General features: G+C 41.2%; 3 protein-coding genes across 8 annotated transcripts in view; 2 read left to right on the top strand and 1 right to left on the bottom strand.

The window, feature by feature from the left end:
* LOC100560897 (maestro heat-like repeat-containing protein family member 7) overlaps positions 1-5,595 on the top strand; it is a 19,975-nt gene extending 14,380 nt beyond the window's left edge. For all 3 annotated transcript variants that reach the window (XM_008103490.2, XM_062971851.1, XM_062971852.1), the window contains exons 10-14: positions 877-1,012; positions 1,862-1,953; positions 2,255-2,407; positions 4,507-4,603; positions 5,170-5,595. In XM_008103490.2, coding sequence (XP_008101697.2) covers positions 877-1,012; positions 1,862-1,953; positions 2,255-2,407; positions 4,507-4,603; positions 5,170-5,201 — 510 coding nt within the window. In that variant the 3' untranslated portion in view covers positions 5,202-5,595. The remainder of the gene's footprint in view (positions 1-876; positions 1,013-1,861; positions 1,954-2,254; positions 2,408-4,506; positions 4,604-5,169) is intronic.
* Positions 5,596-11,769: 6,174 nt separating this feature from the next.
* On the top strand, positions 11,770-28,143 carry inip (INTS3 and NABP interacting protein). 2 transcript variants are annotated; one of them, XM_003216592.4, is made up of 6 exons: positions 11,770-11,936; positions 14,775-14,859; positions 21,884-21,986; positions 23,939-23,998; positions 24,528-24,618; positions 27,895-28,143. In XM_003216592.4, the coding sequence occupies exons 2-6, from the start codon at positions 14,835-14,837 to the stop codon at positions 27,988-27,990; spliced, it is 375 nt and encodes a 124-aa protein (XP_003216640.1). In that variant the 5' UTR covers positions 11,770-11,936; positions 14,775-14,834; the 3' UTR covers positions 27,991-28,143. The 2 variants fall into 2 exon arrangements, with proteins under 2 accessions (XP_003216640.1, XP_008101642.1); XM_008103435.3 differs by lacking the exon at positions 23,939-23,998 and having other exon boundaries at positions 11,773-11,936.
* Positions 28,144-43,662: 15,519 nt separating this feature from the next.
* Positions 43,663-126,043, bottom strand: kiaa1958 (KIAA1958 ortholog). Of its 3 annotated transcripts, XM_008103434.3 has the most exons (6): positions 125,541-126,043; positions 103,077-103,176; positions 97,027-98,215; positions 70,242-70,324; positions 60,076-60,249; positions 43,663-45,642 (listed from the first exon to the last, which is right to left on the bottom strand). In XM_008103434.3, the coding sequence occupies exons 3-6, from the start codon at positions 98,189-98,191 to the stop codon at positions 44,836-44,838; spliced, it is 2,229 nt and encodes a 742-aa protein (XP_008101641.2). In that variant the 5' UTR covers positions 98,192-98,215; positions 103,077-103,176; positions 125,541-126,043; the 3' UTR covers positions 43,663-44,835. The 3 variants fall into 3 exon arrangements, with proteins under 3 accessions (XP_008101641.2, XP_003216658.2, XP_016846559.1); XM_003216610.4 differs by lacking the exon at positions 70,242-70,324 and having other exon boundaries at positions 60,076-60,248; positions 125,541-126,037; XM_016991070.2 differs by lacking the exons at positions 43,663-45,642; positions 60,076-60,249 and having other exon boundaries at positions 65,848-70,324; positions 125,541-126,007.
* Between the last annotated feature and the right edge of the window lie 18,136 nt (positions 126,044-144,179).

The following is a 144,179-nucleotide window of genomic DNA, read 5'->3' as shown; positions in this document are numbered from 1 at the left end:
GCGGCGTGAAGGAGAAGGAGGGAAAGGTACACACCTTTCCCTCCTTGTCCTTCATGCCACAAGCACCTTCCTCGGTGGAGGAGGAGGGAGCCGCCGCCACTGAGAAAGGTGCGTGTGGCGCGAAGGAGGAGGGAAAGGCGCATGCCTTTCCCTTCTCCTTCATGCCACATGCACTTTCCTCAGCAGAGGAGGCGGGAGCTGCTGCCACTGAGGAAGGTGCATGTGGCATGAAGGAGAAGGAGGGAAAGGCACATGCCTTTCCCTCCTCCTTCGCGCTGCATACATCTTCCTTGGCGGAGGAGGAGAGGGAGGTGCCGCTGCTGCCGCCGAGGAAGGTGCGTGTGGCGTGAAGCAGAAGGAGGGAAAGGCACACGCCTTTCCCTCCTCCTTTGCAGCGCATGCGCCTTCCTCGGCAGAGGAGGAGGGAGCTGCCGCAGCCGAGGAAAGCACGTGCAGTGCAAAGGAGAAGGAGGGAATGGCGTGTGCCTTTCCCTCCTTCTCCTTCGCGCCACACGCACCTTCCTTGGTTGCAGTGGCGGCGGCAGCAGCGGCTCCCTCCTCCTCTGCCAAGGAAGATGTATGCAGCGCATGCCTTTCCCTCCTTCTCCTTCGTGCCACACGTGTCTTCGACGGCAGCTTCTCCCTCCTAGATCTTGCTTTTGGAGGATGTCTTATATTTGGCAATACAGCAAAACCTCTACTATGTCTTATTTTCATGGAAACACGGTAGTCCATTCATCCCAGAAATACAGAGTGCAGAGCTCTGCCAATGGTCCTAGCCATGGCTTTGTAGGAACAGAGATAAATCGAAAGAGGGGCAGAGCTGACAACTTCAGGGTAAAGAGTTCTCTCTCACTTTGTTATCTTTTGCATCAGAAATCTGGTGAACTCCCTGCTTTGGGACACCAAGTTGCCCAGTTTGGAGTCTGTATTTCAGATTCAATGGAAGAGGTGAGCTATTCTGCCAGAGAGGCTATTAGGTACCTATATCTGCTGCTACTTCATCAAATGGGTGAGTAAACTTTAGGGACACCCAATCCCTACTTGAAAGCAACCATAAATCCCCCTAATCAATTTAAATGCTCCTTTCTTAACATCAGTCTCATCCTTCTAGATTATTGTTCAGTCTTTACAGTGTATCTATAGATGTTTTTAAAATGGCTTAGGATACACCTGAAACACTTATGACCATATATCCTGGCTTTCTCCCACACTTATGATCACCTAAAACTCTTATGACTGTATATCCTGGCCTTTTCCCACACTTGCCTGCATTTAAGACAGAGCAATATCCTCATCCAATCACATAACATACAACCAGAATGTAGAAATCCCTGACAACATTAGAGATATCTTCTCATGAAGTATGGCCCCTTCTACATTGCCACATAATTCAGATCATCAAAGCAGATCTACATTGTCTGCTTTGAACTTGATTATATGAGCCTACATTGCCATATAACCCAGTTCAAAGCGGATAATCTGGATTTTTAACTAAAACATCTTCCAGATAGCTAAGACCCCTTCTATACTGCCATATAAAGTCCAGATTATCTTCTTAGAACTGGGTTATATGACGGGATAGACTCATATAATCCAGTTTAAAGCAGATCATGTGGTCTTTATATGGCAGTGTAGAAGGGGCCTGAATTGAGGTCTTCATTCCTCCCATCTTACCTTACACTACAGCCAGAAGTCGACATTAGAGGTATTTTTACATTGATTCCTTCAGAAGGAAACCACAGGAGTACTTATTAGACCCAACATAAAGCCCAGCTCTACATAATCTTCTTATCCCATCCCTTTTTGTCAGAAAGACATTGAGAGAAAACACTGAATTTGCTTCTGGTGTCTGGCATAGGGCTGAGCACGGGGGAAACTGGAAAACTGTGGTGCCAGACGCCAGAAAATAAGAAGATGCTGGATTATCTAGACATCCGCAGAGTGGGTGAGGTGAGTGCCAGTAAATCCAAATGCATGACGAGATTGCAGCCGATGGGGATGGCCATTCCTGTTGTAAGAGTAGGTTATCATAGAAGGGGTTAGTAACAGAAGAGGACTTCTCTGTCCCAATATTTTCCTTTCTCTACAAATGAGGCCAGCACCAACAAGATATGATTTCTGAAACATCCAAGGTATAATAAACTCTGCAAAAGTACAAATTAAAGGAAACAGAAAGAAGGAAATGAATGGAAGGGCTTGAATGATGCTCCTTGCACACAGTGCAAGTAACAGAACCATTTCTTGACCTTAGTTATTTGGGAAGATCTTCACAGAGGATCAGAAGAAGACCTTTCTGCGGACGTCTTTGCTGGCCACATATGATCCCTTGAGGAGGAAAAGTGAAGCTGGGATTCTCCTGGTATATTCCCTTCTGGGGAAGGCAGAGGAGTTAATGGGGGATACGGTAAGCGACTAGTATGGATACACAGAGGTAGGGCATGGGAGAGAAACATAGGGCCTGTTTCATTGTTGTAGTGTTAGCAGGCTTTGACTAGAACAACTACCAATGGGCTGGGGAAAGGTGAAGAAGGGTCTTTGAGCAAACAGACCTAGATCAAATTTGGACACCCTACCCCCCCATCTGTCCTAACTTAGCAGGGACCATCCTGACAGCATAGAACACACTTCCTCAACCACCAAATGTTTTTGAGGCTCCTGACTTAAGGTTTTAAAAATTGTTGCCATAAATTTTAGTTTTAAAAACTCTATTCCCTCACCTGGGAGGCAGCTTCCAAATAACTCTGGCACCTTCTACTCTGCCATATAAAGTCCAGATGATTATCTTTGAACTAGATTATATGACAGGGTAGACTCATATAACCCAGTTCAAAGCAGATAATGTGAATTATCTGCTTTGATAATCTGGGCTATATGGCAGTGTAGAAGGGGCAAAAAGGTATGTTTGCATTATGTATTTTTGCAAGGCCACAAGTACTACTGGAATAAATACAATGTTACCCCTGTAACTTTGGGACTGGTACCCATGATTTCACCTACTAACCTCTGACAAAATATGCCCTCTGTAGGAATTTTCTAGGTCCTCCAGGCAATTCTATGGTCACTGAAAATTATAAAAGAAAATACTTCTGTAAGAATTTATTAGATATCCCCCAGGAAAAACTATATTGTTACATCCAGCAGAAGTTATTTGTTTCAGTAGGGTTCTCTATTATCTGTGGTTTCTTGTTTCCATTGTAAACTTATCCCCCAGAGATACAAGGACCATACTGTAACCAAAAAGATTGATTGAACAGTTGGTTGAACAGCTAAATCTTCTGGGAAGGTCCTGCTCTTGGCCTCACCGGCCTCACAGTTGCATCTGGTGGGGACAAAGGACAGGGCCTTCTCGGTGGTAGCCCCATAGTTGTGGAACTCACTTCTGAGTGAGATCAGGTCGGCCTCTTCCCTCCTGACCTTTAGGATACAGGCACTGTGGAACCAGGCACTTGGCCCATCATAGAAATATTTAAAGTTAAAATGAAAGTTGAAAGTGCAATGACCCAGGACTGTTTAATGACAATGGCTATGTCTTTGTGTGATATATTATGTTGTTTTATGTGATGTGTTTAATAATGTTTAATGTTTTATTAGGGGAGGGTCAACTTTGATGGTTTTTTTTACTGTTTTTTATCAGATAAAAAACAGTATTAAACATCAAAGGGGATGACCTGATCTCACTCGGAAGGGAGTTCCACAGCCATGGGCTACCATTGAAGGCCCTGTCCCTCGTCCCCACCAGACGCACCTGTGAGGCCAGTGGGGCCAAGAGCAGGACCTTCCGGAGGATTTAGCTATTCAACCAACTGTTCAAACAATTGAATTGTTGCCAACACTATGAACCGCCCTGAGTCCCCTTTGGGGTTGAGAAGGGTGGTATATAAATACCACAAATGAAAATAATAATAATAATAATAATAATAATAATAATAATAATAATAATAATAATGATGATGATGAATGTGCAAGATGGGAGGATAAACATCAAAGAAGCAATGGGATAGGCAATTTGTCCTGAGGGCTTTTCACATTACAATTACAGTGCTATAATTCCATTTTCAGTTTCATGCTTGCTCAGAACTGAACAAATCTACATGTGTTAAGAGCTTGGTCAGTTCTTTGAGGGATTGTTGTCATGCGCCTTTAGATCATGTCTGACTTATGGCAACCCTAAGACAAACCAATCCTTGAAAGGTTTTTCAGGTAGTTCCTGCCTTTAAATTCCTCTAAGATTGTGATTTGCCCAAAGCTACTCAGTGAATATCTATGGCTGAGAGGGATTCAAACCATGGTGTCCAGAGTTGTTGTCCAATGCCCTCCACATTAGTCCCAGTGCACATGTAGGTTTAAGGAAGGACTGCACAACCTGTGGTCTTCCAGGTGTTTGGGTCTCCCAGCTTTTGAAAAGCAATGAAAGATCATTTGGCCAAGCAATGCAACTGTTTGTGTGCATGAATCTGGTTTAAAAGTTTGCTTTGTATTCATCTCATCCTGACCCCTTTGCAGTCAAGGGTAATAGAAAAGAAGATCTACAAGCAGCTGTTCAAACTTCGGACGCTCCGGGAAATGCCAGTAGCCTTGCAAAGCCTCATTCCAAATAAAGGTCAGTACAGACTCAAGGAAGAAGCCATAGCTCAATGAAACAACACAGATTTCTATTTACGTTGAGGATGAGAAATATGTAGCTCTCTAGATCAGGGTTCTTCATTTTTTTCTACTTGTGACCCCTTTTGGCCTAAGTGACCTTAGCTGTATAGGCATTTTAAAATATGTATAGAAATCAAACACTTACTGATAACAAATCAGCAAACAAACTGATTTCCCTTTTTATGAAGCATCGCTGAAGCATCTTCTGCAGAGTCCACTGTAAACATTGCACAACAGATTCATGTAAATGTCTAAAAAAGCCACTTTTACATTAAAACCTTTTACAGTAAGAACCTTATACTGTTGCCCAATTTTTCAGGACCCCATTTGGGGTTGGGTCCCATAGTTTCAGAAACAGTGCTCTAATGGAAGCCTTCAGATTTAGCATCTATTGCAATTTCCCCCAAGTACAGGTGAGTTACTGAAAAGGGGGATAAGTTTGAATGAGATGCAAGGCTTGCTAAACAATCTTACTCAGCAACTAATTCAGCCTTTTTTTAACAACCTTTCTCTTCTGTCCAGGTGATGGGATACTAGAGGATAAAAAGAACTAAAACACCCATGGCAGTATCACTTCAGGCAGGAAAACAAAGGCAACAGGAAGCAATGGTTAGCTGTGTGTTTCTCTCTCACCTCTGGCCTCTTTCCTGGAAATGTCTCTTCCTCCCATCCACTGTAACCGAATGGCAGAACGCATCACAAACAAGAAAATGTGATATGGTCTACCTGCAACCCATTTTGTGTGGCATTTCAGAGCATCACTCTTTATAAAAAGACAATTTACAGCATCACACAGTGGAGTAACCGGGTACGATACCAACAGAGGGAAGCTACCAAGGGGCACATTCACTTGACACAGCTATACAGTGATATTAGGGGCCAGAATCGATACAAAATCCTTTTTACTTACATGTAATTAAATGGTCACAGTGATTTCTTCCTCCTCTAGTTAAATTGCAACTTTCTTCTGTTAACTGTTTTTTAATGGCAGCTTTTATCTTGGTATTTTTTTTATAAGCCACATTGTATTACTTTGCAAAACTAGCTGATTGAAAAACAGGTCATAATATAACAAAAGGAAAAATGCATATGTAAAAAAAATGGAAAATTGAAAAAAAGAAAAAGATATCTAGAACTAAGTTGCTGTTTCTTCACAATTCTTTCATGACTCCTAGAAAGGTCGAATTTAAACTATGGACCGCGGTTAAAGGAGGGTCCTGTCTGGCAAGCATTTACAGTAACAAAGTTTCAGATTAAAGAACAGACTCACTAGATGTAGACAGCCAGAGAGGTTTAATTACAATCTGGCCAAAAATACAAACATGAAATACAGAGAAATAGGGTTTTATACAGTATTCAACTCTTCCCCCTCTGCCCACTCTCTTTCCTGATTGGCCAGCAGAGGAGTTGGCCTGAAGCAGCATCTAGATTAGCTGTGGTGACATTGCCGCCTCCAGGAAGTTCACATCCATATTTGGAGAGCTTAGTGGGCTTTCTGGCTAGCGTAATAGTCCAGCTTTGGGTGATTAAGCATCTGGATCCCTGAAACAAAGGGATCTGAAACAAAGAGTTGGATGTATATTGTGAGATTCTGGTGATGAGAGAATTTCATGAGAAAACCAAGGATGCAGGCTTTCAAGACAAAAGGTAATCAAGCTTTCTGTAATCAAGCTTTGAATGTCAAATGAAGGAATCCAATGTATGCACATACTTTGGTTTTCCCTGTCTCTGGCCAGCCCACTCTCAGCTCAGTTGAGATCATCGGGGGTAAGTACTAGCCCAGCAATATCAGATCGAGATCGGAAACCTCCTGCTGAGCTTTGCACACACATACAATGAGGCTTTGACTGTCACCTTTTCCCAAGAGATTAACCCAACCCAAGTATCCAGGAAATTCCTCAGTGGGATCAACAGGGAGCTGATGACCCTATGGCAGTCTCTAGCAGCCTTTGAGGGAGGTTTGCTGATGCTGGTCTATCGCAAGGGTCACATAGACCTCGCAGAAAACGGAAAAGAAATTATTTTATTTAGGTGTCCAATAAATCTCTAGGGTGGGGGGGGGGGGTGTTGTTCAACAACACTAATAGGCAGCAAAGTTTACCATTGATGCATCATAATTCAAAACACAGGAAACTTGTTGAGCAAGATTTGTTGAAGTCAGCATTTTCAATAGATGCTGAAAACACCAGTCACATGGATGCTGGAGTTAAGAATTGCCTTTCAGAAAATGGTTTTGATTGGGGGAGGGGGGGACTGTTTCCTACTGTTTGGGTTTCCATGTAAATAATATTTCTCTGCATAAGTTGCATAAGTGTACTATAAGCTGAATGCTACAATCCCCATTTTTGTGCTCAAAAACATTTTCTTTTTTGTTCTTGGAACATCTAGATAGGAATAATAGTGAGGAAGAAAGAAACAAATTCTCCCTCACGCTTTCTCTTAGCATAATCCTATCCACATTTTCTCCAAAGTTTAATGGAGTTTGGTTCCAGGAAGTATCTTGGATATGGCTGTTCAATCCCACTGATATTGACCACAGACTGCCCAAAGTTTAATGGAGTTGCGGTTCCAGGAAGGATCTTGGTTATGTCTGTTCAAATCCCATTGATATTGAGCACAGACCACCCTGAGGCCAAAATTATATTAAATTTCCTCACTGGAGTCATGGCGGGGACAAGCCGCGGAAGGTAAGAACCCTTTTAACCAATAAAGACCAATTGTGCAAATGATCAAGAACACAGAGGAGCAGCTACTGGCGCCCAGGATACTTTTAGCTACAATCTTTCTCCATTTGACTAGTTTATTACAATATAACCCTTCAATAAATGGGCACCATGGTGTGTTACCCTCTATATCTGCTTCTTTGTATCTTCCTTGCCTCCTGAGTTTTTCTCCACTTTTATCTCTTGCTGCTGGCCCCAATGGCAACATGGCCCCCACGGCCCTCGGATTGGGACTCCCATCTTCCCCTCCTCCCTCATACCACATCTCCACACCTGTTAACCCCTTACCAACTCCCATCCCCGTGGCCACCCCGGTTCCCTCCACCGGTATCCACAGATCCCAATTATGCTCAGGTATAATATGGTATACTTTATATGTTTGTTTAAAACGTCTTTTGGAGAACTCAGCCACCGATCAAGATATTGGTGACCTTTCGCCAGCACCTCTTGATCCTGGAACTCCCTCCAGCTGTTTTCCTGGGCATCATCTAAACACAAAGGATTCAAGCACCCATTATTTGCGGGACCAATCCATCTCTATTGGCTCCCATAACCCCGACTGTGCAGAGGACGCCAGGATCCATTCACAGGGCTGGCGGCCCTTTGTACAGTCACTTGGACATAATGGAAACATTGATCACCTTGCACAACTGCCTTGACACTGGGAGGTCGTTCCCTGTCTTTCCACAATGACACTTCCCTTTCCCCAGCAATGGATATCATGATTCAATCACCTGAAACCATATTCTGATTTGGGACTCAATGGACAATAGTGCCAAGGTCATTATACTTATTCACTGAGGACACTTAGAATCATTTATCGTCACAATAGAATGCATGGGACCTGATGGCCTTTGTTTGTCCCTAGACTGGGACGTGGTAATCTTTTCAGAACTCTTTACATCTCCTTTGTCCAACTGGTCACCCTGCCCCCGGTCAGCCATTGGAGAGCGGAAATCTGCATTGAAAGTGGGGACTGATTTTTGATTGGCTGGCAGGCGCCGCAGTTCCGCCTCCTAGGGAGATTCCTCCCAGCTGGCTGTGATGGCAGCTTGGCTCCACCAATCACAGCAAAGGCGGCTCCAGCTGTGGCGTGAGTGGGAAATATAAAGGATTTGAGTGTATAAAATGTCTATTATTGCCTGTACAAAGCATCTCAGCTTCCTTTACAGACTTACTGCAAGCTGTCATCCCTTCCAGGTGGATTGAAATAAAATTACCTCGGTGGCTTCTTCTTCAACCTGGTGAGATTTTTTTTATTGGAGAACATTGAGTTAGCTTCTTCATCTCACCAGGCACACAGATTCACCGGCGGCTCACAGCTAGTACTGGTATCCGATTAATGGAACTCTGTATCCGTGCTCTGGGTTTCGCTACCTGTGGCCTGGATCTTACTATCCGCAGCTCGTTCAAATTGCTCAATTTCATCAATATATACAATGGAGTAGTATAATGGTATCCCTTACATAAAACTGCTTTTTGATTTTTAAAAATATTTTCAAGCTGTGGATGGTAGGTTCCATGGATATGAAATCTGGGGATACAGAAGGCCAACTGTAAGGTTCATCAAATTCAATGAGATATATTCCCTGGGAGATGTGTACAGGGTTGCAGTTTCCCAAGGATCCTTCAGATGATGTTCTTTAAAAACAAAAAAAACAAACATAGAAATGTACATTGGGAATGAATTGTAACATATACTTGTGCAGAATAAATTGTGGAGAGAAACTGTCTTACAATTTATTCATATAGATCAGAGCTTTCCAAATTGAGTGTCATGTGACACGTTACGTGTCCGCTTCAGTGCACTGGGGTGTCGCACAAACATAACAAGTAACCACCGATTCTGTATGAAACAGGCAAATAAATCATATATTCTTAAAGATATAAATGGAAGATTTTCATGAGAGATGTTGTCTCATGAATTTTGTTAGTACAATTCATCTATGTGTCAGTGTCTCATATAAGGGGGTAGGTTTAACGTCCAGTTTGCTAGTAAGACTGAAAAATGTGAAATGGTTGGAAAGCTCTTGGGGAGGGGGGCAATAAAGCATCAAAATTTATGAATTTTTAAAGCATACATATCTCTTTGCATCTACTTTGGGGGCAGTGGTGATACTGGAATTAAGACAACCTTAATTACAAACCCCAGGGCTCCACAGGGCAAAGCCATGAGAGTTGAAGGTTTCTGACCTTTGTTGCTAAAGATTGCTGGTGCCTCACTAAACTACAAATCCCAGGATCTTATAGCATTGAGCCATTTTAATTTAAAAGCGGTGCCAAACTGCATTAATTCTGCAGTGTGACTATTGCCTTGGGAATCCGTTATAGTTGACTTGGACCATCCAGCATGTGATCCCACTTGTGTGGTTCCATCCAACCTTCGGAGCTCTAGCTCTTTTGGACTTCAACTCCCAGAAACCCCTGCCAGTTGGACCAATTGCCAGGAGTCCTGGGAGTTAAAGTCCAAAATCCTCGGAGAACTAAAAGGTTGGGATTTTGGGTTTCTGTGAGTTTTCCGGGTTGTGTGGTCATGCTCCAGAAGCATTCTCTCCTGGTGTTTTGCCCACATCTATGGCAGGCATCCTCAGAGGTTGTGAGGTCTGTTGGAAACTAAGCAAGAGAGGTTTGTATATCTGCGGAAGGTCCAGGGTATGGGAAAGAATTCTTGTCGGTTGGAGGCAAATGTAAATATAGCAATTAATCACCCTGATTAGCATTGAATAGCCTTCTAGCTTCAAAGCCTGACTGCTTCCTGCCTGGGGGCATCCTTTGTTGGGAGATGTTATCTGGCCCTGACTTTTTCTTGTCTGGAAGACCCCTGTTTTTGAGTGTTGTTCTTTATTTATTGTCCTGATTTTAGAGTTTTTTAAAATACTGGTAGCCAGATTTTTGTTTTTGCATTCCTCCTTTCTGTTGAAATTGTCCACATGCTTGTGGATTTCAATGACTTCTCTGTGAAGTCTGACACTGTAGTTGTTAGAGTGGTCCAGCATTTCCGTGTTCTCAAATATTATTTATTTATTTATTTACTACATTTATATACTGCCCTTCTCACCCCGAAGGGGACTCAGAGCGGCTTACAAATTATATGTACATACAGTAGAGTCTCACTTATCCAACATAAACGGGCCGGCAGAACGTTGGATAACCGAATATGTTGGATAATAAGGAGAGATTAAGAAAAAACCTATTAAACATCAAAATAGGTTATGATTTTACAAATTAAGCACCAAAACTTCATTTTATACAACAAATTTGACAGAAAAAGTAGTTCAATATGCAGTAATGTTATGTTGTAATTACTATATTTACAAATTTAGCACCAAAATATTATGATATATTGAAAACATTGACTACAAAAATGCGTTGGATAATCCAGAACGTTGGATAAGCGAGTGTTGGATAAGTGAGACTCTACTGTACAATATATTATATTATTAGCATAGCACAATATTAGCATTATATATTACTATACTGTACTATACCACTATACTATACTGTACTATACCCCTGGTGGCACAGTGTGTTAAAGCGCTGAGCTGCTGAACTTGTGGACCAAAAGGTCCCAGGTTCAAATCCTGGGAGCGGAATGTGCGCCCGCTGTTAGCCCCAGCTCCTGCCAATCTAGCAGTTCGAAAACATGCAAATGTGAGTAGATCAATAGGTACTGCTCCAGCGGGAAGGTAACGGCGCTCCATGCAGTTATGCCGGCCACATGACCTTGGAGGTGTCTATGGACAACACTAGCTCTTCGGCTTAGAAATGGAGATGAGCACCAACCCCCAAAGTCGGTTACGACTGGGCCTAAAGTCAGGGGAAAACCTTTACCTTTTTACTATACCACTATACTGTCATATTATTAGTCATATTACATGTGTACTATATAATATATAATAAATATTATCTTGATTATTGTTATATTGTATTACATCATAATATTATTATCAATATTATATGTATATACAACATACTATATTTTTATATATTATTGTATATTATATTGTATATTACTGGGGGGAGGGGCCAGGTTGGTTCATCAAGTGCTTTGCTATGGCTGACTTTTCTAGTTGACTTAAGTCTGCAGTGCCTTTCATGTTCCCAACAAAGGATTCCCCTCCCCAGGCAGAAAGCAGCCAGGCTTTGAAGCTGCAGGGCCATTCAATGCTAACCAAGGTGGCCAACTGCAACATTCAAGGAAACAAAGAGTTCTTTCTCCCACCTTTGGACCAACTGCCAGGAATCCTGGGAACTGACGTCCAAAATCCCTGGAGGACCAAAAGGATTGGGGGGTTTTGTAAAGTAAACCCGGAAACTGCATGCGCGTGTGTACGGTCGGTCTACACCTTTTGCATATCTATGGGTTTTTGAGACAATGCTAGCTGAACTTCCGCATGCGGCGCGCGGCACTGACGCAACAGCGGGGCGACTGACGCGCTCTCATTGGGAGGGAAGGTTCCAAACAAACGCCGCGGCCGGCAGAGCCTTGTGGGAGAATCCATTCGGACAGAGGCGAAGGGGGGGAGAAACAAGAGACGGGGATGAGCTGGGATGCACCATTGTCAGGTACCTATTGGGGGTGGGAGAGAGATGCATTATCTTATTCTTGCCAATGGCGAGAGAAGCTGCAGCTGATGGAAAGAGCTTTATGAATGCCTAAGGAGAGAAGCTTTGCACTGGGGTGCTGTGTTTACCTTTTTGAACTGAACTCTGAACTGATTTGATTGCTTGCTCCAAGTGTTGGTTTTAGTGTCCTTACTATTGTATTATTCAGGTGTTTTTGACTCTGGGAGAAAGAAAGGTGGCCTCCAAATAAAATAGGAAGCAAGCATGGGCAAACTTGGGCCCTCCAGGTGTTTTGGACTTCAACTGCCAGCATTCCTAACAGCCTCAGGCCCTTTCCTTTTTCCCCTCAGCCGCTTAAGCGGCTGAGGGGAAAAAGGAAGGGGCCTGAGGCTGTTAGGAATGGTGGGAGTTGAAGTCCAAAATACCTGGAGGGCCCAAGTTTGCCCATACCTGATTTGAAGTTATTTATTTATTTTGTGTCAAAAGCATTGGTACAGCAAATACATTTCAAATAATGGAAATAAAATAAAAAAGAAAGGAAATCACAAGCAACTAAATAGTTTTGGACCAAAAGCGGGCAACAGCAACTGCATTGTCTGTAGCTTTAAACAACTCCTCCTCCGTACATGAGGCAGGGCATTGTGGGCAAGCATACATATGCTGAGTTGTTTGTTCAGCTCCACAGTCACACAAGGTGGAGGATTCCTCCAGGTAGTGCCACCTTGCCAAGTTGTCTTTAGATCTGCCCACTCCACTTCTGAGTCTGTTCAGGGACTTCCAAGTTGCCCATTCCTGGTTTGCCCCTGGAGGAAGACCCTCATGGGGGGCCATCCAGTTAGAATTGCCAGGTTTAGCTGCCCAGAGGGACACCCTTGCTGCTGCTGGAGGAACATCAAGAGGAGTGGTGGTTCTCATGAAGCCCTTCCTTGATTTGAGTCTGGTGGGAGGAGGCTGATAGTCATGCAGTGGGTGGCTTTCACAGTGTTCGACCTTATTTCTCTCACCGTTAGCAGCAACTTCCCGTCGCACGTCAGGAGGGGCAATGCCAGCTAACTTGTAGAGTTTATCAACAGGTGTAGGTTTAAGGCATCCCGTGATGATTCTGCATGTTTCATTCAGTGCTATGTCCACCTGCTTTGCATGGGCAGACTTGTGCCAAACAGGACAGGCATACTCTGCAGTTGAGAAAGACAAGGCCAGGGCTGATGTTCTTATTACTTGTGGGTCTGCTCCCCATGCGCTGCCAGTCAGTTTCCGCAGGATGTTATTGCGTGCAGCTACTTTGTGCTTGGTGTTCATGCAGTGTTTCTTATATGTTAGTGTTCGGTCTAAGGTGACACCAAGGTATTTAGGATGGAAACAGTGTTCGAGCTCTTGGCCTTCCCAAGTAACTTTCAGTTTCCTGTTGGCTTCGCAGTTACGTAGGTGGAAAGCACACACTTGTGTCTTGGCAGGGTTAGGCTTCAGGTGGTTCTCTTTGTAGTAGCTGGAGAGATCTTTCAAGGCATTGGTGAGTTGCTTTTCAACTGTTTCAAAATCTTTTGCTTGTGTTGTAAGGCCAAGGTCATCAGCATATATAAAGCTCTTTGTGAGTGGTGGTAGTGGCTGATCGTTCGTGAAGATGTTAAATAAGGATGGATTGGATGAATGGATTTGAAGTTACAAAAGGGCTTCAATATTTAATTTTTTGATTTGTGTTTAATTTACAGTACCATAGCACCAAATATAACTAATCTAAAAGATGTATGTTGGTTCGTTGACTTCTACATTGGGTTGCTGTGAGTTTTCCGGGCTGTATAGCCATGTTCCAGAAGCATTTTCTCCTCACGTTTCGCCCACAACTATGACAGGCATCCTCAGAGGTTGTGAAGTCTGTTGGAAAACTAGGCGAGCGAGGTTTATATAAACGTGGAAGATCTTGTCTGCTTGAAGCAAGGGAGGATGTTGCTGTTGGCCACCTTGATTAGCATTGAATGGCCTTGCAGTTTCAAAGCCTGGCTTCTTCCTGCCTGGGAGAATGGCGATGCCAGACAGGGAGCTCTGCCATGGGATGATCCATGAGGTCACGAAGAGTCGGAAGTGAGTGAACGAATAGACAACAATAAAATAATAATAAAAATAAAACTTTATTTCTATTCCGCCCTATCTCCCCGAAGGGACTCAGGGCGGATTCCAACAAACAACAGCATACATTCAATGCCTTCCAAAAACAGATAAATATTGGCATAAAATCTCAACAAGACCTCACATAAGAATACAGCATTAAAAACCTAACATCAAATTAAACCTAGTATCAGTGAATTGAGTATAACATCAATAACCTAAACCAATAACTTCAATAACCTAAATCGATAACCTAAAGGGAATCCTTTGTTAGGAGGTGTTAGCTGGCCCCAATTGTTTCATACCTGGTATTACCGTGTTTTCCGAGTATTGTTCTTTATTTACTGTCCTGATTCTAGAGTTTTTTAAATACTGATAGTCAGATTTTGTTCATTTTCATGGTTTCCTCATTTCTATTGAAATTGTCCACATGGTTTGGATTTCAATGGCATCTCTGTGTAGTCTGACATGGTGGTGGTTAAGAGCGGTCCAGCATTTCTGTGTTCTCAAATAATATGCTGTGTCCAGGTTGGCTCATCAAGTGCTCTGCTATGGCTGATTTCTCTGGTTGAATTAGTCTTAGGAGAAGGGAGAAAGTAGGTGGGCAGTTGTCCCAACAACACCTGGGCAATTGTGGGTATAATATATACTAGTATAATATATATAAGAAATACATATAAGTTATGTGTGGAAAAAAATCAACTCTTGTATTTTCTTTCTTTCTTCACATGACAGCTCTTCATTTGACAACAAGTCATAGCTCCTTTTCATGAAATTGAAGTGGAAACTGGGAAAATGGCTTCAAACCCTCCTGGACAAGGTAATGATTACCATTTGGCAATTGCTGTATATTGTCGTAATTCATTCATTGCATAATAGTCGCCGCTACATAACTGTCACACCCCCTTTATTTGACTTCAGAAATTGACTTTCAGCCTGTTGTGGATTGCTCCTCTGATTCTGAGGGAGAAGAAGGATAGGTAGTTGAAGAAGCAGCACTTGGGGATTTGGGGTTAAGTGGAGAGGAAGAAGAAGGAGGGGTGGCAGATATAGCAGAAATCCCTACTTTTCTGGAATGTCGAAGGGAGAAAGAAGTCAGAAGGAGATTAGCTAGGCTAGCAGAGAAAATGCTGAGCAATCAGACCACTCCTTAGGGTCAACTGTACTGGGAAGATCAGGGCTATAAATTAGCAGCAAACTCAGGGGCCAGTGCTGGCTGCAACTGATCTATTTTCAGGGGAGTTCCTGCTAACAGAACCGTGTCTTAATTCCAGCCAGATCTCTTGTCATTTGTAAGCATATTTATCAAAGACTTTAATTGCTGTCTGATGTGAAGACTTCTGTTTTATGTTTGCTTGAAGACCATGCATTATCGTCAAGATTGTACTTTCTGTTTCACTAATCGCATCATCTTTATTTTTGGCTGAAGTAAAGCCTTTTTTATTTGCTTTCGCTTGTGTCTAAGGCTGTTTCTGGTGTGAAAACTGGACATAGCCTTTCTTAGTAGAGTTGTGTGCGGAACCCATTTTCCTTTGTTTCATCCGTTCTTTCGTACTTTCATTACCTTTGTTACCCCCTATGAAAATCAGCTCGACACAAAAGCAAGCAGGAGCCAATCATCAGCTCTCCCTCTGCTTTCATAAGCATGTGGTGCTCCATGCCTGTGTGAGTGTGTGTGTGTGTGTGGCATGGAGGCCCAGTGCGAGCACCTGCCTGCAGCCGAGCACCTCTATAGTAAGAAAGTCAGAATTTGCCCCCCTGCCTTGAGGGAATGCGTGTGTGGCATGCAGACCCTGCACCCGTGCCTGCCTGGAGCCGAGCGCCTCCTCTAGAGTAGAAACAGGTAAGAAGCATCCTTAAAGTGCGCCTGCCTGCAGCCGTGAATTAGAGTAAAACATCTTAAATGCCTAAAATAATGGGAAGAGGAGCCTGGAAAGCCCCCCCCCCCCACCATAATGGGCTGATAAGGTAAAGGTAAAGGTTTCCCCTGACGTTAAGTCCAGTCGTGTCCAACTCTGGGGGTTAGTGCTCATCTCCATTTTTAAGCCGAAGAGCCGGCGTTGTCCGTAGACACCTCCAAGGTCATGTGGCTGGCATGACTGCATGAAGCGCCGTTACCTTCCCTCTGGAGCAGTACCTATTGATCTACTCACATTTGCATGTTTTTGAACTGCTAGGTTGGCAGAAGCTGGAGCTTAACAGCGGGCGTTCACTCCGCTCCCCGGATTTGAACCTGAGACCTTTCAGTCTGCAAGTTCAGCAGCTCACGCTTTAACACACTGAGCCACTGGAGGCTGATAGATATTTCAGCACCCCAGAGCAAAAACAGATGTCTGACTTCCCGATTTCTGGAGGCTCCCAAAAAACAGATTGGGGCCCCTACCGAAAGCCAGGACACGAAACAAGTCAAGGTTTACCCTGAGAGCACAACCCTGTTTCTTAGATTAATCATCGCACAGCCATTTGGAGCTCATATTCTCCCATCTTCCCTTCCTTCTTTCTCATGAAATAGAGCTCGTTGGAGCTTGGATCTTCCATTCTCCTTTCTCTAAGATAGAGCAGTTTAAAACAAAAGCAGAAGTTAATTGTTTGTTTAGGGCTGGATCATCTCTCCTCTTGCTCTTGTCTTGGAGCTAAGGTGGTTTTAAAACAGAAACTAGAGAATCAAAGGCAGATTATTTTCATCACATAATAGTTGCACCCCCTTTTTTGGACCAAAGGGGGTGTGTGACTATTATGTGATTTAAAAATGACCTTTCATCCTCTGGTTTCTGTTGTATCGTATTTCATCATATGTCACACTTTTTATCCCTTTTTTGGACCAAAGGAATAAAGTGTGACATATGTGATGAAATATGATATCTCATAATTTCTTGTGGTTCCATCTTAGAACAGTAGAAAAAATACTTTGCTTTTTGCTAATAATTTCCCTCCTTTATATTCAATGGATTTAGCATCATATATGAAGTCTATCCTAACATGGGAACATTTTCATTGGAAAATACCACACTTCCTTTCTGAGCCCAAACCCATTGGAGTCTCCAAAGATGGCCTTGGAGACAACAGGGCATTTGGCCAAATACTGCTCCTCAAACAATTGCAGGACCTTGACTTGGAAGTATCCCTGTACCTCCCAGGAGCCACAAAAGATTTTATCAGGGCTGTCCTTCCCTAAATAATTTCCTGGTCCGTAGATTCTCTATTGTTGGTAGACATCTGCTTGGTAGACACCGTTATGGATCACATATATCCATGCACAGATTGACCCACTTTGAGAAATAGAACAGAGAATTTCTCGGCAGTGTGACCATAAACAATTACCACCCTATGTATAATAACCTAATTGGGCCAGCTGCAATCACAACCAACAAACCAATGAATTTTCTGTCACTTTCTAATAGCGCTTTACATTCTGATGCAATTTCCAGAGTGTTCAGTAACAATTAAGGGAAATTCATGCTGCTGGTTAAATATCTCTTGAATTATTCAAGAATGAATATTTTACTTGCCTCTAATAACTATGATTACATATTTGGAGGAACCCAATACATTTGGATATAAAGTCCAATATAAATGCATATATAAATGAATGAAATTTTGCAGCCTTGCATTAGGATCAGAGATTTAAATGCTCAATTAAATTGTGTCTGAAGGCCTTTCCAGACAGACCTACTCTCCACAAAGAGCAACAACAGTCTACAAAGCCTTGTTATTTTAAATTAGCATAAGATAAATGAAGGCGACAGCATGCCAGAAGAAACAAAAGGGTATACTAGAAATGTTTTGTCTTCTGAATATTTTCATGTGACATAATTGACTATGTCTGTTCAATTAGCTAAGATAGAATAATTAAACCACATGCCCTTCTAGAATTATAAGGTTTTCTTATCCAATCAATCACATGATGTAACATACTGTAATTTGAAAAAAAACTGTTATTTCCTATTTAATTTTGCAGTACATACTTTGGAAATAGTTGTTATTCTCCAGAAACTTTGTTTTTAAGGCTGCCACAAACTATGTTGAATTGGTTGCAACTCTAGGAGATATTCATTGAAAAACTATAGCAAAATGCACTGAAGGGTGTTTCACAAAAACAAAATTTTTGCAGTTTAATAAACTTTTCCAATGCTTTTATGATATAACATTTATATTCCAGGAACAAAAATTGTGTAACATAGTGTTACCAGTTTCCATCCAAGTAACGTAGCCAAGAAAGCTCACTACTTTAAGATATAATGGTAACGGTGAAAATACAGAATTCAGATGTTCAAGAGGGCACTCTCCATGAGCCCCAGTCAGCATGATCAATGATCATTAGCCATGCAATTGGTGAATTCTGCAAGTTACCCTCCTGAAAAGTAACTTTCCAAGGTCTTTATGGAGTAAGGGAGGAAGAACTACAATGGTAGTGTTGTTTCTCTTCCCTATGAATATATCTGCTCATTAAACTGTGTTCTAGTTTTATGAACATTTATCTTATAGTTAGAGAAGTAACTTGACTTTGCTACCTCATTTGGTCTGATAATTTTTTAAAATTTACCGATAACAAACAATTATCTGCAAGGCTTGCTAAACAGGGTGATTTTCCTTTTTTATGAAGCCCAGCTGAAGCATCTTCTGCAGAGTCCACTATAAACACTGCGCAACAGATTTGTATAAATGTCTAAAACAACCATGTGGTGATGTTCACAAAACTTTTGTTCTTGGCAATTTTTGTGACCTCAACATTGAGCTAAGGCAGTAGTTCTCAGCCTGGGGTTCTCAGATGTTTTTGGCCTACAACTCCCAGAAATCCCAGTTTACCAGCCAGTTTACCAGCTGTTGGGATTTCTGGGAGTTGAAGGCCAAAAACATCTGAGGACCCCAGGTTGAGAGCCACTGAGCTAAGGGGACCTAATTTGGGGCCATGATTCTCCATTTAAGAATAAATGGTTTAAAGCACACTCCAAGCTGTCTCACCTGTCCTGTTTGTTTTGTGCAGCTTCCTAATGGTGTTTTTGTGAGAACAGTGTTGCTGTCAATCAGCACAATTTCTTAGTTGAATGTTGACCTGAGCTTGTAAGATTTATCATACAGGAAATAACATTATAGTACTGTAATTTCTTTTACAAAAATACTCCAAAGGATCCCTAATTCTATGATAGTGAGTTTTGAAAAGCACCCATTTACTTTTCTGTTTCTCAATGTAACAAGAGTAGTTTGAAAGTAACAACACTATGGAATTCAAGTGTCATTACTTTTAAACTATTCTGAGTACTACCTGTGGTACAAAGCACACTGTCTACCCACCCACTTCATCATCAACATTCATAAAAGAGCATGAGCCCAGCTGAAGCAAGTGTTACCATATGTCAACCATTTAGGAAGCCACAGCTCCATAACTACTGAAACGTTAGAGCTACATCACAAAAGGAGTGACCTGGAGTCCATTAAGTGGCAGGTTTAACACAGAGATATTTCCATTATTTGGGGGGAAAGTAAGTTTTTTAAAAATTGTGTCAGAAGCGAATTGAGAATATACTGCAAGTTGCTACTGGTGGGAGAGAATCAGCTGTCTACAGAGACGTTGCCCAGGGGACGCCCAAACATATTACCATCCTGTGGGAGGCTTTTCTCATGTCCCCACATGTGTCAAGACCCAGGCTTCAGAACACCAATAACCATGCGCAGAGGCCGGATTCTATCTAATATCTTTATTATAGGAATATATAAAGTCAATAAAAACAAGTGAAGAATATAGTTCAGAAGTAGACCTTTCAGGAAAGGTCAAATATAGTCCAGGAAAATAATGTCCAATATGTGATATTAGAGTCCAAAGTTATAATCCATTAACCGAAACACACACTTTGCCAAGCAATAGTGTGGGGAGATGACAAGGTCTTTTAGTCCATTGAAGCTTGACAACAAGGCTGGAAAACAAACTTGATACTTGGCTAGACAAGACTTGATACGAGGCAAACAAGAAGCAAGAACAAGGTCCGTAGCGAAACGTGAAACAAGGCAGGCTTGGAACTTGGTCCGGGAAACTAGGAACTGGGGATTACGAAGTCCACACACGATCTCACTCCTCAAGCTGACGAGTTGACTCCGCAAGGTTTCCCTTGCGGCAAAACACCTAAATAGGGTCTCGTTTCCCGCCAGAACACTTTCCCTGGAGAACTAGAAGTGAAACCCAACTCCGTCCAGATGCATGACTCCTTAGAATTTCCCAAAGGAAGCAGACCTAATCAGCTAATTGTTTGGCTGCGATTCTGAGGCTCAGGCGATTCGCCTCCCTAGCTCCTCTATCTCTATTATAATTGTCCTTTCGAGAAAACGGGGGAGAATTCTGCCCAAGGCTTGCTTGGCTGACTTCTTGAGGGCAAACATCATCCAGGTGCAGGGGCTCCGATTCTGGCTGAACCGGTGAAAATCCCATGTTTTCCTCCTCGTCTGCCACAATAGTACTAGGAACAGGACTACAAGGCCCATGAGACATCACAACATGGGAAAATGGGGCTGACAGATGGGAGCTCAACCTGTCTTGCGGATTTTTTTGTATATATTTTTTATTATGCAGATTCGAACTGCGAACCTTCAGATCAGTAGTTTAGCTGGCATAAGGGTTTAACCCATTGTGCCACCGCGGCTCCCCAGAAAAGTAGGTAATTACAACTAACTGGTTGTAACTAGTTACTTCCAAAAGCTGGTATGAAGACTCTAGATATGATTGTCTGATAGAGGGATGTCAGAGCACCATGGTTTTAGAAAATATATTGAGACCTAAAACACATTACTTTGACAACCAACACAGTATAGTGGTTTGAGTATTGGTTTAAATCCCCGCTCAGCCATGGAAATGCACTGGAAAATCTTGGGCAAGTTATAGTCTTTCAACCTGAGCAGAAGTCAAAGGCAAACCCCCTCAAAACAAATCCCCCCCCCCAAAAAAAAACTACCTTGGAGCTGCAATAAGGTGGAACTGACTTGAAGCCATATAAGATGCATTATTTTTATGCCTTTCCATTTTTATAAGAGGTCATTGTCAGTGCGTCAGCATTGATGTGAAGTTTCTCTATTTTTCTATTGAAAGGTAACTCTGTCAACTCAGTTTTTGTTTTTAAGCCCTACTTGGTCATTTCTAATATTACAATCTTCCAAATTTCAGTTTTGATCACAAATTTGACAGAATTCATAGGTTCCCTTATATGATGACTGAAAATCCATCTTTCGAATATAATAACAAGCAGCCTATCCTAATTTAGCATCATTCCCCCCCCCCCCCCCCAATATATTGGACAACAACTCAATTCCTTTCCATTTAACCATGCTATCTAGGGTGATGGGTGATATAGTTCAGCAAATTTGAAGGATATCCAAATGGACAAAGCAGATATGTAACAAAACTGACCTAGGCAGCTTTTCATTTTGGGTTAGCCCTGAAAACAGCTCTCAGAGATGATGGTATGAGATCTGTGACCGAATTTGGAAGAGTTGCTTTTTTGGACGACAACTTTCAGGATTTGCTCCCAATATCTGAGGGTCGGGGGTCTCAAAAATTATTAGACTAAGCTCTGATTTAACTCAAGATTACAAAGGGTTTTTTTTAACCAATGCTGTGTTAAAGATTGTTTTAAAGCTGCAATTCACATAATCAGCGAATAAAGAAGAAAGGAAAGTTATAAATAGGCTTCAAGGATGGTTCTTGTTGGCTTTGAAGATTAATATATTCATCATTGATATGCATCATCATAATTCACTTAAGGAGCGGCTTTAAACCAAGGAGGTTACTGGATGGTTCAAAAAAAATTGGCACACACAATATTGACATTTTACTGTCTCCGTCTTCTTTTTCTTGGTAGGCTTTCAGAACAAAAACAGAGTTGCGATCTTGGCTGAACTTGACAAGGAGAAGAGAAAGCTGCTCATGCAAAACCAGTCCTCCACAAATCATCCTGGAGCCAGGTACCATCTCTTTGGAGGGCCTGTCTTTTTCCTTCAGTCATGCTCTCGGTTCTCAAATGAAGGCCACATTTTGCTGTCTCGTATCAGCAGTATGTGCTTCCGATGACCCCACTTTGTTCTCATGGAAATTATATCCAAGCAGTCATCTTAAAAGGGGTAAACACCAATGCACCCAGGATTTGTGCCTTCCATCTTTCATGGCTACCACTTTTCTTTGAAGAACTTACTGTTCAGCAAAGGTGGCTCAGACTTTAAAATCCTTCATAAAGCAAGCACATTTTGGCCTAGAGAACTAGAGATAGACATCTTTGATTGAGGATATTTAACTAAGTAAACAATTAAAATCTAAAGCAGATTGGAATTGATGTATTCGCTGCCCCTTCCCCTCCCACAGCCTTCTGTGAACTGGATGATGTCTGTGACCGTAATAAAAGTCAATTTGATGTCAAAGGTTCTCCCCTTCTCCTGGCCTCCATCTAAAAATGATAAAAGTTAAATTGTATATCATCAGGTTCCAGTGAAAGAAGGGGAATGCTAGTGTGCTAATGTGCCAGTTGTTGTGCACATCAGAGCTATACGTTCTCCCTCAAGTGCGGTTAAATCTTGAGATTTTTTGCAGGGGCAGAACCCAGAAGATAAGCCATTTTTGTCTTCTGCAGCAAAGAGTAGGATGCATGAGGATCAGAAAGAACATTTTTTGAAAAATAAGTACACTCTCCACTTTTCCAGGAGTTCTTGTAAGAAAGAAAGAAATCAATGAATTAATTCACTTTTATGTATAAACACAATTGACAGAATGCATTCAAGTTTGTTTTCTGACTTCGGTGTTCTATTGTTGCACCACATCCACATTTAATTTAATAATTTAGCAAGCATCCTCTGCCCTACACCATTTCCACTCTCTGTTGTATTATTAAAATTATCAAATGCCACAAAGGTTCAGAAGTTCTCAGGAGCATTTGAATGTCTAAATCCATGTTAGATATCCAGGTCTCTGAGTAATCTAAAAGGAGTGAAGGAGTGAGGTGCAATTCCATTCATTTTTGATTAAATTGCCGTATATACTGGAATATAAGCTGACCCAAATAAGCCAAGGCACCTAATTTTACCACAAAAAACTGGGAAAACTTATTGACTCGAGTATAAGATGAGGGTGGGAAATGCAGCAGCTACTGGTGAATTTCAAAAATAAAAATAGATACCATTAAAATTACATTAATTGAGGCATCACTATGTTAAATGTTTTTGAATATTTACATAAAACTGGAATTTAAGATAATAATAAGACTTTAATAAGATAAGACTGTCCACCTTGAGTATAAGCTGACCTGAATATAAGCCGGCCAGGACCCTCACTTGAGTATAAGCCGAGGGGGGCTTTTTCAGTCCTAAAAAGGCCTGAAAAACTTGGCTTATACTTCAGTATATATGGTACTACTTGCAGAGGAATTGCATTTAGGTTGTTCCAGACTCCCAGAACAAACATACAACCAGTGATTTTCAAGGCCCCTTTCCACAAGAAAGAGATGGAACCTTGCTTAGTTTTCTCCATACCTCACAACCTCTGAGGATGCCTGCCATAGATGTGGGCGAAACGTCAGGAGAGAATGCTTCTGGAACATGGCCACACAGCCCGAAAGACATACAACAACCCTGCAGTTTTATTGTTTTGTTTTTGGCTCTGTGACCCTCCTTCTTTTCTGGATGTTGAGCTTAATCGTGCTTTGTAGTAAAGTCTCTGAATTTAAAACAGAAAACCATAGCGGCTTGTACATAACTGCTGTTTCTCCTCCAGGTGCTAATCTCGACCTTGTTTTGTTGCTCATGGTGGAGTAGTTGTTGAGGTTTGGTGGGCTTGGGGTGGGATTGGTACTGTAACTTGTCAACGTGTTGACTAAAAAGAGACCTTGTCTCGGCTGGATCTCAATGGGAAACTCTTTTCCTGCATACAGAATTCTGCAGCCACTCTACCAAACATATGAGCTCCCCATCATGAAGACTATGGACCCCTGGTTAGTGCTGTTGTTTTATTCAGGTATCACTTAGACAAGTCATTGGGCGGTACTGATGATGAAAGAAAGCAAGTGAAAAAATGTGCTGGGGGGCTCAAGCTTCATTCTACTGCATGTCTTCCAGTCAACTTCCTTTTGGTTTCCATTGATGCATGGGTTTCTTCCCCATATTGACTAAATCTGCCATGGCTGGAGGGAGTGGGTTAGATCTAGGTGTAGTCATACTTAGAGTAGACCCACTGGCCTCAGTACTCGTGACTAACATAGGTCCCGTGGGTTCAAGTGCGTCTTTTCTAAGTATGATCCAAGTCTGGATCCAACTGTTGTTCCTAAGCAGAACTGTTAAATCAGTCTTGTACACACCATCTTGCATGTCAGATTTCCCTCAATTTTCAAGTCTTCTATTACAAAGTAGAAGTAACAGGGGAACTTTCTGACTCTGAACCATGTACCCCTGCCACAGCATACCTTTTCCTTCACTCTGTGCTAGTTGTGTTTTTATGACTTTCCTTTTTCCTATTGTTTGCAGCATTTCTCTCTCTCGATCCTCCCTTAATAAGGATTTCCGCGATCATGCAGAGCAGCAGCACATAGCTGCACAACAGAAGGCCGCTTTACAGGTGAGTTGTCCCAATCCAAGGAAGCTGGGTTGTGAATACATTGTGGTCTTTTGTTCTTCAGTGGTTCCTAAAGACTAGGGATGGGGAGAATGTTAGGAAATACTCAAAACTGGTTGAAAAGTCAAAAACATAATCATGTTAGTCTGGAACATCAGTATACAAAGGCATCTTGGAGCACTTTAGAGGCTAACTGAAAGAAAGAACTTGTAACACAAGCTTTGGTAGACAAAGGCCCCTTTTACCCTTCTGTATAATCCGATTATCAAAGCAGATAATCCACATTATACGCTTTGAACTGGATTATATGAGTTTGCATGGCTTATAATCCACTTCAAAGCAAATAATCTGGATTTTATATGGCAGTGTAGAAGGAGCACTTGTCTACTTCCTTAGCGGCATTTGAGGAGGCAGACTAAGTCTATGAAGGCTTGTAAGCTGCCTAGTATTTTGATCTGGGTTCTCCGTGTTCAAATCTACTCCTCAGCCCATTGGAACTCTGTTTCTCGTATACCACCCACCCCTTTTGTCTGTCCATTATTTAACAGAGGAAAGCTGAAATAGACTACTGCAATGCACTCTAGGTGGGGCTGCCTTTGAAGACTGTTCGGAAGCTTCAATTAGTCCAATGGGAGGTTGGCAGGTTAATAACTGGAGCGGCGTACAGGGAGCATACGACTCCTCTGTTACGCCAGCTCCACTGGCTGCCAATTAGCTACCGAGCACAATTCAAGGTGCTGGCTTTAGCCTATAAAGCTCTAAACGGTTCCGGCCCAGTTTATCTGTCCGAACGTGTTCCCCGCTACGACCCACCTCGAAGCTTAAGTCATCAAGTGAGGCTCTGCTCGCAGTCCCGTCAGCCTCACAGGTGCGGCTGGCGGGGATGAGAGACAGGGCCTTTTCAGTAGTGGCTCCGCGCCTATGGAACGCCCTCCCCAGTGAAGTCAGGCAGGCTCCCTCCCTCCTATCTTTCCGTGGGAAAGCTAAAACTTGGTTGTGGGGCCAGGCTTTCGAATAACAATTAGCAGCACTAATTATTATTATGTATGCTGGAACTCAATTGACAGACCCAGTCTTTTAGACTCAAACATGCCCATCTGTATTTTATAAGTGTTTTTATGAATGTCTGATGTAATTTAATAACTTTTTAATTGATTCACAATGTATTGTACAATTTTATATATATGTTTTATTGTAAGCCGCCCTGAGTCCCCTATTGGGTGAGAAGGGCGAGATATAAATATTGCAATAAATAAATAAATAAAATAGGATTCTAAGCTCCTACATGCATCTGTGCAGAAATGTTGGTTGATTTTTATTGATCGTATGCCAGGAAGCTTCACTACACTGTGATGTGCTCTGTTATATTGTTGCCTCTAGCAACAATTGTTGCCTCTAGCAAAGGGCAAGTTGATGCCCTCTTCCCTTTTGAAAACCAGTTGTAATGACACCTGAATCTGACTTCAGCATTGGTGGTGGAACATCATTCTCCACTTTACCTGAGGTCAAAAGCCTTGGTAGGAGCATCCAGAAAGTTGCCTGTAACATAGAGGATGGAATACCCTTGCAATTATAGGGTGAACTTGGGTGGCCTTATGTCTAACTTGGAGATATCCCAGAATCCCATCCCTAAGCTAGCACTTGCCATGATACCTGGGAGATTGAATGAGTTATAGTCCACAAAAAAAGAGTGTTACTTCTCCCAGCTATGGTCAAGAGTAATTATGAGTGATCACTCATGCCTGAGTATGATTGTCTTATAAGGGTAGAGTCTTAGCAGTGGATCTGTAAATAACTGAAGACCTATTCTGGATCCACATGAGGATCCATGAGGAGATAGGTTTCCAGATGGAAGGTAATCACAACAAGGGTTTGCTCGATGTGCCTTCCTCTTGGCACGTTTCTCCCTTTCACCCCTCTTCAAAATGTCATGCCTCTCATTCCTCTTCAAAATCCACAGCACTTCTTTGAGGGATACCCACTTGTTGCTGCACCAGAGGACGGCCCATTACTCATAGATAATTCTATAAGTAGATTGCGGAAAACTGACCCCTGTCTGTCTTGTACCGGGATCACAGATCTTGGCTATGAGCAACTGGAGTGAGTTGGGCATCTCCCACTGGACAGATGTGTTTAAAAGTTCTTGTTAGCATTGTGGCCAAATGTTAAGAGCAGCCTAGGGTCATGAAAAGATTCCCTTGTATAATGACGTGCTAGATATTTTTTTACATTCACTTTGCACATTGAGCTGAGCAAAGATACAAAGGCTGAGAACAGACGGGGCAAATGAACCCTTCTTGTGCACTTTGATTCTCTTTTGTTTGCATCTGGACTATATAGCCCTTTGGGAATCCATCTTCCATTTTCCTCAGCCTGGGAGGGAGTGCATCCTGACCCCTGTGCCCTGTATATTCAGGAAAAGGGATTTGATGACTAACTAATCTAGGTAGAATTTGTGTAAACACCCAGTTCTACCATTGACAGTGAGGAGTGTTGAGCCCTATCTCTGAAAGGACTAGAATATTTCTCTTCTGTGTAACATTTGCTGCAACACTTACCATAAATAAAGCTTATGTTATAGCAGCAATATGTAGCAATGTTCAGCAATGGAGGAACTATTGCGATGTGGATCTGCAACCCGGTTCATATCAAGACTTCCATTGCAATTCCACAGCCAAATCCAGACCTTAGAAAAGGGCTGGATGACCTTGGGTGAATTACACCCTCTCAGCCTTGGGGGAACACAGGGCAAATCCCAACTGAACAAATTTAGCCAAAAAAAATTCATTGAAAGGTTGGTCTTATAGTCATCCTAAGTCAGAAATTACAGTACTTGAAGGTACCCAACAACTGTAGTCATAAAACTTGTTGCACCTTTGAGACTAACTGAAAGGAGAAAGTTGGTAGCATGAGCTTTCATAGACTAATGTGACCTCCTCAGATGCATTGAGTTAGTCTTCAAATGCATATGTTACCAAATTTGTTCTCTCAGTTTTTAAGGTGCTTCAAAATCTCTGCATACTGATATTTTCAGACTACAATAGCTATGTCTTTGAACAGTATTCATGGAAGGAACTTTTTAAAGCTTAAATTCTATGCAGATTGCGAGTATTAAAGCAGCAGTACTGAATGCAGGGCTGAAACTTTTGACAGTGAGCAAACATTAAATCTAAATCTCGTTATTTTTAATGTGCCTCTTTAGTAGGGGATGTGGTAAGGAGATTCTTCTCCATTGATTGCAATACATGCCATTTTCATACTGTTTTGTTCCTCTTCTAGCATGCTCACGCACATTCTTCAGGATACTTTATAACCCAGGACTCTGCCTTTGGAAACCTTATTCTTCCTGTGTTGCCACGACTTGATGGAGAATGACAGTCTATCCTTGAGTGGAAGAAAGTCGGTGTTTGTCTAATATTGCTGCTTCTACTTTCAATGGTTTGAAAATAAGAGGACTCAAAACTGAAAATTAATCTATTAATTTTAATGATTTTTGTTTTCAGGAGACATTAAATTACTGAAATCCAATTCTAAGGGAGTTTTCTTTTTTCTTTCCCTCTGGTCCCAAAGTTGGATATTCATATGATGTATTTTGACTTAGCTGTTTCAACACTGGTTTATTTATTATTTTAGTTTAACTTATCTATTACTTTCAAGCCATTTAATAGCATTCCTAGCATTTGCTAGTGCCTTACAGTGCTTTGTGTTGATGTCTCAGTAATCTTTGCAGCAGGCTTGTAAGATAGGCCAGTATTATTATCCTGATACACATGTGGGCAAAAGTTAACAAGAGACAAATCCAGATTACTTTTATTTATTTATACTCACTAGTCCTTGTTAGGAAATTTTGTTTGCCAGCCACCCTCATAAATAAAGAAGTATTTATAAGTGAAAAAGAGAAGTGGAGAAGTACAATACAGTAGAGTCTCACTTATCCAACATAAAACGGGCAGGCAGAACGTTGGATAAGTGAAAATGTTGGGTGATAAGGGAGGATTAAGGAAAAGCCTATTAAACATCAAATTACGTAATGATTTTACAAATTAAGCACCAAAACATCTTGTTTTACAACAAATCAACAGAAAAAGCAGTTCAATACATGGGAACGTTATGTAATAATTACTGTATTTACGAATTTAGCACCAAAATATCACAATGTATTGAAAACATGGACTACAAAAACATTGACTACTAAAAGGCAGACTGCGTTGGATAATACAGAATGTTGGATAAGTGAAGGTTGGATAAGCGAGACTCTACTGTATACAAATAGAAGTTTGTGTAATTGCCTGGACCTGAGCTGCACATTCACAAAGATGTAAACATGAAGCAGAAAAGGAGAAAGAAAACAACTCCCCCTTACAAACATTGTGCCTTGTTGAATAAGGTTAGACAACTGTAGCCCTTCAAAGGGATTTTAGTATGTTTCTCTTACAATAGGTAAAGGTTAGGTTTCCCCCTGACATTGAAGTCTAGTCATGTCTGACTCTGGGGGTTGGTGCTCATCTCCATTTCTAAGCTGAAGAGCCGGCGTTGCCTGTAGACGCCTCCAAAGTCATGTGACTGGCATGACTGCATGGAGTGCCGTTCTCTTTCCACTGAAACAGTACCTATTGATCTACTCACATTTGCATGTTTTCAAACTGCTAGGTTGGCAAAAGCTGGGGCTAACAACAGGAGCTCACCCCACTCCCCGAATTCAAACCGCCGACCTTTCAGTCAGCAAGTTCAGCAGCTCAGCAGCTTAACCCACTGCGCCACCAGGGGCTCCCTTACAATAGGGTTAATGGAATTACAGTAGAGTCTCACTTATTCAACATAAATGGGCCGGCAGAATGTTGGATAAGTGAAAATGTTGGATAATGAGGGATTAAGGAAAAGCCTATTAAACATCAAATTACATTATGATTTTACAAATTAAGCACCGAAACATCATATTTTACAACAAATTGACAGAAAATGCAGTACAATACACAGTAACATTATGTAGTCATAACTGTATTTATGAATTTAGCAATAAAACATTGCAATGTATTGAAAGCACTGACTACAAAACACTGGCTGCTAACAAATGGACTACAAATAAAGATAGAATTGCATGAAATGAACTTACAGTAACAACATTGTTGAAAATTAAATCTGTAAAAGGTTCAGTCCTTGCTGCCTAGAAAATCAGTTGTGGATCCGGGCGGGAGGCAGATTGTGTTGGATAATCCAGAATGTTGGATAAGTGAGACTATACTGTATGAGCAAAAAAATCTGGAGGGTTACAGTTAATCCGTGTTTAACCAAGTCAGACTAGGTGTGGAAAACATGTGGCCCTCCAGATGTTGGGATTCAGCTACCTATAGCCTTATTCAATATAGACAGTAGGGTGGGATTATGGCAGGTACAGCTGTAGGGCTATAAGTTGCCCCCTTCTCATCTGTTTCAGTGTTGCTTTCTCTTGATGAGTTACAACTCCCAAAATATTGAGAAGAGTTTACATATAGGGCACTGGACATGACTGTGGGCTGCTCTTATTGCAGCTGGAAAATGGGGAAAGTTCCTTAATCACAGTCTGAACTGGATAACAGCCTGCATCTACACTTGTGTTATAATGAGGGACCTCTCCAGGCTATTAAAATGTGCAGTTCTGCTAGGCTTTAATTATAGATCTTTACCTTGATACATTCTCCTCTCCTGTGTGTTGGAGGAAGGCTGCTGACTTCTGGAAGATGTTTTGCTGGTTTCCTTCCTTGCACTAAATGATGTGAACGCCAGAGCTGGCATCCTCAGAGGAGTGATGCGATATTCACACTTGCCTCAAGCAGACTAAAGTTATTTCTCCCACCCTGGACTTGCCACAAATATATAAACCTCACTTGCCTAGTTTCCAACAAACCTAACACCTCTGAGGATGCTTGCCATAGATGAGGGCAAAACGTCAGGAGAGAATGCTTCTGGAATATGGCTATACAGCCCGGAAAACTCACAGCAACACAATTGCATTTTTGTTTACTAAAAAAAAAACCCAGGAAATGCACATCTTTGCAGCAGAGGTCCATTCTGGAAAGGAAGACATGTTACAAATAGATCACAGAACATTTTTATATAGATTATCTCTGAGTATTGCTAGTGCAACTTGATATGACAGTTGGCTACTTCCTGTGTAAGACATCAAAATAATTTCACATTCATGGGTGATTTTGTAGATCGGTGAATCTGATCTAATTATTAATTTAATATCAGTAGTCAGTGGAACTCTTAAATGATTTGCCACAAGAGGGAGTCTTGTGGGGGGAAAAAAACACATTTTCTAATATTTGACAGAAAGATAGAAAAAGGTTCATGGTATATCTAGTCAACCACACATGGGAATTTACTATGTTACTGAAACATGGGATAAAATTTCCTCTGAAAGATTAAGTTGACAAAAAAATTTCATGCAACCCAGAATGTTCAGCTCTCTACTTCTGCAGAGGACACGACAGAGATGTGGCTGAAGTGGAATAATATAATGTTAAATGCTGCACAACTGGTACCTGATGTCACATAATCTCGCATACATACATCCCATTTTCTTTGTGTGTCTGCTTCCCTTCTGGAACTGTTATACGTTTAACCTCTGTTCATTCATTTATTTCAAAATCACATGCCTGACCAAGATTGAGAATCATAGTTCCAAAATACAATATCATCTCCATATCCACAGGACTGGTCCAGAAATGTTTTCCCGTGAATACCAGGACCATATTACACTGTTGTGACTTCTATGTTGGGGGAAAAAACTATGTCAGTTGAGTGACTGCTTATCATGTAGATATAAAATAAAGTGGATGCACCATTCTGAAAAAAGAATGCCTGTTTTAATGTAACTTTTACATCTATATCCATCACATGATTGTTTAACGTGTATCTTAACAAGGATAATATTTGCTATATAAGGATATAACAATTAAGATTTAATGTGTTGTTAAAGCCTTTCATGGCCGGAATCATTGGGTTGCTGTGAGTTTTCCGGGCTGTATGGCCATGTTTCAAAAGCATTCCCTTCTGATGTTTCACCCACATCTATGGCAGGCATCTTCAGAAGTTGTGAGGTTTGCAGAGCACTTGATGAACCAACCTAGACACAGAATACTATCTGAGAACACAGAAATGCTGGACCACTCTAACAACCACCATGTCAGACGACACAGAGAAGCCATTGAAATCCACATGCATGTGGACAATTTCAACAGAAAGGAGGAAACCATGAAAATGAACAAAATATGGCTACCAGTATTTTAAAAAACTCTAAAAACAGGACAGTAAATAAAGAACAACACTCAAAAACGGGAATTCCAGAACAGAAACAATCAGGGCCAGCTAGTCACCTCCCAACAAAGGATTCCCCCAGGCAGGAACCAGCCAAGCTTTGAAGCTGCAAGGCTATTCAATGCTAATCAAGGTAATCAATTGCAACATTCTCACTTGCCTCAAACTGACAAGCGTTCTTTCTCCCACCCTGGACATTCCACAGATATATAAGCCTCTCTTGTCTAGTTTCCAACAAACCTCACAACTTCTGAGGATGCCTGCTATAGGTGTAGGTGAAATGTCAGGAGAGAATGCTTCTGGAACATGGTCATACAGCCTGGAAAACTAACTGCAACCCAATTAAGATTTAGTGAATAAGTGAATGATGTATTTTAAGAAAGAGGTAAGATTATAGATATATGCTGTGCTGGGAAAATATTTCATGTCACAAGTCAGTACATTTGACAGCTTCATAATGGATTGAAAATGTGTGGGTGACAGTTCTTGACAGGAGTTTGTGATGCAGTTAGTAAAGTGATAGCATTCTCCTTCTAGGTTTTCCTGTGACCTAGTAATTGATAGGAATGGTAGTTCCTTAACAGTCCACTAGACGTAAAGCTTATTATAGAAATCCGCCAGTAAGGTTTCTATTATTGGGTTGCTGTGAGTTTTCTGGGCTGTCTGGCCATGTTCCAGAAGCATTCTCTCCTGACATTTCGCCCACATCTATGGCAGGTATCCTCAGAGGCCTAGTTTCCAACAGACCTCACAACCTCTGAGGATGCCTGCCATTGATGTGGGCGAAACATTAAGAAAGAATGCTTCTGGAACATGGCCTGGAAAACTCACAGCAACCTAGTGATTCCAGCCATGAAAGCCTTTGACAACACGCTTCTATTTCTATGGGGACTTGTCTCTCCAATTTCGGCCTTCCTCCCCTATGGACACATACACCTAATCAGACTCATTTAATGATAACTGATTTGTGCTTTGTGAACATACAAACAATAGTTTGTCAGCATTTTTCAAATTAGTGTACATTTTAGAAAAAATATTTCTTGGTGAATTTTGTACAGAGGTAGATTTTATGAAGCTCTATCTGAATTCACAGCCATGTTCAGTTTTATACAGATAATAGATGGATGGACAGACGGACTGATAAACACTAGATGCATTTAATTTCATTACATTGTACAGTAGAGTCTCACTTATCCAAGTTAAACGGGCCGGCAGAACCTTGGATAAGCAAATATCTTGGATAATAAGGAGGGATTAAGGAAAAGCCTATTAAACATCAAATTAGGTTATGATTTTACAAATTAAGCACCAAAACATCATGTTATACAACAAATTTGACAGAAAAAGTAGTTCAATACGCAGTAATGTTATGTTGTAATTACTGTATTTACGAATTTAGCACCAAAATATCATGATATATTGAAAACATTGACTACAAAAATGCCTTGGATAATCCAGAACCTTGGATAAGCGAGTCTTGGATAAGTGAGACTCTACTGTATTATTTTGATTGAGGAGGACTCATAGCAGGATGAGATAAAAGAACTTTGAAAAAAGAATTGTGTTGAAGGCTTTCATGGCCTGAATCACTGCTGTGAATTTTCCAGGCAGCAAGCAGCCAGGCTTTGAAGCTGCAAGGCTTTTCAATGCTAATCAAGGTGTCCAATTGCAACATTCACTCTTGTTTCAAACAAAAGGGTTCTTTCTCCCACCCTGGGTATTCCACAGATATATAAACCCCACTTGCCTAGTTTCTAACAGACCTCACAACCTCTGAAGATGCCTGCCATAGATGTGGGTGAAACATCAGGAGAGAATGCTTCTGGAACATGGCCATACAGCCGGAAAACTCACAGCAACCCAGAAAAAAGAATTGTTTGCCATGTTCCCTGCTTGTTTCTTCGATCTGTACATATTCAAGCAATTATATCTCCCATGTTTCCACAGTCAGCAAAGAAGCTGATCAAATAAAGCTGCTCAGAAAAGCCTAACTGCTTAGTAAAGTCAGATGTATTGAAAAATTCTTATATGTTTTCATTTCTGAGATTGCAGTCCTATGGAGAAGTCTTCCTGAACTCTGTGGGGAGGCACATCCATGGAACTGCTTAAGATGTTTAAACTAGGACGAGACAGTGCAAGTTAAATCAAATAGCCCCCGATTCAAAATTTATGGAAGAGGGAGAGAAAGGTATTTGGTACTTTGCCAAAGAAAGCATGATCAAACATTTGGGCTTCGGCTTCCCATGCCTTTGGGGGCTACACAACATAGCATGTAAAATGCACCTTGTCGTTTATTTCATCACTAAAACATCCATGAATGTCTTGCCTAGAAAGGGAATTCTCTGACAGTCACCCCTTGCCTGATCAAATATACATCTTAAATAAAAAGTACTTTTATCCTTCACATTATAAGTACCCACAGGACCAGTATCTGTTGTTTGATTTATGCACATCCAACAAAATGAGTTCTCCAGTGTGACACTATGATATTTTTGGGTCACATGCCATCCATTTCAATGAGGTTTGCTATTATCCACCATTTCACGTATCTATGCAAAGTCCATAATAATAATAATAATAATAATAATAATTATTATTATTATTATTATTATTGTATGACACAGCAAACAAGATAGACATGCTGGATTTCATATCACAAAATCACAAGTCAAACACTTCCCAAGTGTCTAGGACTGTGTGATATATTTTCGGATGATGCGTGCAGATCCCAGTAGGGTGGCCTTTTGCAGTTGGCAGATTGTAATTTTGTCAATGTCTATTGTTTCCAAATGCCGGCTGCTATTATTATTAATTCATTTTTATCGTGCTTTTCTTCCCGAGGGTGGGATTCAAAGCAGCGTACAACATATAAAATTCATAAAAATACATCAAACAGCAATACATAATCAATTAAAACATCATATTGTTGGAGACTAGCCCAGAGGGGAAGTAAAGGAGAGAATTCCAGGAGAGCAATAAAACAAGCCTTTTTTTGTAATCACAGCTGATGATAAGGCAAAACAGCCATAGGTACCCACTTTAGTGGGTCTATACCATGCAAATGGCTGCTGCAACATGTGCGTAGCAAACAAAGAATTTATATCTCGACTTATCTAAAATTGACCAATGGCTGAGGGTCTTCCTCACCTTCCACACCTACTTGGCATAAGTGATACCTGTGACCTCACTTGTTGATTTCAAGCTAACTTTTGGTCTTGGAACTTTCTGGAGAAAGGCACCAGTCCCTAAGAAGGGAGGGGCATATGCACAGGCAAAGCTACATAGGCAATAGTTTACTACTTTCTGGCTTATGGTCCCTACAATATCTCGATATAATAACCCAATTAACATATCAAATAAAACAATTTTAAAAACTTAAAGCAAGCACCATTTAAAGATATCCATAACCTCCGACCACTGAAGTTATTTGTCAAGTATTATCAAAAAAATCTATCAGACTGGCAGTGCCTATTTTCATTCATCTGGGAAGGCCTGGCTCCACAGAAATGTTTTGATTTGTGAACGAAAGGCCAATAAGGAGGTGGCTGATCATATCTCATTAGGGAGGGAGTTCCAGAACTGCGGGGCCACCACCGAAAAGGCCCTCTCTCTCATTCCCACCATACGTGCCTGCGATGGTGGTGGGACTGAGAGAAGGGCCTCTCCTGAGGATCTCAGGACTCGAGTGGGTTGGTAGAAGGAGATATGGTCCCTCAAGTAGGCTGGGCCCGAACTGTGTAGGGCTTTGTAGGCTTAAGCCAGCACCTTGAATTGTGCCCGGAAACAAACCAGAAGCCAGAGTAGCTGATTGAGGAGCAGAGTAGTTCTTTCTCTATATCCCGCTCCCGTAAGCCGTCTAGCAGATGACCTTTGAACCAGCTGAAGTTTCCGAACGCTCTTCTGCGGCAGCCCCATGTAGAGTGTGTTACAGTACACTTGGTGCAGTGTCTAAAGACCTTGGCCTGCACTTAAAAACAATCGGTGCTGACAAAATTACCATCTGTCAGCTGCAAAATGCCACCAAACTTGGATCTGCATGCATTATTTGCCGATACATCACACAGTCCTAGACACTTGGGAAATGTCCAAAGTGTGATTGAACACAAAAGCCAGCACAGTGATCTTGTTTGCTGTGTACACATCTTGTTGTGTCTCAAATAATAATGTAATTGCAGAGTAGTGTGATAGTGATTTTTCCCCAAATGCCAGTATATTTCTGTTTTCTTAATGAGACACTAAGTTAGTGTGATAAAGTTCTCAGAAACTAAAATATGTACAGTATGGTGAAGAGAAATGAGGATTCTCATGACTTTATTGCCCAGTATACAGAATATTTTCCTTGCTGAATAGTGAAAGTAGGTGCCAAATTCACTGACGCCTGATCATAAAATCTTCAGAAAGAAGGAAACATTAATGTTCCAGTGGGTAGCATGATATTTCTTTATTTGATTTTTAAATTGTTGACAAAATTGAGCCCTTTTCTCCTTCCTTCCCTTTCTGACACTGTTTTTTCTTCCCATGATCTATTGGCTGTCAAATTGATTCCAGGCAACCAAAGTTAATATACTCCTGGGTTTGCCTAATGCACACAGCCTAGAGTAAATTGTAAAATCTCCCTATTTGTCTGCCAAGCCAGGCAAAAAAAAAAAAAAAACATAAGCCACTGTAAATAATTATTAGCAGTGAATTACAAACTGCATCCTACAGTCTCAGTGTAAATACGCCAGCTTTTCGAAACAAGAAAATGGTTTTTTATGAAGAATGATGCCAACATCCTTTGGATCACTGACAGGTTTTTTTTCCAAGCTGGGGGATAATTTATTATTAGCAGCGAACGCAGGCTTTTTGTTGTTGTTGTTGTTGAACTATGCAATACATCTTGTTTACATGCAGGTATGTAATTGCGTATATAATCCCTTTGTAGTCTAGCACAGGTTAAAGAATTGAAAAATGAAAGTGGTGGAGAAGAGGAGAGGCAATACCCTAAGGAAATCAAAGCGAGAGGGAAGCAGGTACTCCTTTGCATGTAAATCAGCCACAATATTTCACCATCATTAACTGTCAGATAAAGATGAGCTCCATATAACATGTAATTATCCTACAATGTACAGTGGGAACGGGACTGAAGCGGCTCACAGAAGATGGTTAGTCCCCAGGAGACACTGCTTCTATCAGTTGTTCAATACATATCACCCTTTTGGGTGGAATCAGATACAAAAGTCTATACTATGCATAGTAACTCTGTGGCAAAAAAGAACAGATGGTGACATAAACACCACCTGTTTTGCCAGCATATTACAAAAGATAGCATTTACTCTGCTGGATCTTATATAACTTATATATGTTCACAGGGCACAAATGTTACATATGATGGGAGCGGGGCTAAAAATAAAAACATGCTTTTAGTTGTGGTTATGCTTCTAATGGTCCCTCTTTCCAGCTTTGATATCATTATGGTCATCATTTTTATACAGGATGCTTTAGATCAGTGGTTCTCAACCTGTGGGCCCCCAAATGTTTTGGCCTTCAACTCCCAGAAATCTTAACAGATGGTAAACTGGCTGGGATTTTTGGGAGTTGTAGGCCAAAACACCTGGGGACCCACAGGTTGAGAACCACTGCTTTAGATAAAGGTAAAGGTTTTCCCCTGACATTAAGTCTAGTTGTGACCAATTCTGGGGGTTGGTGCTCATCTCCATTTCTAAGTTGAAGAGCCGGCATTGTCCGTAGACACCTCCTAGGTCATGTGGCTGGCATGACTGCATAGAGCGTTGTTACCTTCCCGCCGGAGCGGTACCTCTTGATCTACTCACATTTGCATGTTTTTGAAATGCTAGGTTGGCAGAAGCTGGGGCTAACAGCAGGAGCTCACCTTGCTCCGGATTCAAACCTTTCGGTCAGCAATTTCAGCAGCTGGGCGGTTTAACCTGCTTTGCATCTGGGGGCTCCTACGCAATGCTTTACTCTCACAATTTCTCTAAATAGTTTATTGCTAAACATCTGAATGCATAAGCTTCTATGTGATACATAGCACACTCCAGTCCCATCCACCCCATTGTTGTCTCAGTGAGGATCCTCTGAAGATGCCAGCCAGAGATGCAGGTGAAACCTCAGGAGAAAATACTGCTAGAACAAGGCCATACAGCCCGGGAAACACACAACACTCCAGTGATTCTGGCCATGAAAGCCTTCAACAATACAAATGAGTATTGTTTCAGATGACAATATTATAGAGGAGAATTAACAAAAATAGAGTGGCCGTAAAGGAGGAAAAAGAGATTAATAGACAACAGTTTTTTAAAAAAAATATGTGGTGTTGAAAATGTTAATTGGGCAAATTCAGAAGTAATGTAGCAATTCAGCCCATTCAAATGTATACAAATGTAAGAGCTGCTCTGAGTCAACTGCAGTCTCTGGAAACAGAGAATTATTATTATTATGTTTATTTATAACCCCACTATTGCTCTCCACAAGGAGACTCAAAACTGCTCAAAGAAAAGATGTCTGTACTAGAAGAAAGAAACAACCTTGTGTGCCATTCATCTCATTTTTTTAAAAAACAGGAGTCATTTATCCAGTATCAAACCGGGCCATCTTTCAATTCTTTAAACTCTACTAAAAAATGATGCAGGGATAATATTCCACTTGATCCTTGCCAAGACAGAATGAAAAAGAAACTGTTTGTTATAATTGGCCAAGATCAAGAGGACTAGAGTCCCTGTCAAATATTATTGTTGTTCATCTGTTAAGTTCACTAAATTACTTAGGTCAAGTCCATCTCTGTCAGCTATGGATTAGAGTGGTGCGTGGAAATGTTTTCCTTCGTTTCATCCGTTCTTCTGTTACTTTCATTACCTTCAGGAGCATATAACGGGAAGCTCCCCGCACCCCACAGTTCCCCCTCTGGAGCACGTGGCGCTCCATGCCTCCTTGCCTTGTAAAGAGAAAGAGTGTGTGTGGTGTGCAGGCCCAGTGCATGCCCCTGCCTGCAGCTGAGCGCCTCCTCTAGAGTAAGAAAGTCAGAACTTGTCTCCTTGCCTTTAGAAAGTGTGTGTAGCGTGCAGGTCCAAAGTGCACACCTGCCTGCAGCTGGGCAGCTCTTCTAGGGTATGAAAGTCAGAACTTGCCTCCTTGCCTTTAGAGAGTGTGTGTGGCGTGCAGGCCTAAAGCACATACCTGCTTGCAGCTGAGTGCCTCCTCGAGAGTAAGAAAGTCAGAACTTGCCTCCTTGCCTTTACAGCGTATGTGTGGCGTGCAGGCCTAAAGCACACACCTGTCTGCAGCTGAGCGTCTCCTCTAGAGTAAGAAAGTCAGAACTTGCCTCCTTACCTTTAGAGAGTGTGTGTGGTGTGCAGGCCTAAAGCACACACCTCTCTGCAGCTGAGCGCCTCCTCTAGAGTAAGAAAGTCAGAACTTGCCTCCTTGCCTTTACAGCGTATGTGTGGCGTGCAGGCCTAAAGCACACACCTGTCTGCAGCTGAGCATCTCCTCTAGAGTAAGAAAGTCAGAACTTGCCTCCTTACCTTTAGAGAGTGTGTGTGGTGTGCAGGCCTAAAGCACACACCTCTCTGCAGCTGAGCGCCTCCTCTAGAGTAAGAAAGTCAGAACTTGCCTCCTTGCCTTTACAGCGTATGTGTGGCGTGCAGGCCTAAAGCACACACCTGTCTGCAGCTGAGCATCTCCTCTAGAGTAAGAAAGTCAGAACTTGCCTCCTTACCTTTAGAGAGTGTGTGTGGTGTGCAGGCCTAAAGCACACACCTCTCTGCAGCTGAGCGCCTCCTCTAGAGTAAGAAAGTCAGAACTTGCCTCCTTGCCTTTACAGCGTATGTGTGGCGTGCAGGCCTAAAGCACACACCTGTCTGCAGCTGAGCATCTCCCCTAGAGTAAGAAAGTCAGAACTTGCCTCCTTGCCTTTACAGCGTATGTGTGGCGTGCAGGCCTAAAGCACACACCTGTCTGCAGCTGAGCGTCTCCTCTAGAGTAAGAAAGTCAGAACTTGCCTCCTTGCCTTTACAGCGTATGTGTGGCGTGCAGGCCTAAAGCACACACCTGTCTGCAGCTGAGCAACTCCTCTAGAGTAAGAAAGTCAGAACTTGCCTCCTTGCCTTTACAGCGTATGTGTGGCGTGCAGGCCTAAAGCACACACCTGTCTGCAGCTGAGCACCTCCTCTAGAGTAAGAAAGTCAGAACTTGCCTCCTTGCCTTTACAGCGTATGTGTGGCATGCAGGCCTAAAGCACACACCTGTCTGCAGCTGAGCACCTCCTCTAGAGTAAGAAAGTCAGAACTTGCCTCCTTGCCTTTACAGCGTATGTGTGGCATGCAGGCCTAAAGCACACACCTGTCTGCAGCTGAGCAACTCCTCTAGAGTAAGAAAGTCAGAACTTGCCTCCTTGCCTTTACAGCGTATGTGTGGCGTGCAGGCCTAAAGCACACACCTGTCTGCAGCTGAGCGTCTCCTCTAGAGTAAGAAAGTCAGAACTTGCCTCCTTACCTTTAGAGAGTGTGTGTGGTGTGCAGGCCTAAAGCACACACCTGCCTGCAACTGAGCGCCTCCTCTAGAGTAAGAAAGTCAAAACTTGCCTCCTTGCCTTTACAGCGTATGTGTGGCGTGCAGGCCTAAAGCACACACCTTCCTGCAGCCGAACGCCTCCTCTAGCGTAAGGAAGTTAAAACTTGTCTCCTTGCCTTTACAGCGTATGTGTGGCGTGCAGGCCTAAAGCACACACCTTCCTGCAGCCGAACACCTCCTCTAGGGTATGAAAGTCAGAACATGCCTCCTTGCCTTTAGAGAGTGTGTGTGCAGTGTGCAGGCCCAGTGCACACCCCTTCCTGCTGCCGAACGCCTCCTCTAGCGTAAGAAAGTTAGAACTTGCCTCCTTGCCTTTAGAAAGTGCATGTGCGGTGTGCAGGCCCAGCACGTGCCCCTGCCTGCAGCTGAACACTTCCTCTAGAAAGAAAGAACTTTCCTCCTTGCCTTTAGAGTGCATGTGTGTGTGGTGTGCAGGACTAGAGAACACACCTGTCTGCAGCTGAGCACCTACTCTAGAGTAAGAAAGTCAGAACTTGCCTCCTTGCCTTGAGAGAGTGCGTGTGCAGTTTGCAGGCCCAGCACGTGCCCCTGCCTGCAGCCAAGCACCTCCTCCAGAGTAGAAACAAGAAGCCTCCTTAAAGTGTGTGCCTGCCTGCAGCTGAGCACCTCTCCTCTAGAGTAAAACAGCATAAATGCCTATAATGACGGAAGAGGAGCTTGGGAGGACCTCCTCCATAATGGGCTGATAGAAAACTGATCTTGTGAAAACAGATATGTGCCCTTCCGATTTCAGGAGGCTCCCAAAAAAATGGATCAGGGTCCCCACCAAAAGCTGGGACATGAAACAGGTCAAGGTTTACCCCGAAAGCACAACCCTACTATGCATACTTGGCCTGGTAACTCTTGCCCTAAGAACGGAAAGTCTCATTTCTTCTAATGTTTTGATTCTTTAAGTGGCTGTGATTAAAAACTAGCAGACGGTACATTCTCTCCAATGATGACAGCAGAACAAAAGAGAACACCCCCTGATAAATGCTTTTGTACATCTTTTTTTAAACAGCCTTATTTAAACAGGAGAGGGAGTGCTGAGTCCAACTTTCTCAGTTCTCAAGATTTAGACTTTATCTTCTTCAGATCAGAGAGTGGGTTGGAGCCCCCAGTTACGCAATAGGTTAAACCCTTGTGCCGGCAGGACTGCTGACTGAAAGGTCAGTGGTTCGAATCTGAGGAGCGGGGTGAGCTCCTGTCTGTCAGCTCCAGCTTCCTATGTAGGGATATGAGAGAAGCCTCCCACAGGATGGTAACACATCTGGGTGTCCCCTGGGCAATGTCCTTGCAGATGGCTAATTCTCCCACACCAGTTTGCAGTTTCTCAAGTCACTCCTGACACGAAAAAAAGTGAATGGGTTCATAATGAATTTTAAGATTTGAGAAAGAAATACAATTCGGAGAGACATCCTACTAGGGATGTAGTATGTCTTTAGAAAGGAAAATATATTTGTTCTTTTAATATTGCAAGTTTTGGCTTAGAGCTTTGACATCTTTCATTTATGGAGTCATTTTTTTTAGTAAAAGTACATTGATGTCCCATGAAATATATGCTGTAGATCAGACAGAAAGGCTACAGCACACACAAACGCACAGAGGAAAACAAAGGATATTGAATTCCAAAGTATAGGTTATGTCTGAAAGGGAAATTGAGACCATATGTTTCCCTGCTTGCTTCAGTCATATTGTGCATGTGACACAATGGATATTTAGATTGAGACTGAGACTAGAAGAGAGTTTGAATAATACTGTATAATAATTTCAGCAACCGGGACTAACCGGTTTCAACAATTAAATCAGGGCTTAACTTTTCCACTCATAACCCCTTTCCACCTGAGACATTTTTGTGTGATCCCAAATATATAGGTATATATAATAGGTATAAAAACCAAACATTTACTTATAATAAACCAGCACGTGCAAGACTTGCTAAACAGGCTGATTTTCCTTTTTGTGGAGTACAGCTGCAGCATTTTCTGCAGAATCCATTATAAAGACTGCACATTGTTGCCAACAGATTTGTGTAAATGGGCATTCAGAAACCTTTGACAGTTGCTAAAGTTTTCATGACCCCAATATTGAGCTAAGGGGACTGCATTTGCTGTTGGGACCTATAGTTTAAGAAGCAATGAATGAAACAATATATAGTAGAGTCTCGCTTATCCAACCTTTGCTCATCTGGATTATCCAATGCAGTCTGCCTCCCACCCAGATCCACAGCTGTTTCTCTAGGCAGCAAACACTGAACTTTTTATGCACTTAACTTCCAACAATGTTGTTACTGTAAGTTCATTTCATGCAATTCTATCTTTATTTGTAGTCAATGTTTTTTTGTAGCCAATGTTTTCAATACATTGCGATGTTTTGGTGCTAAATTCGTAAATACAGTAATTACTACATAACATTACTGTGTATTGAACTGCTTTTTCTGTCAATTTGTTGTAAAACATGATGTTTTGGTGCTTAATTTGTAAAATCATAATGTAATTTGGCATTTAATAGGCTTTTCCTTTATCCCTCCTGATTATTCAACATTTTCGCTTATCCAACATTCTGCTGGCCCATTTATGTTCGATAAGTGAGACTTAACTGTACATCAATTTGAGAAAGTTTTCAGAGCCATTACTTTTTTTAAGCCACATTTAAGTGGTATGATTTATAAATTGAGCCTTGCATCCATTACCAAAAATCAGTTTGGACGATCAGATTTTTATCTCTGTCTCCTCCTGCACCATGCAGTCCCCAGGTTCGCCAAATCTATTCCACCACGATCCCTTTGAAACACAAGTGTGTGTGTGTGTGTCCTTTTCCAAAAGCAGGGCTTTCCCAAGACAAACCACTACTCCCCTATTCCACTTTTGCCGTTGCTTTTAAAATGTGCCATTATCTCTTTCTTCCTCTCACATTCCTCTTTGGCCTCAGGTGTATTGCCTATAAAGATGTCTTATCTTGTTCAATATAGGATTGTTTTTTTCTAATTGTGCCCTAATTCTTGAAACTGAATAGATTCAAATAGCTGTTCAGTTCCTGCTTACGTTGGTAACTGACATAATTATCTGTAGTAGTAACCAGCAGCATGTGTGTGTTTTGTGACACAATAAACCGTAGATACAAGTATGATCAGTGCTTTCAAAAATTAACCACAAAAATAAACAACAGCACTTCTGCTTTGAGAGATATTAGAATTTAATTATTAAAGCCACCTTGTTCCAAAGACATGTTTCAGAGTTGCAAATTTCATGACAGCCTAGTTCTATATTGTAGAAAGTACTGTGCTTATTTTTCTACCACACTATTCCACACTATTTTGATGGTAGTACAATGGAGGAATGTTTTAACCACGGCTGTTAACAAGACACTGTAACTGCAGTAAATTGCAATATGGATCTTCCATATGGAAAGCAATAACCCTTGATGCAAGGAAAACAACATAGACTGATCCAGATGCTCTGCACCTCTCTATTTTGTGTTGTAGACAGTTGTTGTCAATTCTAGCCAAAATGAACTTGGAAAGGATTCATACTACATTACAGGAGTTTCATTCCACTTTAACTAGGAACCACGGTGGCACAATGGGTTAAACCCTTGTACAGGCTGAACTGCTGACTTGAAGGTTGTTGGTTCAAATCCGTGATACGGGGTGAGATCCCATCTGTCAGCCCTAGCTTCCCATGTGGGGACATGAGAGAAGACTCACAGGAGGATGGTAACACATCTGGGCGTCCCCTGGGCAACGTCTCTGTAGATGGCCAATTCTATCACACCACAAGCGACTTGCAGTATGTTAACCTCTGACACGATTTTAAAAAATCTACTTTAACTGCTGAATTTGATGTAGTGGCTCAATTGGTGACAACTGGTTCAATGCAAACCAAAGAGCAAAGAAGAGGAAAACTCTACTTTCTCACTATCTATGATACTCACACGCATTAGTAAAAGTAAATGTTTTCCCCTAACATTAAATCTAGTTGTATCCAACTCGAGATTGGTGCTCATCTCCATTTCTAAGCCGAAGAGCCAGCGTTGTCCGTAGACACCTCCAAGGTCATGTGGCCAACATGACTGCATGGAGCACCGTTATCTTCCCGCCGGGTACCTATCTACTCACATTTGCATGTTTTTGAACTGCTAGGTTGGCAGAAGCTGGGGCTAACAGTGGGAGCTCACCCCACTTCCCACATTTGAACTGCCTACCTTTCGGTCAGCAAGTTCAGCAGCACAGCGGTTTAATCCGCTGCGCCACTGGGGACTCACACGCATACATTATAAAAATGTAAAAAGAAAATACATCATTGTTTAGAAAGTGTATTCATATCATTAGCATCATGTCTCCCTTGGCCCTTACTGATACGAATTCAATGAGCCAAACTTTCTGGAAGCCTGAGTGAATGAGACAAAAGTGAAGTTTTCACAGTTGTCAAGTTTGACTTTTTTGGCCAGTTTTGGAACTACGCCCCTCAATGAGCGCAGCCCCATCCTCTGCTCTTCATACCACACATTGCCCATATTCATTGTCTCCTTCCGAGCAGTCAGATAAAAGGGAGACTTAGCTTCCATTTGGGAAGGAGGCCGGTGGAGGTACATATATTTGTAGAGCAGGCAATAAGGGCAGAACCTGTGTCCTTTGGAGTGTTCGTGGTATATCTGCCCATAGTATACTCTGTTCAACCCCATCCTTTTCTCTCGCTTCACGTTGTCAGTCCTGGCAAAAAAGGGCCGGTTCTGTGCATCCTTGAGTAGTTCAATGTCACCATACATGAGGTCGGCATGCTCCTGCAAGGTCCTCATATTCAGATACTGGCTGTTATATTTCACCACCGTGGACAGTAAAGCAACAGGACTTCCATCGCCCAAGCATCCGGTCCTCCACATCTCTTCTTCGTCAGAAAAGGAGAAATAGACAATGTTACGGGAACGAGCGCCCGACATCCCGGCTTTGCTGAGGACCCTCAACTTCTCCTTGAGCTTCTTGGTAGAAGAATTGAAGCTCCCACTTGTGATGGAAAAGCCTATGCCGGCGTTCTTCAGAATCCGGTCTAACCCCCGGCGGATGGCATGAAGAGACGTAGCCAGGAAATCTGTGCCGTCTGTTTTCTTCACAGTGACATAGAAATCCTCAAGGAGTTCATTCAACTTCACCGCTGGAATCTGGGTCACAAGAAATGACAGACTGTATGTCAGTTCTCACAGAGTGATTTCTCTCTGCTTCTTAACCCCCACCCTTTACTAGAAAGAATCCCAAACTCAACAGGATCTTCCATAAATAAATAAACACACACATATATATATACCAGGATAATCTATCACAGAGAAACTGATTCATTAAATCCAAATGTGGCCTTTGCCTTCTCATCTCTTCCTCATCCGCCAGATGAACTGAAGGCATTTTGCTGTCTGGGGACCCTTCCACATAGCCCTATAACCCAGAATATCAAGGCAGAAAATCCCACAATACGTATCTGCTTTGAACTGGGTTATTTGAGTCCACACTGCCATATATTCCAGTTCAAAGCAGATAATGTGGGATTTTATTCAGCTGTGTGGAAGGGGCCTGATTCAAAAGGCAACAGGTACAAAAGCTAAGCACATATGTAAAGTGTTTCCCATTTGAAAACAATGACAGCAGGTTTTAAGAATACAGAGCAAGACACAGAGCACACAAAGCTTCTCTACCATCATTTTGCTGCCACCCTAATCTCAACAATAGTAATGTCTTGGCTATCATGTTTCTCTTTATATAAGGACTGGATCTGTTCATCCCAATATGCTGTATTTAAAAATACATGAGAGCTATGAGTAGCACATGCTTGCCCATATTGTGTCACTAGAGATTGAATGACCACTAAAGACTACTTTAATTATCGTATTTGTCCTTGAGGATGAAATAGAGAAATGACATACCTTATCTATACTTGTTATGGAAGACACTTTAAAGCCTAATAAGTGCTCACATTGATGTTATTCTGGTGCCAAATGAAAGCATAATTTGCTCTCCTGGCAATTACAAATTAGTAATGTATAGTTACTGTATATGCTTGAGTATAAGCTGAGTTTTTTTGTTCTTTTTGGGACTGGAAAAGCCCCCCTCGGCTTATACTCAAGTGAGGGTCCTAGCTGTCTTATATTCGGGTCAGCTTATGCTCGAGTAAATAGGTAATCAGAACTGGACAGTCTTATCTTATTAAAGTATTATTATCTTTAATTATTATTTATGTAAACATCAATAATAATATAATAAAACTTTATTTATATACCGTCCTATCTCCTCGAGAGACTCAGGGCAATTTCCAACATAAAGAAAACATTCAATTGCCAAAAGGAACCATACAACAGAGTTAAACATAATGCACACAATAAACATAATAAAACAAGAACATACAATTCTACTTAAACAACCATAAAAATTAAAATCCAGTTTCAGTATGCTTCATCAACGGGTTCAAAATACAATGACCAGAACTTCAGAATGGACATGGCCAACTATGAGGGCTAGGCAAAGACTAGGGCCAGGAAGTGGATAAAGTGCAGAGTAGGGTCTTAGTTGACAACCAGGGGGGCCTAGGGACTAATCCTGCTCGAAAACTTGCAGGGACCACCAGGTTTTCAGTTCCTTGTGGAAAGAGGACAGTGTAGGGGCTTGCCTGATCTCTCTGGGGAGAACGTGCCAGAGTCTGGGGGCCACCACGGAGAAGACCCTCTCCCTCGTCCTCACCTACCGCACTTGTGACGGTGGTGGGATCTCCCGGCAGATCTTAGAGCCCATGCTGGTTCGTAAAGGGAGATGCGACCATGAAGATAAGCAGGACCCGAGCCATATAGGGCTTTATAGGTCATCAAATATTCAAAAACATTTAACCTACTGATGCCTCAGTTAACATAATTTTATTGGTATCTATTTTTATTTTTAAAATTTACCATTGTTGCATTTCCCACCCTTGTCTTATACTTGAATCAATAAGTTTGCCCAGTTTTTTGTGGTAAAATTAGGTGCTTTGGCTTATATTTGGGTCGGCTTATACTCGAGTATATACGGTATACACTCATGACTGTTTTGAATTCACAATCTCTATTTATTTATTTATTTATTTATTTATTATTCAAACTTATATGCCGCCACTCCCCTAGGGCTCGGGGCATCTTACAAGAACAGCCTAAAATTTAACAATTTGAAAACATCTTAAAAACATCCTAAAAGCATCTTTTAAAAACATCAATAACAGAAATCAAAAGCCTGCTGAAACAGGGTGTCTTACATGCCCTGTGAAAGGCTGATAAGTCCCGTAAGGCACGAACTTCAGGTGGCAGAGTGTTCCAGAGATATGGCGCAACTGCTGAAAAGGCTCTTTGTAGTTATTAGTTCAGAAGCTATGTAGGAGATCCCCAGGCCCCTTCCACACAGCTGAATAAAACTCCACATTATCTGCTTTGAACTGGGATAAATGGTTATGTGGACTCAGATATCCCAGTTCAAAGCAGAGATTGTGGGATCTTCTGCCTTGATATTCTGTGTTATATGACTGTGTGGAAGAGCCCCCAGTCTCCACTTACAGGGAAGCAACTGCTGTGACTGATGGGGGTCTATTCCCCTGTTAACCAGGAAACTTCTGGGTGAGCCCTGCCTCCCCTTGAACAAGAAATCTCTGCTGCAAAGGACTTGAGACAGGCTCCTGTATCTATCTATTAAATCAGAGATTGCTCAGAGGATGAAGCAGAAACATCAGTCAACTGCTTCCAGTTCAAGAAAGGAAATGTTCCTGCCAATTGCAGCAGCTGCTTCCTAGTAAATGGGGATTGAGGGGATTAGCATAGAATTTAGGACAGAGCACTGAAATGAGCACTGAAATTCCTCAGCATGGGCAAGGTCCTTTGCAAAAGTCTCTGGACCTTAATCGATTGCACATGTGTTTAATTTAATAATGTGAAATTATTTTAATAAGTCTTCAACTGTCTTCTTCTAACTTCTAAAGCGGTTTAAAATATATCTAGCCTTTTAAAATCATTTACATTGTTTACAATGCTTTAAATTAGTCAAGTTCAGTTTGGACAGAATGTAGGATAAAACGTTTTAATAAAGAAAATATAAAACAAACAGGGTTACTGGCCTGGGCTGTGGCACAGGCTGGTGAGCAGCCAGCTGCAACAAATCACTCTGACCAAGAGGTCATGAGTTCGAGGCCAGCTCGGAGCCTGCGTTTGTCTTCTGTCTTTGTTCTATGTTAAGGCATTGAATGTTTGCCTTATATGTGTAATATGATCCGCCCTGAGTCCCCTTCGGGGTGAGAAGGGCGGAATATAAATACTGTAAATAAATAAATAAATAACAAAAATGGGATGGAGGATAATATTGGAAGAGGAATGGGTGCATTGTTGCTTTTTTACGAGTGTATTTGAAAGAATAATACAAACTTTAAATTAAAAACATCCCTACATATTAAATGCAGATACATTTAACTTTATGGTTCACTTGGCCCTGAGAATCATGCTTCAATTTTTTTCAGCTATTAGAAAAACACACACCAAAAAAAAACTCCTTAATTTTTTTCCTATTGTACCCGAGTACCAGAAACTTCTCTTCCTCTTTTTCTATGCAGATCTGCTTACAGCTTCGATAAATCTCATAATTAAAAGGAAAGCTTTAAGCTGGTTATAATGAGGTGCTGGGAAAAAAACAGAAGACGGGAATGAATAATATTGCCTTTGATGCTGAGAGATGAGAAAGCCGCAAAGAACCTTTTCCTTGCATCCTCTCATCACAAGATTAATTTCAACTATCTTATTCCTTATCTGCACATCAGACTTTATTAAGCTACATGGAGACACAAGCCTGCAGCTAGAAATAGTATGATAAAGGGAGGGAGGATGGAAGGAATGTGGGGAGAATTGGTGCCGATTCTAAATACAAGTGGCCTAATCTGCTAAAGTTGATACCAGATAATAACTGAATAGTGTAATTTCATATAATACAAAATAAGCACCTAATACTGATTCCAGAAATCAGTAGGTTTACTTCTTACTTAGCACTTGGATGGAAACTGTATACTTCTCCTCTGTAAGTGGGGATATCTTGCTGTTGCCCATTCCTTCACAAATCATGAAAGCTGAATATTCATTGAATATCCCCATAAAGGCTGTTTTGGAATGACTTCTCCTCTCAAAGTCACATATGAAGAATAGTGCTGGATGGTAAAACTAAAGTCACGCATAGGTCAGCATTCTGTGGCTAGAGTGACTAATTACCATGTTTCCCCGAAAATAAGACACTGTCTTATATTAATTTTTGCTCCCAAAGATGAGCTAGGTCTTATTTTCAGGGGATGTCTTGTTTTTCCATGAAGAAAAATTCACATTTATTGTTGAACAAAAAAAATTAACATTTATTGTATACTGTACAGTAGTTCTCATCACAAACCAGCGTAACAAGACAAACTGAATCCTATCAAAATTTCTTGTTACTACCATTATTTCCATGTATAACACTTAATGGTATGTACATTTACCAATACTGTGTGCTCTGATGTTCTGTTCATTGGGCATGCTTTCAAACAAAAACTTTGCTAGGTCTTAATTTTGGGAGAGGCCTTATATTTAGCAATCCAGCAAAACCTTTACTAGGTCTTATTTTCTGGGGATGTCTTATTTTAGGGGAAACAGGGTAGATACCTCTTAGGCCCCTTCCACACAGCTGAATAAAACCCCACATTTTCTGCTTTGAACTGGAATATATGGCAGTGTGGACTCGGGTAACCCAGTTCAAAGGTTTGAAGGTTGGATTGCTGACCTGAAAGCTGCCAGGTTCGAATCCCACCTGGGGAGAGTGTGGATGAGCTCCCTCTATCAGCTCCAGCTCCATGCGGGGACATGAGAGAAGCCTCCCACAAGGATGGTAAAAACATCAAAAACATCCGGGCGTCCCCTGGGCAACGTCCTTGCAGACGGCCAATTCTCTCACTCCAGAAGCAACTCCGGTTGCTCCTAACACGAAAAAAAAAAGTTCAAAGCCGATATTGTGAGATTTCCTGCCTTGATATTCTGGGATAGATGGCTGTGTGGAAAGGCCCTTAGTAGCCCACAAGTAGAACATGAGTGAAATTGCTCTCTCCCGCATATGCTCTACAGCAGGGGTCCCCAAACTAAGGCCTGGAGGCCGGATGCAGCCCTCCAAGGTCATTTACCTGACCCCAGCCCTCCGTTTTATAATATAATATTTTTATATCAGTTTTAATAATATAATATATTATATATACATATAATATTGATAAAATATTATAATGTTATACAATATAATACTAATAATAATACCATATGATAATATTAAATTATATGCTATATATTACATATAATATTACAGTATAGTGGTATAGTTCAATGTATAGTAATATATAATGCTAATATTGTGCTATGCTAATAATATAATATATTGTATGTACATACAGCTGCTCTGAGTCCCCTTCGGGGTAAGAAGGGTGGGATATAAATGTAGTAAATAAATGTAGTAAATAAATAAATGAATAATTTTAGACTCAGGCTCGCCCAAAGTTTGACATGACTTGAAGGCACACAACAACAACAACAACAACAACAGCAGCAGCAGCAGCAACCCTAATTAACTTGACTATCTCAATGGCCAGAAGCAGGTCCACACTTTCCATTGAAATCCTGATAGATTTATGTTGGTTAAAATTGTTTTCATTTTTAAATACTGTATTTTTCTTTCGTTGTTGTTGTTGTTGTTGTTTTGCACTACAAATAAGACATGTGCAGTGTGCATAGGAATTTGTTTGTTTGTTTGTTTGTTTTTTTTCAAATGATAATTCGGCTCCTCAACAGTATGAAGGATTGTAGACCGGCCCTCTGCTTTAAAAGTTTGAGGACCCCTGCTCTACAGTAACCAGTATTGAGAAATACACTGTCTCTGATAGTGGAGATAATAGATAGGCATCTTAATTGCTTCCTGCTGACAGCCCAATTTTTCTTAGCAATAGTAGCCCTACAAACAACTTTCCAGGATATACCTTTCTACATTGGGCTCCAAAGGCACAAAATCCAAATACAGCCACATTTTTCATAAACAATGCCTTTCAAGAAAAAGGTTTTTCACTCCATGATTATAGAGCTATGATTCCCAAACTTTGATCCTCCAGATATTTTGGCCTTTAACTCCCAGGTCCCATCCAGACAGTACCTTTATCCCAGGATGTCACACTTCCAAATGGAGAATGGCCAAACAATGTCCCCTGAAAACATGGGAGCAATTGCTACAAAGGCCAAAAAACACGAGATTTTCAGGTGCAGAAATATCCCGGTTCTGGCCAGAAAATGCAGATATTTGAATCTCTGTGTGTCCCTACACTCAGAATATACATGACTTTTTATGTTGGTTTGTTCCTGGGTTATACATGTCAGTTCCTGATTGGTTGTATCCTAAAAACATGGCAACAGTTGACTAGATGACAAAAACTTTATTCTGTCAAGAGAAACTTCATCCCCCACATGTTTAATGAAGTTTGTGACACATGTTTTGCCATGTAATCAACTTTCCCCATGTTTTTATGATAAAAACAATGAGGAACACATATATAACCCAGGAACATCACCCTGTTGTTCCATGCCACAAGTACACCACAAAGCCTGTCAGCACAGATGGCCAGGTAGCCTCTAAAAAGTGGTACAGTAGAGTCTCACTTATCCAACATAAACGGGCAGGCAGAATGTTGGATAAGTGAATATGTTGGATAATAAGGAGGGATTAAGGAAAAGCCTATTAAACATCAAATTAGGTTATGATTTTACAAATTAAGCACCAAAACATCATATTATACAACAAATTTGACAGAAAAAGTAGTTCAATATGCAGTAATGCTACGTAGTAATTACTGTATTTACGAATTTAGCACCAAAATATCATGATGTATTGAAAACATTGACTACAAAAAAGCAATGGATAATCCAGAATGTTGGATAAGTGAGAATCTACTGTAATAATGACTATGTTCTGTTCCTGAAAGTGTATGTTCCTGTTTCATTGTGTAGTACTGTACTGCCTTCAAAAGTAGCAGTCCTACTCCATAAACTTTGTGTACCAGAAACTTCATTAAACATGTGGGTGGCAAAGTTTCTCTTGTCAAGACAAAATTGTCACTTTGTAGTCAACATTGTGCATCCTTTTACAATAACAGCAATCAGGAACAGACATGTATAACCCAGAAACAGCACCCTGTAGTTCTCAGGCACAAGTACACGACCAAACTTGTCTGCACAGATGGCCACGCAGCCTCTATAACCCAGGAACGCAACTTATACAATGATTTGCATTTTCACATCTTAAGGGTTTTTTAAAAAAAAAAAAACACCAAAATTTCTGGTGGACATCTTGCAGTGGCCATCTTGAGGGCTGCAAAATCCCAGGACAAAGCAGCAAGTGTGGACAACGGAGGCAGAATCCCGGGACCAACAGGTCTGTATGTGAACCTCTTCTCAGGTCCCGTTTTTGTTTGTTTGTTTGTTTGTTTTTGCCTCTGACTAAAACTCATTATTTGGTGCTGTTTGGAAGCACCCCCAGAAGCCCTAGCCATCTTGGCCAACAGTCACAAATTCTGGGAAATGAAGTCCAAAACATCTGGAGGATCAAAATTTGGGAACCACTGCAAAGTTTGCGAACCACTTTTATGGAGTATTCATAAAAGATTAATTTGATATTCCTAGGAAAAACTGCTATCACGGTTAAAAAAAGATGCCCATGGGTAAAACAGCTTTACCTACGGGCAGCTGGTGGCTTTCATGCCAGGGAGATAATGAATCCACTCAAGGAGTTAGTCTAAAAGTTAAAACTCTCTCGGGTGATGGCATGACTGCACCATAGTCTCTTAGAGTGTTTATGCATCACAATCTCATTCTCATAGAAAACTGGAACATCCCTAGTAGCACTGTTTTAACACAGTACCATGAATCAAAGGGAAAACCTGACTACTACTCTCAATCCATGTTTTGCCTGCCCTAGCCCATATCCCCTCCTTTTTAAAACCAAAATAACTGCACAATTTCGAGATCAGGACTCTGAGGTTTTAAATCAGTGACAATGCTTGTCCATTTGAATCGAGTGCACCACATCACAATCAAAAGCTTGCATCCACGTTCAATAGGTAATCCTTGCTAATAAATCAACATGGTTAGCGTATGCGTTACTATAGCTGAACACACAAATCAATAACTTGTGTTCAGTTATATGTAGAGAAGGCTTAGTCAGCTAACAAGAAACAGGAATACAAGCAGGAAAGAACTGTGTAATTGTACAGTAAATTTTAAGAAAAGAGGGGAAATGGGGCCAGAGCCGTCCTTAGGCAATATTCCAGAGTAGGCAATCAGAATTTTGCCCCCCCCCCGGCAATTTTGGCGCCCCCCCCCAAACCGGGACGGGGCTGAGCAGCAGGGAGGTGAAGAGAGGATCAGGGCCGGCCTGGAAGGAAGGCCTTGCCAGGAAGGCGTTCCGTGCTTCTCTCCTCAGCAAAGTGCCCAGGAACGTCTTCCTGGCGACAAGGAAGACGTTCCTCAGCACTTTGCTGAGGAGAGAAGTGGGCACCGCTTCTCTCGTCAGCAAAGTTCCCAGGAACGTCTTCCTAGCTAGAAGGAAGGTGTTCCTTGGTGCTTTGCTGAGGAGAGAAGCGGGCGCTGCTTCTCTCGTCAGTAAGGCGCCCAGGAACGTCTTCCTGGCTAGAAGGAAGGCGTTCCTGGGTGTTTGCTGAGGAGAGAAGTGGGCGCTGCTTCTCTCGTCAGCAAAGCGCCCAGGAACATCTTCCTGGCTAGAAGGAAAGTGTTCCTCGGCACTTTGCTGAGGAGAGAAGCGAGCACCGCTTCTCTCGTCAGCAAAGCGCCCAGGAATGTCTTCCTGGCGAGAAGTAAGTCATTCCTTGGTGCTTTGCTGAGCAGAGAAGCACGAAACGCCTTCTTGGTGCCCCAACAAGATGGCGCCACAGGTAAATTCCTAGTTGGCCTGGTGGGTGAACCGCCCCTGAATGGGGCATAAAGAGGGTCAAATGACAATGCAGTTGGATTCCTCTCTGTCTGCTCATCGGAGGTTAAATGGACACAACTTGGGAACAGGGAACAAGGGAAAGTTACATTCACAATATGCCCATAACACCACATAGATTCACCCGATATCACAGCAGCAGGGTTAGCTATCTATTGCACCACTGTCAATACTAGAATGATGCAGTTTTAAGAGAATATTCATGGATTTCTGCCACAAATTAAAGAGGAACCCTGAATGTGCATGCGGTAGCCTTGAGCATCAACTGCTTTATGAGGATAGTGTACGATAAGCAGCACAACTGTTTATCATGAGCAAATGCACACTGCAGGCCTCATGTGAGAATGTCTCATATCTCAAAAAGGGATTTGGCAGCTTTGTTTTTTTAACTGCCATCAAGTTGACTTCAACTTATGAATGAGAGGCCGCCAAGTCAACTTGTCATCAGTCACATTGCTGATTGATGACTTAGCAAACAAAAATGCCCTGAACCAACAGATACCTCTTTATTACAGCATGCTACCAAAATCAGTTTTATAGAATCTGAAGACATATATTCTCTTACAATATGCAATTTTTTTCTGAGGGTGTAAATGTGTGTCAGTCTTTCAGGACTCAAGACTTTTAATATCATCTGGTGACCCATTTTTTCACATTATTTACATTTTAATCACTTTTCATGCTTTCTTATTCTCGCTCTATCTCTGCATCCTTGTTTATTTGCTCCTGCTCCTCTATATATTATTCTCCTTTTGACATTTATCTTCATCTCTCTCTCTCTCTTGCTTAAAAAAGCACTATTAGCATAATTCACCTGTGGGTTAGATTACAGCTGCCTAGCTGAAGCCAACCAACCATTGTTTGAGAGACGATCAGGCCAACATGAGATATTTAAAACTAGCCCTCTTCAAAGTCTTATTTGTGAAATGATAATAGAACCAAAACTGGACCCAACACAAACCTGACTAGTAATTTGGGTTCTGGAAAGAAAAAACAATTCCATATCTGGGGGAAAAAGGCTGAATGAGAAGATAGCGGTCAAATGTTTGTGTGACTGATGTGTCCATTTAATCACAGGGCACGGGTATGCTTTGAGGAACATACTATGAATTCTATTTTTTATTTCTGTGCTTCCTTCACTTGGTCTTCAGTGTGTATGGAAAGAAAAGATGGTGTGTTCAAGAATTTAGAGGTCATCTCACATTTGCGTCTAATTGGCTTTAATCTGTTTTAATCTTTCACCTTTTTTCTTGCTGTTTTTTTATTCACTTCAATTTTTTTCTACTTTCTCTCTTTTCCCCCATTGCATAGTCGGCCCTTGGTAGCAAATGGGATACCAAAATCCATGGATGCTCAAGTCCCATTATGTTCAGGTGCATAGTAAAATGGTGTCCCTGAAATAAAATGGCAAAATCAGGGTTTACTTTTTGAAAGCAGAGGGCCAACTATAATCTCTCCAGGCCTGAGCCCCAAATCTGATAGAACAACAATAATAACTTTATTTTTATACCCCACCTCCATCTCCCCGAAGGGACTCGGGGCAGCTTACATATGGCACAAGGTGCCTAAAACAGTGCATAAAATAAACACACAGTACAATACAAAATAAAACCACTAGTATATAAAACAACAATTTGAACTCAGAACAGTGCCAATAATCTATAGTGTCATCTATCGTAAAAACAGGAAGAAAGGAAAGGGATAGTGCAAGTTAGAATCATAGAATCATAGAATCATAGAATAGTAGAGTTGGAAGAGACCTCAAGGGCCATCTAGTCCAACCCCCCGCTAAGAAGCAGGAAATCGCATTCAAAGCACCCCCGACAGATGGCCATCCAGCCTCTGCTTAAAAGCCTCCAAAGAAGGAGCCTCCACCACGGCCCGGGGGAGAGAGTTCCACTGCCGAACAGCCCTCACAGTGAGGAAGTTCTTCCTGATGTTCAGGTGGAATCTCCTTTCCTGTAGTTTGAAGCCATTGTTCCGTGTCCTAGTCTGCAGGGCAGCAGAAAATAAGCTTGCTCCCTCCTCCCTATGACTTCCCCTCACATATTTGTACATGGCTATCATGTCTCCTCTCAGCCTTCTCTTCTGCAGGCTAAACATGCCCAGCTCTTTAAGCCTCTCCTCATAGGGCTTGTTCTCCAGACCCTTAATCATTTTAGTTGCCCTCCTCTGGACGCTTTCCAGCTTGTCAGCATCTCCCTTCATCTGCGGTGCCCAAAACTGGACACAGTATTCCAGGTGTGGTCTGACCAAGGCAGAATAGAGGGGGAGCATGACTTCCCTGGATCTAGACGTTATTCCCCTATTGATGCAGGCCAAAATCCCATTGGCTTTTTTAGCTGCCGCATCACATTGTAGGCTCATGTTTAACTTGTTGTCCACGAGGACTCCAAGATCTTTTTCGCACACACTGCTGTCAAGCCAGGCGTCCCCCATTCTGTATCTTTGATTTCCATTTTTTCTGCCGAAGTGAAGTATCTTGCATTTGTCCCTGTTGAACTTCATTTTGTTAGTTTCGGCCCATCTCTCTAGTCTGTCAAGATCGTTTTGAATTCTGCTCCTGTCTTCTGGAGTGTTAGCTATCCCTCCGAGTTTGGTGTCATCTGCAAACTTGATGATCGTGCCTTCTAACCCTTCGTCTAAGTCGTTAATAAAGATGTTGAACAGAACTGGGCCCAGGACGGAGCCCTGCGGCACTCCACTTGTCACTTCTTTCCATGATGAAGACGACGCATTGGTGAGCACCCTTTGGGTTCGTTCGCTTAGCCAATTACAGATCCACCTAACCGTAGTTTTGTCTAGCCCACATTTTACTAGTTTGTTTGCCAGAAGGTCGTGGGGGACTTTGTCGAAGGCCTTACTGAAATCTAGATATGCTACATCCACGGCATTCCCTGTATCGACCCAACTCGTAACTCTATCGAAAAAAGAGATCAGATTAGTCTGGCATGACTTGTTTTTGGTAAATCCGTGTTGACTATTAGCAATGACCGCATTTGTTTCTAAGTGTTTGCAGACCACTTCCTTAATGATCTTTTCCAGAATCTTGCCTGGTATTGATGTGAGGCTGACCGGACGGTAATTGTTTGGGTCGTTCTTTTTTCCCTTCTTGAAGATAGGGACCACATTCGCCCTCCTCCAATCTGCTGGGACTTCTCCTGTTCTCCAAGAACTCTCGAAGATGATTGCCAGTGGTTCTGAAATAACTTCCGCTAGTTCCTTCAATACTCTTGGATGTAGCTGATCTGGCCCTGGGGACTTGAATTCGTTTAGAGTGGCCAGGTGTTCCTGGACAACTTGTTTCCCTATTTGGGGTTGGATTTCCCCCAATCCAAGTTGTAGCTAAGGAACAAGGGAATGGAATAAAAGTGCTGTGCTGTAATTGCAGACCATTGGGCTAGACATTCTCAAAGCCTTGTCTAAACATCCAAGTCTTCAATTCCTTCTGGAAGGAGGATAGGGTGGGGACCTGCCTAATCTCCCGGGCGGGGGGGGGGGGGCGTCCAAAGCCGGGGGTCCACCACCGAGAAACCCAATTCCCTCATCCCCACCAACCGTGCTTGTGACAGTGGCGGGACCGCGGGAAAGGCCTCCCCAGCAGATCTTAAAGCTCACGCAGGTACATGGGGGGGGGGGATGTGGCGCAGGCTGGTAAACAGCTGCTGCAATAAATCACTCTGACCATGAGGTCATAAGTTCAAGGCCAGCCCGTGGTGGGGTGAGCACCCGTCAATTAAAAATAAAATATAGCCCCTGTTCGTTGCTGACCTAGCAACCCGAAAGATAATTGCATCTATCAAGTAGGAAATAAGGTACCACTTATAAAAGTGGAGAGGCAAGTTTAACTAATTTACAACGTTGGAATGAGGAAGTGAGGAAGTGCCATCAGAGTGGATGATGAAGCAGCTGCTCCCCCTTGTGGTCAGAATCGAACATCCCCTCAGGAGAAAGTTAAATTGCCTCTGCATCTGTCTGTTGTCTCTGTCTCGGTTCGATGTGTTTATGGGCATTGAATGTTTGCCCTATATGTACATAATGTGATCCGCCCTGAGTCCCCTTCAGGGTGAGAAGGGCGGAATATAAATACTGTAAATAAATAATAAATAAATAAATAATGTGGCCGCGAAGATAGGCAGGGCCCAAATAGTTTAGGGCTTTATAGGCGATTACCCGCACTTTGAATTGGGACCGGAAACTTATCGGCAGCCAGTGGAGCTGTTTTAATAGGTGCGTTGCCCACTTCCTATAATTAGAAATCATTCATCCAGTCTCTGACGACTGGCAAAATGTATCTCTTTCCCACCATGCAATTGATGCCTAGTAATGTAGGGAGAGTCTACGATCAGGGCAACAGTGTCACTATCATGATTAGTTTTTTTTTAATGTCAGGAGCAACTTGAGAAACTGCAAGTCACTTCTGGTGTAAGTGATTCTGAATATACAACACTTATGGAGCAATAAATGTATATGTTGTTACTGTTCTAATTGTTGATGTTACCCAAAAATAGGGCAAATATGTGACCTATGGGGTGCAATATCAGCCCAGATATGTCCCAGATATGTAATGAGTTGTTAAGTCTGGTTCCAAGTTTCCTACAAAATTAATACATTTTTAAAAGTATGGAGAAGTTCTAAAGGCTCTCTTGCCATTCACGTTAAACTCAGCATTTTGAACTGGTCCCCTAACATATCCATGAAAGCCATTCAGTAATATTGATATTGCCCTATCAGTTTACCATAGATCTTCACGCAGGTTTGGAGGCCAACATTATGGATTTCACTATGACTTGTGGATGAGTCAAGGATAAAAGTTAAAGGCATATAACAAACACACATTATTCTCTGTATTTAAAAATGGGGAAAATACCCCCCTTCCCCACACACATATTCACAGACTTGGAATTTGCTGATTTCATGGTTTTGTAGCGCTCCTCTCCGATGATGCCCAAGGCTATCGCACACACATTCACATGGTGACTTTGGGCTTCTGGAGGAACATCAGCAAATGCTATGGCTGATGCCAACAACAACACACAGTAGCCGTGGGCTTCAGGTGGAGAATAGAGCAGGCATGGGCAAATTTCAGCCCTCCAGATGTTTTGGACTTCAGTTCCCACAATTCCCAACAGACTACCGGTGAAGCAACAGTGACCATGTTCAGTAAGGGATTGAATGCATTAGGTTCTTTTCAGAGAGAATGCAATGGCAAGGTTTAATTCAACATAATCACCCTCATTTTTGCAGGAAACTTTAGTTCCTTGATCCTTACTTAAAATGGCCACCACAGATGTCTAAAATGATTCCCCCACATTGCTGCTGAGCTCTGCTTTGGCCAAAAAAGAAAGCAAAAAAGGAGGGAGGGCTGCCTTTCTTTGTCTGTTTTAGATAATGGAGTAGGACCGTCTCACCTCTGCCTCTTCTCAATACTTTCCTGCGGGTCCCTATTTCAAAACTGACTTGATCCAGGTTTTCTCGAGTGATTTTATACCATAACCAAGCATTTCCTACACCAAATCCCGATTCAGATACCATAACCAAAGCCACTCACTCACCTTTGTAATGTCCATGTAGTCTTTCAGGCCTTTGGTCATGCACCAATACCGCCACACATTCAGAGCGTACCGGGTTGCCTTGGTCGTATTTGGGCTCACGGCACTGATGCAAAGATACTTCAAATTGTCATCAAAATTAAAGACGGGGAATTTGTTGAGCTTGGTTGAATAAGCTGAAAAGCAAGCGGCGGAAATGCAGCAATGAGATTAATTTGTCCGACTTCATTAATGCATCTTAATTGGAATGGTTGTCACAAATACTGTAAGGTATATTTGCAGCTGGAGGCTGTGATCCAAATCTTAATGAAGTCGGTAATAAACCAAGGGGGAGAATACCATTGCTTTGAAAGGAATGCGGCCCCCACGTTGAACCGAAACAGAAATTTCACTCCAGCTCTTTAATACACATTTATTATTGAAGGTATTGCCTGAGGAAAGGTATTTTAGTAGAGCTCAATTTAAACAGCCTCTGCGGCAAGATGAAAAATATTAAGCACAATAAATATTATGCGTGAAATAACATGTATGACCTTTGCATCAAGAGAAGCTGTGAGAGAGACCCTTGTCTGCAGCAGCCAGAAAGTGGAAAAAATATATTACAATTGGAAGCAGAAAGGATATTTATTCCCAACGATGCATAATTTTTTCATCTCCAAGTGGGTTTGTCCTATTCGACAAAAAAATCTATATGGTAATGCTATCAAGCAGCATCCCCTTGCTTGTCATCTTGCAAATGTTGAGCACTGTAACTCCCATCAACTCCAGCAAACATGGCCAAGGGTGAGCAATCATAGGAGCTTAAGGTCCAAAACATTTGAAGAATGTCATATCGGGGCAGCATAGCCAATGAATACTAGAGTCCGACAACTTGTGGAAGTCCAAGTAATTCCCACCTCTGGGCTACACCATACTGATTGGTGCTTATATTTTCAAAGAATATAAATGTTTTCAAACAATTATAATTTGTTAATCCTATAGCATCTTTGAGTCTAATTGAGAAAAAGATATTTCTAACAGGTGGATTCCAGCCCACCTTCATTGGATGCAATAGGAACCATGAAAGCCCATGCTGAAAATTTCTTTCTATAGCTGGATCTACACTACCCTGATCCAAGATTTTCTATTTATCCCATATTATCCGGCAGTGTAGATTCATATAATAGGTAAAGGTTTTCCGCTGACATTAAGTCTAGTCGTGTCCGACTCTGGGGATTGGTGCTCATCTCCATTTCTAAGCCAAAGAGCCAGTTGTTCGTAGACACCTCCAAGATCATGTGGCTGGCATGACTGCATGGAGCACCGTTACCTTCCCACTGGAGCGGTACCTATTGATCTACTCACATTTGCATGTTTTCGAACTGCTGGGTTGACAGAAGCTGGGACTAACAGCGTGAGCTCACCCCGTTTCTCAGATTCGATCAACAAGTTCAGCAGTTCAACTCAGCTCAGCTTAATCTGCTACGCCACCAGGGGCTCCATAGATTCATATAGTCCAGTTTAAAGCAGATAATCTGGGATCAGATCTGAGGATATAGGGCAGTGTAGATCCAGCCTAGTTAGTCTAAAAGGCTGTATCACCGCTCCACGGTATCCTAGATCCATTGTGCTGTATCCCTGCCTTAAGTCTTTACTGCCATTCACACCTGTTTCACATCAATTGGAAAGTCACGTCGGGACCCCTGTTACATACCCATATCAATGCAAGGGAGTGTTTCTGCTGTGTAAGGATGTTCCCTGTATTGGTTTATGCCTGGTCTTGTGACCAGTGCAGCAACAGATTTTGGAGAAGGATTCCTGCAGTGAATGCATGTATTTGCATTTTTGCCTAATCAAATAGCCTTTGTGTTGTCAAAGGCTTTTATGGCTGGAATTACTGGGTTGTTGTATGTTTTCCGGGCTGTATGTCCATGTTCCAGAAGCATTATCTCCTTACATTTTGCCCACATCTATGTCAGGCATCCTCAGAGGTTGAGGAGTTTGTTGGAAACTAAGTAAGTGAGGTTTCTATATTTGTGGAATATCCTGGGTGGAAGAAAGAACTCTTGTCTGCATGTAATTTGCCACCTTGATTGGCATTTTAATGGGCCGCAGTTTTAAGGTGAAACGTAGGAACATGGCCATACAGCATGGAAAACTCACAACAAGCCACAAATAGCCTTTGTTTTGTCTTCCTTCAGATTGCCCACTTGTGCTTCTATTAGTCAGATTAATAATGAAGAAGGAGGCAAATAAAACACTCAAATCTGCTCATACAGACACCAAAATCATCTTGGATGTCGGGGTTGTCAAACTGATTTTCATCGAGGGCCACATCTGCTTCACGGTTGCCTTCAATGGGCCCGTGTACACAGAATCCATGGATACAGAAGGACAAGTATAATTTGTTTACATAATGGTCCGTGCTCTTTCATTTTTACCATGACTCAATGCCTCCAGATGTTAGTGAACAACAACTTCCATCTCTTTTGCTTATGTGCCATGCAAAGTGAGGATAATGGGAATTGCATCTTGACAGCACTTGTGATTCTGAGGCTGGGGAATTGACATTTTAAAGTTAGACCTCATATCCACAAACCTTGCATCCAAATTCAAACTCCACTATCCTGACTAAACAAAACAAACTACAGCCTCCCAGATGTTAAAGGTAAAGGTAAAGGTAGAGGTTTTCCCCTGACATTAAGTCCAGTCGTGACCGACTCTGGGGGTTGGTGCTCATCTCCATTTCTAAGCCGAAGAGCCAGCGTTGTCCGTAGACACCTCCAAGGTCATGTGGAGCGCCATTACCTTCCTGCCGGAGCGGTACATATTGATCTACTCACATTTGCATGTTTTCGAACTGCTAGGTTGGCAGGAGCTGGGGCTAACAGCGGGCACTCATTCCGCTCCCAGGATTTGAAGCTGGCACCTTTTGGTCCGCAACTTCAGCAGCTCAGCGCTTTAACGTACTGTGACACCGGGGGCCCCTCCCAGATGTTACTGTATCGCAACCCTTAACAGCTCGTCATGATGTTTAATGATGAGGAATACAGAACTTGTAGTCCAGCATTTGGAGGGCCACAAAAATGACATGGTGGGCTGGATTTGGCCTGCGGGCCTTAAGTTTGACATATATGCTCTAGGATGAGAACAGAGAACATGTGGCTTCCAGAGGTTGTTGGGATGCAACAGCATCTGCAGCAGTGGTTCTCAACCTTCCTAATGCCATGACCCCTTAATACAAGTTTCTCATGTTGTGGTGACCCCCAACCATAACAATATTTTCGTTGCTACTTCATAACTGTAATGTAAATATCTGATATGTAGGATGTATTTTCATTCACTGGACCAAATTTGGTACAAATACCCGATATGCCCAAATTTGAATACTGGTGGGGTGGGGGGGGGGGGGGGAGAGGATTGATTTTGTCATTTGGGATTTATAGTTGCAGGGATTTACAGTTAACCTACAATCAAAGAGCATTCTGAACTCCACCAATGATGGAATTGAACCAAACTTGGCACACAGAATTCCCATGACCAATAGAAAATACTGGAAGGGTTTGTTGATCTTGAGTTTTGGAATTGTAGTTCACCTACATCCAGAGAGCACTGTGGACTTAAACAATGATAGATCTGGAGCAAATTTGGCACGAATACTCAATATGCCCAAATATGAACACTGGTGAAGTTTGGGGAAAATAGACTTAGACATTTGGGAGTTGTAGTGTTTTCTGATGGTCTTTGGCGACCCCTCTGACACTCCCCTCACGAGCCCAGGTTGAAAAACACGGTGATCTACAGTATAGCAACATCTAGGTTTGTACTCTGCCCATGCCTGTGCTGCCTGCCAATGAGACATATGTCATTCACTGAGAAAGTTCCAGATTGAACTGCAGAGATCCAGAAACCCAGATTCTTGTTATGCCACTCTGGTCATTTGAGCTGCCTACAGTTTCCTTCAAGAGGCTCATTTTCTCTGCAAATGAGCTAAAGATTAAGGTGCAAAGATGTGTTGCAAGGCTATACTTTGAAACATAAATGGCACACAGCAATAGTTGCGAACACTACATGTCTAAGGAAATCAACCTACTTCACAAATTCCCATCCGAAACCTTTTAATACAATCATGGGCAGCAAACACTGCGATTTAATGTTTTTCTGAAACATCAGAATTGGTCATCATAAAATAAAATCTCACCTGACATACTCAGATGAACAAGAAACTGCATGTTGCTTACAAGAATCATATAAGTGTTTGCCTACAGGTAAAATGTTTAATCTACCATTTGAATAACTTACTCTCCATGTTCTAGAGAAAGCAATCCTCCCTGTTTTTCTATTAGATTGCACACAATTTGTATTGGGGTATGTTTGGGTACAAAGAAGATAATTATTTTTTCTTAACCAATACTTTTAGTATAGGAAAGAACAAAAGTCCATGGGCTTGGGAAGTGCCCATTTTTTTCTTTAATGAACAGATTTCCCTGAAAAAATTGGCCACTTCCGAAGTCCATGGACTTTTGTTCTTTCCTCTTATAAAAATATTAATTAAGAAAAAAATATTTTCTTAGTACCCAAATACTCCGCAATACAAATTGGGAGGACTAGAAAAGTTCCCTCCCCTCGTGCGCGTGCACAGAGAAACACACAACAAGTGATTTGTATAAATAGCCAGAGTTTCTCGGCAGTAGTTTGTGGTTTACTTCTTCACTGGGAGTAGTAAGGTTAAGGTAAGTTTTCCCCTGCATTAAGTCTAGTCATGTCCAACTCTAGGGGTTGATGCTCATCTCCATTTCTAAGCCGAAGAGCCAACGTTGTCCACAGACACCTCCAAGGTAATGTGGCCGGCATGACTGCATGGAGTGCTGTTACCTTCCTGCTGGAGCAGTACCTATTGATCTATTCACATTTGTATGTTTTCGAACTGCTAAGTTGGCAAAAGCTGAGGCTAACAACAGGAGCTCACCCTGCTCCCCGGATCCAAACTGCCGAACTTTTGATCAGAAAGTTCAGTAGCTCAGCGGTTTAATCCGCTGCACCATCAGGGGCTCCACAAGAGTAGTAAATGTACCCCATTTTTACTTTAGACTTTAATGGAGTTGCCCAAGGTGCTGAATCCTATTCCTAGATACCTCCAGGGTCTTCAATAGTGCCATTAAAGTTGGGAGTAAAACCCAAAGTGGATAAAAAACTCAAACAGCACAGGAACCATCAACCGGATTGGAGTTTTCTGCCACTGTACAGCTTTCACTAGAGTAGTGGGGAACTGAGAGTAGTGTAAGGGTTGTTTCACTGGTAGGGCTGCTTCTCAATTGTTACAGGATGATTTAGGCCACTTCCTCAGGCTCACACTGCTGAGAAAGTTATGATTGCAGTTCAAGGCTCAAACCCACCATCAGATACCCACAAGTGCAAGAGGAGTTTCTTCCCCACTTCTCCACCATCACCAAAACCTGCTATGTTGTGTTTCCAATGCTCCCATAGTGGATTCTTCTCCTGGTTCCACTGCTTTTGGGGAACAGCAGAATGACAGCATTGGATCCCAGCTTAAGGGTGTAATACAGCTATCCCTGTGAAACCTCATCCAAATAATATAGCTCAGCTGCAACTTTCTCATTTGTATAACGAAAACTACTGTGACCTACCAAGGTTTATAAGTCCCAAGAGTTTTGTTGTCAGAGTACTTTAAGGCTGCACTCCTATGCCCACTTACTGGGAAAACATCCCATTGAAATAAATGGGCCATACTCCTGAGTAGATGTGAACTACAATAAAAAGTCAAACTCAAAAAGATTGCATTATCAAATTCATTATTTCTGAACTGGATGTGTAGAACAGCACATCTCAAAAACGTAACATAAATTGTCCACCTCAACATATTATTTTCCTTCTACAGAAGGCACGAGTAGGGACTCGAAATAATAAATGAATTAAAAAGCAAAGACCCAAGTAGTAATGTCACACGTGAACGGTTGCACAGTCAACAATCCCATGTCTCACCCCAACCCCATTTAATGACAATAAATGTTTATAGCAGCAATAGTTAACAATACTACAAACATCACAAATGCATCTATAAAACATGCATATCAAACAGGAACATCACTGAATTACACAATGCATAGAAATTATTTTTCAAAGTTTTTGGCACAACAAAAAAAAATTCTTTATAAGCAAAATATTGTTCCCCTATTGAAATGTCATACTTTTTAAGAAGTTGCCTTTAGTTAGAACAGGGGGAAAGTAAGAAGCACAGAGAAGGCCAAATTATATGTTATCAGGGATTGTTCCAGCATATTTTGTTCCCTGGGAGTAGATAATGCTGGTCATAAAGTTGATGAAATCTGGCATCATAATCTCTAATTATCAGTCAAAAATGTAAGTTACACCAATGCTAGAAATTTGGAGACAGAAGAAAAAACTTCAGTGGAGAACAGCATTTTTATATAAAGGGGTATCAGCTCCCTTGAGAACCACTGAGCTGTATCATGATGTCTCAGCCAAACAAGACTAACCAACCCCAACTACCAACAAAGGATGTTGGGAATCCCAAAGAAAAAGCAGCACTCATGTCCTAGGTTGAGAATTGACTGGCATGTCCTGGACAAAAATGGAATTCCACAAGCAGACCCCCACTGCAAAATTCTGAAAGCCATCAGTGATGGACTGGATGAGAGCTAATAAGTTGCAAGTAAATCCAAACAAAACAGAGGTACTCCTGGTCAGTCAGAAAGCGAACCAGGGTGTGGGGTTACAGACTGTGTTGGATGGGGTCGCATTTGCCACAATACATGGTGAATCCATAGGCCTTTGTGATGAGGTTCTCAGTCTTCACTAATCTTCAATTAACTGAAATCGGGTTTTTTTAAATCTGGTTGATTGATACAGCAACTACAGTTTAGTGCAGTCTATGACAGCATTAAAAAAAACAAATAAATGACAAAATGGAAAGTGCTAAAATGCTAGTGCTCAATTTGGAAATGCTGGGATTAGTTTCAGGGATGGAGCACTAAAATGACGAAGAAAGGACATTTGCCCCTCCAAGTGAGAATTCTGCATCTCCAAAAGGAAATGTTCCTTCCATCCCCAAATTTCAAGCACTGCAGGGATTTAGATACTAAAAACCATATATGCTCAGAACTCTTATATTTGCTTTGCCTTAATCCACATTGAACTGGATCACCTGACAGTGTGGACTCAGATAACCCAGTTCAAAGCAGATTTTCTGTATTGATATTCTGGGTTATATGGCTGTGTGGAAGGGCCCTCTGACTGCCTCCTTGCTTTGAGTGCCTATACTATATTTAAAAGTGGCATTTTAAATTACTACAATGCTGGAAATTTGGAGATTAAAGGAACACTCCATTTGGAAAAACTGAATTTTTATGTGTGGGGCAATTCCCTTATCCCTCTCCCACAACCATACTCCAGATCAGATTCTTTTTTGCCTCAATATTTTTGCATAACAATAAGTATTATACTTCTTTTTAAAAGACCACTCATTTTTCTCACTGTGCTGATCAATCAATATTTCTTTTTTCCCATTACAAGAAGCAAAATATTAAGTAAACATCACCTCACTTTTTCTCCTTCTGCTCAGTCTGACTAAACACAAACATATTTTATGCAAGAACATATAAATAATTGTGTCCCTCCCCCAGAAATGCAGGAGTTATTTTAAATCAATAACACACTTTCTAAAGCAGTGGATCTCAACCTGTGGGTGCCCAAGTGTTTTGGCCAGCAACTCCCAGCTTACCAACCGTTTACCAGCTGTTAGGATTTCTGAGAGTTGAAGGCCAAAACATCTGGGGACCCACAGGCTGTGGACCACTGTTCTAAAGGTATAAGAACACGGTGGGGAATTTTCACTCTTTTTCAAAGTTATGTTCGAGTAACAAGGGATACACTTTGGACACAGTCAAGTGCCATTGTTTTCTGAAGTACCTCAGTGTCAATGAATTGGTGGTGCACAGCACACCTTTTTCCACCCACTGTCATGGAGGTCATGCAAAACTTGTTTCCAGTGGTTACTTTTTATGTACTAATTGTTCTGTCTTTAGAAATATGCCTGCACTGGAAATTTAAGTCAGTTCCATTACCATGTCCCTGAACTGAAAAAAGGATGTGAAATGTCGTGTTGTGTACACTGTAGTGAAACATTCTCAGCACTAACGTCAAAGTATATAGTTCACAATACATCATGTTTTGAGGGAAGCACAGAGCAGCATGTGTGAAACTCCTTCTAAATCAAGGGGTCTTACACTTTTTCCACCCATGACCCCTTTTGGCCCAAGAATTTTTTTCATGAGCCAGTATATAGATATATAAAATTGGTGTACAAACCAAACATTTACTGATAATAAACCAGCATTTGCAAGGCTTGCTAAACAGACTGCTTTTTCTTTTTATGAAACGCTGCCTGTTGTTACTAATAGTTTTGTGTAAATGGGTGGCATTCAGAAACCTACTATAGCCAATTTTTGCACCACCAGCTGATCCATGGAGGCCCACACCGTCCCATCACATGACACATGCTCACTTCTGGTGGGGCTCTGTCGATTAACTGGGGCACAAGCATCCTACAACACTGTGCCCAGAACACGGGAGGCTTCCTATGTTCTGCTGGGGACAACAGGGTCAATGCGGGGGGAAGCCGCCCAACGACGCTTTCCCATGTATAATGGGGAAACATCTCTGCGGGCGAGGCGGGGCACCAAAATTGTTCCACTGTCCCGCCAATTCACCACGGAGGCTGGCAAATCACCCTACGCGACCTCATCAATGTAATGAGGTCCAAACTACAGTACTTATGTTGACCTGTGGATAACTTGATCTAGGTTCTGGATTAATTTTTGACTTACATTTCCAGACTTATACATGAGCATATGGGGTAATTTCACTCTGGTTCGTGTTTGTAATGAGGATTGTGCCTAAAAACTGTGATTTGTCCCTTATATGCCTGAAAACTATTTCCAGTAAGAAAATTTCCCATTATATTAGCATCCCATAAGTAGGTTTTGTTTTTTTAAATAGTAGCACTATAAATACTATAGAGATTATACTAAACTATTACTATTCACATATTTGTAAAAAGAATATATATATATTATTTGTTTTAATAAAGTGAATTGACATCAGGGGAAAATGAGCCAGGAGGGTGAAACAGAGTCACAGTTGACACATGGGCATCAGCCCAATGCTTCAATCAGAAAATGTTCTTTTCAAGCTGTGTCTGAAGAAGAGTCATAAGAGGCTGTTACTATGAAGTTGCCAGAGCTGGAATGGCTCGCCATTGACTGAGCCGCCTGTTGGCTTAGGTTGTTGCAGATCAGTACCAACTGGTTGCTTTGAGCTTCAGAAAGTGTGCTACAACTCTGGTACACGCTGAAGTTGGTCTTCCTACCAGGGATGTTGCCCTTTTCACACATAGTCTTGACCATCTTGGCCAACTTGTTCTTACCAAGGGCTTGACAATTGTACCAATGAAGGGCGGCTAGATTCACCACCGGCTTAATGGACAAGTAGAACGGGGCATCCTCATAACGCATGGCAGGGGGGCGTCTCTGCGCATACTCCTTGTAGTCTTGGACAGGGCAGGTCTGTGGGGCATGATGAGTGGCATACACCCTGGAATCGGTGCCCGCTCTCTTGGTTTTGTTAGTCCCATCACCACAGTCTTGACCCATCCATTCCAAATATTCCAATCCAGTTTCTGTCACCCGCAGCCGTATATCCCCCCATTTGAGGGTCGACCCATGGAAGCCTGTACAATGGCCAAATGCCTTGGTGTTATTAAGCCAGACAAGGTTTAGCAGCCCTTCGGGGTTGTATCGGCTCAGCAGGCCTCTTTTGCGTAGGATAAGCTCATCTGCAAAGGTAAGTTTCATCGACTTGTGTGGCTTGTTGCCTTTCCCTTTGCATCTCAGCTCCATCTGTTTCTGCTTTAGTGCTTCTTGAGACCTCTTGAATTCTTTGTCCCTGGTAATACTGTATCCATATCTGTGCTCCTTGAGATACCTTTCCAACCCGCATTGGTAGTTGGCCAAACTATTTGGCTCATATTCTGAACCATCCTTCTGTCGGGCATCAACAAAGAATGATGCTAGGTAAGCATCTAGCTCTTTACAAGGAATGACGTAGATCTCCCGGGTTTCTGAAGGATACTTAGCAATGAGGAACTCCCTGAAGTTACGAAGCGCTGTCTGGGTACTGCGTATAGTTTTTTCATTTTGCTCTCTGCTCAGTTCTGCAGCTCTCTCATCTTGGTCTGGGACAGGCAAAAGAAGAGATGAGAAAGAATCAGTTTATGAGATGTATGTTTTTCCCCAAACTGAAATTTTCCTTTAAAAACAAGGAAATAAACTAATGTTTGCAAAGATCACAAAGGTATTGTTTTTACATACCTGTCAGGTCTGAACAGCCAACTTCAGTTTCACAAATGATGTTATTATGGATATGAAAAACAAGGCAATATATGTTCTTCAGGTCACTGGCACACATTTTAGTACATGGAGATTTGTACAGGGGGAAATCTGAGATTTGAGGTGTCTGCATTTTGGGAAAAGGTAGAAAATAAAAACATTGACTCCACTGTTGTGTGCAGAGGCCTGATTAAGAAACATAGCATCATTACAAACCATTTCATTTGTGAAACCAGAGGCTGTGCTGGTTCCAATTAAAAGTAAAAAAACAAAAAAAGCCACATTTAATACACCAAATACTTTCAATGAAATGTGCCTTTAAACATGGTAAATAAGTTGCCTGTTTTGAAATAATACACATTGTGGGGATTTATAAAAGGCATCATGATGTAATGGGTTGACTGGAAAGGCATGTGTCAGCAGCAGATTGGCTGAGTGTGCCAGAAGCTAGAATTCTGATTTGCTACTGTCTCTGGCTTGCCGCTGACAGAATCGGTTTGAGCTGGCCATTTCACCTCAGTGAGGAAAGAGAGCGCGGACTGGAAACAGCCAGAAAGGAAATGGCTGACAGCTCTCTGAAGCCAGGTCGTTTCTAAGGCAATGAGGCATATTTTAAAGACTGTTTAAAAGGACTGTTTATTCCCTCTGTTCTCTGTTAGAATTCAGAGAACTACTGTATATATTGTTGCTCTGTTTGATCTTTTGAAGTGAAATAAAGTTACTGTTATTTGTTACACAAACCTGAGTGGCACGTTATTACGCTGCAGGGTATATTTAGGTTCAGAAACAGTGGTAAAGCTTCTATTTATTTACATCTACAACCTATAACACACATCAGTATGTTCCAAATTACAAAGCAAAATGTTTAAAATAGCTATCGAGTTTTGCACAGTTTTCTACTATTCACAAAAAAGCTGACAATTCGAACACAGTTGGATGGCACTACAAAATACAGGGTGTCTCAAAATTATGTATCAAAATTTCAATTCTATATATATAGAAAAAAGACAACATGCTTAGTGACCTAGGCTAATATTTTATTGTACATAGCTTTCTGCCTGCCAATAAATAATATATGTGGTAGAACATATAAACAAATAAGGTGCTACTTTGAAGGTTTTATGTACTAGCAAAAGTACACAGCTTTGTAGTGATTTAGAAATCTGCCCTTCCTGGCCCAACTCTTTTTCTATCCTCACTGACCTAGGCAATCTTCCTGTCTCTTCTCTCTCCCATTGACCTACGCCATGCTCTTTCCCTCATTGAGCAAAGCACTCTTTCGTTCTCTGCTCCCACCCAATGTTCTTCATCTCCTTTTATCCACCTGTGTGCTCGTTGTCTTTCTTATCCACCAAGGTAAGCTTTCCCGGCGTTTGTTAAAACCTCTGCTCTGTTCACAATCTCCTCACCCAAGTTCACACACAGCAGGACATCCCACCCCTGCCTCCGAATCCTCAAGCTCAGTGGTTCCCAACCTTTGGGCCTCCAGGTGTTTTGGACTTCAACTCTCAGACATCCCAACCACCTTACCAGCTGTTAGAAACTGTGGGAGCTGAAGTCCAAAACACTTGGAGGCCCAAAGGTTGGGAAACATTGCTCTAGCTTTATAGAAGAGCAGCAAAGGGAAGTTGTTGTCACCCCTAGCATGTTGTTTTCCCTGCTGTGCCTCTGTCTAGAGGTGTCCTGGATAAATGAATGTGTCAGGCTTAACAGTGCTGGTTAGAGAATCCTATCTCTAATTCAGCCAATACAGTAGAGGTTCGCTTACCCCACTTTTGCTTATCCAACGTTCTGTATTATCCAATGCAGTTTGCCTTTTAGTAGTCAATGTTTTTGTAGTCAATGTTTTCAATACATTGTGATGTTTTGGTGCTAAATTCATAAATACAGGGTGTTTGAAAATGAACCCCCTAGTTTTAATGTGTTTTATACTTAAACTAGGGAGTTCTTTTTCAAACATCCTGTACAGTAATTACTACATAACATTACCGTGTATTGAACTAATTTTTCTGTCAATTTGTTGAAAAACATGACGTTTTGGCGCTTAATTTGTAAAATCCTAAAGTAATTTGATGTTTAATAGGATTTTCCTTAATCCCTCTTTATTATCCAATATTTTTGCTTATCCAACATTCTGCCGGCTCGTTTATGTTGAATAAGCAAGACTTTACAGTATAGTATTGCATAGAATTTTATTAATTAACCTAATGAACCATTTAAAAATATCCCTGCGAAGCATGTTCCAAGGACTTCATCACAAGGAGGGAGGGGGGTGTGCAAGCATCATAGTGTTGCACTCTAGGCTTGGAACACCTTTTCACCCAGCACTACACAGAGTCCAGTAGTTATTAACAAGTGCAATTTATTTACAAAGCCTGCACAAAAGGGAAAAATGAGCATTTCCCAAAAAGCAGCAGAAATTGTGCTATGAAACAGCAGTAATCCATATATACAAGATCAATAGTTCATGATAGCAAGGTACATGAAAATCCAGGAAGTCACGAACATACCCTGTTTCCCTGAAAATAAGACATCCCCAAAAAAATAAGACCTAGCAGAGGTTTTGCTGAATTGCTAAATATAAGGCCTCCCCTGAAAGTAAGACCTAGCAAAGCTTTTGTTTGGAAGCATGCCCGGCGCCCACCAAACAAAACACCATAGCATGCAGGGATTGGTAAATGTACATACGAGTTGTATATGGAAATAATGGTAGTAACAAGAAATTCTTGACAGGAGTCACAGTTTGTCTGGTTTAGTTATGTTGGTTTGTGATGACAACTACTGTACAGTATATAATAAATGTTCATTTTTTGTTCAACAATAAATGTGAATTCTTCTTCATGAAAAAATAAGACATCCCCTGAAAATAAGACCTAGCGCATCTTTGGTAGTAAAAAATAATATAAGACACTGTCTTATTTTTGGGGAAACACGGTAGGCATAAACCCATTGACATGAAAACAGGAACGTTTCCAAGGCAAAAACTCATTCAGGAAAAAGGCAAATACAAGAGACTCGAAACATGAGCAGGAGAGCTGGAATATGAAATTGATTCAGTATGACAATGTTGTCTGCTCTGGAGACACAGGTAAACAACACTTAATTTAAGCCCATGCCCAACCAAGATGCCATGAGGTCATGACTTTGAGACCTGGCTCTGACAGACTTCTTACGGAGTCTTTCCGATCACCTAATTAACTGATCCTTGACTCCCTCCCTGCGAAGGCCTAAACTGATATCATGAGTAAACCTCCCATCTGCAGCTGCAGAAGGCCTTGAAGGCCGATTCCCAAAAGAAATGAATGTTTCTCCGGTTGCTAAAGAAAGGACATTGGAATCCTAAACATCCCCGGACTCCTCTGCACTTGCCGGCACTTCTCTCTGACCTGAGATCTGCAAATCACCCTGATCACACACAGACTCATCCATGGGAAACCCATCATCCCCTCATCCTCTAAGTAATCCCCAGCATCTTGCTGCTGAAACTCCACACATAGGACGCTGGTGCCCCAGTTGAACCACGGAGCCCCATGCCACCTATCACAGGACACACACTGGCTTCTAGTGGGACTCAGTCGATGAACTAGGATGCAAGCGTCATATGATGCTGAATCCAGAACACAGCAGGCTTCCTGTGTTCTGTAAGGAACAACAGGGCCAGTGAGAGGGAGGCCTTGTAGCTATGCTTCTCCATGTGTGATAGGGAAGTGTTGGTGCCAGTGAGGCAAGGCACCGAGATTTACCCGCTGCCCCGCCAATTCGCCACGGAGGCGAGCAAATCGGCTCACGCGACCTCATCAATGTGATGAGGTCATAAGTCTGCTTGGTATGTATGGCAAGTTTCAGTGTCTAGGTTTCACAGCACTGGAATTATGGCAGACAAACAAACACTTTTGTGACTAGATTTCTTGTTCCAATTAAAGAGCTTTCCTCTGGACAGGAGGGAGAAGCAAAATAACTTTATATTAGAACAGTAAGATTTTTGTCAAAGCAATTTCCTCACTTGAATCAAGAACCAAGTCTGCTTTCCTGTGTTACTTTAGAGTCTGGATGTATCCACATTTCTGGGACTTTGGCTTGGTTTTAAGGACCTAGTTTCATGCCTAATGTTTCCATGGATTTGTTTCTTTCAGCCTTGTTTTTGTAACTATTTACTGGAACCGAACTTTTGCCTTTTATGATCTACTTTTCCTTATTTTCTCATAAACTATAAAAGGCTACGTTCTGTGTGCAGCCTGGTGTCTCTAGCAAGGTAAAGCTAACCTGAGGTGCGACATAGATACACCTTGGGTCCCAAGAAGAGTAATTTTACTGCTGCTATGGGAGTTTAAACTTTTCTGCCCTTTGTCATGGAGTGAAAAGCAGGGAAGCACAAAGAGGAAAAAATAGAAATGGCATGACCACATACACAGAAAAATGTTTAAAAGTATAGAGAGAGAAAAATAACAGTAGATCTTTAGAAGAGGTCAGCCCAAAGTGATTTATGTTGTTTTTCACACCTCACACATCTTTCAGACCTAGCATTCTCACAGCAGTTTCACACATTGAATGGAAAGCAAGAGATTTATTTGTCAATCATTCCACAAACAGCATCCTACTTTAACACATTTGAGGCCCTCCAACAACCCCAATCTGAAAAAAAAAATCCTAATAATAATCATAGATATGAGCATACCTGTGGATTGTTTTTCCAGGTGGAAAACAATGCATATGTCATCTATCCCTGGAGCAAATAAGCATCCTTAAGGGAAAGAGCATAGACTCCATGCAAAATGTGTTATGTAAAAGCCTCCAAAGAAGAAGCCCTGGAGTGTGGTGGAGGCTCCTTCTTTGGCGACTTTTAGAGGCTGGATGGCCATCTGTTGGGGGTGCTTTGAATGCTATGTTCCTGCTTCTTGGCAGGGAGTTGGACTGGATGGCCCACAAGATCTCTTCCAATTCTATGATTACACCAAAACCATGCAAAAAGAAGCTTAGCTATTGGTCTGTTCTGGATAAGAATCTTACACACTATTGATACCAGTAGACCTTGGGTCACAGGGGACTTGGGGTCCAAACAGGAGTGCCCCGCAACACCCACACATTGTTTGTGGTGATCTCCTTCTTCTAGTCAGTCCACAAACTACTATTTCCTTGATCCTGGAGACACTGGAAGAGTAGCAGGAAAATGGCAATTGGATTGATGGGCTTTCCCATCTGTGAAAAGAGACAATTCAAGAACAATTCAACTACAGGATAGACACAACATCGTGTAGTAAGTACCATCTAAAGGTGCCTTATCTTGCCATAATTGTGCTTTATCAGCCTCAAGTGATAATGTCCTAAGAAATCACCATGTGGCAATCACAGGCCTTCCTTAACTTTGCTCTGAGAGATTCTTAGTATGTTCCTGAAGGATGTACAGTGCTTATCAACTCCCATGAAGACAACATTACAAGACAGAAAGGTCCACTGCAACGAGGTCTTCACTCCTTGCACACATTTCCCTCATTCAAGCGATGACAAGTGTTTGCAATCTATGAAATGCCATGAAAACCAGAGAAAATATAATTGTGGGGATGCTTTTCTTTCTTTGTACTTAACTTTCTGCTCATTGTGAAATGCTGACAGGCATGCAATTTTCATGTCAGCCTTTTTGACAAGACATCAACTTCAATGCGGATCATTTTGACAAGGACTACGTGCTTTCTAAAATAAAGTTAGCCCAAGTAAATTAATTACTATCAAAGGCTGTAAGTAAACAGCTCCAGGAGATTCATTATTCTATTTTTCAATGTAAGACAGTCTCCCTATATTATTATAGGGCATTCTATCTTCAGTTGCAGAATTACTGTGCTGAATGAGATTGCCTCTGTTTCAAACATATAGACAGGATGTTGTTGAAGAATGAATTCTATATAGGTTTGCTTTTAGACAGGGCTGTACAACTTTATAATTCCTGAAATATTCATCAAAAACACTGACCAAAGGACTATACTTACTCAGAAGTCTTACTGTGCTCATTTGGTCTTGCTGTCAAAGCCATTATTTTAAGATTGCAGCCTGAATCTAGTGACATAAATTGAAAAATTGATGGTCTTTTGCCCATTTAATACTTCTGCTACATATAACCAACCTTGGATCTTATTTCAAAGGATACATACTGTATCTCCATTCCATATTATCAGGCTTCTTGTGAAAACATTCCAGATTTCAAAATCTTCCCTTGCTATTTCTGGGAGCATTGCCTAGCTTATGTAATGTTATGTCACAATTTTATGACAGACAGGATGTAATTCTACACACACTTGTATGAGAAATAGTTTATCTGTGGTTTGCTTTCCTTGATCTCCATTCTCCTACAAGTTATTTTCCCAACTTCCCAAAAATGTTCCCTGCAAACATCACTGAAAACATCACCCCCCAAATCAGTCAGGATTTGCCCTCCTACTTGTAGAGAACAGGCAAAACAGCGAATTTTTTAAAATCAACAAAATTAAAAATGCTGGTCAAAATATGCCAATATTATGCATAAAAATCTCTGCTATCCAGAATGCCTTCAGCTGATTTCATGGACAGCAATTATTTGAGAGCTTTTTATGTCATTAGACTTTTGACTGACAACCTGTCATTTCCTCCCTGATGCTCCTGCTTTGACATCAGTGCCAAACACACCAATGAGCCATTACATTTTTTAGAGAAGGTCTTGTTTAAATACAAGTCACGTGCTGTTTGTTTTTGGTGGGCAAAGGTGACTGACATGCCTTCAATGCTGTAACTGAAACCCTCAAGAATTAAAGAGCTTCTTCTAGTAATAATAAATCCCTCAATATCTCTGACCACAACAGCCCCAATGTACTATGAGTTTCACGCATATAATGGTTAAGCACTGTTTAAGAATCAGTAGGATAAGTCTGTCTGTCAAGGGATAATTTTATAAAAGAAAAATTACTCTGGCATGCCATTTTTCATTTGAAAAGAAAAAAGTGAACCATGAGGGAAATGGCTAAGACTGTAGCAGAAAAGATCTCAATAAATGTGCGTCCATACAAATGTGTTATACTAATTCTGTAAAAAGGCACACTCAGGGTGCTTCCAAACAGCACCAAATCACGGGTTTTATTCAGGGGCAAAAAAACCTGGGACTTGAAAAGAAGTCCACATACAGACCTGTTGGTCCCGGGATTTTTGCCTCCATCATCCACACTTGCTGCTTTGTACTGGGATTTTGCAGCCCCCAAGATGGCCACCATGGAACGTCCACTGGAAATTTCGGTTTGAAAAAAATTTATGATGAGCATATGCAAATATGCGAATTATTGTATAAGTTCCGTTCCTGGGTTATAGAGGCTGCGTGACCATCTGTGCAGACAGGGTTTGTGGTGTACTTGTGGCATGGAACAACAGGGTGATGTTCCTGGGTTATACATGTCTGTTCCTCATTCCTTTTATCATAACAACATGAGGAAGGTTGATTACAGTTGAAACTCGAACTATCCGAGACCTACTTGCCTTTCGGAAAGCCTGTAAAACCTTTCTTTTCCGACAAGCTTTCGATGGGTGAAAAACTCGGGGCTATGTCTGTCCTTATTGATATTTTAAAGCTAATTGTATTGTTTTAATCTACTTCTGTAAACCGCTCCGAGCCAAACTGGGAGTAGCGGTATACAAGTCTAATAAACAAATAAACAAACAAATAAATAAATAAATAACATGGTAAAACCTTTGTTTGTGTGTCACAAACGTCATTAAACATGTGAAGACAAAGTTTCTCTTGCAAGAATAATGTTTTTGCCCTCTAGTCAACTGCTGCCATGTTTTTAGGAACTGACATGTATAACCAAGGAACAAACCAACATAAAAAGCCTTTATTTTCTGAGTCAAGGGACATACAGAGATTCAAAAATCCCCATTTTCCAGCCGGATATTCCCACCTGAAAATCTCATGTTTTTTTGGCCTTTGTAGTGATTGTTCCTATGTTTTCAGGGAATGTCGTTTGGCCCCCTCCATTTTGAAGCAGGAGCTCCTGGGATAAAGGTACTGTCTGAATGGGCCCTCAGCCTCCTTCTGGGTTTAAATTAAAAGTAAGATCAGAAGGAAAGGTTCCTCACTCTGTACCATCAAGAATCAAAAGAGAGAATTTCTTCAGTGGTTGCATCAGTTGTCTTCAGTGTACAGTATTTCACTGTATTTTGTTGTATTAAAATGTAAGCTGCCTCAAGTCCCTTCGGGAAGATGGAGGCGGGGTATAAAAATAAAGTATCATCATCAACATCATATTTTAAGATGTAATTTGACATGGTTGTAAACTATCCCTCATAGTGCATAGGAACTAGAAAAGCAGCACAGGAAACTAATTGGGAGGCACAGTCAAGGTCAAAGTTTACATGATGTTAGTTTACAACAAATCCCCCCATCCGGTTTTTGGTTTCTTTCCCTGCTTGTTCCTATTAAACACTATGCAACAAACAACACTTTGCTTTGTTTCAAAAGATCCGCATGCAGAGCACATTTTATTTTTTCTCCTCTGCATTATCCCCAGTCCCTCCAATGCCAGCTCCTCAACACCCAACAAGAAAAAAGCAGGAAGAGATAAAATATTTTGAGATAGGAAAAGAACCCACTTCCCCTCCTTTCCAAAGCAGCCTTCTGAGACAGACGTGAGGCTCCATCATTTTATAAAAGTGTAGGAGGGAAAATTGGCGCACACAAATAAATTCATATATAAAAACAGAGCAAGGAGGATTATAGTGCATGTTATATTCCTGTATTCTCATTTTTATCAACTCCAGTGTTTTATCAACTCAGCTGCAAGTATTTGGGTGAGATAAGGATGAGGAATATGCTGTTTTTATACTGTACCTCATAGAATCATAGAATAGTAGAGTTGGAAGAGACCTCATGGGCCATCCAGTCCAACCCCCTGCCAAGAAGCAGGAAATCGCATTCAAAGCACCCCCGACAGATGGCCATCCAGCCTCTGCTTAAAAGCCTCCAGAGAAGGAGCCTCCACCACAGTCCAGGGAAGAGAGTTCCACTGCCGAACAGCCCTCACAGTGAGGAAGTTCTTCCTGATGTTCAGGTGGAATCTCCTTTCCTGTATTTTGAAGCCATTGTTCCGCATCCTAATCTGCAGGGCAGCAGAAAATAAGCTTGAACCCTGCTCCCTATGACTTCCCTTCACGTATTTGTACATGGCTATCATGTCTCCTCTCAGCCTTCTCTTCTGCAGGCTAAACGTGCCCAGCTCTTTAAACCGCTCCACATAGGGATTGTTCTCCAGACCCTTGATCATTTTAGTCGCCCTCCTCTGGACACATTCCAGCTTGTCAACATCTCCCTTCAACTGCAGTGCCCAGAATTGGACGTAGTATTCCAGGTGTGGTCTGACCAAGGCAGAATAGAGGGGGAGCATGACTTCCCTGGATCTAGACGCTATACCCCTATTTATGCAGGCCAGAATCCCATTGGCTTTTTTAGCAGCCGCATCACATTGTTGGCTCATATTCAACTTGTTGTCCACGAGGACTCCAAGATCTTTTTCACACGTACTGCTGTCGAGCCAGGTGTCCCCTATTCTGTATCTTTGCATTCCATTTTTTCTGCCGAAGTGAAGTATCTTGCATTTGTCCCTGTTGAACTTCATTTTGTTAGTTTCGGCCCATCTCTCTAGTCTGTCAAGATCGTATTGAATTCTGCTTCTGTCTTCTGGAGTGTTAGCTATCCCTCCCAGTTTGGTGTCGTCTGCAGACTTGATGATCGTGCCTTCTAACCCTTCGTCTAAGTCGTTAATAAAGATGTTGAGCAGAACCGGGCCCAGGACGGAACCCTGCGGCACTCCACTCGTGACTTCTTTCCAAGATGAAGATGATGCATTGGTGAGCACCCATCAACCCTAAGTCTTATTAGCTTATTAGCTTTTTCCAACATCAAGCATTTCTTGAGATTTTTTGGATTTTCTGATTAAAAATGGAAGGTTTTCCCAGGACCTCATAAGCTGTCTGGCACAACCTGTGGATCACAAGCAGACATCTGCCCTTGCGCTTTGCTAACCTGCTGCTGAATACGCATGGCCAGTGTGGAATAAATCTCGCCACGTAAAAACAGTGGACATGACTCTTAATAAGACATGCCACATTATCACAGGATGTCTACGTCCCACACCACTGGGGAAATTATACTGTTTAGCCGGTATTGCACCACCTGACATCCATGGAGAAGTAGCAGCTAGTAGTGAAAGGACCAAGTAATTGACATCTCTGGCCCATCCTCTGTTCGAATATCAGCCAGCATGCCAACGTCTTAAATTAAGAAATAGCTTCCTAAGATCTACAGAGATACTCGCAGGAACACTTCAGCAAGCAAGAGTCCAAAAGTGGCAGGTTAAAACTCAGAAACTCCGTTAGTGCCTGATGCCGGATGAGAAACTCCCTCCTGGGCACACAGAAGACTGGGTGATTTGGAAGGCGCTGAACAGACTGCGCTCTGGCACCATGAAATGCAAAGCTAACCTTAAAAAAATGGGGCTACAAAGTGGAGTCCATAAAATGCAAGTCTGGAGAAGAGCAAAGCACAGACCACTTACTACAATGCAGTCTGAGCCCTGCCACATGCACAATAGAGGACCTTCTTACAGCAGCACCAGGAGCACTTAAAGTGGCCAGCTTCTGGTCAAAGGAAATTCAGTAAAATGCCAAGTTTTTAACTTTGTGGTTTTTTATGCATTGTAATTGTATTTTCAATTCGCTTTTAACACGATAAATAAAAAATAAATACTGTAAGTTAGCTTTTTCTGGTTATAGTTGATGGGAGTTGCAGTCCAGCAGCATCTGGAGGGTTGCATGTGCCTGATCCCTAGGCTGTAGGAAGAAGGGAACCTATCTGTCCTTACTCCCAAGCCCTTCTTGAGATTAAAATATATGAAATACGCTAAGTTTTCTGTCCCTTTAAGGGGACATGCTACTATCATTCAGCTCTAAAGGTGACATCACAGCTTTTGCATAAAGGCCCTCTAAGTCAACAGAGAGAGACAAAGGGATGAAAGAGAAAATGCAATAAATATTTTATTACCTTCATCCGAATAAGCTGTGCCGCAGTCTGAACCAAAGAATATTCTTAAATCAACTTTAGAATGTGATTGTAATTTCAGGCTTAGCAGCATAAAGCCACAAGACTCTTAATTAATACACTAAATCACACTCTGCGGTTTCCTTTAGAATTTGACACTACACAGTTGATATACTGCTTGTAAAAAAAACAATATAGCCCTAGCCTCAAATAGTTTTCTTTTAATTAATATATTGCCAAAAGGTGGTGAATCCAGTGCCCTGATCTGATTTATCTGTAATATCCACAGGAGATGTAAATATACAACATGTGAAGTCACCAATTGTTCTCTGATTTTCACAGAGCATGGAAAACCATATGTACTTCTTAAGGATTTTCATTACCATGGCATTCTCACCTTTGAATGAACATCACATTGTCAAATTTTAAATATACAGTAGAGTCTCACTTATCCAACGTTCTGGATTATCCAACACATTTTTGTAGTCAATGTTTTCAATATATCGTGATATTTTGGTGCTAAATTCGTAAATACAGTTATTACTACATAGCATTAATGTGTAATGAACTACCTTTTCTGTCAAATTTGTTGTATAACATGATGTTTTGGTGCTTAATTTGTAAAATCATAACCTATTTTGATGTTTAATAGGCATTTTCTTAATCTCTCCTTATTATCCAATATATTTGCTTATCCAACATTCTGCCAGCCCGTTTATGTTGGATAAGTGAGACTCTACTGTATATTTGATTTGGTTGTCAGGGAGCCACAGTGGTGCAATGGGTTATACCCTTGTGCTGGCTGGACTGCTGACCTGAAGGTTGGTTTGCTGACCTGAAGGTTGCCAGTTCGAATCCATGAGATGGGATGAGCTCCCATCTGTCAGCTCTAGCTTGAGGGGATATGAGGGAAGCTTCCCAGGAGGATGGTAACACATCCAGGAGTCCCCTGGGCAACATCTCTCTAGACGGCCAATTTTCTCACACCAGAAGCAATTTGCAGTATGTTCTCAAGTCGCTTCTGACACAATTAAAAACATTGGTTGTCAGATTATTTAGGTCTTTAGAACAGAATGGGAATAGCGTGTCACTCAAGATGTTGTTGGACTACAATTCCTAGTAGTCTTTGTCAGCATTCCTGAGAGTGGCAAGCCAACTTTATCTGAAGTGCCACATAGTTTCCACCTCTGCTTTAGAAGGAACAGAATCTTCTGTAGTGATTTTAAAAATTCAGTTCCACTCTATAGCACTGGATGTCAAAGGGGCATAAAATCGAAAAGAGGCCGTGGCAACATCGTCCATCAAAACCAGAATCAGACACAAGCTCTGCTCCAAAACATCCTGCCCAATTAACTGAATCCATACCTTTTTTTATATGACTAGTGGGAGAAGCAACAACTATGCAAATAGCATATTGAGGCATGCCGTGGTTGGAAAATAGGGCAGGTATGTGCTTACCTACCTAATCATAAATCTTGGTTTCTGACAAGAAGCTTGTATTTGTGTGTATGTACAAAGTGCCCTAAAGGCACCAGATGTTGAAAGTGAAGCAGGGTGAGCCCTGGTTAGAACTTGGTTGGGACGCCACAATCAAATACCGGGGGTGTTGGCTTTATTGCAGAGGAACTGGCAAAACCACATCTGAGTACTCCTTGACTAAGAAAACTCTATGGAATTTATGGGGTCACTATAAGTTGACAGGAGCCCCCGGTGGCGCAGCGGATTAAACCACTGAGCTGCTGAACTTGCTGACTGAAAGTCGGTGGTTTGAATCCTGGGAGCCAAGTGAGCTCCCGCTGTTAGCCCCAACTTCTGCCAACCTAGCAGTTCAAAAACATGAAGATGCGAGTAGATCAATAGGTATGGCTCTGGCGGGAAGGTAACGGTGCTCCATGCAGTCATGCCGGCCACATGACCTGGGAGGTGTCTATGGACAATGCTGGCTCTTTGACTTAGAAATGGAGATGGGCACTAACCCCCAGTCGGACACAACTGGACTTAATGTCAGGGGAAAACCTTTACCTATAAGTTGACAGGAGACTTGAAGGAGAACACACACCTTCAGGTCATTTCTCGCTCTATGGCAACCTCATAGATTTCATTAAGTTTACTTAGGAAAGTAATAATCAGATGCAATGTTTGCTAGCTGCCAGAAGTTTAAGAGTTATCCAAGTGAGGAGAACATCTCCCATTTGTTATCCTTCCTCACCATTTCTCTGATCACAGGAAAAGTCATGATTTCAGGAAAGACCTCTTGGAAAACTTGACACTCCATTTTTGCCTTGATTTTGTCTTGCCAGAAGAGAAATAGTTGAAGACCTTTTGTTTGATATCCTATGCAATCAATTTATAACATACGTCCCATTTAAATTCTAGACATGCTCCATCATTGAAAAGTATGATATTTTGAAAGCCTTTGTGATGAACACTCTTTGGATATTATATTATATTATAATACATTGTATATACATGTAATATTAATAATAATATTATGATGTAATACAATGTAATAATAATTATAATTCACTATTATAATTGTATATTTATATTACATGCAATATTACTAATAATATTGCGATATAGTTGTATAATATAATATATTGTATGTATATATACTTGTAAACCGCCCTGAGTCCCCTTCGGGGTGAGAAGGGCGGTATATAAATGTCGCAAATAAATAAATAAATAAATAAATAAATATTGATTATGGTCTGTTGCTGTCCTTTGTTTCTGGTAATAATTGTCTCATTATATTTTAAATCACAGAACAATACTATATACATCAGGGGTCCCCAAACTAAGGCCCGGGGGCCAGATGCGGCCCTCCAAGGTCATTTACCTGGCCCCCGCCCTCAGTTTTATAATATAATATTTTATATCATTTTAAATAATATAATATATTATATATACATATAATATTGACAATAATATTATAATATTATACAATATAATACTAATAATACCATATAATAATATTAATTATATGATATATATTACATATAATATTACAGTATAGTGGTATAATTCAATATAGTAATATATAATGCTAATATTGTGCTATGCTAATAATATAATATATTGTATGTACATACAGCTGCTCTGAGTCCCCTTCGGGGTGAGAAGGGCGGGATATAAATGTAATAAATAAATGTAGTAAATAAATAAATAATTTTAGACTTAGGCTCGCCCAAAGTCTGAAATGACTTGAAGGCACACAACAACAACAATTCTAATTAACTTGACTATCTCATTGGCCAGAAGCAGGCCCACACTTCCCATTGAAATCCTGATAGGTTTATGTTGGTTACAATTGTTTTCATTGTTGTTGTTGTTTTGCACTACAAATAAGACATGTGCAGTGTGCATAGAAATTTGTTCGTTTTTTCCCCTCCAAATGATAATTCGGCCCTTCCACAGTCTGAAGGATTGTGAACTGGCCCTCTGCTTTAAAAGTTTGAGGACCCCTGATATACATAATCAAAAATAGATATATTTTAAAAGATATAAGAGCAGCTGATTCCTAATCCATCTAAAACGCAGACATGTGCTTTTCATCTTAAGAACAGACAAGCATCTTGAGCTCTGAGGATTACCTGGGAAGGAATCCCACTGGAGCACGGCAGAACACCAAAATACTTAGGATTTACCTTGGACTGTGCTCTGACTTATAAGAAGCACTGCTTGACTATCAAGCAAAAGGTGGGTGCTAGAAATAATATCATACGAAAGCTGACTGGCATGACTTGGGAATCACAACCAGACACAGTGAAGACATCTGCCCTTGCACTTTGCTACTTTGTTGCTGCGTACGTAGGCTCAGTGTGGAATACATCTCACCAAGTTAAAACAGTGGATGTGGCTCTTAATGAGACAGGCTGCATTATTACAGGATGTCTACACCCTACACCGCTGTAAAAATTATACTATTTAGCTGGTATTGCACCACCTGACATCCTGTAAGCAGCCTGTAAGGAAAGGGCCAAGGCATTGACATCTCTGGCCCATGCTCTGTTCGAATATCAGCCAGCAAGCCAATGCCTTAAATCAAGACATAGCTCCCTAAGATCTACAGAGATACTCATAGGAACACCTCAGCAAGCGAGAGTCCAAAAGTGGCAGGTAAAAACCTGGAACCTCAATCAGTGGCTGATACCGGATGAGAAACTCCCTCCTGGCCACACAGAAGACTGGGAGACTTGGAAGGTGCTAAGTAGACTGCGTTCTGGCACCACGAGATGTAGAGCTAACTTTGAGAAATGGGGTTTCAAAGTGGAATTCATGACATGCGAGTGTGGAGAAGAGCAAACTACAGACCACTTACTACAATGCAGTAAATGCACAATGGGGGTTTTACAGAAACACCAGAGGCACACCAAGCGGCCAGCTTCTGGTCAAAAGGAAATTCAGTATAATGTCAAGTGTTTAACTTTGTTTGTGATTTTTCTATACATTATAACTGCATTCTCAATTCGCTTCTGACACGATAGATAAATAAATAAAAGAGAGAAACCACAGGATAACCACATTGTCTTTTGACTGATAGCAGCAGGCGTTTTTCTTTGTTGAAGCTCCCTGAGATACTTGCTTCTAACAGCATGTATATATCTTTTATGAATTGCCAGGGAATCTATTATTCATGCACTTAAAACATTTCTGACTTTCTGTTCCTTACAAAAGAAACAAAAAACATAAAGCACAGGTCTGGAAATAGAATAGAGGGCTAACTTTTCATTAGTCAATTGAATGCCAGCTGCTATATACATTTTTGGGTAAAGTGAATGTGGCTATATGTTCGACCTTAGAGAGGGCAATTGTCTGCTTGAAGGCACTCTCTGTTTCAGAGACTTCCCAGCCCACATAATTTAAAGAACAGACAGAATAATTCTGGAATTTAAGAAGGGGTTTAGATGTTTCTAATGTATAAATTTTAAGAGGGAGAAATTGTTTATAAGCTACTGTATATGACAGGCTAGTCCAACCTACAGCCCATGGGCCACATGTGGCCCAGCGCAACTAGTTTTGGAAAATAGAAATCTCCATAACCTTTAGGAGATTTTATGATCTTTGGAAAAGCATAACCTTGTTAGAAGTCATTACCTTTTGAAAAATGATGGCCGTAACCTCTTGGTAAAATGGCATTTTATTTATTTATTTAAAACATTTATATTCTGCCCTTCTCACCCCAAAAGGGACTCAGGGAGGAGCACAAGGCATATATGGCAAACATCCAATGTGGGAACATAAAATAAACCATAAATATAAACACTAAAATCAGTTATCTTCACATTAAAGCCATTATTTAAAACCATCACAAGTCAGCCGCACCGTATCCAGTCATTGCATTCATGCAAGGCAATCAGGTTTCTCAGCTGTTAGACTGATAACCTTAAGATATTTCTTTGTTCTGTTAGGAACAAGGATATGACAATGCACAAACACACACACACACACTTAAAATGTATTTGCCTTTAAATCATGCTCTCAAGAGACTAAAATAAGTAGACTTCTTTAAAAGTAACATAGTTGATTTACTCACAAACTTCATGTATTCAGCATACAGGTACTTTGCTCATCAATCCAGTTATAAATAGTAGATTTAAAGTAGTTTCTCTGTGCAGATAACACAGGGCATCTTTCTTAGAATCAATAGTCCAAAGTCCAAAGCATCTCTATTTCTGAGAGTCTAATAAAGTCTCTGTAGCCTGTTTCAACTGGTGTCTGAAAGCACACTGTTCCTAGTGAAGTCTAAAGCATACTGTTTCTAAAATCGAGTCTGAGTCCTGAACAAGCCCCGACCTGATTGCATGGTCTGCAGCTCCTCCCACAACAAAGGGTTAAAGAAAAAACTGTGTTCATATACAACACAGTAAACAATCTGAATTATATACATAACAAATAACTAGTGGAGGCTTGAAGAAGGTTGCTATTTCCTTTTTCTTTGTATTTACTACTATCTATATACAAAATAAATGAGAAAAATCTATGTGTGCATGTGGTTGGGGCACTCACTCACACAGACAAGCTCCTGCTTCCATAAACAGCTTTAACCCACAGTGCTGGGGAGCCACCAAAAGAACTCCCCCAATGACATTTCAGGTTATAGCGAGCACCATGATTATGTAGCCCAGACCCTGCCACTGTCTTCCCCAAACACTACAGCCCACTACCCAAGGAATGCTTTCATTTGGGGTCAATTTCATCCTAGGTTTTACATGTTTCCTCCACAGCAGACATCCCAGTATTTCTTACTCTTTCCATTTGTGTGGAATTTGCATGACCCTGCCCATGGCCTCTTCCATAAGCCTTTCCTACCCTTTTCAACTCTGCCTGCATAACAAACAGAGCAGAACTGAGCAGCAACTAAACATACTGGAGGAGTTTGGAGGATTGATTCCACATGATGGAAGTTGTAGTTCACCCCGCATCAAGTCAGAGCATTGTGACCCCCACTGACAATGGCACACAGAATCCCCATGACCTAAGAAAACAACAGGAGAGGTTTGGAGGGAAATTGCCTTTATTTCTGGCCGTTATAGGTACTGGGATTTATTGTTCACCTGCAATCAAAGAGCACTCTGGACCCCACCAACAATGGCCCTGGACCGAACTTAGTACAATAAAAATTACCTTTTCTAATAACCCATGCAATGCCGAGTACCCAAGCTAGTTTCTAATAAAATCAACTTTTTCCTCTATTCAGATTAGTATATCTTGCTATATTTAGCTCAGGAGCAGAACTGAGCTCACTTTATGATACTGAATGAATTATAAGAGGCCTCTGAACTCTTTATTTCTAGCAGGAGAGGCAGAGTGCACAGTGGACTAATCCTTAACAGTGGCTTAATTGTTCAATTTATTACTTCCCTCTGGATATTACCCGAGAGGCTATCTCCACAAACTGATTTAGCCAGGAGCCACAGATGCTACTGTGAAAATCATAATGGCACAGACGTATCAGCAGAAGTGGTTTTTTTTAAAGAGTTCTGGGACAATCTTATATAAAAATTTCATAACTTTCTCCTGCATGATGGATTACCCAGAGACAATCTAAGCCACTGCTATTTCTGTGCACAAATACAGTTATATCCAGAATGACCCTGATTGTATTTCTTCTGCAGGGATTTCCAAAACACATCATTTGTTAAGACTTATAACCTAAATGGATCCACAGGACAGATAATATACTCTTTTACAAAGAAACTCACCAATGTATATAAGATGCACAAGCAAGATAGCAAATATTCTTCTCACATGTAATCTGTGATTGCACTTTCCCCACTATGAACAGATGGACTAGTCACTAGAAAATAGGGAAGATGAAACTCTTGCACTTTTTGTGGTAGTACTCCCCAAAAAAGGAATTTCAGCAACTGCACATCCTCTCTTTCTCTCTCTCTCTCTGGATATTTCACATTAAAATGCTTCCAAGTCATTTTATAGGTCATACACTCAAAGTAGGATGTTCAGGCACAGGTCGTGAACTTAGCTCAGAACAAACTTTGAAACAGTTGGGTTGGCTGACAGCATAGAATCATAGAATCAAAGAATCATAGAGTTGGAAGAGACCTCATGGGCCATCTAGTCCAACCCCCTGCCAAGAAGCAGGAAAATGACATTCAAAGCACCCACGACAGATGGCCATCCAGCCTCTGCTTAAAAGCCTCCAAAGAAGGAGCCTCCACCAAACTCCGGGGCAGAGAGTTCCACTGCTGAACAGCTCTCACAGGAAGTTCTTCCTCATGTTCAGGTGGAATCTCCATTGTTCCGCGTCCTAGTCTTCAGGGCAGCAGATAACAAGCTTGAGTCCTCCTCCCTATGACTTCCCCTCACATATTTATACATGGTCCTCATCATGTCTCCTCTCAGCCTTCTCTTCTGCAGGCTAAACATGCCCAGCTCTTTAAGCCGCTCCTCATAGGGATTGTTCTCCAGACCCTTGATTATTTTAGTCGCCCTCCTCTGGACATATTCCAGCTTGTCAACATCTCCTTTGAACTGCGGTGCCCAAAATTGGACACAGTATACCAGGTGTGGTCAGATCAAGGCGAAATAGAGGGGGAACATGACTTCCCTGGATCTAGACACTAGACTCCTATTTATGCTGGCCAAAATCCCATTGGCGTTTTTTTGCCGCCACATCACATTGTTGGCTTATATTCAACATGCTGTCCACGAGGACTCCAAGATCCTTTTCACACATAATGCTGTCGAGCCAGGTGTTCTCTATTCTGTATCTTTGCATTTCATTTTTTCTGCCTAAGTGGAGTATCTTGAGTTAACCCTTCTCTGTGCTATCCAAAGCTAAAATTATATATATTTATGGCTGGAGTTACACTTAAAATATGTTCCTGTTCCGACTTCAACAAATTCAACTTCCGACTTATATACAAATTCACCTTAAGAGCGAACTACAGAACCTATCTTTTTGGTAACTTGGGGGCTGCCTGTATAAGAAAAGCACCTGCAATTCCAAGACATAACCCATTTTTACGTATCTTGATACAGGGAAAACGTGTATCCTAGAATGGAAAAAATAATGTAGTAATCACAATAATTGCTTTGCGTGTGCATGGCTCCTTCATAATCCACTCTCAAAGCACAAAAAAGAAGCATTGTAGATATTGATTCCATCTTGCCTCTTCCACTGATATCTGCACATGTCTATGGTTAACATCTGCACAGAACGTGAACAGGTCCCAGTCTTCCCAGGTGTTTTGGGAAGCATTCTGTATAGAAAGGATTACAAAGACAGAAATCCGAATCTGTGTTCAAATTGAATAGACTTTTTAACTGCATAGCTACTGAGATAACCAAGGTTATAAAACTGGTGAATTGTGCGATTTTATTTTCAGCATTAAAAGGTTTTTATAATGGACTCTGAAAAGCCAAGCTTCCTAGTAGGATGAATAAACCTTATTTTGCTATTAAAAGATTCCAAAGTTCATATAAAACCACTCACCATTCACAATGAATCCCTTTTTGTTCAAAATCTAAGCCTCAGAGGCATCCAAAAACAAATAGCCTTAAGTGAATGTTCTCTTTTGTCATTCGGTAAAGCACCAGTGTCTGTAAAGTCCCCACATTTTTCAAATTGACTGCATTTCTACAACACAGGGATCATACACCAAGATGTGATAATTACAAATAAAAAACACTTTTAAAAAGGTTATTTTATATACTTGACAGATTTCCTAAACCACATTTTCTTTCAACATTAATGAAGCAAAAACCCATTTCCACTTCATGACATTCTCCTCCTCCCTCCATCAAAAAATAACAACGGAATATATTATGGTATATTATAGGCAAGGAAATTGTTTTCTAGGAAGTCAAGAAGTGGGGAGAGGTTTGCTACAGGCAGACTCCCGTCTCAAACAAACCCAAGAGCTTGGAAGTTTCTAATGATCCCTAACAACAGATTCCTTAATACCACCACATAAATAAATGGAAGAAGTACAATAACACATGACTCATGTACTAAATCCAGTGCTGGTGGCTAGTAGCAGATTCAATGAAATGAATAGTACATGTAAGTCACCACTTATATAAGTTTTAGTGATTTCAATATTACTTTTTCCTTTAATTGGTGGCCTGCTGGTGGCTCAGCAGATTAAACCACTACATTGCTGAACTTTCTAACTGAAAGGTCGGCGGTTCAAATCTGGGGAGTGGGGTGAGTTCCCACTATTAGCTCCACCTTCTGACAACCTAGCAGTTCAAAAACATGCAAATGTGAGTAGATCAATAGGTACCGCTCCTGTGGGAAGGTAACGACGCTCCATGCAGTCATTCCGGCCACATGACCTTGGAGGTGTCTACGGACAACGCTGGCTCTTTGGCTTAGAAATGGAGATGAGCACCAACCCCCAGAGTAGGACACAACTAGACCTAATATCAGGGGGAAATCGTTATCTTTATTTTAATTCCTATGGGTTTGTTTATGGGTTTGTTTACTTTTTTCCCCGCCAGATTGAGAGGGGCAAAGTCAGTTACAAAAATAAAATAATAATAATAATAATAATAATAATTATTATTATTATTATTATTATTATTATTATTACAGCAACCATTCAGCATTGTTGCAGGATTGCACTTAAGATGCATCTACACTGAATTAATGTGGTTTGATCCCATGTTAACTGTCATGGCTCAATGCTATGATATCAGGTAAGAGAAATAATGCAAAGTGGTAAATATTTTAAGCTAAGATCAAAACAACCCCACATTCTCACTTCTCTCATTTTCACACTTTCGTTCTCATCTGTCTTTTCTGATATCAATTCCTATACATTCACTCACATTTCTATTTACAGCTGGCCCTCTACATCCAGGGATTCAGACAACATGGCACTGATTTCGCTATATTACATAAGGCATCCTATTTTACTATGCCATTGTATACTTGAATATCCAGATTTTGGCATCCACATCACATCCTTGAACCAAACTCCAGAAGACACCCAGGGCCCATTGTATTCTGCTTATCCTTCATAGCAAAATCATATAGGCTTAGCTTTCCTCTTATACTGTTTTTAGGTCTTCCAGTGCAGCCAGCATGGAATTGTGTTTTCATTGTTGGACTCTGGAGACCAAGGTTCCCAATTCAAAGTGCAGATTATGACCTATAAAGCCTTAAACGGTTCGGGTCCTGCTTATCTTTGAGATTGCATCTCCCCCTATGAACTATTGTCCCATATGTAAGCCACCCCGAGTCCCACTTGGGAGATGGTGGCGGGGCATAAGAATAAAGTTTATTATTATTATTATTATTATTATTATTATTATTATTATTATTATTATATCCCCTTTTAGCTATGGAAACCAATTTGGCGACCTTGGCTAAGTCACACCCTCAGCCTCAGAGGGATGAACCCCCTGTAACAAATCCTCATGATAGTTTGTTTTAGTGTCACCATACTTTGGAAAGGACCTAAATGTACATAACAGTGTTAGCAACTTACGACCTCATGAGATGAAAGTGTGTTCTCTCTGCTTCTCTGCACAGAGTCCCCCAGAACCCATCACATGACACAAAGCTACTTTTGGTGGGGCTCCGTGGGGCTCTCTGGCAACAACATTGTGACAGAGGAAAGAAATGGAGCATACACCTGACTCCTCATACAAAAAAGGCAGAAGATCCGAAGAGGAAACGGAGCAGTGGTGAAACTTTGTGGGAAGGGATGGCACAGATCCTGACGTTAGGGAACACCGCCAGACAGATCCCTATGTTGCCCCACGATTTCCCCTGTCAGCCTTCATTTTACAAAGGGCCATCTGATGAGGTCCTTAACACCAATCCAACATACTAGCATACTCAATAGCAACATAAGCTTAAAACATGGTGCTAGTGCTGACTTACAAAGTCCTAAACAAATTGGCTACAAGATACCTAAAAAACTGCCTCCTCTAGTATGAGACTGATAGAAATCTGATGTCTTCAGAGGAGGCCCTGCTGAATATCTCAACAACTCATGAAGTTAGGTTGGTGGGCAACAGGGTTTTTTCTGTACCAGCATCTCAAATTCAAAACTCACTAACCAAAGAAGTTAGACTAGATCCCATCTCTTTTAAGCTTCAGGTGGGCAGTCAAGACAGTACTGGGTTGCTGTGAGTTTTCCGGGCTGTATGGCCATGTTCCAGAAACATTCTTTCCTGACGTTTCGCATCTATGGCAGGCATCATCAGAGGTTGTGAGGTCTGTTGGAAACTAGACAATTGGGGTTTATGTATCTGTGGAATGTTCAGGGTGGAAGAAAGAACTCTTTATTGCGCCAAATTGCTATGTGTGTGTGTAAAGAAATCCTTGCAAGGTTGTTTGCAAGAGATCTCTGTAAAAAAAGGGAGCTTTTTGCAGAGGCAAGTCACGCCTCAAGCAATGTATCAGTTTGCTGGCAGATGGCTGGATTTGACAGTTGGGAATTTGAGCTTGTAGGGAGAGCACAGAAATAGACAGGCTCTCTGGCTACGGTCAAGTAGCAGTTTAAATATGCTATGCTGTATATATTGAATGCTGATTGATTAGTTATTGATCCTGTGCAACTACAAGGACATTGTACGATTGCTGAACTGTTTATTTGACTTCAACTCAACAAGTAAAGTTTCCTTTGTTCTTTCAATTCCTCTGCCTGGTCTGAGTCTTTTGCACATGGTGTTAACTGGACGCTGCTGGTTCCGCTATACACACCTGCTAACACTCTTGTCTGTTTGAGGCAGGTGTAAAAGTTGCAATTAGCCACCTTGATTAGTACTGCATAGCCTTTCAGCTTCAAGGTCTGGATGCTTACTGCCTGGGGGAGTCCTTTGTTAGCTGGCCCTGAACAAAATCTGGCTACCAGTATTTAAAAACTCTAAAATCAGGTCAGTAAATAAAAAAACATCACTCAGAAAACAGAGGAATTCCAGACATGAATCAATCAGGGCATCATATCCCGTTTTATGTTGAAAGCTAGGCAGGGTGAGCCGTGGGTAGTAGTTGGAAGGGAGACTGCCAGCAAATACCAGGTGCTGTAGGCTATATGTCAGAGGAAGGAACACTGACTAAGAAAACCCCATAAAATGTGCAAAGTCACTGTAAGTCAGCAACTTCAAGGCAGATGTGCACATGAACTTTCTTTAAGTGTTTTTATGTTCATCAGATAGAAGCTAATGCAGAAAAAATGAATATACTAATACATAAATAAACTGAGTGAGACTTAGCCCATTGCACTCCAGCCCCCCAGGAGCTCAAACTACATAATCTATATAATCTATTAAAAATATAGCCTCCTGAATCTCCTGCCTCTTGTCCCTCATTCACTGGAGGTTAATTCGAGTTAAGCAGCAGCCACACCTTCTTTTCCTTTTAAATGAAGCCTTGTCAACTGCTTCACTTCAGACAAAACTGAAAGAAGCTGGATTAACTGGATAAGGGGTGAAGCAGAAGAAGGTCAGCCAGGAACAGCTTCACTGACAAAATATCAGGACAACAATAAGGTCACCGTAGTGTTTTCACACTTCAGAAACGATTTGAAGAAGTACCGTACACCAAAAAAAGAACTGAAGTATGAATGGAGATTTAGTACCCTTGCAATGATAGCAATGGGGGAAAGGGCCAGGGTAGTTAACCTTCTTTGAGGTCTAGTAATTCACTTGATCTCTCAGGTTAACACATAGAATAATAATTTTTAAGAGCTAGCCAGGTGCAAAGTCAGAAAGGATTTGGGAGCAATCTACTTTACTGCCCTGTGCATCACATGTGCCTGAGGAGAAATGTTATGGATGTATAGTTGGCCCTCCACAATTGCAGGTTTAACTTTGCAGTTTTGATTATTTCTGGATTTTATTAATATGTTCTCCCCACAAATCTCTAGGCCCTCTAGTAAGACTCTATAAGCAACTTCCACCAAAAGTGAACAACAGAGTCATGCTGGAGGACCTAGAATAGTGGTTCCCTGCCTTTTTTTTTAAATGAAGGATCACTTTGATTTTTTTGTTGTTAGCAGGGACCACAAGGTTCAAGAATAATAAACTGTGTTAATCTAAAAATAAACTTTAATCAAAACTTTTAACATATTCGTTAAACTTAATAGTAACATAAATTAAGAGTACTATTATTATAGTAATAAAAAAGAACATTTTAATAGAAAATTAAATTTGTTTTGCATCAATGTGGTTTTTGTGCTTGCATTTTCTTTACAAGTTGGGTAATCCTGGAGCTACACGCATATCATCATTTACTTTCAATCGATTCCTGGACTTGTTTTTAATTACAAGCAAAGCAGAAAACCCTTGTTCGCATGAATAAGATGTGGAGAAGAGCATAAGATAGCGCAAGGCGATTCGTCTAATTTTAGTATAAAAAATAGCTTTTTTACACCAAAACTCCTCAAGAGAATCAGACTCAAACACATCCTTGTAGTTTCTATCATTTTGAAATTCAATGAGCTCTTCCTGGATTTCTTCTGCAACCTCTCAATTTCAATCATAATTAAATAAGTCAAAAAAAATATGAATATTGAGGACTCACGTTCAGTAAAACTGCTGTAGCCGTTGAATCACTAAACAGCAAAACAGAATCACTGACACAGCCGAACAAGACAAAAGAAAGTGTGCGACTGACACTGAGTGGCATGAGTACGTGACCTGTGATGTTGATCGCTTGCCCTCCCCCTCCCCCCCGACCTCCCGTGCTCACCCAATGTCCTACACACTGGCACCACCCACGTAGCAACGGAGTCATTAAAATGAATAAAGGTTTAAAATTTTAAATGTTTCGCAGACCACATTTCATTTCTTGAAGACCACTGATTGTCCACAGACCACTGGCTGGGAACCACTGATCTAAAGATTCCCGGAGAAGTGGTCTCTCTGAAAAAAAAGTGTTTTTATTCATTTTTTCCCCATTTTTGTGGACCCTAACTCCTTAGCCATCTTCTTATCTGTTTTCTCCATACACAATTTTGTACCTTGGTTCTTCTAAATGAAACAGCCTTTTCCTCATAGGTGAGTTCCTCTAGCCCAGTTGTTCTCAACCTGGGGTGCTCAGATGCTTTTGGCCTTCAACTCCCAGAAATACTAATTTATTTATTACTATTTATTTACAGTATTTATATTCCACCCTTCTCACTCTAAAGGGGACTCAGGGCGGATCACAATGCCATTACACAATACAACATATATAGACAGACACAGAGGCAATTTAACATTCTAGCTTCCGGCTTCATGAGGGTATGCTCAATTCCGGCCACAGGGGAAACTGCCACTTCACCGTCCACTTGTGACACCAAATCCTTGATGGAGTACTTCCTCATTCTCCGCACGCTGCTGGAAGGTTTTATGGTGTTGCAAATTAGTTAAATTAGCCTCCCTGCATAAATCGTTACCTAAATTTCTACTCAATAGATGCAACTATATTTTGGGCTGCATAGGTCAACAGCGAGCTAGTCTATTAAATAGTCGGGAGCTCACTCCAACCCGGGCTGGATTCAAATTCATGACTTCTCTGTCAGCAATGATTTATTGTAGCTGGCTACTAACCAGCTGCGCCACAGCCCGGTCCTATCAGCTGGTAAACTGGCTGGGATTTCTGGGAGTTGTAGGCCAAAACACCTGGGGACTCACAGGTTAAGAACCATTGCCTAGCCTCCTGACAAGTTCAATTGCCCTTTGATGCATCTTTTCAATTCAACCATGTTCTGTTTGAAGCACAATAACCAGATTCCAAATGTGGCTGCAGTATAGATGAGTATCTTTTGTGTCATAGCAAATTCTAGTGCAAACAAACACCCTTAGTAACTTCTTAATTCATTCCCTTTGTATTCACCAGCCTGCCTTCCAATCACATGGATTCTTTCCAGTTAGCCTAATAATTTATTGCACACTCATTTTGGTGCGATCTACACCCAGACCCTCACCAGAAACTTATCAGTATGTCTATGCATTGCATTAAAACATGAACATCCACTAAATAGATAAAAACATCCAAAGCAAACACATTGTGAGAAGCATCTCGAGAGTCGATACCTGGTATTGTCTGTGCCATGGCCTCGGTGGGCATGATGGGAGCTGTGCTCGGCTGCTGTTGGCTAGAGCTAACCTCTGGCTCTATGCTAACCGAAGGCGATAATGCTACATCGCTGGGATCTTGATTTGGCACGGGCTGGGAGAGCTCTTCTGAGGCTGCTTGCTCTTCTTGCCCAGGGAGCTGCAAGGCCGATAAGGGAATGCTTATGGGTTTGTTAGTATTGGAAGTGCTGGCGGGCATCTGGAGGGCTACCTGTGGGTTGACTGCCGCCGTGTTGCCAGGTCCTCTGCTGGGCGACGCCAGAGGTCCCTTGGGAGGCTTCTGAGCAACCGCCCTTGACGTGACGGGTGAAGAAGCACAGACACTTTGCAACTCAAGTTCAGCACTGAGTGACACTGACGCCGGAGGGATGGGCTTAGATGCCATGGGGTAAGGGGCTCCCGGATGAGCTTTCGGTTTTGACATCTGTGTCAAAGACAACGCAGGCCCATCAATGCCACCAGTAATTTCTGCATTAGCCACAATGTAATAATCCTCAGGGAGTTCTTGTTTGATTTTTTTGACCAGCACATCATTGCCGTCTGTGCCGATTGCCTGGGAGCGGGAGCCTGGATGGAATGAGGAAGAGGGACCTGGGCCCGGTCTTTTGCGGGAATGCGTCTGAGATCTTTGAGGGTGAGTTTCAAAATCACTGTCTTCGTCTGTCACCGAGGACTCACAAACCATGTCAAAAAGAGTGGCTTCATCTTCGTATTCCTCAACTGCTTCATCAAGTTCAGAAGGTTCACTACAATAGGAGAAATCGCAGGAGTCTCTGGTTCGGTTGCAGTCCAGCTTTGTTTTTCCGGCCCTCCCGGAATATCTCTCCACGGGGCTGGCTTGAGTGTCTGAAGTAACACCTATAATACTGGGGCTGTCCGAATTGAAGCTCCTGCTATCTTGGAAGCAAACTCTTTCTTGAGAGCCAGCTCTACATGTTGCCGTCAGAGGCCAATGGTAGGCATGGCCTGCACTACAGCCCCACATGGCTGTCAGGTTGCCATGGGAGCCCTCCGAGAGAAGGTGCTTCAGATTCGGGATGAGGCTGCAGATGGTGCCATGGCTGTGAGCCCAACTGACCAGTTTGGAGAGGTTTTCAGAAGAAGTGTGAAGGCAGTCCTCCATGGTACAGCCTCAGTACCCTTGTTCCTGGAAGAGAGAAGAGAAAGGTCATACCGGGACCAACATTTGCAAAACACACATTGATATTTTACATTAACAAGGTACAATGTGTTGTCAAAGGCTTATATGGCGGGAATCACTGGGTTGCTGTGTTTTCGAGGCTGTATGGCTATGTTCCAGAAGCATTCTCTCCTGACATTTTGCCCACATCTATGGCAGGCATCCACAGAGGTTGTGACGTCTGTTGGAAATTAGGCAAGTGAGGTTTATGTATCTGTGGAATTTCCAGGGTGGGAGAAAGAACTCTTGTCTGTTGGAGGCAAGTGTGAAAGTTGCAATTAATCACCTTGAGTAGCATTGAAAAGCCTTGCAGCTTCAAGGCCTGGCTGATTCCTGCCTGGGGGAATCCTTTGTTGGGACAGTAAATAAAGAACAGCACCCTGAAAACAGGGAAATTCCAGACATGAAACAATCAGGTCCAGCTAACAACCTCTGAGGATGCCTGCCATAGCTGTGGGGGAAACGTCAGGAGAGAATGCTTCTGGAACATGGTCATACAGCCCAGAAAACTCACAGCAACCCTATAAATTTATTTATTTATTTATATCATTTCTACCCCGCCCTTCACACCCGCAGGCTTATAACAGTCGGCAAATTCCATTGCCCTAAAGACACATTCAATAAAACAGTGGCAGTTCAATAAAACAATCACAATACCAAAATCAATTAAAAGCTATATTAACTCTATTAAAACATTAATTATAAAATATTAAGATGCATGAGTAATTAGATTCACCCGTTGACGCCTTTTGTGTATACTATTATCCACTGGCATTGAGGTTACTGCTATCAGAAACCTCATAGCTAGCCACCATATGTGGGTTTGCACCCAATGCTCTCCCCAAATTCCTCTGCAATCCTCTGTGGTCTGAGTATATATGTATCTCATCTATCATCACTGCTTGAAACTTCTACCTTCCTCCATTTGCCACGTCTCCTCGCTATATTTTATTTAACGTTCTCTCCTTTGAGAATTTATTACTGTTCTAGCTCAGTTTTTATTTATTGGTTCATACACAGTAGAAACAGTTGGAAAATTAGCTTTGCCTATATTTATGCTCAAAATACGTAGCCGTAACAGCAGGTGATTTGGAGGAGTGGGAATAAAAAATGTTTTTTAAGTTCCTTCGATAGTGCAATGGCATCCTCTGAACAGGAGATTAATCCTGATCCTCTTATCAGGAGAGACGACTGCAACAACGAGGCATCACCAGCAGGTGATCTAATAAACAGTGAACCATTTTTCTTCCCTGCTTCCAGGACTTTAATGAAGGAATTTCCATTTGCATCAGTCCCAGCATAGTGGTGCCACATTCCTTCTACTCAGCTACCATCATTCTCCAGCCCTTGGCAAGGACTTTGCAATTGAGGGGGTGGGGGGGTGGGAGTTGTTATGCCAAGTATCAGATGGCTCGGTTTTGGCTGCTTCTATTGCCATCTTAACAGATTCTAAACAGACTGCAAGCAGATTGCCATCAGAGGCAAGAGCAGACCTTTTTCTCATGAAACAGAACTATTAGCTCAACATTGGACCCCAAATAGACACAAATGCAGATGCTTTGTCAATTTGCTTCCCCTCCATTCTGTGGACGTCCTTTCTCCTTAGCAAGAATACCATGGGGTGCATCTACACTGCAGAATTGATGCAATTTTACACTGCTTTTACTGATGCCCCAGAATTTGATATTTCTTGAGATTAAATCTGGCTTCACCTGGCACAGATTTTTCAAAGCACTATATACTGGCCCAGTTTGTTTTTTGTCAACACCTGTTCTGATTTTATATTACATCTAACTATACTATTGTCACTATTTTATTTTAGTATGGTATTGTGTATAATTATGTTTTTATTTTAATGTATTTTTATCTTCTGATGAAATGTATTAAGTATGTACAGTAGAGTCTCACTTATCCAACACTCGCTTATCCAACGTTCTGGATTATCCAACGCATTTTTGTAGTCAATGTTTTCAATACATCGTGATATTTTGGTGCTAAATTCGTAAATACAGTAATTACTACATAGCATTACTGTGTATTGGACTACTTTTTCTGTAAAATTTGTTGTATAACATGATGTTTTGGTGCTTAATTTGTAAAATCATAACCTAATTTGATGTTTAATAGGCTTTTCCTTAATCTCTCCTTATTATCCAACGTTCTGCCGGCCCATTTACGTTGGATAAGCAAGACTCTACTGTATTGTATTCTTTTTTATTGCAACTATCCAGGCTTGGCCAAATGTTAGCTGCCCGGATTCCCTTTGGGGAGATGGAGGCGGGGTACAAAAATGTAGTTATTATTAATATTATTACTCAGGTATGTTGTGCTACATTTTTAAATATTTGTATCTGCTCTTAATTTGAAAAAAAAAAACCTCAAATGAAACACATTGTTATTTTAAGGCAGGCGAGAACTATTAATTAGGTGTTGTTGTTTGCCTGATTAACCACAGTTTTGGCTCATCAACACTTGAGCCAACAAAAACAGTCATTCACTAAGGAAGTGCATACACAAATAATTAACGAAAGGTTCAAGGGGCTTTGCTAGGATACTAGACATAAACATAATTTTGCACATGTCTCCTTTATCATGGGCATATAATGAATTACATATTATCTGTTCAGTACAGATGCTGGTGGAAGAAAATGGATTTCAGATGCCATGAATTTCATAGGGTGTCCAGAGGCAGTTTTGCCAGTTCGTTCCTTTGAAATATAGTTACAGAACCCAGGTATTTGTTGGCTGTTTCACATCTAACAAATAACCAGGGCTGACCCTGCTTAGCTTCCTTTACCAATCCAGATCTAGTACTGGCAAACAAAACAGCACACTTGTTTTGCTCCATTCCCATCCAAGAAACACACGCTGCTAGAAATTCAGGCTGCCCTATATCCCAGGATCTGATTCCTGGTTGTGTCTATGGACAACGCAGGTTCTTTGGCTTAGAAATGAAGATGAGCATCACCCCCCAGAGCCAGAGATGAGCACCACCCCTCAGAACCATAAGGGAAACCCTTTACCTTTATCTGTTTCATTGTTTCTAGGCACTGAATGTTTGCCTTTGTGTTGTGTATGCTAGAATCCGCCCTGAGTCCCCTCAGGGAGATAGGGTGGAATACAAATTAAGTGTTGTTATTGTTGTTGTTGTTGTTACTATTATCCCAGATTATATGAGTCTATAATCTAGTTCAAAGCAGATAACCTGTAGCTATTCTACAAAGCTCAATATCCCAAACGTCAAAACAACACTCGGGTAAACCCGGATTCATTTGACACATAGATCCAGACCTTAAGCATTTCCCCCTCTCTGAGGGATGACCCTCAATTTATCCACAGATCATATCCATAATTTTGGTACCAAAACCTGCCCTCGATTTACACATTTTTTTGTGTCAGGAGCAACTTAAGAAACTGCAAGTTGCTTCTGGAGTGAGAGAATTGGCCGACTGCAAGGATATTGCCCAGGGGACACCTGGATGTTTTGATGTTTTTACCATCCTTGTGGGAGGCTTCTCTCATGTCCCCACATGGAGTTGGAGCTGATAGAGGGAGCTCATCCACACTCCCCGGGTTGGATTTGAACCTGGCAGCCTTCAGGTCAGCTACCCAACCTTCAAGTCACAAGGCTTTAATCCACTACTCCACATGACAACAAACTATACAGGAGGATAAACAATATTTATATGTCACCTTTCTAAAATTCAAACTTCCAAACCAAAATCTGATTGTATTCTCTGTCAAGCCCCATCTACACTATCATATAATCCAGTTTCTGAATCCAGATTATCAGATTTGAACTGGTTTGCATGGCAGTGTAGACTCGTATTATTCAGTTCACAACAGATAATCTGAATTCAGAAACTGGATTATGTGGCAGTGTAGATTCAGTCTCAGTTTCTGGAAGAGTGAAGGAACTACCATATCCCATTGCCTAAAAAGTCACACTTCTAAACCTTTTTTGTTGGGGGAAAAGGAGGTGCGACTATTATGCAGTGAAATAAAATTTGCCATTATCTAGTTAAAAAAAAAAAAAGCTGTCTTACCTCTGACACAAAGAGGAGGTGGAGAGAGCTCCCTGTGGTTCCCAACCTGTGGTCCACGGCCTCACTGTTACTACTATGAATAGTAACACAGCCCAACCAAAACATCATTTTTTTTCTTGGTGTCTTCGTTTTTAGGCCTGTTCCTGGGCTTATTTGGGGTGCTGATTCAGAAAATTGCATTGGATAGACACATCAGCTCTGGATTATTAAATATGCTTTTCTATGGGCGAGCAGATGGCGACTACTGGATGGCATACGTTCTGTATCAGAAACTAGAGCTGATGTGGTCTATCCAATGCAATTTTCTGAATCAGCACCCCAAATAACCAAACTGAATCTAAAGTTGACCAAAAACTGATTTGTAACCCTCTTGGTACTGATGTTGGAGAGTGGTCCCTGGTCAAAGTGGTCTCTGGTTAAAAAAAAAAAAAGGTTGGGAACCACTGGTTTAAACTGTCTTTGAGGAGGAAAGAGAGGAGAGAGAACTCTGTGTTTCTTCTTATACCTGCAACAATTACACGAGGAAAGGGGGAGGAAACATTTTGGGACCCCCAAAATAGGGGTACAACTATTATGCGGTGGCAACTATTACATAATGAAATACAGTAACTATAACTATAAGACAGTCTTCTTTCACTCAATCATGTGATACAATTGCTATTTTAGCACCTCCAGTGCCCATTCTCCCAGTCTTGGGTCATGAATTACAAATGTAGGTGTGATTGCAGAAAACGAAGTAAATTTTTTTATTGTTTTTGGTCTGTAGTGGGAAACACACTTACCAGATCACACTTAGGAAGTCTAACACAGGCTGGACAATTGGAGTTGGATTTCTTCAGGTATAAACCACAACCTTAACCGCAAAACCATCCATTTATCCATCTAAAGAGGAAAGTATAAAGAAAGGGTTACTCCAGTGCGAAAATCACTAATATGTCATCCGGTTTAATGTTTTCCGTCTGGAATCAAGAGCTAACATACATGATTCATATTCCTCTTGCTGGCTAGGGAAAAAAAGCTCCTTCTCTTACTACATCAATGTCTTTGCTTTTTTCCTACATTATTGTAGGAAAAAGTAGAAATGGACCATCAAGTACCTAAAACATGGGCTTTCAAACCATTGCTTAATACATGACTCAGTAAAACAAAGCCTCATATTTTATGCACAGTTGGAACAATGAAATATTTCAGTGGCGGGTCACTAAAGTGTCAGTGCGCAAAATCAGCAGCCTTTGTTTACATGAACAGGAAATTAAAAGCCATGGCCTTGCATGTTGGGATACTCGTTAGCTTCCACTGAAACTTGAATTATATTTTGGATTATAAACCTTTTATACTGGATTATTTGCAATATTTTGATTTTTAAAAAATTAACACATTGCTATCCTTGTTTCTGTAATAATAATAATAATAATAATAATAATAAGAAGAAGAAGAAGAAGAAGAAGAAGAAGAAGAAGAAGAAGAAGAATACGAATATATTTCTAATCCACACCTCTCTATGTAAAGGGACTTAAGGTGGCTTCCAAATATAAATGAAAACATGGCAAACATTCAATGACATAAAAATATAAACAAAACAATAACATTTACACATACAATTAAAACAGAGAACACGACTTTGGCTCAAAGGTTATCAATTACTCTGTCCTTGGTCACTGGTATCTTCTCTGTTCCATAATATTTCAGACACAATGTTTTTAAAGAGAGAGAAATCTCAAATTCTAAAGTCCTTGTGCACCAGCCATTGCCATCTTCATCTGTAAATAATTCCTTACACACATTTACTTTTAGAACAAACCTGTGAATTAGGTCATTGGCATGGTAACCTTCAAGTTGCCTGTTGATTTATTATAACCACTTTTTAAAAATCGTGTCAGACGCAAATTGAGAATATACTGCAAGTTGCTTCTGGTGTGAGAGAATTGGCCATCTACAAAGACGTTGCCCAGGGGATGCCCGGATGTGTTACCATACTGTTGGAGGCTTCTCTCATGTCCCCGCATGGGAAGCTGGGACTGACAGATGGGAGCAAACCCCATCTCACGGATTTGAACTGCCAATCTTCAGGTCAGCAGTTCAGCTGGCACAAAGATTTAATCCATAGCACCAGCTATTATAACCACATGAATGTCAAAGGGCTTTCTTATGTAGAGAATACTCAGAGGTGGTTTTGCCAGTTTCCCCCTCTGAAATATGGCCCACAGTACCCAGTATTCATTGGGAGTCTTCCATGCAAGTACTACCTAGAGTTAACCCTGTTTACCTACCACGATCAGATGGGATCTGATGCCTTTAAGATTTTTGGGCTCCTTGACTGATTTTACATACTATGCATTTATTTATTTAAAGCTGGGTGAATATACCATGTATTTTTAAAACAGGAGTGGACAACCATGGAAGGCTAGGAGACCACATAAGTTCCGTTGGAGAACTTGGAGGGCTATATTTGCTCCCATACAAGCACATACACACACCTCTAGTGATTTCTGAAGCATGTTCACCAGATTTGGGATTTCAAAGAAATTATAAATTGGCCCTCTTTGAGGAAGCTGCTCTATAACTGAGGTGTGAATTCTGAAAAGGTTCTTTCTTTGATGGTTGCAAGCCTCACATTTCGAAAGGGATACACTTGGACCAAGGCATTTAAAGGTTCAATATGTACACATTCCAGACTTTTAGGAAAGATTCCAAGAATTCAGAAGCTCAAACGAGATCTCTCGCTTTATCTGGAAAAAGCCTGGGATCATTGCTACTAATAAAGCAAACACAAAAGTGATCAAACTGCCCAGTCGTGTAGATGTATTTCGATCCAACTGAAGTTCCCAAAACATTTTTCGAGCTGGACCTAACCACAGCATAGCAAAAATTAAATTGGTTGTGGCAGGATTATGGACAACTGTGGCTACATCTTAGGATACATCTATACAGGTAGATGAGAAAAAAGATTTAAAGATGGGCTTAAAGCTAACCTTAAAAACTGTGGCATAGACACCAAGAACTGGGAAGCCCTGGCCCTTGAGTGCTCTAACTGGAGGTCAGCTGTGGCTACCAGTGCTGTGGAATTTGAAGAGGCACAAATGGAGGGCGAAAGGGAGAAATGTGCCAAGAGGAAGGCGCATTAAGCCCACCCTGACAGGACCGCCTTCCACCTAGAAACTGATGAACTCACTATGGAAAAATATGCGGGTCAAGAATAGGGATCCACAGTAACCCATGTATCCACCACCAAGACACTACACTTGGAGGGCCATCATATTCGGACAACAAGGGATCACCTAACTCCAAAACTAAAACATCTTTGACACCATTTTAACAACCATGGCTCAGAGCTTTCCAAACTGTGAATCACGACACATTCGTGTGTCAGCTGCAGTGTGCAGGTGTGTCGCACAAACATTACGAAAAACATCTGAGTTTATGTGAAATAAGCAAAACGCACTTGCATGCATTTTTACGCAGCACAGGTGCTGATTAGTTTGGCGCCCTAGTATATTCCCCTTGGAAAATCTTGGAAACGTATGTTATTATCTTACAAATCAAATGTGTTTGAGGATCAGGACATTCAAAGGGATAACAACATGCTTGCTTATAAAGCTACTGTCCAACTCTGTTGTACTCCTGTGTAACATGGACCATCTACAAACGCCACTCAATTTCTGGAAAGATTCCATCAGCATTGCCTCCAAAAATCCTGCAAATTTCTTGGGAAAACAGCCAGACAAATGTCAGTGTTCTGGAAGAAGCAAAGCATGGAACTAATTATTCTCCGTCATTAACTTTTCTGGACTGCCCACGTTGTCCCAATTCCCAATCACCGTTTCCCAAAACAGTTACTTTACTCTTAGCTCAAGAATGGAAAACAGAATGCTGGTGGATTTAAAGTTGAGCTTAAAGCTAACCTTAAAAAACGTAGAATAAACACAGAGAACTGGGAAGTTCTGGCTCTGAAGCATCCTAACTTGGAGGTCAGCTGTCACCAATAGTGCTGTGGATTTTGAAGAGGCACGAATAGAAGGCGAAAGGGAAAAACATCTCAAAAGAAAGAAACCTCAATCAAACCCTCATTGTGACTGCCGTCCATCTGGAAATATATGTGCTCTGTGCTAAGGGCCAGGCTTTAGCACAGCATGTAAATCGCCAGCAGCAATAAGATCTACCAACCGAAAGGTTGCCCGTTTGAAACCCCGGGTCAGAGTGAGCTCCCGACTATCAGCCCAGCTCACTGTTTATCTAAGCCAGGGATTCTCAAGCTTTTTAAAGTGGGGGGCCAGTTCACGGTTCCTCAGACTGTTGGGGGGCTGAACTATGATGAAATAGTCCAAAATTAGGATTGTTGTTGTTGTTGTGTGCCTTCAAGTCGTTTCAGACTTAGGTCAACCCTAAGTCTAAAGTTTAGGACGGGCCAGCTAAATGACCTTGGAGGGCCACATCCGGCCCACAGATCTTAGTTTGGGGACCCCTGATCTAAGCAGTTCAAAAACAGTTTAGAGCTGTAAGTAGAGAAATTAGGTACCGCTAAGTGGGGGGGGGGGGGGACATTTTACGACACTATAAAAGAAAAAGACCATGTCCAGTGATCAAAAGGAAGGAGGAAGTCCTAATGGCTCTTTGTCATAGAGGATCAAGCGACAGCACCCCTGTGTTTAGATTTGAGCACAACCTCCAAGGCGCCAAAATCTGAACGTCGACACAACATACCTTTTTCTGTCTGTTTATTTACAGCATTTTTATCCCACCCTTCTCACCTGAGGGGACTCAGGTCTGTTCTGTCCTGTCTGTCCAAACGGTATTGAATGTCTGCCGTGTATGTGTACTGTGATACGCCCTAAGTCCCCTTGGGGAGATAGGACAGAATATGAATATATTATTATTATTATTATTATTATTATTATTATTATTATTATTATTTGTGAAAGACCATGTGGATCCAGAATAGGTCTCTACAGTCACCTACGGGCACACTGCCAAAACTCTACTTTTGGAAGACAATTATACTCAGCTATGAGAGATTGCCTCACTCATAGCTGAGTGAGTTTTTAAAATACAAATGAAAGGTTTTCATGAGATATGTGGTGTCCCCATACATTTCGTCATTACAGTTTATGTATGTGTCCATATCTCTTGTAAGGGGTTGGTTTAAGTTCTGGTTTGCTAGTAAAACTGAATTACTGTGTTGCGAAATGATGTGTGTCTAAAAAGTGTGTCACCAACATGAAATATTTAAAAAGTTCTGCTGTAGAATAATGGGAGTTGCATGCTTTGGGAGAGAAAGCTACAAACCTTGAAAAAACTGCAAATCCTACACTAATTCTGCAGTGTAGATGTATCCTTGATAAGGCTGCAACTGGAGTACTCAGCCAAAGCTGATAAAAGATGCTTCAAACCACAGAAATTCGGGTCATTTTCAGCAGTGACAAATTAATAAACACTCCCAGATTTTTTTACAACTTTACAATCGGGCCGCATTTTTAGTACACATTCCCAGAGCGAAACACTCATTTTAATTTATGTTAATTAATGATATTTTAGTGTTGAATTGTATCCCAGAGAATCAATTTTTAATGGACAAATATACTAAATCAACAGGAATATTACCTGCCTTTGTGGAGAAACTTAAAATAGCATCCATTCTACTTCTGCTACTAAGATACGGCATATCTAGTTGCATGCAGATGGTGGTGATATCAGGTGTCTGCTGGACATTTGCATCAGATACAATAAATAATACATACCTAATGTTTTTTAAAAATCCATTTCATTCTGTAACAGCTTACTTGAAACTGCATCGCACGTATTAGCCTATCTCAAACTGAATGCAACTCATCTGTCCAAACTCAAAGCCGAAGACTGAATTAAATTTCCTTAGCAATAATGCAATTACATGTTAGATTGTTTATCTGCTGCTGCCTTCTCAGTTGCCTCTCTTAAATGTCTGGAAAATGTAAAGGTAATAGAATGTGCCACCAACGCAAATACTTTCCAGCATGCTACTATAATGGATCAAGCTATATGGAAACAAATCTGTTGTTTTCCTTGCTCATCCCCCGAAAACCCAGTCCAGAGACAACAAAACCGTTTCATTGGTACTGTAAAGCACAACAACATTTCTGCAGTTTAGCCTATGAGACGCTGCCCTACAATTATGCCTATCGAGGAAATGACATTGTTGCATTAGCTTTCAGGATTTACTACGCATTATCACAGTTTGAGTGAGTAATTAAGAAGAGAATAGAGCAACACTTGAATTTTACATGACAAGGCAATGCCCTCCTGGTTTCTGTAACAGAAACTTGAGTATTATGTTAATGATCATTCAAAACAGTTCCAAGTGTAGCTTAAAGAGCTTGGCAGGAAACTTGAAATGTATTTGTGTGTGAGAGTGTATACGTGTGTGTGAGAGTGTATACGTGTGTGTGACTGTACTTTACTTGCATTTCAAATTCAGGTGGTACCGATTGAAGTAAACTGAAGACGAAAGGAAAATGTGAGAGGAGGACAGAGAAACTAGGGCATCTGAAGAGTAGCTAGGCAAAATGGAATAATGTAAAGGTAAAGGTTTCCCCTTGACATTAAGTTTAGTCGAGTCCGACTTTGGGGGTTGGTGCTCATCTCCATTTCTAAGCCGAAGAGCCGGCGTTGTCCATAGACGCCTCCAAGGTCATGTGGTCGGCATGACTGCATGGAGTGTCGTTACCTTCCCGCTGTAGCAGTACCTATTGATCTACTCACATTTGCAGGTTTTTGAACTGCTAGGTTGGCAGAAGCTGGGGCTAACAGCGGGAGCTCAACCCGCTCCCCGGATTCAGCAAGTTCAACAGCTCAGCAGTTTAATCTGCTGCACCACCAAGGGCTCCAAAATGGGATAACAAAGGATTAATTATATTTGCTCTTGCCAAATTGGCACAGCTGGAGGGCATGACATAAATGCACCATAAGGAGATACGGGTTGTGCTGTAGCAGACCAAAGGCTTGTTTGGCCCAACATCCTGTCTTCCAAAGTTGATAGAAATCCTTTTCAGAAGAAAAACATGTGGGCAATAACCAACCACTGCTATTCATCTGATATACCGGAGGATGCATGAAGACCACAATGGCTGGCAATTACCAGTAACAAATAACCCTGTTTCGAATAACCCTAATAGGTCTCATTCACAGAAGAACAAAATGATCCTGGACCAATTAAGCAACCAATCTGTTCAATGAAGGATGGTCACCTTGCTGCCATAATACCATCTTTATATCTCAAGTTGCTGCATTGCCTCCACTGCTGCTTAAGGCAAAACAGATAACCATTGTTCAAATAACATATACAGGCAGTTTCCAAGTTATGAACAAGAGAGTTTCTGTAGGTTTTTTCCTAAGTTGAAATGATATGTAAGTCAGAACAGGTACAAATACATACACACACACACACACACACACACAGCTTTGGATTGCATAGGGAAGGGTTAACAATCCTGTGGTGTTTATTTTGCAGTCTGTTCCTCTGTTCAGAAGATTTCGCCCCGACTTTCTGTCCACATGAGAATTGTATTTTGAAAGATTTAGCTTGTTGTGGAAACAAGGATTGGCAAGAAAACTTCAGTGGAGACACTTTTTATAAACTCAGCACTTTACCCAAGCTCTGGCCCGCTCTAATTTCTGATTTTGCCCATCTTATTTCTGGTTCTGGTGATAGGTTATTGAGGTTTGTTTGATTTGTTGTAATGGATATTTTTATATTCTGCTGTTTTAATTGTTTTAATCAGATTGCTATGTTTATTATGTTTTTAAATGTGTTTTTAGTTCATAAACTCTGTGGTGCTGGGCTTGGTCCTGCTTACAAGCCCCCCTGAGTCCCTCCGGAGAGATGGTGGTGGGATATAAAAATAAATTCTGGAACATGGCCATACAGCCCGGAAAATACACAACAACCCTATAAAATAAAGTTATTATTATTTATATATAGAGATCTACTTTATTTATATTTTCCGCTCTATCTCTCCAAGGGGACTCAGAGTGGATTACGGAATACATATACAGCAAACATTCAATGTCGTTATACAATTAACAACAAAGACAGACAGTACATAGATAGAGGCAAAGATTCCCTCTTTTTTCATCTCCGGCATCTGGAAGCTGTGCTCGACTCAGCCATGGGGAGGGGATGTTGTTCCATTTTTTCCATGCCGAGGAGTCTGTTGTCCATGGATGCCTTCCTGATTGAATTGCCGGCATGTCTTCAGGGACACCTTTTACCTCCCTGCAAAAGTGGTACCTATTTATCTACCCACATTGCTGTTTTCAAACTCCTAAGTAAGCAGAAGCTGAGGCTGACAGCAGGAGTTCACCCCAACCTGCAGCCTGAACTGCTGACCTTCCAGTCAGCAAGATTTTCTATAGCTGGTGATTTAACTCGCTGTGCTAACCCCCATGATAACTTTTCCAGGAGTGAATTTCCCTTCCGAGTGGTAGATTTCTCTCACTTCTTGTTGTCTCATCCCCTTTCTTAACTATGAATCGTTTGTAAGTCGAATGTTTATAACTCGGGGACTGCCTGTATATCCAGAGAACAAGATGTATCTATTAAAGCAGATGCAGCTTGCTTTAAAAGGCTCACTTAAAATGTATCAAGTTTTTGTTAATTAAGGCTGCATGGAATAACAACCTCCCATACAAATTGTCTCTTTCTGTATTAAGACAACACTCCAGTGCTGTCATGCATAGCTTGTTTAGAAAACACACACTTGGCATAATGTAATGCTTTTATGCCAAAATGAAATTTAAAAATAAAACCCAATTTTGTGCATGTTCCCATGCCAGACAGCTGTTTGATTGTACCTAGAAGGCAGGCAGCCCTAATTTGTTTGTTTTTTTCCAAACTGGCATATTCAAATATTATGTGATGCTTTGGGATGACTTATATTTAACAAGGAGCCCCCGGTGGCCCAGCAGATTAAACCGCTGAGCTGCTGAACTTGCTGACCAAAAGGTCAGTGGTTTGAATTCAGGGAGCAGGATGAGCTCCCGCTGTTAGCCCCAGCTTCTGCCAACCTAGCCGTTCGGAACATGCAAATCTGAGTAGATCAATAGGTACCACTCTGGCAGGAAGGTAACGGTGCTCCATGCAGTCATGCCGGCCACATGACCTTGGAGGTGTCTCAGGCTTAGAAATGGAGATGAGCACCAACCCTCAGAGTCAGACATGACTAGACTTAATGTTAGGGGGAAACCTTTACCTATACCTATATTCATCAAAGACACTGGTTGGAAGAATAATTGAGTTAGGTGGAACCATAAACATAGATACAGAGGAAGAAATACAGCCTACTCAGCAACATGGCTCAGTGGCAGGATTTAATCCATTCAAAACCAGAACAATTCATCTATTCCACTGGAACTGCAAAAGAAACCTATAATGTTTTTAACTGGGAAGCAGTGCTATTGATTTCAAATCAATACTGCTGCTTGTGAGTAAATGGGCAAATGTTTCCCCATCAAATTTACTAGATAGTGGCAGCACAATTATATCTTGCCAAACAGGACATCTGTCATCCAGTTTTATTCAGGAGAAAGCAACTGATCTGCCAAGCATTTTTGAAACAAGGGGTGCACGCACACCGTGGAATTAATGCAGTTTGATACCAATGCTATGGAATCATGAGAGCTGTAGTTTTAAAAAGCTTTTAGCCTTCTTTGCCAAAAAGCATTGCTGCCTCCCAAAACAACAACTCCTGGGATCCCATAGTGTTCAGCAATCACAGTTAAAGTGATATCAAACCACATTAATCATAATAGATGCACTCAAGGTTACAGTCTGTGTTCAGGTGAGAACTAGCCCAGAATATCCACAATGTTGGTACTAATCCCTTTGTCTGATAGTGTGTTACATACAGAGAGGCAGTTGTACATGTATGTAGAATGTGTAAGGAGCCACGGACAGGTTAGAAATTCCACTTTTGTTTAATTACTGTTTATAGGAGGGCTGAATTATTCCAATGTGTTCTTAGAAACTAGTGCTAGGATTCTCTAGACTTGTTTGAAAACGTCAGTATTCGGGTTATATGGATGTAGGACCAGCCTAGCAAATTATGGCTTTAACTTAGATTTCAGTATTCAGGGTATCTTGATGTAGGTCCAGCCTAGAAAATCATGGCTTTAACTCAGAATACAAGTCATATTCCATTCTTCCACAATGATCTGAAGACAGATGACCTCAGAATCAGAGTCAAGATCCTACGTCATGCTAGAAGAACCTGTGTGCTTCTCTACTTACAGTAGGCAAGAGATACTGCTTTGCCTACCCAGTTCCTTCTCCCAGTGCACTGAAACAGTCATGGGCGGGGGGGGGGGAGCAATTCAATTAATTCATGTTTTTCACGGACGTCATCTAGACAGCCTTCTTTTTATTGCGGGAAGTTCCGCATTAAAGGGTCTGTCTGGATGCGCCCTCAGGGACCTTTCATATAACCCAGAATATCAAGGCAGAAAATCCCACAATATTTGCTTTGAACTGAGATATCTGAGTCTACACTATCAAATACTCCAGTTCTAAGCAGATGTGGGATTTTCTGCCTTGATCCCAGATTATCTGGCAATGCAGACTCATATAATTCAATTCAAAGCAGAAAATCTGGGATCAGATCTTGGAATATAGGACCTGTTTTGTTCTCCTCTCCCTATCCTACATCAATTGGTTTAATCAACAGTAAACATTTATTTTAATGGCCTAAGGCTGGATGTACTCTGCCATATAATGCAGTTAGAATTACATTATATGGTCACTGCAGACTCAGATAATGCAGTTCAGACTGCATTATATGGCCGAGTTGATCCAGCCAGAGACATACATGGGTGTTACCATTACTAGTGAGGATGGTGTGGTACAAATGCCTTTCCTTGGCCCATCTACATAGGCCATTGAATGTGCGGCTGGTCCAAAGTGGCAACACTCTACCCCAGGGGCAGCTGCATTGCCCATTTCCATTCTGCTGTAATGGCAAAATAGGGTAACAACTGTCCAGTTGGTCCAAATCAGATTCACCCTTGCAGGACAACCATCCTTACCAGTGACTTTTATGTCACTAGCAGCAGCCACAGGGATCCAATGAGGTCCTGGCTGTTGCTGGGAACCTTTTCTGATGTCAGCAAAGGTACCTGCACAACTTGGATAAGGCTGGGGAGAAAGGGTTAGGCAATGAACCAAGGTGCTGGGAACAGCTAGGATCTCCGTTGAGCAGTGGTTCTCAACCTGAGATCCCCAGATGTTTTTGGCCTTCAACTCTCAGAAATCCTAACAGTTGGCCAAAAACATCTGGGGGGCCCAGGTTGAGAACCACTGCCGTAGAGCTTTTGTTTTATGGCTGCCACAAAACGCAAAATAGGAAGTACTCTCCCTTTTTTTCCATGTCGCAAAGCACAGGAAAATAGGATGGCGGCATTGGTCCATGTGTTCCAGCTGTTGACACCATTCCAAAGTGAGGGGCTCTCCAAAACTTCAGGGAAGATCCAGAGCATTCCTTGATTTTTCCTAAAACCACATTGACCGGTTTTATACCACTTTTGTGGCTGGGATACCCCAGACGTCATGTGGATGCTATGTGGACTTCTAACCCACTTCAAGATTTGTGACCCACACAAACAAGTCCTTCAGCTGTGCATACATCCTGTTTCTTTTGATTCTCCATTTCATTTCTCATTTTTATCATCCTTTTCCCCTTTTATTGTTGTGTACCCTTAAGTCGGACTCATGATGACCCTATTTGTTCAGAGGGGCTTTGTTTTTGCCTTTCTCAGGACTTTACAAGAGACACCGCATTTAGGATTTAGCCATAGTAGGCATGAACCCATACATAACTCTATAAATGTTTCAGTATTATTCCCTCCCACAACTAAAAAGTCCCCAAACACTGTTGTAAAGATATTTTAACATCTTTATTATTATGTTGTCGAAGGCTTTCATGGCCGGAATCACTGGGTTGCTGTGAGTTTTCCAGGCTGTATGGCCATGTTCCAGAAGCATTCTCTCCTGACGTTTCACCCACATCTATGGCAGGCATCCTCAGAGGTTGTGAGGTCTGTTGGAAACTAGGCAAGAGAGGTTTATATATCTGTGAAATATCCAGGGTAGGAAAAAGAACTCCTCTCTGTTTGAGGCACGTGTGAATGTTGCAATTGGCCACCTTGATTAGCATTGAATCTCTATCGTTTTAATTCCCTATCTAGTCCTACAATATCATTTTTGAGATTGGCTAACCAGAGCAATGCACAAAATTCCAAAGGCAGCTGCACCATAGATTTATATAATGACATTACAAAAGTGATGTATTTTACTTTCAGTCTCTTTCGTAATAATTCCTGGCACGGAAGATTTGAATCCCTGCTCAGCCATGAAGCATAGCAAATGACTGTGGACAAGTCACACTCTCTCAGCCTCAGAGGAAGCCAATGGGAAAGCTCTTATGAAAAGAAATCCTGTGACAGATTATCTTTAGGGTCGCCATAGGTCAGATTTAAAGGTACACAACAGCAACAATTCTCCCTTTTTTGTGTCAGGAGTGACTTGAGAAACTGCAAGTCGCTTCTGGTATGAGAGAATTGGCTGTCTGCAAGGACATTGCCCAGGGGATGCTCTGATGTTTGATGTTTTACCATCCTTGTGGGAGGCTTCTCTCATGTCCCCGCATGGAGAGCTGGAGCTGGATTCGAAATTCCCCATTGAACACTAATCTAGCTCCTGAGTGAACATGCATTGGATCAGATTGCACAGTCAATAGCAAGTAATCCAGTGTAGGTGTAAGTTTATCATATGGCATACTTAGGACACAGAGATGAAGATGAAAAGAGCAAAACATCTTATACATTTAGACACAAGATCTCTCCAGCGGAATAAATATTTTACATTATTTACACGGATGCTTTTATGTATATATCACTCTGTATATAAAGAAATAGGTATATTCCCATAGGTGGAAGATTTTCATGTTTCAGTGGTAATTTATCTTTGATAGTGTGTGTTTGAACAGTCGTATAAACAAGACCTCGTATTCATTTCAAGAGGCAGTTACTGAGCAAGGAAATACACACACAGTTGCCTGCAGACTAAGAACCTCATTATGGAATCTGTGTGGTATATTTGTTACCAAGGAAACATACTAGAACACTGATACACTATAATTTCTGTCTTACAAAAGACTTTGCTCAGGACTGCCAATTGCTTTTTTTAACCCACAAATACCAATAGTTTAGAACAAAGGTCAGAATTATGATAAAAATAACTATTGTCCCAAGATAGGGTTTTAGGGCAATATCTTTAGGCATCTTAAAAGATATTTAATGGAAAGAGGAGGCCAGGTTATTCTTCCACTAAAGAGTAAAAACATCAGATGCAATTCAACCAAAGTTAACTTCCACTGATTTCAATGAAATGCTGCTTCCAGGGGCTTAACTGCGGCTGAAAAGGGCCCCATAATTTAGCACTATGTTGGCACAATCCTTGGAGAAGGCTGGCATATTTTTCTTGATATTTCAGCTCTGTAAGGAGGTTGTGAAAGGGATGGGGCAGATTATGCAAGGGCCTGAGGTCATTGTGTATATGTAGTTATTAAAGACTTGAAGACAGTACAAAGGGATACAACTTTGAGCCCATGTCTTCTCCAGCTTCAATCCACTATTTTTTATCCATAATAGGTGAATGCTGGGATATATTCTTTTAAAAATATTAATTAAATACTAGTTTAGGATAGCCAGAAATGTCTCCTCCTTCCTTTCCAGTCATTTCAGCTCCAGGATTATTGTTGTTGTTGTTGTTGTTGTTATTTATTTATTTATTTGTATCCCTCATCCATCTCCCCAAAGGGGACTCAGAGCAGCTAACATCATAAAAGGCAAAAATTCAATGCTGATAAATATATACATACGCACATGACTTAATAAAACATTTGAAACACAACCCACATTCACCGAATTGAATCATAATTAAGCAATAACAACGCAATAACAAATCATAATTAAACAATAACAACAATACGCACTATATTGCTTTAGAGTATTGGACATTATACAGGATGTACAGGTGGACTTGTGTTTTATAGCAGTATATTAGAGGATTTCAAAGTCTTTGACAGTCAATATTGATAGTGGGAGATTGATCTATAACCCCAAAACACACAACAAGCAACACCAATTGATGAACTGAATCAGAGCCTCCTTGAAGTCCTATATCGAGAGAAAGGAGGGACAAAAATAAAATAAATAAATAAATAAAATGCGTTTGTGAACATTAGGACATTAAATTCCCTCTGTAACTGTGAATTGCCTTATAGCCAGAAGTGTGCCTCATCCAATGTTTTGATACAAATTCCGTAAACTCACTTTGATTTAAAACACAAGTTTACATGATTAAAAAAGTATTTAAAATACTAAAAATACAAAAACCTTCACACTTTCACCCTTTTAAAAACACTATTTGACAATTCCTTACACAAAAAACATTTTGACCTGTCAGCAGAAAGAGAGCAGGACTTTTCATGGAAGAGAGTCCCAAAGCTTGCGAGCAGCCACGGAGATGGCTCTCTCCTGAGATCTCACCTGTAAAGATCATACAACTGGGAAAAGGCCGTCTCTGCATATCTTAGAGCACTGCTTCTTAAACTGTGGGTCCCAACCCCAAACACTGAGTCCCAACATTGAGTCCCCACTCAATGTCGGGGTCACAAAAATTTGTCAATAGTAAAAGGTTTCTGAACACCACCCATTTCATATACCTATTTCATATACTTGTATACCTGGGGTCATGTAAAAATTATCAGGTGAAAAGGGGTCATGAGTAGAAAGTTACACTCTAGCTTTGAGATGCCTTTTCACTCAGCACCACACCAGAGTCCAATAGAATTATCTACAAAAGTTTATTAAGAAAAGCATGTATTAAGGGGAAAAGGACATTTCTCAAAAGTGTTGTAAAGTACAGAATGCAAAATAGCAGCAATCCAAAAATGTCACAATACAGAAAGACAGGAGAGTCAAAATCCCAAACATAAATCCATAAGCATGAAAACGGGAACTTTATCCAAGGCAATCCCTTCTAGGTACATAAGCAAAACCAGGAAACTTGAACCAGGAAACTTGTATCATGAACTGAAGAGCCAAAGCTAGGAACACCATCCTTAAGCAATGTTGACTCCTCTGAGACAGACAGAGTAAACACCACTTAATTTAAGCCTGTCCAAAAGGCCATGAGATCATGACAAACACACCTGGATTTCAAGGACTTCTCATGGATTATCTCAGAATGACTAATTAAGATAGCTTTCACTCCAGAATGTCTAATTAAACTATCTTTCACTCCCTCTGTTTTCAAACCTAATCTGACTTCAGGAGAAAACTCCCCTTCAGCTAAAGGCCATTTCACAAGTGTACTGAAATCTTCACTTTCTGTTGCCTGGGAACAAGGAGCATCAGAATTCCAAACAACAGCTTCCTCGGCCTTATCAGAGCTACTCACCCCTTCTGCTTCTTGCACCTGGAAACCATCATCAGAAACAACCTCATTTCTTCCCATGGGAAAAACTTTCTGCTCTTCATCTCCCACAGCAGGAACACTCTGCACCTGAATCCCATAATTCCCATCAGAGTCATCTTGAAACTCATCCTGAATCTGAATCCCATCATTATGCACTTGCATCCCAGAATCCTCATCAGAGTCACACAAAGGCAAAGGCTGAGTCACAACACTGACCATACCATTTTGAACCAACTGAAGTTTCTGACCAGTTTCCATAGGGAATCTCACCTAAAGTACATTACAGTAGTCCAAATCTGATGTAATCAAGACATGTGTCACAGTACTGAAATCTGACTTCTCAAGAAATAGGCGCAGATGGCATACTACTTTTGACTCCTTGAATGCATTCCTGGACACAGCTGAACTCTAGACATTCAGGTTCAGATCCAAGTCCAAGTGCGCAGCCAAGCTGTGAATCTAAGATTTCTGTGGAAATGTAACCTTATCCAGTACATGCTGAATTCCTGATTTGCATTTCAAGACCTCTGTTCTGTCTGGATTAATTTTCAGTTTGTTCACCCTCCTCCAGTCCCTTACTGACATCAGGGACTAGTTTAGGACAAAACTGGCTTCGTTGGAATCAGATGGAAAGGAGAGGCAGGGTTATGTTTTGCAACCATATCTCATATTCGATTCTCACTTATTCAACATAAACGGACCGGCAGAAAGTTGGATAAGCGAAAACATTGGATAATAAGGAGGGAACTGGTCAAGTGAGGAACAGGAATTCCAGACATGAAACAATCAGGGCCAGCTAACACCTCCCAACAAAGGGTTCCCCCAGACAGGAATCAACCTGGCCTTGAAGCTGCAAGGCTTTTCAGTGCTAATCAAGGTGATTAATTGCAACATTCACACTTGCCTCCAACAGACAGGAGTTTTTTCTCCCACCCTGGACCTTCCACAGTTATATAAACCCCAATTGCCTAGTTCCCAACAGACCTTACAACCTCTGAGGATGCCTGTCATAGATGTGGGAGAAACGTCAGGAGATAATGCTTCTGGAACATGGCCATACAGCCTGGAAAACTCACAGCAACCCAGTGATTCTGGCCATGAAAGCCTTTGACAACACAATACAGACTGAATCCTGCCTTAGAATTACTATGAAACTAATACACATACCCACACCCACACACAAACCAAGGCATCACATTACTATAACTTTTCCACATTCTATTCAATTAAAATTCAGTGCAGTCCTCCTTTGAAGAATCCAATTAAAGTAACATCAAGAAGAATTTTTAAGCAAATCTTAAGAAAATACATTTGATCAGAACCAGATATGAAATAATAACAAAGTCAATTCATTCTCCCAGTCCCATTTAAAACCTTTGTCGTATGCATCATATTGTGAAGGTGACACACTGTATTTGGCAAACATTCTGATCTGGTACAACGATACTTGGAACATTTTAGATGGGAATTAATGTTTACTATAATACCATGTTGCTTTATTTATTTACATTTACATTAAATTGCCCCCGGTTGTGCAGCTAGTTAAACCGCTGAGCTGCTGGACTTGCTGGCTGAAAGGTTGGCAGTTCAAATCCGGGGAGTGGGGTGAGCTCCCACTGTTAGCCCCAGCTTCTGTCAACCTAGCAGTTCGAAAACATGCAAATGTGAGTAGATCAATAGGTACTGCTCTGGCAGGAAGGAAGGTAACAGAGCTCCATGCAGTCATGTCAGCCACATGACCTAGGAGGTGTCTACGGATAATGCCAGCTCTTTGGCTTAGAATTTGAGATGAGCACCAACCCTCAAAGTCAGACACAACTATACTTAATGTCACGAGAAACCTTTACCTAACCTATTACATTCAATTTGTACTTTCCACTCGGGATGAAATACAATATACATTTGCTCAACAAAATAAGTCCCCACTAGGCATTTTGTAAGTCTTCCAGTGCAACTCTATGGCATCCTTCATTTCAGTAGAATTTTGTATAACTACTTGAAGTCTAGGAATATAATCTTCCCACCGATACAAGGGTCATATAATCTAATTTTTTTTTGCTGTGCTTGAATTAAGATTTTTTTTAAACAGAGGAAGAAACCAGAAACTGACATATAAGAGAACTATGCCAGTCTTTAATGTCAGCAGTGTTCTCTTTGCCTGATGAAGAATTCAGTGTGAGTCTAAATTCGGCACATTCTGGGATTGGTTAATTGAGCTAATAAAATATGTATCTTTTCTATCCTGTAGCTGCCAACCTTGTGGGGAATGGACTTCACTATTTTAGACATGCAGTAAGATGACCGAGTTTGAAATAAGTAATATGAGAAGATTTCTATATTTCAAATATATCTTCCCTCTAAGATATTAGAAATGCTCAGCCTTCTCTGATAATACAGTATGATGAACTCGGCTACAAGAAACAGTGGGTATCCTCAGGTGTATGCAGAGAGAAGGAAATGTAGGAGAAAAATGTTTCTCTGATATGTATTTCAATGTACAGGCAATCCCCGAGTAACAAACATCTGACTTACAAGTGACTCTGTCGTTATCGATAGTGTCATAACAGAGTGCATCCTTATCTTAGGATGGCTTTCTCCACACAATTAATTTGCACAGTTTATGCAAATATGCTTGGACAGAAGTAGGTCCCAGAAAGTGCCTCAAAAAAAGGTAATCTACCATACACAGAATATCAAGTCCAAAAAAAACATAACCGAGCTTAGCATTTTTCCTCCTATGATTCATATTGCATGCCTACTTTTCAACATCTTGGCTCTCTGCCGCACATATGATGTAAATATCACGGCTAACCAATCAATTCAGTAAGCTATCTTATTTTATATTATACTTCAAAGGGTCTACGGGTTTAATACAACACTGTAAAATATGTACAACACAGCATGCTCAAAGCTCATAAACAAGCACATTAAATGGGATCCTGGATTTTCATCTAAGAGGATCAACAGAACTAGTGCCAAGTTGTAATTAAGAGGCATCATTTTTTCAGTTTTTTTTAAAAAATTGACACAAGTTAAAACATTCATAATGATGCTAAATATTTAAAATGAGAATATATGTGCATGCAAAGATGGAATTTCATCTTTTCGTTCTTTCCCCTTTTCTATTTACTGGAATAACTTCAATGTTATGATAAAAGCTGGTAAGAACAACGAAGTTTTATGGCAACTTCCATAGGTATTTATTGTGGTCCATAAACTTCTATGGACAATAGCTCACTTCACCAGATACTTTGGTCCACAAAAATGTATGCCACCTGCGGGTTTTTAATGTGCTAAAAGAACTTGTCCACAGCTGCATGGTATTGAGTAGACTCCTGCAGAAGTGGGAGGATCCCTCTTGTCCTTTGCTGAACATAGCATTTGTTGGATTTTCTTAGTGGGTCTGTAGATAGTTTTTAGGTTGTGTTTCTTCTTCACTGTGTTCCCCCCCCCCTATATCTAACGTATACCATGCAGCTGTGTACAAGTCTACATAGGGACCACCAAACGCAGCATTACCCAGACACAAATCAAGGAACATAAAAGGCACTGCAGACTAACTCAACCAGAGAAGTCAGCCATAGCAGAGCAAGACTCAAAAAGAAGGGGAATTACAGACAAGAATCAATTAGGGCCAGCTAACAACTCCCAACAAAGGATTCCCCCAGGCAGCTACCAACTAGGCCTTGAAACTGTGGGCCATTAAAATGCTTATGAAAGTGGCAAATTGCAACATTCACATGTACCTCAAGCAGACAAGAGGCCTTTCCCCAACCCTGGAAATTCCAAAGATATATAAACCTCACTTACATAGTTTCCAATAGACCCCTCAACCTCTGAGGATGCCTGCCATAGATGTGGGCGAAATGTCAGAAGAGAATGCTTCTGGAAGATGGCTATACAGTTCACAACAACCCACGATTCCAGCCATGAAAGCCTTTGACAACACATAGCAAAGCACTTGAACCAATCTGAACACAGGTTATTACTTGAGAACACAGAAATGCTGGACCACTCTAACAACACCATGTCAGACTACACAGAGAAGCCACTGAAATTCACAAGTGTGTGGGCAATTTCAACAAAAAGGAGGAAACCATGAAAATGAACAAAATCTGGCTAACAGTATTAAAAATACTCTAAAATCAGGACAGTAAATAAAGAACAACACTCAGAAAATGGGAATTCGAGAAATGAATCAATCAGGGCCAACTAACACCTCACAACAAAGGATTCCCCCAGGCAGTAGCAGCCAGACCTTGAAGCTGAAAGGCTATTCAATACTAATAAAGGTAATCAATTGAAACATTCAAACAGAGAGGAGTTCTTTCTCCCACCTGGACCTTTCACAGATATATAAACCCCACTTGCCTAGTTTCCAACAAATCTCACAAACTCTAAGGATGCCTGCCATAGATGTGGGTGAAATGTCAGGAGAGAATGCTTTTGGAACATGGCCATACAAGCTAGAAAATTTTCAGCAGCCCAGTTCCAAGATTTACGTGGTCTTTTTTTTTACAGATGGAGCCTCTCTCTTGACCCACCAGGAAACAAACTATAAAGTTATCTTCCTCTCAGTCAACTCCTCCTCTCCCACTCTTTCTGCTTCTTCTTCGAATAGTCGTCTTTTTAGGTCAAAAGGAAGCTGGACAAAATGCCAGCAGTCAGGCTGGAAGTAAAAGTAAAAAGAGATAGGAAAAGTTCTCTCTCCTCACAGCCTTTCCACCTGTGAACTCCTAACAGGTGCTTATACTCTCTTTAGAATAGTACTGCTCTTGCCCGGACCCCAGCAAATGGACAGGGTGATCCTATAGCTGGGAATTAGACCCAGGGCAAAGAGGCGCTTCATATTAGAGCCAAGCGGAAATAAAATCCCATTAAGCACAACTGCAGGATGTATGCTGGTGCCGCTTATTTGGAGCCAGATTTTGTTCATTTTCATGGTTTCTTTTTAATGTCGAAATTGTCCACACGCTTGTGGATTTCAGTGGTTTCTCTGTGTGGTCTGACATGGTGGTTGTGAGAGTGGTCCAGCATATCTGTGTTCTCTAATAATATGCTGTGTCCAGGTTGGTTCATCAAGTGCTCTGCTATGGCTGACTTCTCTGGTTGAGTTAGTCTTCAACAGAAAGACGAAAATGAACAAAATCTGGCTACCGTATTTTGAAAACCTCTAAAATCAGGACAGTAAATAAAGAACAACACTCAGAAGACAGGGGAATTCCAGAAAGGAGACAATTATGTAAATTATGTTTTTCTTTGATATTAATGTATCTGTATTTATTGCAGATGCCTCATGATATGATGATTAATCAGACATTGTTTAGTCTACTCCAGAAGGAGTGTTGTTGTGTCTAGTAGGAAAGGGAAAGTGTCAGGTATGTATTGTTACAGTACGAGCGCTTTGTAAGACACCCCGAAGTCTCTTTTGGGAGATGGTGGCAGGGTAGAAATAAAGATTATTGTTATTATTGTTATTATTGTTATTTGAAACACAACAAGATGAGTCCACAGCAGACACTCTTCTGGCTGTTGTATTGGATCACACGTCGGACACTTCCCAAGTGTCTAAGACTGTGTGATGTATCGGCGAATAATGCGTGCAGATCCCAGTAAGGTGGCCTTCTGCAGCTGGCAGGTGGTAATTTTGTCAGTGCCAATTGTGTTTAAGTGCAGGCCAAAGTCTTTAGGCACTGCACCCAGTGTGCTGATTACCATTGGGACCACATTGACTGGCTTGTGCCAGAGTCTTTGCAATTCGATCTTTAAATCCTCATATCGTGTCAGCTTTTCCAGTTGTTTTTCTTCAATCCTGCTGTCACCTGGGATTGCAACATCAATAATCCATACTTTGTTTTTTTTTATTATTATTGGGTTGCTGTGAGTTTTTCGGGCTGTATGGCCATGTTCCAGAAGCTTTTACTCCTGAAACTTCTGGAGCATGGCCATACAGCCTGAAAAACTCACAGCAACCCAATGATTCCGGCCATGAAAGCTTTCGACAATACATTATTATTATTATTATTATTATTATTATTATTATTATTATCAGGGCCAGTTAATATCTCCCAACAAATCATTCCCCCGGGCAGGAAACAGCCAGGCTTTGAAGCTGCAAGGCCATTCAATGCTAATCAAGGCGATTAACTGCAACATTCACACCTGCCTCAAACAGACAAGAATTCTTTCTCCCACCCTGAACATTTCACTGATACATAAACCCAACTTGCCTAGTTTCCAACAGAGCTCACAACTTCTGAGGATGCCTGCCATAGATGTGGGTGAAATGTGAAGAGAGAATGCTTCTGGAAGATGGCCATACAGTCTGGAAAACTCACAACAACACAGTGATTCTAGTCATGAAAGCCTTCAACAACACATTGGTTATATTGCTCATGTCCGGACCCCACAAATTAACAGGATGACCCTATAGCTGGAGTCAGACCCAGGGCAAGGAGTGGCTTCATATTATAGCCAAACAGAAATAAAATCCCATTAAGCACAAGTGCAGGATGTATGCTGGTGCCACCTATGTGGAGATAGACTAAAGGGCCCCACATTTGGCACCTACAATGGCAAACAACTCTGGCAAACAACTCTCCAAGGGGCACCAAAGGCTCAGATGTGTTTCCCAGCCCAGGATGCCTTTGCTTTTACTTCCCTCCTCACCTGGACTGTTGCCCATCACCCCATCCTTTTCCCATAGCCACCAACTTGCACCTTTCCTCCATCACAACAAAGATGCCTCTGGGTTGTTGTGAGTTTTTCGGGCTTTATGGTTATGTTCCAGAAGCATTCTTTCCTGACGTTTCGCCCACATCTGTGGCAGGCAACCTCAGAGGTTGTGAGGTATATTGGAAAAACTAAGCAAGGAAGGTCCAGGGTGGGAGAAAGAACTCTTGTCTATTGGAGGCCAGTGTGAATGCTGTAATTAATCACCTTGATTAGCCTCCGGTGGCCTAGGAGATAAAAGCCTTGTGACTTGAAGGCTGGGTTGCTGACCTGAAGGCTGCCAAGTTCAAATCCCACCAGAGGAGAGTGCGGATGAGCTCCCTCTGTCAGCTCCAGCTCCATGTGGGGACATGAGAGAAGCCTCCCACAAGGATGGTAAAACATCAAAAAAATCTGGGCATCCCCTGGGCAACGTCCTTGCAGACGGCCAATTCTCTCACTTCAGAAGCAACTCCGGTTGCTCCTGACACGAAAAAAACAACCTTGATTAGCATTAATGGCCTTGCCAGCTTCATGTCCTGGCTTCTTCTTGCCTGGGAGAAGCCTTGGACAACACAAAGATGCCTGTCTCCTTTTTTTTTAGTCCCCATTGCCTCCATCCCCGCCAAGGCGCTTGCTGCCTTTTTCATGCTCTAATAAACTTAAGCGCACACACACGGGATCCACTTGGATCTATCAAAGCTCCAAAGGATTTTGCCTTCCCCAATGTCTAAGTGTGGGTCTGGGATCTCTGGCATCTTTGAAATCCCCCAGGAGGCAAGACCATAACAGACCCATCACTCTGCTTGATCCTCTACCCACTTCTCTCCCCATCCTCTTCGACTACAGACCCACAAATAAAACAAGGGGAGAGCTGTGATGCTCACTCAAATATCCAAGAGCCTAAGAGGCCGAGGGGAAAATAACAGAGCGTATTTCTTTCCCCTTCCCATCCGAAGCGACATGCCCTCGCCATTGCCCTCAAACACCCCGAAACGTGACCCACAAACACCCCCGAAACGTGCCCACCTACCTGCACGTCTCCTTCCATAGGAATGCAAAGCGCCCTGTGTGTGTTATGGGATAGATGAATGGCTGGGAGGAGGAGGAGGAGGAGGAGGAGCCCGTGATCTCTGCGTAATATTAGATTGCGAGGGTATGTGTGATGGTGAGCCCGGGATTGTTTAGGCTACTCCAGAAGGAGCGTTGTTGTGTCTAATAGGAAAGGGGAAAGTGTCAGGCACCCCCCGGCCCTGGAGGCTCCCCCTCTCTGTGTTGCTCCTCCTTGAATAACAATGTCTCTGTGTGCTGGAAAGCTCCCCTCCTCCTCCTGCTCCTTCCCTGGTTGAGATTATATTAAAGGCTCTGTGATAGAGAGAGAGAGGAAAGAAAGCACAGGGAGAGAGAGCAGAGCATCAGCCACCGGAAACCCAAGCCCTGGCCCTCCATCCACAGCACAGGAAGCCACACACACATCTGATTGAGTGTGAGTGAGTGTGCCTCCACCTCGCCTGCCCATTTATGGCCACCCTGTGAACTGCATAGGGATTTTCTTAGGGCAAGGGATACTCAAAGGGAGCTATGCTCTGAAATGACACCTACAGCACTTGGGATTCTTTAGAGGTCTCCCATCCAAGGACTCACCAGGGCTGACCCTGCTTAGCATTCAACTTCAAGCAGGACGTTGCTGTTGGAAATAACAGTAGAGTCTCACTTAGCCAACATAAATGGGCCAGCAGAACGTGTTGTCGAAGGCTTTCATGGCAGAGATCACAGGGTTGTTGTATATCTTTCGGGCTGTGTGGCCATGTTCCAGAAGCATTCCCTCCGGACGTTTCGCCCACATCTATGGCAGGCATCCTCAGAGGACATTAACACTGGCTTCCAACTGACAAAGGACTCATGTCACACCCTGGACTCTCCACAGATATATATTTTTACCTTCCTTGCCTAGTTTATCCATGCCTCACAACCTCTGGGGATGCCTGCCATAGATGTGGGCGAAACGTTAGGAGGGAATGCTTCTGGAACATAGCCACACAGCCCGAAAGACATACAACAACCCTGGGCCGGCAGAACATTAAGTTAAAAAAAGGTAAAGATTTTCCCCTGACATTAAGTCCAGTTGTGTCCGACTCTGGGAGTTGGTGCTCATCTCCATTTCTAAGCTGAAGAGCTGGTGTTGTCCGTAGACACCTCCAAGGTCATGTGGCCAGCATGACTGCTTGCAGCGCCGTTACCTTCCCGCCGGTGCGGTACCTATTGATCTAATCATATTTGCATGCTTTCTAATTGCTAGGTTGGCAAAAGCTGGGGCGAACAGTGGGTGCTTACTCCGCTCCCCGAACCTGCAACCTTTTGATCCGCAAGTTCAGCTACACTGTAGAATTAATGCAGTTTGACCTCATTTTAACCATCATGACTCAGTGCTATAGAATCCTGGGAGTTGTAGTTTGGTGAGGCACCAGCATTCTTTGGCAGGGAAGGCTAAGGACCTTGCAAAACTTCAAGAAACTCAGCCCCTGTCTACACTGCCATATAATACAGATTATCAAATCGAATAATCCACATTATCTGATTTGAACAGGATTATATTAGTCTATACTGCCATATAATCCAGTTCAAAACAGATAATCTGGATTTTGTATGGCAGTCTAGAAGGGGCCTCAGAGGATTTCACAGCACTGAGCAATGACAGTGAAAGTGATGTCAAATTACATTAATTCTACAGTTTAGATGCACCCCCAGAGCATTACAAATCTGCTTTGTTCTGGATAGTTTAATACAGGGTGTGCCAAAAGTCACAAAGGGATATAATATTTCATAACCCCGTTATTTCTTTTAATTTAAAACACAATACCATCATATACAGTATATGTATATATATAGGAATTAAAATTATATAACATGTAAAATCTTTTCCAAAAAACCTCAAGAAGCTATTAAAACATCAGATGCCTTTGCGACTTTTGGCCTACCTTGTACTTTATGTTTCGCTTAAAATCTTCTAATTTGGATCCCTCCCTCTGTGCGCAAAGGGAGGTGCAATCAAGGAATGAGATTTTCCTTCTTAAAGGGGGTGCGGAGAGAAATAAGAGACTCGTATTGCTATTATTATGTGTTCTTCGGAGAGTAGAAAAGACAGAGGGAGAGATCTGATTTATTTTTGGTTGTGGAGGAGAAGGAAATACTGATTCTGAAGCAGTACTGTTGCTTGCTGGTACCACTGGAGATTGCAGAGGAATCATTGGGTGCATCTACACCAGGCAAGGGCAAACCTTTTTGCCTTCTTGGGGCCGCATTGTGGGCCTGACCAAGAGGGCCGGGCCAGGAGGGAGAGGGCCTGTGAGAGGAAAGGGCCAGGAGAGAGCAGGACAGGGGGCAGGTCATCCTCAGATTGTCCTGGGGATGCTTGCTCCATCCTTACGCTAGGAGGAAAACAAGACATACAGCATCTACCCCAATCCTCCTCCCCAATCCTTCTCCCCCGATCTTCAGGCTGTCCTCTTGGCATTATGCCGGGAGGAGGGCAAGACAGCCGAGAACGCTCCGGAGTGCTCTCAGCAGCTACGTGCCTTCCTTAGGTTGTCCTCTCGCACTGTCTTTATGCTGGGAGGAGGGTGAGACATGCGGTGGCTGAGAGCTCTCCAGAGGGCTCTCAGCTGCTGCATGCTTTCCTCCCCTGTCCTTTCTGCATAAAGATGCAGCGAGCCACTATTTCCTTGTGCTGAGAGGACAGGAAAAATGAGGAGGTAAGCTTCCAGGGGGGCCGCATCTGGCCCCGGGCCTTATTTTGCCCATGCCTGATCTACACTGTGGAATCAATGCAGTTTGACCCCACTTGAACTGCCAGGGCTCGGTGGAATAAAATCCTGGGATTTATAATTTTGTGAGGCACCATCACTCTTTGGCAGGGAAACCTAATAGCCTTGTAAAACTCCAGCTCCCATGAGCCTTGAGCCATAGTAATTTTGCATGCAAGATAAACCGATTTTCGCACTCTATGCCCTATATAGTAGCCCTTTGGAACTCATTAGGTTTGATTCCAGATTTTAAACAGAGGCTGGATGGCCATCTGTCAGGAGTGCTTTGATTGTGTCTCCCTGCATGATAGAATAGGGTTAGGCTGGGTGGTCCTTGGGATCTCTTCCCATTCTATGATTCTTTGACCGCTGTTAATGACGAAATCCATGGATGCCCAAGTTCCAATGTTGGAATTTAACCCCACACTGCCCAAGTCTCCAGTCCTCAATGAGGAGTAGTTGGTTAGCTTAGAATAGGCTGAGGGTAATTCCTTCGCCCCTGTCTCCCGAATGACAGTTGGAATGTATCTACAGTAGAGTCTCACTTATCCAACATTCGCTTATCCAACGTTCTGGATTATCCAACGCATTTTTGTAGTCAATGTTTTCAATACATCGTGATATTTTGGTGCTAAATTCATAAATATAGTAATTACTACGTAGCATTACTGTGTATTGAACTACTTTTTCTGTCAAATTTGTTGTATAACATGATGTTTTGGTGCTTAATTTGTAAAATCATAACCTAATTTGATGTTTTATAGGCTTCTCCTTAATCTCTCGTTATTATCCAACATATTCGCTTATCCAACGTTCTGCTGGCCCGTTTATGTTGGATAAGTTTCTGATCTCATTCTGATTGGTTATGTGGAATGGATACTTTGGAGGTGTTGTTGACTTCTACTTTTACATCTTTGTGTGTGCTGTATGTATTGAGGCCTTTCTCTGCTTGTATGTGTCAGGAGAGATGTAGTGTTTGGAGATTTTCCCTCTCATTTGAACCCTAGAGAGATGGAATTAGACAAAGCTCAGACCCAGTTCTTTACTATTAAGAAATGTAGTTATTATTTTTGTAAATAAACCTTTTGTAATCCAAGACTGAACTCTGGATCTTTGCCTCCTAAGCTCTAAATTCTTTACAGCCACGTGACACTTCACGCTCTGCTTGCTGTGAGCTGAATGCTCAACTATAAGTATCCTGTTTGCATTTTTTTTAATGCTCTGCTGTTTTTGGAACAAAAAGGGCTGTGGGCCCAGTCTATGTGCCCAGACTGTGTGACCATTATTATATACAATGGCATAGTCTAATGGCATCTGTTATATAAAAATGATAAAACTAAAGTTTGCCTGTATAGAATTGGGGAGGGGATTTCAAACCATGGATGGTTGAATCCATGCATTATTACTATTATTGATAATGATAATTTGTTTATTACTCACCTCTCCTCCCGGCTCAAGGCAGGGCACAACAAAGTCCAAACATCACCATAAAATACCATCAAATACATATACAGTAGAGTCTCACTTATCCAACATAAATGGGCCGGCAGAATGTTGGATAAGTGAATATGTTGGATAATAAGGAGAGAGTAAGAAAAAGACTATTAAACATCAAAATAGGTTATGATTTTACAAATTAAGCACCAAAACATCATGTTATACAACAAATTTGACAGAAAAAGTAGTTCATTACACATTAATGCTATGTAGTAATTACTGTATTTACCAATTTAGCACCAAAATATCATGATATATTGAAAACATTGACTACAAAAATGTGTTGGATAATCCAGAACATTGGATAAGTGAGACTCTACTGTATTACAACACACCATCACAACAATAGATAGATATGAAAGACTCTGCATATTAAAGTGTGTCAAGTTTTTTTAAAGTGCTAATTTATTAACAAGTACATAAAGATTGATAGTAAGCCTGAAAGTCCAAATGTACCTGGCCTTACACCAGGGATGGGTCACCATTGACTCTTCAGATGTTGAGTAACTACTACTCCCATTTGTTTTTGTTTTTTGTTTTGTTTTTTTTTTGGGGGGGGGGGTGACTTAGCAGGAATTATTTTAAGCCTTAGGTGATTGAATCCATGGGTGCAGAATCAGTGGATACTGAAGGCCAATTGTATTTGACTGGAAGGTTTGTGTTCATTGGGGCAGCTGCTTCCACATGGCCCCCTCCCATATCAAAAAGGAAATTTAGTCCCCAAATAGAGCATAACCGTTTGGGTAGAGTCTGTGTGTAATTCGTAATAATGATTATAGGCACAAAATTGAAAACATAATGTCAAACAGACCCCTTGTCTATATTGTGGAAGCTGTGGCCAGGAGAAGTCTGTGTCTGCTCAGTCTGCTGCCTTTCGAAGAAGTATTGATAGAAAACTTTCCTTGTGGTTCTTTTTTTGAAAGTATCCCAGATTTGAGTTATTTCTCCCTTGTTCCTTGCTAGCTTTACAAACTGTTCTCTCACCTGCAATTACCGGTAGCTTTACCAACTGTTCTTCCACCTGCCGTCAGAAGTACCTGACCACCAGGTAATTATATCTGCCTGGCATAGAGTTTTGGATAATTCAAAATTATGCTTATAGTTTCATGATCCCTGGAGGCACTAGATCAGGCATGGGCAAACTTTGGCCCTCCAGGTGTTTTGGACTTCAATTCCCACAATTCCTAACAGCCTGCTGGCTGTGGGAGTTGACATCCAAAACACCTGGAGGGCCAAAGTTTGCCTATTCCTGCACTAGATCCAGTCTGATCTTGAGAGCTAAGCAGAGTAAACCCTGGCTAGTACATGAATGGGAGACTGCCAAAGAATACTAAGTGCCATGTGGTATGTAGGTGCTATAGGCTATATTTCAGAAGAAGAAACTGGCATAACTGCTTCTGAGTGTTCCTTTCCTTAGAAAATCCAATGTAATTCATGTGTTTGAAGGCTCACCCACATATATACTGACAAAAGTATTGTCACAACCTGGCTATGTGTTTTTTCAAAGTCTTATTGAGGGGCCAGCCCTTACATCAAGCAGATCGAGGCAAATTAAGCTGTTCCTTCTTTTGGAAAGTTATTAACACTCTTTTGATAGTACTGGATGTTCCTATGTGATTAATATTTTGGGATAAATAAAGTTATGTAATTACAATTACATAATTTTCTTAGGACTTTATTAACTGTTTTGTGATTGGAAAATGTATCCATGCTCTCATTTTCTTTTCGCAAAAGAAAAGGACACTGTCCATTTTGTTCGTTCTCTTAAGGGAAAATCAACTGTTAAACCTGTTGTGCTGGCTGAACTGCTGACCTGAAGGTTGGGTTGCTGACTTGAAGGTTGGCAGTTCAAATCCGCAGAACGGGGTGAACTCCCATCTGTCAGCCCTAGCTTGCGGGGACATGAGAGAAGCCTCCCAGCAAGATGGTAACCCATCCGGGTGTCCCCTGGGCAACGTCTCTGTAGACGGCCAATTCTCTCACATCATAAGCAACTTGCAGTATGTTCTTAAGTCACTTCCAACACAATAAAAAAACTGTCCTGTTGTGCTCAGGTTTTTAGTTCCAGGACCTTTCAACACAGATTATCTGCTTTGAACTGGATTATAGGACAGTGTAGACTCAAATAATCCCATTCAAAGCAAATATTGTGGACTATCTGCTTTGATAATCTGGATTATATGACAGTGTAGAAGGGGCCCCAGTTATTTGTGTCGCATTGCATTGTGCTAGAGAAAAATTAGGATTTGAAAGAGAGCTTTGAATTTTGAAAAGCAAATATACAAACAGATATCATCATATGATCAACTATAAGAATCAGAAAATCCAGATTATCAAAGCAGTTAATCCACATTATTTCATATGACAGTGTAGAAGGGGCCAGAGCAAGGCTGGATCTACACTGTCCTATATATATCCCAGGATCTGATCCCAGATTATCTGCTTTGAATTACACTGCCAAATAATCTGGGATAAGAAAATAATTTGGGATCATCCCTGGGATATAGGGCCCCAGACTACATTAATTCTACAGTGTAGATGCACCCTTTGTTTTATGAACTTGTCAGCCTCTTCAACCTACATGAAGCTCGGGCCATAAAAAGGCTGCAGTGATCTAATGCATGAGTCATAATACGCAAGAACATCTAGTACTGATGATCAAATATGAATAAGAAGCACATTTTGAATTATGTCTGGCAATAAGCAGATGGCCTACTGAGCGGCCGGGTGAGTGAGATTATGGATCATGTATAGACAGGTATAAACTGACGGTTGTATATTTCAGACGTATCTTTTAATTAGAAAAGATGGCAATATTGAGGAAAGTGGATGGCCATAAGAAAATAAGAATACAGATTGCCCTGATTGTTTCTTGTCTGAAATTCCCGTTTGAGAACACAGAAATGCTGGACCACTCTAACAATCACCATGACAGACCCATAATAATAATAATATATCTAATATCCTAGGCCCTTGGGAAGAGCCCGATATTCAAAGACGAATCCCAGATACTTGGACCTAATATGCATGTGTGCTGTGTTGTTATGTAAATGTAAAATATAATAATAATAATAATAATAATAATAATAATAATAATAATAATAATAATAATAAATCATTAATGTAATTGTGTGTCCTCTTTATATGTCCATGACTGTTGAAGAAATTGTTTTGTTCTGATCAATCATTCTCCCTCGTTCACTTAACCCAAGTCTATTTTTCATGCCATGCTTTAGAATTTTTGTGTTGCTGTTGTTGTGCCAGGTTGGCTAAACCTGAATTCACTAATATAACTGTGAACGTGAATTATGACGGAGCCAATATATTATATATGGAGCATTTGGAAAACTTAAAGCAAAACAAAGCAAAACCCCATGTAAAAGCCTTTTTCATCATAATGCTAACCTACAAGAATGAAACAGATATTTTGTGGGGGAGAGGGATACAAAAGCAATAATTTTCTGCCACATGAAAACAATGGCAACCGATGCTAGAATAACTCTGGGGCAAACCCTAGCGTTCTTATCATTCTGCTGGCATTGTGTTTTGGCAACTGTAGCATTATGCATTCTTGCAGTGTATGCCCCAGCTTTGTCTCCTTCATTTAATTTGTATCGTGTTTTTTTTCTCTACCATTGTGTTACCAATGCACATATTTGCATCAGTAAAGCATTCTCTCCCCCTCTTGCACACACACAAACCATGATGCATTCAAATATACTGTATAATCACATCAGGAATGCTTTTTGTGTGGTTGTTTTGAAATGTTTTTTCAGTGCTCACAAGCAGGGGTGATATAGAGATTAATTATAGCTAATTACTCATTAATTGAAGGAACAGAGAGAGTTAAAGCAAAGTGTCCAGTTCCAGATAATTGCATCTACACTGTAGAATGGGTGCAGTTTGACAGCGCTTTAACTGCCTTGACTCAGTGCTATGGAATCACATGAGCTTCAGTTTTACAAGGTGTTTAGCCTTCCCTGTTAAAGAGTGATGGTGCCTCAACAAATACAATTTCCATGATTCCATAGCTTTGATCCATGGCAGTTCAAGTGGGATCAAACCCCATCATTTCGACATGTAGATGCACCGTGCATCACACACTCTGGGAAAACATGAGAGAAGGCACCTCAGGTACGGAGCGGGTTCCCCGTACAAATGTCATTCCAGCACCGGCTGGAAATATAGCCTTTTTCAAATTAATATCATTGAGTCCTGATCATACCAGAGCTGCACACTAGTTGAATTTTTAAGTTGTCTTAAGTAGTTACATTGTTTAATAAGTATTTTGTTTGTTTCAGTTACTTCTCGCAGTTCTTGTTTTTAAAGTCATTTTATTATTGTTTATTGATTATTGTATTTTCTAAGACTTTCATGGCTGGAAACTCTGGGTTGCTGTGAGTTTTCTGGGCTGTATGGCCATGTTCTAGAAACATTATCTCCTGACGTTTTGCCTGCATCTATGGCAGCGGTTTTGAGGTCTGTTGAAAACTAGGCAAGTGAGGTTTTTATATCTATGGAATGTCCAGGGTGGGAGAAAGAACTCTTACCTGTTTAAGGCAGATGCGAATGTTGGCCACCTTGATTAGCATTGAATAACCTTGCAGCTTCAAAGCCTGGCTGTTTCTTGCCTGGGGGAATCCTTTGAGCACTTGATGAACCAATCTGAACATATTATTTGAGAACACAGAAATGCTGGACCATTCGAACAATCACCATGTCAGACTACACAGAGAAGCCATTGAAATCCACAAACGTGGACAATTTCAACAGAAAGGAGGAAACCACGAAAATGAACAAAATCTGGCTACCAGTATCTAAAAACTCTAAAATCAGTACAGTAAAAAAAGAACAACACTCAGAAAACAGGAGAATTCCAGACAGGAAACTATCACGACCAGCAAACACCTCCTAATAAAGGATTTCCCCAGGCAGTAAGCAGAGAGATATAGAGAAAGGTATAAATCTGCTTTGTCTAAGAAAACTCTATGAAGTCCATGAGGTCACCATAAATTGACAAGTGACTTGAAGGCACACATGGACATACACATACAAACAAACTCCTTTGTAGTGTCAAAATACTTTAGTATGGCGATATTACCAATACAAAACAAAATCTGCCACATCTTTTGGGGGACATAGAACAAAAGTAAGTGTAATCCTGTCAAGTCATAATCCATGTATAACTCGTTCAAAAGTATCACTCAATTGCAAAATAAACTAGGCATCCCTCTATGTATACGTGTGCATGTGCATGTGTGTGTGTATGTGTGTGAATATATATTTGCATTCAGGTGAAAACACATTGTGCCTTCTCTGTGCATATTTCCCTTCTAGATTTTGAATAAAATCATGATACTTTCCAATTGAAAAAGTTATAATTTTACTATATTAATCCCAAACACCGATGATGTTATTGCACAATCAGTTAGATCGGTAGTTAGATGGGGATTGATTTTTATAATATTTATTTTACTTACACTTCAACCCAAAGGGTTAATTTGGTTGGCCACTTCAGTCGAATTATTTCCCCCTAATAAATCAATATATATCAATTGATCTCTAGAGGTCTCAAAATGGAAAGTAATTGGCATGAGTTGGCAGTGACACCTAGTGTTAGCAATGGGCTTCTGCAGGGCTCTATCCACTTATTTTTAAGTGGAGGAGGGGTTTGAATATTAATTGCTTGGCTGAATATGTTCTCTCATTATGCTACACCCTTTATTATGTGATTAATCTGTGCTAAATAACTTTGAAAGTTATTTTTTCCCCTGTGAAAGATGAAAAGGCACTCAGATGAGAAATCAATGAATCATGCAATTATGCAGTGTGGAAAAAATGACAAATTTCACAAGCACAAAAACCAAACACTGGGCCTTTGTCTACAGCCGTGAGAAATAAATATGACCAACAAATTAATTTCAGAGTTTATTGATCAATTCTCTGGCTCATGGTTTTCTTTTTTTAAAGGCATTACGAAAACTTCCTTTGCTTCAGTGAGAACAAGAAAAAAGGTACTTTGTGCTAACATGGCCCTATAAAATAGAAGATCAGTCATCAGTATTTTTCAGTGCGTGTATGAATGTATCTCTGTGTGTGTGTGTGTGTGTAGACAGAGACAGACACATATACATACACACACATGTGGCACTTCTTTCCAAAAGGTACCGACTCTATCTGAACCAATTTTACAGCAAAGTGATTTGATTTATTTGTATAGTTTTGATCTGTACATAATATTTTACTCCTCATCAACAATATACTGCTGCTTATAACACATTATTCAATTATTTTGGATTTTCCTTTTTGGAAACAAGATATATTATTATTATTATTATTATTATTATTATTATTATTATTATTATTATTATTATTAACAACAACAACAACAACAACACTTTATTTGTATTCCGCCCTATCTCCCCAAGGGGACTCAGGGTGGATTTTAGCAAACACAGACACAAGGGAAACAACAAACACAGATAAAGGTAAAGGTTTCCCCTTCCAATTCTGATAGATATATAGACATCTATCCACATTGTATAAAAGGATAATAATAGTTCATAGAATTATAGAATTGGATGAGAACCATGGGCCATCTAGTCCAACCCCTTGCCATGCAAGAAAAGCACACAACACCCCTGACAGATGGCCATCCAACCTCTGTTCCAAAGAAGGGAACTTCCACTGCACTCTGAGGCAGAAAGTTCCACTGCTGAACAGCTCTCACGGTCAGGAAGGTATTCCTAATCTTCAGGTGAAATCTCCTTTTTATCATTTTTAAATGCATTGCTCCAAGTTCTTGTCTTCAGGGCAGCAAAAAACAAGCCTGCTTCCTCTTCCTTATGACATCCCAATTGTATTGAAGATTTTGGGCCAATGTGGTTTATTGTGTGAGAAAAAATGCTGCTGTGACTGTCTAATTTCCAAAGAACATGGATATACATCTGTACCCCCTTAAGGTGTAAAAGGGATGAATTTTGAAATTGGGAAATAACAGAAATAGCAACTGGAGAAATGTGTGTGACAAAGGTGCAGATCCATCATATTACTGCAAAATTTGTGTCTTCCATTACGGTATGGTAGAGTTTCATACGAAAGCTGGCTGGCACAACCTGGGGATCACAACCAGACACAATGAAGACATCTGCCCTTGTGCTTTGCTGCTCTGCTGCTGAATATGCATGCCCAGTGTGGAATGCATCTCATTATGTTAAAACAGTGGACATGACTTTTAATGAGATATGCTGCATTATTACAGGATGCCTATGCCCAACACCACTGGAGAAATTATACTGTTTAGCCAGTATTGCACCACCTGACATATGTCGGGAAGTTAGCCGTCAATAATGAAAGGACCAAGGTAGTGACATCTCCCACCCATCCTCTATTTGGATATCAGCCAGCATGACAATGCCTTAAATCAAGAAATAGCTTTCTAAGATCTAGAGACACTTGCAGGAACACCTTAGCAGGTTAGAGTCCAAAGGTAGCAGGCTAAGACCCAGTACCTCAACCGATGGCTGATGTCAGATGAGAGACTCTGCCTTGGGCACACAGAAGACTGGGTGACATGGAAGGCGCTGAACCGACTGCGCTCTGGCACCACGAGGTGCAGAGCCAACCTTCAGAAATGGAGCCACAAAGTGGAGTCCATGACATGTGAGTGTGGAGAAGAGCAAACCACAGACCACTTACTACAATGCAACCTGAGCCCTGCCACATGCACAATGGAGAGCCTTTTTACATGGATATCACAGGCTCCCCAAGTGGCAGATTCTGGTCAAAGGGCATTTAATATAATGCCAAGTTTTTAATGTTGTGTTTTTAAATACAGTAGAGTCTCACTTATCCAACATAAACAGGCCGGCAGAACGTTGGATAAGTGAAAATGTTGGATAATAAGGAGGGATTAAGGAAAAGCCTATTAAACGTCAAATTGTGTTATGATTTTACAAATTAAGCACCAAAACATCATGTTTTACAACAAATTGACAGAAAAAGCAGTTCAATACACAGTAACGTTATGCAGTAATTACTGTATTTACGAATTTAGCACCAAAATATCGCAAAGTATTGACTACAAAAACACTGACTACTAAAAGGCAAACTGCGTTGGATAATCCAGAACGTTGGATAAGCGAAGGTTGGATAAGCGAGAATCTACTGTACATTAGAAATGTACCCTCAATTTGCTTCTGACACGATAAAGAAATAAAATAAATTTAGCCATGATGAAATGTCAGATCTATGAAAGTGCTAACATTCTTCCCAATTTGTATTCCAAACACTTTCTTTCATAATCACGTTGGTTTGGATTTGTTAGAATATTTACAAATCAGATTTGAAAATCAGAGCCACCATGACTAATCAAGTGCTTTAACACGATCATCGTCATATTCACTAAAAGGTATGAGCACTTACCTATCTTTGTAATGCAAATATTCCCAGAACAGGTTCTTGCCCATTTCAACCTGCCCTTCGATTCTAGATCAGTCCTGCTGTTTCGGTCCCATTTGGCAACAACCCCGTCGTGTCCTGTCTGCCTTTACGTGTTGCTATATTCCACTTTGGACCATGCAAGACACTTAGGCATCTTGGCCCTCCTTATTTCCTCGAACATGCTGTTAATATTTGGCTCACGATGGATTAATTTTTCAATTGCAACTCTCTCTTTCTCTGTCTGTTTCCTGCACGGCTAGATCTATGTCAAGGATTTATATCAGGACCAAACTGATAGTATGGAAACTGCAAGGTTACTAGCAACACAATGGATAGGGGCAAACAAAATAATCCACTTAGGTTTCCAGGAGTAATACCACTACTTTTCTTTGTTTCTCTACACCTCCGTACTGACCCTAATCTAAATTCACATTGGTACATGCTGTTTTCTATTATAATCAGATTTGACATTAAGCAGGAAAGAGGGGAGCCAGATCAATCCAGCTGAAGGCAAAATGCACAAAAACCCAAGGCTGCATTTGTCTTGGTTTCATGGAAATTGCTGAACTCCAAGGTAAATACAACAACAACAACAAAAACCCACAGTCAAAGTCTAAACATACAACGCTACGCAAATCCCTTTTAGAAATAAAGTCACTGCTATTCATTTTGGCAAACATGCAGTGTTCAGAGGACATAAACATCACATGCATAACTTACAAAAGGCTTATTCATGGGAACGCGGCTACTGTCTGGAGCTCAGATAATCCCTTTAAATAGAACTACTTCATGGCTTTATTTGTACATAAGTTGTCAGCTTTCACAAATGCACACTTATAACCTGGCTGTGTAACATAAACATGAATACAAAGTCTAGTATCCTTGCTGCATTTCTGTCATAGAACTCGTTACCTGTTGCAAAGACTTTTAGAATAAAGTTTTATTTTGTTTCACAAGAAGAATGGGAGGCATTGTCCACTATCATGTAATAGTGAATTAAAGAATGTACAAATATTGTCCTGGAGCTATACACTGTAGAAGAAGATCTGTAATAAAAAGGCATGCATTTTCAGAGAACTTTCTCATCTTTATTGCATTTATCATGAGGAATCTCCTAGTAATAAAAACAACAATCAGCCAAAACAATGTGTTTTATGTGTTCAAAGTGCTTCACCTAAATTGCCTAGTAATAATCCTCACCAAAAATTCAAATAGAAAGATGATATTACAGTGGGGCCCTGTTGGGTTCCAGAGCCAGAGAAGCAAATGGTAAAAACAGAAGAACGGCCTGCCCCAGGGGAGTGTGCTTGCTCCATCAATGTTCAACATTTACAAAAATGGCCAGCCACTGCCAGAAGAGACAGAGAGTTTCATCTATGCTGATGATTGTGCCATCACTGCTCAAGCAGGAAGCTTTGAAATAGTTGAACAGAAGCTCTCCGAAGCTTTAGGTGCTCTTACTGCCTATTACAGGGAGAATCATCTGATTCCTAATCCATCTAAAATGTAGACATGTGCTTTTCATCTTAAGAAAAGACAAGCATCTCAAGCTATGACGATTACCTGGGAAGGAATCCCACTGGAACATTGCAGCACACCAAAATACCTGGGAGTTAACCTGGACCCTGCTCTGACTTATAAGAAGCACTGCTTGAATATCAAACAAAAAGTGGGTGCTAGAAATAATATCATACGAAAGCTGACTGGCACAACCTGGGGATCACAACCAGATACAGTGAAGGCATCTGCCCTTGCGCTTTGCTACTCTGCTGCTGAATACGCATGCCAAGTGTGGAATACATCTCACCACGTTAAAACAGTGGCTTGGGCTGTGGCACAGGCTGGAGAGCAAGCCAGCTGCAACCAGCTGCAATGAATCACTCTGACCAGGAGGTCATGAGTTCGAGGCCCGCTCAGAGCCTATGTTTGTCTTGTCTTTGTTCTATGTTAAAAGGCATTGAATGTTTGCCTATATGTGTAATGTGATCCACCCTGAGTCCCCTTCGGGGTGAGAAGGGCGGAATATAAATGCTGTAAATAAATAAATAAATAAACAGTGGATGTTGTCAGAGTAATTTACGCAGCGCAGCAGTAGTTGGAGTCAGTGGGACGCAGAACGAAGAGACATCCAGAGACTTTGGTAAAACCATATACAAAGTTTTACTGTACAAGACAAACAGACTTGCAGACAATAGACACAGGACTCTCACTCTAGGCAGACAGAACAGAACTGAACTGATGCAATCAGCAATCACTATCAATACACAAATCCCACATTAACAGATGTGGCCTTTAATGAGACATGACGCATTATCACAGGATGTCTATACCCTACACTGCTGGAGAAATTATATTGTTTAGCCGGAATTTACCACCTGACATCTGTCGAGAAGTAGCAGCCTGTAATGAAAGGACCAAGGCATTGACATGTCCAGCCTATCCTCTGTTCGGATATCCGCCAGCATGCCAATGCTTTAAATAACTAAACAACTTCCTAAGATCCACAGAGATAGTCGCAGGAACGCCTCAGCAAGCAAGTGTCCAAAAGTGGCAGGCTAAAACCCAGAAACTCAATCCATGGCTGAGACCAGATGAGAGACTCTCCCCTGGACACACAGAAAACTGTGTGACTTGGAAGGCGCTGAACAGACTGTGCTCTGGCACCTCGAAGTGCAGAGCCAATCTTAAGAAATGGGGCCATAAAGTGGAGTCCACAACATGCGAGTGTGGAGAAAAGCAAACCACAGACCCCTTACTACAATGCTGTCTGAGCCCTGCCATATGCGCAATGGAGGACCTTCTTATAGCAAGACCAGAGGCACTCCAAGTGGCCAGCTTCTGGTCAAAAGAAATCTAGTATAATGCCAAGTTTTTAACTTTGTGTTTTTAAATACATTATAACTGTATCCTCAATTTGCTTCTGACATGATAAATAAGTGGGGCCCTGATATCCACTGGGGTTTGGTTCCAGGACCTGGATCAGTGTGCAAATATACATGATTCTCATATACATGACTACCTCAAAATCAGTCCAACTAGATCCGGTGGGGCATATTTCCAAATATTTTCAGTGGTTCCAACCTGCTGCTGGCAATAAACCCTCTGATCTCAATAGTGCCAACTTTGTATGGTTGCATTGCTTTTTGTTTGTTTGTTTGTTTTTACTTTTAATTTTTAATTAAATACTTTCATTTAAACATTTGAAACATAATACAAATGTCTTATCTCATGTTCTATTCCCAGATTTATACCCACCAACCCTTTCACGACTTGCATAGGTTACATTGTTAGCCATCTAATTTTACCAGGCCAATTGCATTTGTGTAATACAAGTTACCAAAATCTTTAGCATCGTATCTTTGTGTTGTATTAAAAAAGCCAATTTATAAATGAAACCGGCCAGTCATTATTAGAAGAAACAGCCATTAAAGGTTGTCTTTCAATGACGCTGTTATAAATCAGAACACCCTCTGAACGTGTCCTTAATTCAAACCTTAATCAATAAATGAGGTCCCTCGCTAATTGAAATGCTCCTCACCAATCTAATCCACTAAAGCTTTGGGTGAATTAGTCGCTGGGTTGAAGTACACAGCTGTAAGAAAAGCGGGGAAGGAAACGAGTCATTGAATCAGATTTTAGTGACCAGCATCTCATGAATGAAAATAGCAAGCAGAGTAAAAACAAGCCAAGTCTAAGCATGCAGTCGAATGAAGCAATAAAGCTCTGGAGAGTGGGTTCAATCTATTGCTATTAATGACATACCCAAGCCCCCTCTGACATCAAAACACATTATTTTCACACACACACATGCACAGATACACGTCTCAAATATCTCTCAAGTTGGGAAAGATTATGCTGTTGGATATTCCCAAAGGGAAATAAATACCTCATTTAAATGTTTTTACCCTTTAAAATCACTGTCTTCTCACTTATTTTTTAAATTGCCAGGTTGGTTTGATTGTATGCCACCTTAAGATCTTTAAAAAGCGGGTGGTAAATAAATACTGCATGGCCCTCTTATGCATAGATTCAATATCCATGGTTTCATGTACCAGTATTCCAAAAAAAAAAAAATCCCTCTCCTGAAATGTTTGTGAGCCTCTTAAGGCCCTTTCTACACTGCCATATAAAATCCAGATTATCTGCTTTGAACTGGATTATATGGCAATGTAGACTCATAATCCAGTTCAAAGCAGATAATGTGGATTATCTGATCTGATGATCTGGATTCTATGGCAGTGTAGAAGGGGCTTAGTACTCCAGTGCTTCTGACCCAAATTGTCAAAATATAAAGTTTGCTATTTTCCATGATTTCAGGACATATCTCCCATGGTAGTCCTACTGTATTTATAAATTAAAAAACAAAGTTGCACAGTGTGGGTTGGGTTACTTGTGATTTCACTGATATGACAAAGGCAATGAAGTATTTTGTTCTGCTTGCAGTTTTTCGACACAAAAAGTCTTCAGCCTGTAGTAAATCTGTATTTCTGAAGCTAACCTTGGTTGCTATGTCCTGTTTTGCTTGGCATAATGGTGAATTATTTCTATACCTTCTCACCAAATGTAACAGTAGATTTATTGTCTATAGCACTTATTTATTGTTCCCTATGTATGTGGCTAAAGCAGCTGAGGGGGTGAATCTAGAAGCTGAAAATCAGCATTAAAAAAAAGATTTAGATGCTCTTTTGTACCCTTCTGAGTTGAAATCCTGGAAAGTACATATGTTTAATGCCAAGTGGAGTCTTAGCAAGAGCTTGGAAACTTCTAAAATGGCATAAATCTTTACATTAGTCCTGATTTTCAGGACACCTGAGGGTGTTGTCCAGAAGAAAATAACAATCTCTTATAATTTATTTTGGTTACAAATGAGACATCTGTCTATATAATAAAAGTGTATGTATGTATGTATGTGGGTAAGTATGTTTGCAACAGGATTCCTATTGGCTCCCACTTCCAGAGACCACTGTGACCCTGATGACGGATCAGAACCAAGTTTAATACACAAAATCCCAATGAACACCACAAAATGCTGGAGCGGTGTGTGTGTGTGTGTGTGGGGGGGGGGGGGTTGGCTTTGATTTTGGGGAGTTGTAGTTCACCCACATCCAGAGAGCACTGTGAACTCAAACGACAACAGATGTGGACACACCTTGCACACAGACCCTTCATGACCCACAGAAAATACTGGAGGGGTTTGCGGGGGGATTGACACTGGATTCTGGGAGTTATAGTTCACCCACATCCACAGAACTCTCTGAACTCAAACAATAATGAATCTGGACCAAACTTGGCACACAGACCCAAAATGGCCACCTATGAATACAGGTGGAGTTTGGGGTTGATAGATCCCTGATGTTAGGATTTGCCCACATCCTTATGCATGTTCCAATGGGAGCATTCATAAAAAACAAAAGCAAAGACTGACTTTTTCTAACAGTGTTACAAATTACCTAACCTATACATTGCCGGGCATTTAAGCTAGTATAAAATAAACTCCAGTTACACTGGCCAACATACATTTTGGTGCTTCAAATATTAGCCCTTTTAGGTTGCTGTGAGTTTTTCGGACTGTATGGCCATATTCAAGAAGCATTCTCTCCTGATGTTTCGCCCACATCTATGGCAGGCATCCTCAGAGATTGTGAGATCTGTTGGAAACTAGACAAGTGGGGTTTATATATCTGTGGAAAGTCCAGGTTGGGAGAAAGAACTCTTTCTGTATGAGGCAAGTGCGAATGCTGCAAATTGCCAACTTGATTAGCATTTAATGGCGTTGTAGATTCAAAGCCTGTCTGCTTCTTGCCTGAGGAAATGATGATGATGATGATGATGATGATGACACTTTATTTCGACCCCATCACCATCTCACAAAAGAGACTCAGGGCGGCTTACAAAGCACTCATAATGTAACAATATATATGGTGCAATAA

Source organism: Anolis carolinensis, chromosome 2 (assembly GCF_035594765.1).
Source record: "Anolis carolinensis isolate JA03-04 chromosome 2, rAnoCar3.1.pri, whole genome shotgun sequence".
NCBI lineage: Eukaryota > Metazoa > Chordata > Lepidosauria > Squamata > Dactyloidae > Anolis > Anolis carolinensis.
This window is presented reverse-complemented; position numbering and strand designations above follow the sequence as displayed.

Coding starts and splice junctions, on each gene's coding strand:
- inip (XM_003216592.4), top strand. CDS start 14,835: ATGGCTTCAAACCCTCCTGGACAAG. Junction 21,987..23,938: donor ACAAATCATCCTGGAGCCAG/GTACCATCTCTT, acceptor TCCTGCATACAG/AATTCTGCAGCCACTCTACC. Junction 24,619..27,894: donor AACAGAAGGCCGCTTTACAG/GTGAGTTGTCCC, acceptor TTCCTCTTCTAG/CATGCTCACGCACATTCTTC.
- kiaa1958 (XM_008103434.3), bottom strand. CDS start 98,191: ATGGAGGACTGCCTTCACACTTCTTCTGAAAACCTCTCCAAACTGGTC. Junction 60,250..70,241: donor AGACAGCGCTTCGTAACTTC/AGGGAGTTCCTC, acceptor GCTTGCTTTTCA/GCTTATTCAACCAAGCTCAA. Junction 45,643..60,075: donor ACTACATGGACATTACAAAG/GTGAGTGAGTGG, acceptor CTTGTGACCCAG/ATTCCAGCGGTGAAGTTGAA.